General features: G+C 52.3%; 5 protein-coding genes across 5 annotated transcripts; 2 read left to right on the top strand and 3 right to left on the bottom strand.

Moving 5' to 3' along the window:
- Positions 1 to 10858: 10858 nt before the first annotated feature.
- Positions 10859 to 27959, bottom strand: LOC124233106 (snurportin-1). Its single transcript, XM_046650221.1, has 9 exons — positions 27889 to 27959; positions 25001 to 25163; positions 22341 to 22485; positions 18267 to 18371; positions 17944 to 18040; positions 16482 to 16579; positions 14552 to 14629; positions 12952 to 13032; positions 10859 to 11447 (listed from the first exon to the last, which is right to left on the bottom strand). Exons 2-9 carry the CDS (start codon positions 25156 to 25158, stop codon positions 11124 to 11126), a joined length of 1086 nt encoding a protein of 361 aa, XP_046506177.1. The 5' UTR covers positions 25159 to 25163; positions 27889 to 27959; the 3' UTR covers positions 10859 to 11123.
- An 11540-nt stretch (positions 27960 to 39499) lies between these two features.
- LOC124233129 (U3 small nucleolar ribonucleoprotein protein IMP3) lies at positions 39500 to 40660 on the bottom strand. Its single transcript, XM_046650260.1, has one exon. The coding sequence runs from the start codon at positions 40578 to 40580 to the stop codon at positions 40026 to 40028; it is 555 nt and encodes a 184-aa protein (XP_046506216.1). The 5' UTR covers positions 40581 to 40660; the 3' UTR covers positions 39500 to 40025.
- Positions 40661 to 47582: 6922 nt separating this feature from the next.
- Positions 47583 to 59354, top strand: LOC124233099 (sorting nexin-33). The gene is made up of 2 exons (XM_046650211.1): positions 47583 to 50240; positions 56553 to 59354. The coding sequence occupies exons 1-2, from the start codon at positions 48770 to 48772 to the stop codon at positions 56804 to 56806; spliced, it is 1725 nt and encodes a 574-aa protein (XP_046506167.1). The 5' UTR covers positions 47583 to 48769; the 3' UTR covers positions 56807 to 59354.
- An 11335-nt stretch (positions 59355 to 70689) lies between these two features.
- LOC124233095 (chondroitin sulfate proteoglycan 4) lies at positions 70690 to 105990 on the bottom strand. Its single transcript, XM_046650205.1, has 10 exons — positions 105789 to 105990; positions 87025 to 87188; positions 81953 to 85489; positions 80294 to 80776; positions 79773 to 79949; positions 77858 to 78056; positions 77642 to 77776; positions 77363 to 77529; positions 73762 to 73945; positions 70690 to 73452 (listed from the first exon to the last, which is right to left on the bottom strand). The coding sequence occupies exons 1-10, from the start codon at positions 105874 to 105876 to the stop codon at positions 71621 to 71623; spliced, it is 6966 nt and encodes a 2321-aa protein (XP_046506161.1). The 5' UTR covers positions 105877 to 105990; the 3' UTR covers positions 70690 to 71620.
- A 9951-nt stretch (positions 105991 to 115941) lies between these two features.
- LOC124233063 (outer dense fiber protein 3-like protein 1) lies at positions 115942 to 119044 on the top strand. The gene is made up of 4 exons (XM_046650123.1): positions 115942 to 116062; positions 116871 to 116981; positions 117859 to 117972; positions 118563 to 119044. Exons 1-4 carry the CDS (start codon positions 115942 to 115944, stop codon positions 119042 to 119044), a joined length of 828 nt encoding a protein of 275 aa, XP_046506079.1.
- Positions 119045 to 121588: the final 2544 nt, after the last annotated feature.

The raw sequence follows: 121588 nt of genomic DNA, 5'->3' as shown, positions 1-121588 counted from the left end.
TGTCACAAATGGTAAGATTTCATTCTCTTTCATGGCTGAGTAGTATTTATACACACAGACACACCCCATCTTCTTTATCCATTTATCCATTGATGGACACTTAGGTTGTTTGTGTCTTGGCTATTGTAAATAATGCTGCAATGAACATAAGGGTATGTATATCTTTCCGAATTAGCATTTTCATATTCTTCTTCTAAGTACCCAGTAGTGGAATAGCTGGATCATGTGGTAGTGCTATTCTTAATTTCTTGAGGAATCTCCATATTGTTTCCCATAGTGGCTGCACCAATTTACAATCCCACCAACAGTGTACAAGGATTCCATTTTCTTCACGTCTTATCCAATGCTTGTTATTTCTTATCTTTTTTTAAAAAAAAGATTTTATTTTTCCTTTTTCTCCCAAAGCTCCCCAGTACACAGTTGTGTATTTTTGGTTGTGGGTACTTCTAGTTGTGGGATGTGGGACGCCGCCTCAGTGTGGCCTGATGAGTGGTGCAATGTCCACACCCAGGATTCGAACTGGGAAACCCTGGGCTGCCAAAGTGGAGCTCAAGAACTTAACCACTTGGCCACAGGGCCAGCCCCTTGTCTTTTCAATAATAGCAATTCTAACAGGTGTGAGGTGATATCTCATAGTGGTTTTGATTTACATTTCCCTAATAATTAGTGATGTTGAACATCTTTTCATATGCTTGTTGGCCATCTGTATATCTTCTTTGGAAAAATGTCTATTCAGATCCTCTGCCCATTTTTTAATCGAGTTGTTTGTTTCTTTGTTGTTCAGTTGTATGAGTTCTTTATATATTTTGGATATTAACCCCTTATTGGATGTATATTTTGCAAATATCTTTTCCTGTTCAGTAAGTTGCCTTTCCATTTTGATGATGGTTTCCCTTGCTGTGCAGAAGTTTTTAGGTTGATGTAGTCTCATTTGTTTATTTTTGCTGTTGTTTCTCTTGCCTTTGGAGTCAGATCCATGAAAACATTGCTAAGACTGACGTCAAGGAGGTTACCACTCATGTTTTCTTCTAGAAATTTTATGGTTTCAGGTTTTACATTCAAGTCTTTAATCCATTTTGAGTTAATTTTTATGTATAGTGTAAGATGATGGTCTACTTTCATTCTTTTGCATGTGGCTGTCCAGTTTTCCCAACACCATTTATTGAAGAGACATGTCCTTTCTCCGTTGTATGTTCTTGGCTTCTTTGGCATAAATTAATTGTCCATTTATGTGTAGGTTTATTTCTGGGTTCTCTGTTCTGTTCCGTTGATCTGTGTGTCTGTTTCTGTGCCAGTACCGTGCTGTTTTGATTACTACAGGTTTGCAGTATAGTTTGAAATCAGGGAGCGTGATGCCTCCAGCTTGTGGTTCTTCTTTCTCAAGATGGCTCTGGCTATTCCAAATCTTTTGTGGTTCCATACAAATTTTTAAATTATTTGCTCTAGTTCTTCAAAAAACGCTATTTGAATTTTTTTTTAAAGCACTTTTTTTTTTTTAAGATTTTATTTTTCCTTTTTCTCCCCAAAGTCCCCTGGTACATAGTTGTGTATTTTTAGTTGTGAGCCCCTCTAGTTGTGGCATATGGGATGCCGCCTTAGCATGGCTTGATGAGCAGTGACATGTCTGTGCCCAGGATCCAAACCAGTGAAACCCTGGGCCACCAAAGCAGAGCACACGAACCCAACCACTCGGCCACGGGGCCAGCCCCTGCTATTGGAATTTTGATAGGGATTGCATTGAATCTGTAGATTGTTTTGGGTAGTATGGACATTTTAACAGTATTAATTCTTCCAATCCATGAGCACAGAATATCTTTCAATTTATTTGTGTCTTCTTTAATTTCTTTCAGCAGTGTCTTATGGTTTTCAGTATACAGGTCTTTCACCTCCTTGGTTAAATTTATTTCTAGGTATTTTATTCTTTTTGATGCAATTGGAAACGGGATGGTTTTCCTAATTTCTGATAGTTCATTATTGGTGTATAGAAATGCCACAGATTTCTGTATATTGGTTTTTTTGCTAAGGAAGATTTGCCCTGAGCTAACATCTGTCCCAGTCTTCCTCTATTTTGTATGTGAGTCACCACCACAGCATGGCTAACGAGTGGTGTAGATCTGTGCCCAGGATCTGAACCCAGAAACCCGGGCCACCAAAGTAGAGAGCACCAAACTTAACCTCTACACCCTGTGGCCAGCCCCCATATATTGATTTTGTATCCTGCAACTTTACTGAATTCATTTATTAGTTCTGTTACCACACAAAATTGGAGTTCTCTTGCCTGATGCCCATAAAAAGCCAACTAATTACAGCATCAGCCTTTGGGAAAAGAGATCAGCTTTATTTTGTGAGATCAATCTGCAGGGAGACAGGGGGCATGTGCCCTCAGATCTGTCTCCTCGATTCAGGATTTGGGGTTAAATTTAAGAGGGAAGGGAAGGGCAGGCTGGCACACAGAAATGCTGATGTGACAGGTTTTGATTGGTGAGCTTCTAAACATTTACGATGAGGTTCTAAACTTTTATGATCAGGTGGGGAAAGAATTTCAACACCGGATCTTACTGAATGAGGGACCCTTGCTTCTGATAAGAGCCCAACTGTCAAGTTCCGGTCATGTCTCAGTCCTTTGGTTCTGTAGGAAGGAAGATCTTTGGTTTTGCAGTCATTTCAGGTCAAGATTTCTTCTGTGCATGCTCTGGCTATATGACTTTGCATGTTTTCTGAAAGGCAATTCTTAGTCACTCTGTTGATAAGAGATGGAGTCAGTTGGACTGGTCCTGGAGGGCTTGTGGTTACAGTTCTAACAGTTTTTTGGTGGAGTCTTTAGGGGTTTTCTATGTATAGTATGTCATCTGCAATTAATGACAGTTTTACTTCTTCTTTTTTGATTTGGATACCTTTTATTTCTTTATCTAGCCTAATTGTCGTAGCTAGGACTTCCAATATTATGTTGAATAAGAGTGGACATCCTACTCTTGTTCCTGATCTTGGAGGAAAAGCTTTCAGCTTTTCACCATTGAGTATGATGTTAGCTCTGCGTTTGTCATATATGGCCTTTATTATGTTGTTATTATGTTTATTATGTTATCACAGAGCTGATCACAGTTTATAAGTGTGCACTTGTTTCTATGTTCATCAGCCTAGTGTCTGACTGCCCTCCTAGACTGTAAGCTCCAGGAAGGCAGGAACCACATCTGTCTTTTTGGCCCCTGGACCTTCAGGGACTAGAGCCTAGTACCTAGTAGGCAGGTCCTTAATAAATGGGTGTTGAATGACTGAATCAGTGAAGACTGTCACCTTAACTCTGAGACCTCTATCTTAGCATTTTCTGCTACCTTAATTTTTGTTCAGGTCTAAGTATAGAGATACTTCCAAAGCTGTGATTGGAATTTTATAACTTCTCCCCCAAAACACCTTTACTTCTAAAATCCAAAGTTCCTCTTAAACATTGCTCCAAAGTATCTACTGCGTATGAATGAGATGTGTAGTGCTAAAGACATGCTTTGGCTATAAAAGATCCAAAAACATTCTTATTGCCATTTTTCTAAAAGACAAACAGATACAGAATAAATAAGGTCATACTTCTAACCAAAGTCTAGGGTGAAAATTTTTTGCTTATTTACTCATGAGCCAAATCTATAAACACCAGGATGGCTAGAGGTGAGCTGGTAAGGAAGGTGAAAAATCTTATCCCACATAGATTACATTTCCCCCATTATTCAATACTCTAGGGACCAGTGCATACCCATTGCTATTTTCTGCCTTTTTTTTTTTTTTTTTAAAGTAAAATGATCTGGCTCTTGTCTCACACAATTTTCTTGTCTGGTACGCCTACTCACCACTCCCAAATCACAGGTTAATCAGTCACTATTCTGTGTTACTATTATATCCGATACCTTTGTCTAGAGTTTACCTAACCCTCTGAATTATAATTATTTGCTTCCTTGTCGGTCTCTCCCACTAAACCATGAGCTCCTTGAGAGCAGGGACCATGTCTTAATCATTGCTCTCTTCAGAACCTAGCACAATATCCAGTACACAGTAGGTGGTGCTCCATCAATGTTTGCTGAAAGAATGGATCTGTCCTTTTCTGGCTAACAAGGTCTAATTCTTGCCAAAGAATGTCAAACAGGTTTGGTTACCTTGGATATTTAGTTGCTTGTGAGAAAACATTCAATATAAGAATGAATTACATCTGAGTTACATTGCTCTCACTCACTTTGACTTATCTGTGTTAATGGGAAGGCCAGAGCAGAATGGATAAATTAAGTCCACAGATAGAACCTTGTTTGAGCCAGTTTTAACTTCCTCCTTTATAAAAGCTTTTGTTAAAGTTGCCAATGAGAAGCAGAACTGACAGATTTGAGTTCCATCTTTTATTTCCTCTATGTGCTGCAGAGAAAACCTAAAGGGCAAAAGCAGAGGGAGATACAGAAGTCATGAAGGACGCAACCCACTGGGAGAGAGGAAGGGAGGAAGTTTGCTACAAATGCTGATAGTCTGTGTGAAGCCCTAGCCAGAAGATCTCTCTAGGTTTCAAAATTTGCCTCTTCAGCTCCACACTGTCCCTCAAGATGGTGAGAAGGCCTTTGGGCTGGGCCCAATAGTGAAGCATACCTCCCAGTTCCCTAGGCTGTCTCTGGCCACTTTTTAGCCTCCTCAAAACAATCACCATCACTTGGAATGGATGTGAGAAACAAATGCATATATCCCACATTAGGGGACTCTGTCCCTTCCCTCAGATACTTGCTACCTTCTTTTTTTTTTGAGGCCATTCTTTTTTTTTTCCTTCCTCAAAACCCCAGTACACAGTTGTATATCCTAGTTGTAAGCTGTTCTAGTTCTTCTATGTGAGCCACCACCACAGCATGACAACTGACAGACAGGTGGTTCCATGACTGGGAAGTGAACCTGAGCCACTGAAGTGCTAAACTTTAACCACTAGGCCATCAGGGCTAGCTCCTGAGCCCTTTTTTTTTTTTTTTTTTTTTTTTTACTTTTTATTAAGATTATGATAGTTCACTTAACATAATACCCTCAAGGTCCAACCCTGTTGTCGTGAATGGGACGATTTTATCCTTTTTTATGGCTGAGTAGTATTCCATTGTATACATACCACATCTTCTTTATCCAATCATCAGTTGATGGGCACTTAGGTTGCTTCCACATCTTGGCTATTGTAAATAATGCTGCAATGAACATAGGGGTGCATGGGACTTTTGGAATTGCTGATTTCAAGTCCTTTGGGTAGATACCCAGTAGTGGGATGGCTGGGTCATATGCTATTTCTATTTTTAATTTTTTGAGAAATCTCCATATTGTTTTCCATAGTGGCTGCACCAGTTTGCATTCCCACCAACAATGTATGAGAGTTCCTTTTTCTCCACAACCCCTCCAACATTTGTCACTTTTTGTTTTGGTTATTTTTGCCATTCTAACAGGTGTAAGGTGATAGTGTAGTTTGATTTGCATCTCCCTGATGCACAGCGATGATGAGCATCTTTTCATGTGTCTATTGGCCATCCATATATCTTCTTTGGAGAAATGTCTGTTCATGTCCCCTGCCCAATTTTTGATCGGGTTGTTTGATTTTTTCTTGTTGAGCTGTGTGAGTTCTTTATATATTATGGAGATTAACCCTTTGTCGGATATATAACTTGTAAATATTTTTTCCCAATTAGTGGGTTTTTTGTTTCAATCCTGTTTTCCCTTGCCTTGAAGAATCCTGAGCCCATTCTTAATTCACCTTCACTACTGCCAGCCTCCCAACTCGCCCAGGCCCTTTCTTCTTCACCTCTGCCTTGTCATTGGATGCTGGACCCTCTGCTGGGGTGGGGATGGGGGATACAGGTGGTGGGGGTGAGTCACAATTAAATCAAGGCCCAAAATCAAACCTCTCAGTTGGACATGATGGGGAAACAAAATTTTAAAATTAATCTGTTTCTTCTTTGATCTAAAGATTGAGTATAATCACAGAATCCCAAGACAGGGTGGGACTCAAAAATCAGCTCATCTTACCAAAACAAGCAGTCATACTCTGGCTAACATCTCAAAGCTTTTATCTACTTTTCCTGCCCTGTACATCAGAAGGCATAAAACAGAAGACCATATTTACTTAAAAAAAAATATGGTGGGGGCCAGCCCTGTGGCCTAATGGTTAATTTCAGCACACTCCACTTTGGCGGCCTGGGTTTGGTTCCCTGGCGTGGACATAGACCACTTGTTGGTGGCCATGCTGGGGCGGCAACCCACATAGAAAACAGAGGAAGACTGGCACAGATGTTAGCTTAGGGTGAATCTTCCTCAGAAAATCATAAAACAAAAATAATTCAGGGGCCGGCCCCGTGGCTGAGTGGTTAAGTTCCTGCGCTCCGCTGCGGCGGCCTGGGGTTTCACCGGTTTGAATCCTGGGCGCGGACATGGCACTGCTCATCAGGCCATGCTGAGGCAGCATCCCACATGCCACAACTAGAAGGACCCACAACTAAAAAAATACACAACAATGTACCGGGGGGCTTTGGGGAGAAAAAGGAAAACTAAAATCTTTTTTTAAAAAAAGAAAGAATTTTAAAAAAATAATTCCAAATATAAACCCTTCATTTAAAAAAAAAATATATATATATATAGTGAGGTTTTTACTCATTTACTTTTTAGAAAGGAATTCTATAGCTAGGAAGATTGTTTCTTTCCCTCCTCCAATGTAGTGAGAAGTTTTTAGGCTTTCCTAATTGCATTCACAGAACTAAATATAGTTCTTGTTCTTAGAAGTCTGCAGTATATCCAGCCACCTGTTAGCAACCCACCACACCTCCATTCAGCCTTCTCTCCAGGGTTACTCCTCTGTGCAGTGGAGAGGAGAGGGGCTCTCCTCTAGACAGCTCATCATTTCATTCACTCAACCAACATTTATTGATACAACAAATGCCAGGCATAATGCTAGGCACCAGGGATCCAAAGCTGAATAAGACCAGGTCCCTGACCTCAAAGAGTTTGCAATCTAATAGAGGGAGTATGTGGTATAAAGAATTCAACCTTGCGCACAGAAAGGTTGGCCTTTTGCCCCTGGCTCCTGGGAAGTAACCTCTAAGGCCTTGGAATGTCCTGCCTAATAAATGTCTTTGTTACTTGGGGGTCTTTGGCCACACCAGATAGTCCAGCAATGTGACTGGGGGAGAAGGAGAGGATCATCTGTTATCAGCTAGAACTCTGGAGGGGCTGGAGACTGAGGTCAACCAACCAGGTTTAGGTGACAAAGCCCCAATAAAAACTTTGACACCAAGGCTCAGGTGAGAGTCTCTGGTTGGCACTACACCATGAGTATTGTCATACACAGTTACCAGGAAAGTTAATGCTGTCCACAACTGGGAGAGGACAACTGGAAGATCCATGTTTGGAAATTTCCTGGACTCTGGCCCATGCATTTCTTCCCTTGGTCAGCTTTAATCTGTTTCCTTTCACTGTGTTAAACTGTAATCGTGAGTATAACAGCCTTCAGTGAGTTGAGTGCTTCTGGTGAATTATCAAACCAAAGGGTGATTTTGTGGACTATTGATAACTTTGGGAAATAGATATGAATGGGATGAGGAGGGCACAAAGACAAGAATGGCTAACTCTACATGGAGAGGTCAAGGTTCAAATAGGTATCTGTTGAATGAAGTTTTCCAAAGATGAGTAGATATATTCAGCAGGTGAATGAAATCAGAGTGTGGAGGATGGTGTAGGGGGAAAAAAAGAGTATGAAACACAGGTGTTTGTACAGACAACTGTAAACCAGCATGGCTGGAGAGGAGGCAGCACAGGAAGCAAAGTAATTTATGAGGCTGGACAGATACACTAAGGCCAGGTCATGAAGAAACTCGCATGGCAAGCTGAGAAACTTCACATTACCTTGTAAGCAATGGGAAGTCTCTGAAGTAACATGATCAGATTTGCCTTTATGGAAAGGATCATTCTGCTAGTTGTTGTTGCAGAGAAGAATGATGAAGGCCTGAATTAAGGCCTTAGGTCATAGAGGAAATGGAGAAGAGAGAGGTGGGATTTAAAGGACATGGTGACTCACTAGCCATGAAAGCTAAGAAATGGGACAGGAATCATCAGAATGACTCCTTGGTTCCTAGCTTGGGTGACTATATGCAATTAACAAGGACAAGAATCTCAGGAAGAGCATGATTGAGGGGGACTGAGGAGGAAAGATAATGAGTTCAGTTTGGGATATGCTGAGTTTGAGGTGACTGGGAGTTTGACTGGTATGTAGTTATATATATATATACAGGGCTGGAGCTCAGGGAAGGCGTCTGCACATACACGGCAGCTGAAGTCAGGTAATAGAAAGCCTGGGAAATGTCCCTTAGATTTGGAAAACAGGAGACCACCAGTCCCTCGATGAGAGCACTTGAAGTGATAGGAACAAAAGTCAGATTTCAGTGGGTTGAGACATGAGCGAAAAGTGAGCTAGTGGACAAACAGTGAATGTAGAGAAACCACTGCCAAACACAAGTGGATCAAGTGGACACCCAACTCTTCCATGCAGGTGAACCCAGCATGGCTTTTCAGAGTTAGCATTGAAATAACCAAGATTACTTATTTTGCACTGACTGGTTGAAAAGTCCTGGTTTGCTCTAGGTACATGGGTTCCAGTGGCACTTGAGATGAAACAGGTGATCTCAACTAATAGTCCCTTACTAACTCATGACGAGCTGGCCCTCCAGCCAAGGCAAGGAGTGTAGATACACTGGGCAATAGTATTGGTTAGGATGTTTTGGTTGCCAGCCCAGAAATCAGCTCTGGCTAATTTAAGCAACATAGAATTTACTGGATGCTCACAGGTTTCATAGCAAGAACAACACCTCCTGCCTTTCCATGGGCAAAATAATTGAATTCCAACTGATTCACCTCTTTGTTCCTCTGCTCAAGACACAGATTCTTGGTGAGGAGCATGTGATTGGCCCATCTTGAGTCATGAGCCTGACACTTGACTAAAGGAGGCAGTTCCCCCAGGTTACAGTCCCACCAGACTATATTGCATGGGGAAGAGTTAATTCCACAAAAAAGAAACTGGGAGCTGTTCAAAAGGGTGGCCAGAAAACTAATATCCAATTACAGCAACTTTAAAACAACCATCTTTGAAACAGGTGGCAGGAGGTGGTTTTATAATTCACAAAGAAATATGACCAGGAGCTTATTCAGATCTTTTCAGTGGTCTGTAATACTGGCTCCTGAGTTCAAAATATAAGGGGCACTCCTCTGAGATACATCCTTCAAGCTACCATTTAACACTATCAAGTTGTGCATGGTGATAAATTTGGCTATGTTCTTTGACTCATGCATCTGTCCCCAGAGAGTGTCGTTGGGGAAGTAGTCCTTTCAGACTGATTATTTCTGGGCAGAGACAAGCTGAGTCTCTACTGATAAGTATGCACAGCTCCTGAAATGACACACTTGGCTGCTGAGAGCACAGACTAGAGCATTCAGAAGATCATCAAACAGAGACTAAATGTCTAGGCAGCCTACAACATGCTTCTTGGCAAGAGGAACATCATGTTCCTATTACAGAATTGACCTAAATTCAGGAAAGAGCTTATAGATGTAGGCATGCTTAAATCTGCAGCCAGCAGGATCGTAATTGGGTGGGGGCAATGGGAGTTTCTTCCTTCTTCCATTTTACAGAGTCAGCTTGAGCAGCTCTCTAAGAGCCCGGCCCTAAGGCTAGTTCCATCCGTAGGCTGAATTTGTGTAATTAAGCACTGCTTAACCACAACTTCTGCCCAGATTTGTTCCCAGAATTAATCAACATAAAGGAAGAACCACATGTCAGACAAGATCTGACCTGGATCCCTCTGAAATTTTGTCCTCAGGACACTAGTACCACTGGAGTGGAATAGTGAAGTCCTTTTGTCCAATAAGAGAAGTCATAGAAAGGTGGGAAGCAGTGTAGGCAGCACACTGAGGCCACAGGAAATGGGGTACATTTCCTGAACACAGAACAGAAACTAATTGGTTAGTTTTAGACACCATGTTCCACTCCTGCCAAAGAGCTCTGTTCACAAATCTGAATGGATCTTGCCTGCTCAAAGCTCTTCATTGGCTCCCTTTCACCCATGACATAAAATCTAAAACCTCTGCATAACACACAGGCCCTTCATGATCAGGCCCATCTCTCTCTCCAGCCACCTCTCCCATTGCTCTCTAATCCTACTTTATACTTGAGCCATGCTGAAGCTACCTCAGGTCCCAAAGCAAGTTCTGCCCTGCTCTGGAGGGGTGCAACTACATACCCTCCTGCCTCTATGAGAAACTCCTCCACTCCTCAACTGCAGAGCACCTTTCTGTCCCTCCTCTGTGAAACCTTCCTCTGCTCTTCTCCGGCCCCAGTGCTCTAGGCATCTTTCTGCACTAAAGCAATCATCTCACCATCTTGACACACTCTATAGGCTGGTGGGTTTATTTTCTGACTGGATCGTGAGCTCCTGAAGGGCAAGGACCAAGTCCTGTCCATCTCCATAAACCAATCTACATGACAGGGGCCTAGGACAAGGCTTATCTTCTGGAAGGTGCTCAAAAATTTGTTGAAGCAGTGAATGAACTCCATTTGTATTTTATCTCTGGCAGTGTCTAAACCAAAGAAAATCACACTTGTCTTTCAGAGGAGGGAATATATTTAAATACCAAGAACTGCAGTTCCTGGTAAGACCTTTTAGAAAATGACGTTACCAACAGCAGCAACTGGAAACTCAGCAGAATGCTTAAGTGCTAAAAACAGAGTGAAATGAGCCAAGACTTGAACAGTCATGGTTAGGTAGTCTGGGGGGAAGGCGGGGGAGATTCATGACTGCCTAAAGTTTAAGGACCACAAACAACTTTCTATCTTAAGAATTACATATATTTACATTGTGGATCTGGGATACACTTTTCATAGAAGCTGCTGCTCAAATCCAAAGACCACCCAACCTGGGAATCTCCCCCAACTGTTTGAGCCAGCATTTCAGGTAGGAGACAAGTTGTTTCCAGCTGGAGTGGCTCTGGAAAGTCCACTCTAAAATGAAGTCCCCTCTTGTCACTGTCCTCCTCCCCAACCTTCCTTCTGGGACCAAGCGCCATCCCATGACTCCCAAAGGAGGCTGCCTTCTTTAGTTCTCCATGAGGCTACTAGGGTGGTCTGGGGTATGGTGAGGGCTCTTCAGCTTGGGGGTAGACAGGTGCTCCAATTCATAGTGTCCATTCTCAGAGACCTTGTGTGTGAGTTTCTCCTTCACGCCCTCCTTCTGGCTCCTCTTGTGCTCAATAATCTGCTGGAGCTGGTGTCCAGCATATTCTGGCTTGGTGGTCAGTGGGCCAGATGGCACAGCTACTCCAAGAACATCTGACACCATGTAGGGGCGCAGCCAGCCCACCAGAGGAGTGCTTCCAGGGCTATAGTGGGTCTGCTTGTGGTAGAACAGAAGTCCATCTACCTACAAGAGGGGAAACGAGGGATCAAAATGACTTCTGGGGCTACATGTTACCAGGAGACCCTATACACACAGGGGCACTCTTTCTTGTGGTCCAACTCCTTTTTTCTGGGTCACTGCCAGAGGAAAAAGAGTCCTCATTTCTCATGCATGCAATATGTCTAAATGAAGAAATGGCCTAGAAAAACTAAATTTTAGAAAATAAAAACATAAATAGTGCTTTTCCTGTTTATAGGGTGCTTTCCTACCTACTATTTCACCCTCTTACCCACCATAAGGATGTTTGAGAGATAGGGCTGCTCAGGCTCATGGAGTTCTGGGGGCCTCCCTAAAAACATACAGTGAGCATAAAGCAGAAATTCAACTTGAACCCAGATCTTCTGTCCCCAAATCCCATGCATTTTCCACCACCCAGAGGTCTCTGTAGTGGGGCACATGCTCCACACAGGGAACAAAGCAGGGGAACTGGATGGGCTCCTTTGAGATGCTCGACTGCTGAGCACAGGAGAAACAGGCTGTCAAGAAGCTCTGCTCCCCATGCCACTGTTGGCTGCCTAAATCTTCCCCCAAATTGTTTGTGAGCTATATTCTGGGAAGCTCAGTTTTTCTCAACAGGAAGATCTCCTACAAGTCCCATATTTTCTTTTCCGTGATTCAGTGACTCATCTCTAAAAAGCATTTATTGTCACTGGGCCTAAGGGTTATAAATAAAGATGGTGTTCTTACCACTTTCTTAATTGACTCCCAGAAATGAAGGCAACTCAGCCTTTGCTATTTTCTCATTTGGGAAGCTGTGATCCTTTTAGCAAAATTATATTCAGTTCAAGCAAATACTTGCAGGTGACTAGGCAGAATTTTAAAGGGTATGATGGGCAAGGGAAAGTTTGCTTGTTGAGCCTAGAGAGGGTAACTGCAGGTTTGAGGATCACAAAAGACTGCCCAGGACTGAGGAGCTTCTGGGAACATGAAACTTTCAGCGTTAAGACTGGAAAAGTCCAGGACAAACCAGGACGAGTTGGTCATCCTATTCCCATGCCACTGCTTAACAAGCACTGCCATCCCCAGGGACTATTTCCTCTTTGGAGCAAGTATTAGGAGTTCACACCACTGCGATCTGTCAGTCATAGAAGCCCCTTTACTTTACAACCAGCCATGGCAGTCAAACAAGGGGCCTGGTTCTCTGGTTTGTAGCAAAAAGAAGCACACAAGAAGGAGCTAGGAATGGAACCTCGCCCTGCCCCACAGGCCTCAGTTTCTCCATCTGTAAAATGAGAGTTAGATGAGCTGTCCTTTCAAGGCCCTTCCAGCTCTGGCATTCTGACTTATCCATCAGGGTGGAGCTGAGGCTCTGAAAGGCAGCAAGCATGTCCTTTCCCAGGAATCAGCTTTCAGCCCTTTTCTGATGCTTTGATGTGGCAAAGACAGAGGATCTCTTAGGACTCCATGTGGCCAAGTTTCCCTGTGTCCTACAATCACATCACAGCAATAAAGACAATGATTTTGTTACCTCAAAAGGGAAATCCATAGACAGCACCTTACACAGGCTCTCAGGGGTACAAGGGAAATTCTTTAGCCCCACAAATTTAAACTAAAATATAAATTAGAACAAAGAATTAGTATGTTTCAAATAATATTGGTTCCAGCAATTAAAAAGCTATATCAAAGAAGAAAAGTTTTCAGTTTCATTCTTCCATACCTTCTCCCCTCCACCTACCCTCTGAATTACAGGTCAGTGGTTCTCAGCCTTGCTTTATACAAAAGAATCATCTGGGGGACTCTTAAAAATTACTGATGTCCAGGCCACACCCTGAGATTCTGACTGAACTGGTCTGAGGTGGGGCCCAGGCATTTTTTTAAGCTCTCCAGTTGATTTTAACATGCAGTCAGGACTGAGAACCACTGTCCTGTGCTAGGTTTAAGGACTATATGTGATTCTCCGAGCCCTGTGACAGTTGCCCCTTAATGAAGGGTTAGGGAAGCCCCTTTCATACCAGCAAGGATTTTTAGTCTGAAGTAGTATAACAAAGTGATTAGGACTACAAACTCTGAAGTGAGATTGCCTGGGTTTGAATCTCAGCTTTGCCAATCATTTAATCTCCATATGCCTGTTTTCCCATCTGTAAAATGGGATAATAAAAGTATCGACTTCATAGGCTTGTTGTGCAGATTCAATAAGATAATACACGTAGAGTACCTACAATAGCATCTCAGAGAGCAGCCCCATGCTCCCCTTCTTCAGTGATGTTCTTCCAGGACTCTATCATCACGGGAAGTACTGACCCCAATTACTGTCCTGTAACTGGTTATCCAATTGCCTTTAAAAAATTTGTAAGCAATCCACGTAAGTGCCAATCTGCAGAGTTTAACTAATAAAATGCCCAGAAAATAGCTGTCACATATTTAAATCATTGAGGGGATAGCCAAAACACTTGGGCTATCATCCTGGACTGTGAGAGCTGGGGAAGGCCTTCCCATCTCTCAGCCTATAAAAGAGAGGACTGAATAGATGAGGACACACTTAGTTCAGATACAAGAGCAGAGGTTCTCAAAGTGTGGTCCACAGACAAGCAGTATCAGCATTACTGGGGAACTTGTTAGAAATGCAAACTCTCAGACCTCACCCTAGACCTACTGAATCAGAAACTCTAGGGATGAGACCCAGGAGTCTGTTTTACCAAGCTTCTAGGTGCTGCTGATGCATGCTACAGTTTGAGAACCACTGTATTAGAATTCTAAATAACATTATTAATAAATGCAGTTATTAGCATTTTATATCTAACACTATTTACTGAGCACCTACCATAAGTATTATGCTAGGAGGACTTGCATATTTATATCATTTGGTTCTTAGAACAATCCTGTAAAGTAGCTGTTATTAACCCTACTATACAGATGAAGAAACTAAAGCCAAGTGAAGTTATTAACTTAGTAATTGTTAAAGCCAAAACTGGAATTCAGATCTGGATGACTGTTAAGCCCATACTCTTCCCATTATGCCATGCTGCCTCAAAAAAAGAGAATTTCATTCATAATGATTATATTTAGATAACAGATCAATCCAAACCAATCCCCACAAAGAACTCTCTAATCCTAATACCAGATCTTACGGGGTTGAGCTTGGTCTTCTCTCCCAGTCCTTCTTCTTCTGGTAACTTTGAATGCATCCAGTAGAATCGGAAATCGGTCTGCCACAGAGAAGGAAAAAAAAAGATGAAATATTGCTCATCTCAAACTACAATATGAACAAAAACACCCCATTCTAAGTAGCCACCTGATTTATGAAGACATAAGCCCTCCTATCATTACCCTCTTTTCCCTTAAAACACTACCATAAGGTCAAGAAAGTGTTTATAAAATCTTTGAAGATTTTTTCATAAAATCCAATAGGATTATTAATAGCAGTAGAGCCAATATTTATCACTGAAGGCCTACTATGTGTCAGGCTCCATGCTAAGGACTTTACACACATAATCTTATTAATCCTCAACCACCCTCTGAAAGTTATGGTTGTCTCCATTTTACAGGTGAAGACTCTGAGCCTCAGAGAAATTATGTCATTTGCTCAGGTGCACAAGGAAGATGCTGTGGGACCCAGGAATCTCCAACTCCAAAGCATGTTATGTTAACCTTTGTTTTACTTTAATCCCAAGGATTAGAAACTACTATACAATTGTGACTTCTCATAAACTACTTTATTCTCTGAATTACTGATATGTACCCTTCTATAGTTATTTAGGGCCTTTTCTTTGTTTTAAATTATTTTACCTTCAGAAATTTAAAAAAACAGTTTTTATTTATACTATAAAAATATAGGTTGTTTTAGTTACCAAATTTATAGGTTTGTGAATCCATTTTATAAAACACCCTTGAACAGAATTAAAGGAAAATATGTTCTGAATTGAATTTACAAGTTCTGAGTTTTCGGCTCGACTCTGCACTTGAGCAAGGTAGTGAACATCTGTGGCTCTCGGTTTCCACATCTATATGATGAGGAATAATAATAGTACTTACATTATAGAGTTGTTATAAGGGAATCAATGAGGTAATGCTCATAAAGTGTTTAGCAATGCAAATCTTGGCTGTTATTGTTTGAATGAGGTGCACGTGAGAATTCTGAAGTCCCGCATGATTTGGAAACCTAGCTTGGGGAAATGGCTTTGGAAAGCAGCAGCCTGTGGTGATAACCTATGATTCTCACACTTGGGCCAGCATGAGGAGGTCCTGGAGGCTTGTAAAACATAAGCCTCACCTCCATAGTTTCTAATTTAGCAGATCTGAGAATTTGCACTTCTAACAACTTTCTGAGGCCACACATAGAGAACCATTATGATAAAATAATGGAAAGGAAACATAAAAAAACTACCACTATAAAACTGGGACAATTGGGAACAGAGAAGGAACCTGTGGGGCTGACCTAGCCTCTCTCTGATGACTGCTACTGTCATTCTTGTAAGAACTGCCAATCCGAGAAAAATGTTGAGGGAAGGGGAAAATTGAGCAGAGAATATTTGGGCCTCCCCTCACTTGGAAAAATCTCCTTCCAGAGCTAGCCTCTCAGAGATTTGAGGCTTTAGTGTTACACGAAGGAGGCCCTGCCATTTTCAGGGTCAGGATGTGGCTGGTGAAGAAGTGAAGGTGGCAGGAGTCTATTTGATAGTGCCTTACATCCACCTTCTCTCCCTTGTGCTGCCTGCACAAGGTGGCCTCCCTTCACCCACAATCTTCCCTGCCAGCAATCCTCGCACACTCTGGAGAGGGGAGGAGACAGTTACAGCTCCTACAGAGTCTCAGCCTACCCCTCTGCTCTGTTTCTCTTTCCTCCCCACAAGAACTGCTATACTTCCCGTAGTTCCTCCTTTTTTAAAACAAAGCTAATCTAAACACTCAAAGATGCAAGGAACATTAGATAATGTTCTTGATACACCACATCCTGTACACATCAAGAAGCTGGTCACGTACCAAACCCACATGCTGAGCCACTTTCCCGGGAGGAGAGGAAAAAACAGGAGAAGACATGAGGGAAGTATCAGTCCTTACCTGGCAGTCATAAAAAGGGTGTCCCCGCCAGCACATCACATCTAGAACATAGTATGTCTGATTCACCTCACTGTAAATGCAATCCAGAATGGTGTAGTCTGGGACAAAAGCAGAAAGTCAGTAGAAGGTTCCCCCTCCAATCAGGGCTCCCTCCACCACAATCTCCTGAGCCCCATCTTGGGGGCTTGGAAACCGAGTCCAATAATCCTCAGTGTTTGCAGTGAGCACCAGAACTAAGGACTAAGGATTCATCAGGAAGAAAGTTCTTCACGGCCCTTTCTGGCTACCTGGTGCAGCTTAATGCTGACCTGAGATAGGACAGCACAAGAGGGATCAAGACATCCTTGGCTAAGTGGAAATTCTGAACTTTCAGATAAATTGGGACATTTACTCACCTTAGAGAAGCTCAACTGTGAAAACAAGTAATCTTCCATTTTAGTTTACAACTACTTTTTGAGTTCCTATCATAGGTACTATGTTCTGTGGGGAATACTGACTATTAAGTAGTCTCTGCCTTTAAGGATGTTACAATCCAGTTAAGGAGATAAGATGATACCGAGGAAAGAACCAAGAGCTGAACTGTACAGCACAAACTAAGAGAAACAGGAGTTCCAGAAAAAGGAGACTGGAGCAGCAGGTAATGCTTCATGGAAGAAATGGGATATAAACAGAGTCTTCTGGGATCAGAGGACTAAAATAACAGGGCAGAGGGGAGGTGGGAGGGCATTTTGGGCTGGAGTACTGAAGTGGCATGAGCAAACGCCCAGAGGTAGAATGAACTGGGCACCTGTGGGGAGCAAGGAGGCAAGCCAGCTGGACAGAGATAGGGTGTGTATGGAGAGTAGGGGAAAGAATGAGGATGGATGGGCCAGAGCCCACATGTGAAGGCCTCTAAAAGCCAAAGAGGAGTCTCGGCTCAGTACCGAGGACATAAGGAACCACCAAGGGAGCATGAACAGGCAGGGAAGACAGCAGGGTTCAGGCCTAGCTCTGCCACTTCCTCACTGACTGACCATGGGCAAGGCATTTAACCTGCATAATCTTAGTCTCCTCAGCTGGGTCCAGGTAGGAGGGAGAAGCTAAGGTTAGGACAATGATAAAGCAGAAAAGGGAATTTAGAAGGGGAGCCCCTGCAACAGCTTACTGTATGTTACACTTGGTATTCTTAGGGAACTTTCCTCAAAAAACTGCACCTGTCACTTTGTAATGGAAGTCCATGGGAAAGGTGTATTGACCTTAATTCAGGGATTTACTGCCCAGCAGGCCTCACAGGGCTGCATCTATTCTGCAATTGAGGAGGCCTGACATTGAAGGAGAGGGCCTGAGTCCTGTGGGCAGGACAATGTCTACGTGCAGTTTCAAAGGTATGCTTTCAAAATGGGTTTTTAAAAGAACTAACCAAGCAACTTACATTGTCTTTGACTGATTATAAACTTAACAAATGGACAATGTTTGTAGATACCTTTTGCTGTTGTTGAGTTTCGCCTGTTGCCTCCTGGCAGAAGGGAAGAAAACCTGTTGACACAGTAACCACTCTTGGTGTAGGCGCTGGTAGAACCCTGTGTGGAAAGAAAATTACCATTTTCATAGGCATCAAAGTCTCCTCAACTTCTGCTTCTACATTCTGCAGAGGTGTCATCAGCCCAAAGATGGCTCTCAACAAATCCCTCCTGCAGGAAAGTGTTTCAATCCCCATGCCAGGCACAGCAGCTGTGGCAGATAAGGAATAGAGAACGCAAAGAATTCCTCCTGCTACAGACCAGGCAGCAGGAGGGAGCTACTCACCCTGGAGGCCACGATAAGGGCTCTTTTTCCAACGGGGCACACGACCACAATCCATTCCTGCCCCAAATCTGAAGGGACATCAATTAACCACTCAGAGAGCATTAACTGGGAACACAAAACATGGTGTTAAAAATCAACAGCAATGTGCTGCTCCAGTGTTTACAGTGACGAAGAATTCATGTCCTATGTATATCATGAAAATACATCTAAACGATTGAGGGTAGAAAAGGCTGACAGTGGGACCTCCACCCCACTTGCTCTTAGCAGTCAACTCATCTCCCGCTCAACTGATGGGATGGAGGCCACTTACTGTGAACTTCAGCTTCTCTCTTCACTTTCACTACCTGCATCCATTCTCACTACTTCACCTCCTGTATGTGGGTGATAGGACCCCTTTCCTTTTGTTACTTTGTCCACCCACCTACCATGATCATAACGATTATGTTCCAGGGTTATACCTCAGAGATGAATAAGGTCCCTGACCTTGAGATGCTCTGAGACTAGATCATCATTTCCCAAACTGGTGACCTGTATTGTACTAAAGGATGTTAGGAAATCTGCCTCAAAAAAAAAAAAAAGCTGAGGTGAAAAGAATTAGAAAAGATTAACTCTTCCACTCATCACTCATAGTCCCTCCCATCTAAAGTAACACTTTGGCCCATCAATTAATTCCTCCCACTGAATCTTTCATCATTCCTTCCTCTTAGTCCACAAAACACTCAACCCCTAATCTTCAAAAACAAAACAAAAATAAAACCTTTTCATCACTCTGCGCTTCTCTTAAGATATTCCATTTTCCTCTTTTTTTAAAACTACTTCATATTTCCTGATGCTGCCTTCCCGCCCACTCTGACACCCTCAGTCCAGATTTGCTACCCCATAGCCCTGCAAAATCAGTGACCTCCTCGCTGCCAAGTCTCTCTCTTCCCTCACCTCCCCCTTGTTCTCCCCGCTCCACTCCTTGTATGATGCTGCCAGTCACATCCGCCTCCTCCTTGACATATGTTCCCCTGGACCCAAGACACAGTGCTATTCCGTTTTTTCCTCCAAACCTTCCTCCCCACACTCCCCCAAATCATGTCAATAATATTCAGGGGGCTATTTTAGGTTCGCCTTTTCTGTTCCCTTAGATGCTGTCCCCTTGGGGGTGGATTTCATCTACTTCTGTACCTTCACTCATTGCTCCTAAGACGATGTCTCCCAATTCTACTTTTACATCTCCAGAGCTCTTTCCTTTCCTCCAGGCCTATATTTCTGGCTGTCCACTCAGTGTCTCTTTCTGTTTGTCCCCTCTTTACTTTAAACTCAGCATCTCCAAAAGGGAATTCATTGCCTTCTGTTGCTCAAGCACTTCTCATCTCTGCAACACCCACCCTTCCCTTCTGCATTCTGCAGCTCTGTTAATGGCACCACCATTCTCTCTTACTGAATCTTAATCCCAAGGCATAATCAACCCTCCCTTAAAGAATAATAGTAATACAACACCAAAAGCACAAGTGACAAAACAAAAAAAACAAATTAGACTACATCAAAATTTAAAACTTTTGTGCTGCCAATGATACCATAAACAAAGTCAAGAGACAACTCACAGAATAGAAGAAAATATTTGCAAATCATGTATCTGATAAGGGACTTATATCTAGAATATATATATATATATAAAGAACTCTTACCACTCAAAAATAAAAGACAACCCAATTAAAAAATAGGCAAAGGATTTGAATAGACATTTCTCTAAAGAAGACATACAAATAGCTAATAAGTACATGAAAAGATGCTCAAAAGCATTAATCAGTAGGGAAATGCAAATCAAAACCATGAGACACCGCTTCATACCCACCAGGATGGCTATACCCAAAAGTACGGACAATAACAAGTATTGGCAAATATGTGGAAAAACTGGAACTCTCATACACTGCTGGTGGGAACATAAAAAGGCATAGTCACTTTGGAAATCCATCTGGCCTCAAAAGATTAAACATAGAGTTACCATATGACCCAATAATTCCACTCCCAGGTATATACCCAAGAGAAATGGAAACATATGTCCACAAAAAAACTTGTAAATGAGGGGCCAGCCCAGTGGTGCAGCGGTTAAGTGCGCATGTTCCGCTTCTCAGCAGTCCAGGGTTTGCCAGTTTGGATCCTGGGTGCGGACATGGCACCGCTTGGCAAAAGCCATGCTGTGGTAGGCGTCCCACATAGAAAGTAGAGGAAGATGGGCACGGATGTGAGCTCAGGGCCAGCCTTCCTCAGCAAAAAGAGGAGGATTGGCAGCAGTTATTAGTTCAGGGCTAATCTTCCTCCAAAAAAAAAAGCAGCTAATATTTGTGAGGCATTTATAATGGGCTCTGAGCTAGGTATTTAAGGTACACTATCTAATTTAATCCTTCTAACAATCCTATGAGATAGGTACTATTACTATCTCCCATTTTACAGATATGAAACCAGAGACTTAGAGTAGTTAAGTAACTTGCTCGATGTCAACAGAGTCTGGCTTTGAGGTCAGGTCTATGTGACCTCAGAGCTTAAACCCTTAACCATTTCTCATACTGCCTCTCCTATCCAATCCACTGCTAAATTCTGTCCAATCTACCTGGCAACATTTCTCACATTCATGACCTCTTTTTCCTCCCACATTCACTGTCCTTGGCTCCCATCACTAGATGATTTTAGCAAACTAAAGAGCTTACTACAGTCTCTCCCTTCCAGGCCCTTCTACACACTGATGTGGGTGTCATCATATGAAGTCCCAACTCTGGCCCTGGCTCAAAAATTCTCAGGGGTTCCCCAGAATCTAAATCTCAATCTAAACTTCTACACATATTTCTGCTGTACTCCATCCCCCAACCTTATGCTGCTCCATCCTCATGGCCTGCACACTGCTCCTGAACACATCATATACTCCTCTCCCACCTCTGCACTCTTGCTTAGCCTGTTCCTGCTGCCTGGAATGCCCTGGAATGCTCTGCACCTCTGCAAGTCAATGTCCTACCCATGCTTTAAAGCTGCCTCCTCTTTCATTAACTTTTTCCTGATTTCAAACCCTGCTTCCTTCCCTGTTTGAAGTTAATCTCACTTTCTTATAGCAAAAGCAATAATCTACACTTATTCCAGGAGTGCAGGGGCTATTTATGGCCTATGACTATCTTCCCCACAGCACAGCCTAGCTTAACACAGAGCAGAGCCTTCAGTAATACTTGCTGAACAGAACTGAACTGAACTTTGTCATAGAGGATGTTATCTGTGCTGTATTTGGGGCAGAGAAAGAGGATGGGAGTGTGTGCACCCAGGAACCATATTCTAAAGGTGGGAGAGGATTCTGAGGTGACAAAAACTTGGGTTATACAGAGAGCTATACATTAGGAGGGTAGACCCCTGCCCCCATTTGGACCCATACCCTGTCTTCTGGAATACCTGGACTGCCTAGAGCACTGGACAGTCTCCAGGCCTGCTTCCCTTATGACACCATAGGCCACAGGGGTTTCCTCTCTGGAAGAACAGGGAATTTAGTCAAGTTTGTTATAGTGATCTTTTGTTTCATGGCCTCACCCTTATACAGGCCAACTTGCTGGCCTGGGGTGGCTGGGCAGGCTCCTCGTATTCAAGGGCAACTGTACTTCCCACCTTCTACCATTCGAATGTGAAGATCCAAGACTGACATCTTAGTCCACCACTTAGGGAAGACCACCAACCTAGAATGTGGGGTGGGGGTAGTGCTGGGCTGGGAAGGCCCAATCCAGAACAGCTGTGCAATGACTAAGAAATGATAAGCACATGGAATCTGTTAGTATATCGATAGCTCAGGGGCCTTCTGCAGCAGGCTGGCAGCCTCTGGTTCCCAAATCCACTACCCACAGACTCCATCAGTGATCTCCAGTCAGCACACGACACTGTAAGCCATCTCTTCTTTTCACCTCATAAACTTTATGCACATCAGCATTTTTTTTGCAGTTCCCATTCCTTTTCCTCCCTCATCCTCCTCTCTGTATGGCAACATTTATTTCAGTGAACTCTCACTACACAGCAAAGAGAGTGGGACTAGCCAGGCCTAATCGTCTCTGGACTACTCACTTGATTAGCATAGCGTTTTGGTAACTTCTTGCCAGTGTCAATGTCCATTTCTTCGTCATCTTTCTTATCTTCTTCCTCACTCTCCACCCCTGTCCAGTCATCTTCAGCCAGTCTTCTGGCATGATTCACATAATCCAGCCGCTTGCTGGAGAAAAAAATGGCATAAGGACAGATCTTTATGTCTTATAGGAAGATGCCCTACAATGTGACAGATTTAATTCAAAGGCTCCAAATTCTGGAGCAACTTGGGAATTCTCCAATCCCCAAGGAGTAAAAGACAATAGAATTTCCTTTGTAAGGCTCAACTAGTTGACCACCTGATCACAGAACCTAAATAGGAAACCCCCTCTGAACACACTCAGCCTTCCTCAGAGTTTCCTAAGAATGGGCAAAGTAAAATATTCAAAGAATTTTCAAGGTTCAGTAGTGGCTGACCACACTCCCACCTGCCCCCTCCCCACCAAGTCTCCCACCTTCACCCCAGGTGAAAGCTGACACTTCCCTGCAAGGCAGATAGCTAGTCCAAAGGCCCCCTGGGACTGAAGAGAGCAAACACTGAAATGCAGTGAGAAGTTTAAAACAAAGACAGCTTCTAGGCTTTCCACTTTATACAGCTTTCTGAGGAGCAGCCAGGCCTTTCTCCAGTTCTTATCCAACTTTCAAAAAAGGTCACTTAGAAAAAACTAAGGGGGCCGGCCCCGTGGCATAGTCGTTAAGTTCAGTGTGCTCCACTTTGGCAGCCTGGGTTCACGGGTTTGGATCCCAGGCACAGACCTGTACCACTCCTCAGCCATAATGTGGCAGCAACCTACATATAAAAAAGTGGAGGAAGATTGGCACAGATGTTAGCTCAGGGCTAATCTTCCTCAGCAAAAAAAATAAAAGAAAAAACTAAGGAAAAGAGTAGACTTTAGTTACTAATAAGGTATCAATATTGGTTCATTAGTTGTGACAAGTGTAGCATAATGTAAGATGTTAGCAATATAGGAAACAGGGTGCAGAGTATGTGGGAACTCTTTGTACTACACAACTTTTCTGTAAACTAAAATTTTTCAAAAATAGAATGTTTACTGAAGGAAAAAAATGCCACTTAGTTTATGATTTAATACCTTTTACTTGTTTCTCTTTATTGTTATCTTGCTCTTTTTAAAAAACTGCATATTCTAGAAAGTTTGTGAAATTGAGAAGAAAAAGAATCTTTTGAAACCTGATTGTTCCAAAGTGCTTTGTAGATATCACGTAACCTCCTACACTTGGTTTCCTCAACACTAAGGCGAGAGATCAACCACTGAGGCAATGAGACCAACTCAGCTGGTTTCTTCTCACACACACACATGTTCATGTACATTCACACAAAGGTACACACCAGAGAGAGCATACGAAGCACAGTGTTCTTTTATTTCAAGAATAAAGGAGAGCTGGTGTACTTGTACATGTGGGAAAGGATGTGTGTCTGTGGTTACTTCCCAGGCACTATCTAATCACAAGACAAGGAAACTATCCAGATGCTCATCAGTAGAGGATTGGTTAGATTACATTATGAACTATTCAGTTAATGGAATATCTGGCACCACAAAAAAGGAATGAGGAGGCACTTAATGAACTGATACAGCATCTCTTCAAAAAACACTATTAAATAAATGTACAGAATAGTGTTTTGTACGCTGCTACTTCTGTTAAAGAAAAAAAGGTTATGTACATATACAACGACATATCTCATATGTGGTTGCTCATATCTGTGTAGACTATCTTTGGAAGGATACACAAGAAACTAATAATACGGGAGAGAAACTAGATGATTAGGGGACAAAACTGGGAGGGAGACTTTTCACCATGTACCTTTATATATTTTGAATTTTGAACCATATGAATGTATTACCTATTCCAAATTAATTAATTACAATTTTTAAAAACCAGTGGGTGGGTGGGGGGAGTGATCTGAGCAACCCAGAGGCCACAGGGAGCCATCTCTGCTAAACACATCCAGTGATGCAGCACTGGGAAGAATGCAGACAGGATGGAGACTGCAGCTGTTAACAGTTCCTCCTAATCCTGAATTCCATAATTTATTACCCAGAAGAGGCCTGAGTAGCACTGAGAATAAAAGGAGAGGCCCTGCCTTCAGAACAGCCCCACCTCAAACACTCCTATCCTGCTTGCTCATCTTGGCATAGAGAATGAAGTGTATGGAAGACATTTCCTCAGATTCCCTGTGGAATTATTTGTCTTGAACTCCCAATGGCTCCACAGGAACATTTGGGTTGAAGGCAGACAGGAAGACCACATCACTGCAACGATTCAGAGTGCAGGAGAAGCCACACAGGGAATGTGGGGAGTGGAAGTCTGGGCGTGGCTTTCACAAGTCCCTAAACTGCCAAAGCTCAGTACTGCTGCCAGGAAAAAAAGAAAAAATTAACCAAATAATTGAGCTTTTGCTTTCCAACTTCAGTCTCTCCCTACTTCCTCATCTTTTCCTAAACTCTGGGTGTAAAGGATGTCTACCTCTGCTAGGATTTACCCCTCCCAACCTCGAGGGCAAGATGATCAACCTACAAAGGGTCTACTTTGAAGAGGGTTCTGTAGACACAAGCCCAGAGCCTCCTGAATGGTTCACAGCTCTCGCCTAGAGAAAGAGGCCAAGGCATTAAAATATCCCTTACGATTTCTGCAGTTCCAGCAATCGGCGGCGGCGCTCGCTCTGCTCCAAGGAACTGTACTTGGACTTGTACTGGGACAGACGGGGGTGTGGGGCAGCTGTGCTGTTCAGATCTTGAGACACAGAAAAGCTACTAGCCAGGGCTTGACTCAGCTCTTCCATCTTCCCTACAAACGAAAACATCAGAAAATGGTTTGTTCACTTCATATCACCTCCTGTGTACAGGCAGTTTATGATGTAACGTGATGGCTACAGTCCTAAAAAACCTCACTTAATCCAAAATCACAACTGTTTCCATGGGAAAAAAAGAAGTTAAAGGGTAAATGAGTTACATATGAGTAATGAAGTTATTTGCTACAGATATTTAATGATCATTCTGATAGCTCTGAGTGTATAAACTTAAACATTAACCACTAAGTAAACTCATCTCATGATTGAATCTAACTTTTACTCTTTGTCATCCATCACCAGGGCCATGTCATTAATTCCTTCTTACCACTATTGACATCCAGTGATGTGATCAACTATCTAACTTTTCCCTGAATAGTTCTAAATAGCCATTACTCAATAATTAATATAACTTTCTGATGCAAGTTTTATCCAGTTGGTTGTTTAATTTTCTAATAAACACCAACTCACATTAAGAAAATTTAGCTTCAGGAGAAATACTGGTTCTGGGGCCCCTGGTGGAAAACAAGAGGAGCCAAAAACCAAATCTGGCAGTTACCTTCTCATTTTATACTTTGTTTTGTTTCTTTGTTTGTTTGTTTTGGATGGGCAGAAGGAAGGCTTCAGGGCTATCTATGTCAGGCTCACTTGGAAAAGAGCTAGAATGTCGAAGGTTGCCTCCCAGTTAACACCAGCTGCTCCAGGAGTGTGGACTGACATGTGGTACATTTGGGAGACAGGGAGTAGACATCATGTTAGAGACGGACTACCCAGGTGGACCCTAAAGAACAGGAGTGGAGATGGGGCTGGCCCGGTGGCGCAGTGATTAAGTGCTCACATTCCACTTCGGGGGCCTGAGGTTCGCTGGTTCGGATCCCAGGTGTGGACATGGCACTGCTTGGCAAAAGCCATGCTGTGGTACCACATATAAAGTAGAGGAAGATGGGCATGGATGTGAGCTCAGGGCCAGTTTTCCTCAGCAAAAAGAGGAGGATTGGCAGCAGAAGTTAGCTCAGGGCTAATCTTTCTCAAAAAAGAAAAAAAAAAAAGAATAGGAGTGGAGAGAAAGAGGTGAACTCACACTTCACTCACTCTCCTGTGAATGAAGGTATAAGGTGGCACAGGAGCTTACCCAAGGGTTAAAGGTATGTCTCAGACTGTAAGAAAACAGGAACATTTGGAGAAATCTGACTCACACAGCTGGGCTGGCTCAACCCTTCGGTTCTAGTGCAAACCAGAGGTTCGCCACCAGTGCTTAAACTCCACCCTAGGCCAGGTCCCAGTGCTCTGAGCACCACACCCAACAGGTTCATTTCAGAGCCTCCAGTTAAAAATACAACTCTGCGGGGGCCAGCCAGTGGCATGGCGGTTTGGTTTGTGCACTCTGCTTCAGTGGCCCAGGGTTCACCAGTTCGGATGCCGGGTGCGAACCTATGCACTCCTTATCAAGCCATGCTGCAGCAGGCATCCCATATATATAATAGAGGAGGATGGTCAAGGATGTTAGCTCAGGGCCAGTCTTCCTCAAAAAAAACAACTCATGACACATAGCACAACCAGAGGCACTCACAGCTAGAATACACAACTATGTACTGGGGGGCTTTGGGGAGAAAAAGAAGAAGAAAAAAATGAAGAAGACTGGCAACAGTTGTTAGCTCAGGTGCCAATCTTTAAAAAAAAACAAAAAACTCATGACATAAATTTACCACCTCAACCATTTTTAAGTGTACAGTTCAGTAGCGTTAAGTACTTCACATTGTTGTGCAAGCAAGCTCCATTGAACTCTTTTCATCTTGCAAAACTGAACCTCTATACCCATTAAACATGAAAGTAACTTTTTTCTTACTTAAGATTAACATATTATCAGTGTGGATTTGAGGCGTGTCTTAACATATTTGTAAAGCAAGCAGGGTGGCCATTCCTGGTTGCGGCTGGGTGATGGGTACTTAGAATCCATAATGGTATGATATTTTCTGTATTTTTCTGTACTTTTGTGTAAGTTTGAACACTTCTATAATCAAAATTTTAAAAAGATTCCTTATGTCTTCGGCTTACCTAAGTAACCACCAAATCTAAAACACATTTATTAGGCCTTATCATGCTTTATCTCGGTGTGGGTTCCCGCTCTGCCAAGAATCACAACATTCTTACAACTGACGCCGTGGATACATGGGCGCTCCCTGTACGTTCCTTTAGGGCTGGCTCCTGCTCTTTCAACCCATTCCTTGTATGGTGCTGTCTCCAAGGGTTCTGACCTCATCTTGGGTCGTTTTATCCTCCACCTGTATCCACCACCCTACTAACTCCCAAATTTCCGATCCTCCCTGGTCCCTCCCCCGCGCTCCAGGTCGATGGGTGTCCCTTGCCTCCTCCCCTGGAGTCCCTGCCTCGCGTCCCCCAGCGGCTCCTCGGCGTCTCCCACGGGCTTCAGCCCCGGGGACTCTACCTGGTCCACTCGGCCGTCCTCCCCACCACAGTCCCGCCCTGCCTTTCTCTAGGGATGAGGTCATCTAGACTTTGCAGGATTCGCCCCTCCCCCACAGAAAGTCCCCCAGGGGTCGTGGCCAGACCGCCCGGAACAGAAGAGCCGAAGCGCGCCCCAAGCGGAGACCCCAGCCTGGCTCTGCCCGTCCAGGTGACACCTCCGGAGGCTGGGAACGCGAAGCCGGGAAGAGGGAGTCACAGCCCTGAGCCAGGGGGCTCAGGCTCGAACCCAGGACTCACCGGGCGGAGGTGACACTTCCGCGCGCGCCGCCGCCGCCACCGCCGCCGGGGACTGACCAATCAGCTGCCTGGAAGAGCTGGGCCCGCCCCCTGGGCCGCCGAGTTCCGGGTCCTCCCGCGGCTGCGAACGCCGCGAGTCCTTCCGCGGTCGGCCGCCGCTAGCCGTCACTTCCGCCTTCAATCGCCGGGGCTTTCCTGTCGGCCGGGGCGGGCCCCTAGCTGCTCCTGCGGGGTGCGGGGCAGGACCCCTGCTGCGAGGGCATGGGGCCGGGCCGAGGCCTCCCTCCCAGGCACAAGCTCCGCGGGGCTTCTTTCGCCAACTGGAGGAACCCCGATCTCGCGGGCGAGCATTCTAGGCCCTCCAGCCCCGGGCCCCGCTGCCCGCTTCCCCCGCCCGCCCAGCCTTCAGGGGTGCACCGAAAGTCTGCCCCTCCTGTGCCCGAGCTTTGCTGCCCGCTGTGTGAGGGACTCCGCCTACCCGCCCCTCACACCCCCGAGGCTCAGACGATTCGACGTTTCCTCCCTTTCGCCTTTACGACACCAGATACATACCTGGATTACAGCCCCTTTGCTCGGTTTAGGAGTTTTTCTCTTTCCCACTTGGCTATCGGCTTTGCAATGGCAGGCACCTGGCTTGCTTCCTGCTTAAGTAGTCAGCGTCCAGCACAAGGCACTCCGTACACTCTGGGTGAAGAGATGATTGAATTGGTGCAAGGGGTGAGGGGAAGCGGCCGAGATTTGGGAGATCTATCAAACTAGAGTGCAGCGTCTGCGGCGCAAAATAAAAATATGAATAGCCATACATTGAGCCAGACACTGTGTTTCACATGAATTATCTCATTTAATCTTCAAAGAACACAAGAAAGTAGAGACTGAAGCTCAGAGAGGTTGAGTGACTTGGCCAAAGTCACACAGCTTTTGAGCCAAATATTTAAATTTGCAGAATGTTTGACTTATGGAGAAGTAAGTTGGATACTGCTATACTACAGAAACACATTGGCACATTTTGAGTCTAAGGAATGCCAAGATGTGGGCTTGTTGCATATTTTATATACATGACACCATCCATTTGGACTAAAAAGAACAGAGGAGACTGACGTGGAGGGTAAAGGGTGCTTGGGGCCCTGGAAAACCAGATTTTTGGACCTCAGAATTTATGTAGGTCAGCTCTATCTTTCAATGGTCAGTCTGAGCAAATCTGTGCACTAGGTTATCTATTTGGTGAATCCATAAATAAAAGCTCGTGTTTGGCTGATTTATGAGACTGACAAAGAAAAGCCCACGGCTTGACTTCACTAGGGAACTTTGACACCAGGATGTTAAGTATTTTGTGTCCCAGAACCACTATTTTTTACCTACCACCATGGAGGTCACATCCAGTGGTCAGAACTGCACAGAAAAGAACAAAGCCCTGGCACACTGGAGGAATATAGACTGAGACTGACAAAGATGTCCCCAAATTCATGCACTGAGGTAACTTTTGGAAAGCCCCTAAGGACAGGGGCTGGTTGCCAGGGGAATCAACCAAGTGATTAAAGGAGTTGTTATTTTCAGTCCTGGTCCCCGACCCCCTGGGAGGGGAGAGGGGCAGGAAGTTGAGTTAAGCACCAAAGGCCAATGATTTGGTCAATCATGCCTACATAATGAAAATCCTAAATGACTGGGTTTGGAGAGCTTCTGGTTGCTGAAAACATGGAGGTGCTGGGAGGGTGGCACCCCTGGAGAGGAAATGGGAGCTCTGCACCCCTCCCCCCATACTTTGCCCTCTGCATCTCTTCTATCTGGCTGTTCCTGAGTTACATCCTTTTACAATAAACTGATTAATAAGTAAACTGTTTTCTGAGTAGTGTGAATGGCTCTAGCAAATCAATCGGGAGGGAATTGTGGGAACCTCTGATTGATAGCCAGTCCATCATAAGCACAGAGAACAACATGGACTTCAATTGACATCTGAAACCGGGGTTGGCAGAGACAGTCTTGTGGGAATGAGCTCTTAACCTGTGGGATCTGATACTATATCCGGGTAGATAATGTCAAAACTGAATTAAATTGTAGGATACCCAGCTTTGAATTGAGGGACATTCAGCTTTGTCACAGAATTGCTTGGTGTGTGAACCGCACCCACCCACCCCAGACACACACATTTGGTGACCAGAAGTGTCAGAAGTATTCTATGGGTAGTATTGTGGTAGATAGAGCAGAGAAGAAAAACAGAAAGGTTTTCCTTTACATCCGTAAAGTAGTGAAATTCACAGAGACAGAAAGTAGAAGGGTGGTTGCCAGGTGTTGGACGGAGGGGAAACAGTAGTTATTGTTAGATGGGCACGGAGTCTCAGTTGGGGATGATGAAAAAGTTCTGGAGATGAATGGTGGTGATGGCTGTACAACAATGTAAATGTACTTAATCCCGCTGAACTGTATACTTAAAACTGGTAAATTTTCTGTTACGTCTGTTTTACGTCAATAAGAACTGAGAAGTGCTTGAAGTATATTTTTCTTTGATTATAATAGAAATAATCAACACTAGGGGCCAGCCTCATGGCCTAGTGGTTAAGTTCGACGCTTAACTCTGCTTCAGCAGCCCAGGTTCAGTCCCTGGGCACGGACCTACACCACTCGTTGGCAACCCACATACAAAATAGAGGAAGAATGGCAGAGATATTAGCTCAGGGCCAGTCGTCCTCAAGTGAAAAAAAGAAGAAAGGAGGAAGATTGGCAACAGATGCTAGCTCAGGGCTAATCTTCCTCAGCCAAAGGAAAAAAAAAATGAAAAGAAAGAAAGAAAAAAATCAATACTACCTTGAAGGTCCCTTCCTGTTCAGTTTATGCTTATTCATTTTCCTATTTTCATGAAAGTAGCCTGGCTAATTGTCTTCAAGAAGTTTCTTAGAGGGGGGCCGGCCCTGTGGCTGAGTGATTAAGTTCACATGCTCCACTTTGGCAGCCCAGGGTTTCACCAGTTCGAATCCTGGGCGCCAACCTAGCACCGCTCATCAAGCCATGCTGAGGTGGCATCCCACATAACAGAGCCAGAAGGACCTACAACTAGAATATACTACTATGTCGGGGGCTTTGGGGAGAAGAAGAAAAAAAGAAGGAGAAGAAGAAGATCGGCAACAGATGTTAGCTCAGGTGCCAATCTTAAAAAAACAAAAAAAATTTTAAAAAGAAGTTCCTTGGAGATATCTTAACTTTAAGCTAACCTTTAAACTTATCTCCTATAGAAGGTCTCCTTCATCTTAAGCAGATAGTACTAGCTGTTTGTTATGGGGAAATGTGTTGACCTACCTGCTATGACTTCAGAGCCTTTCTTCTGTAAATTCTGTAATTTCACTGGTATAGAATATCTTCAACTCACTTTTCAGTTCAAAGGCATCAAGGGGATTTGCCTTGCTTTCTCTTTCAGACCTGACTATGTGACTCTGAAAGAATAAGATCCTCAAATCTTTTTTTTTTTCTTCCAGAGAAAGATTCACCCTGAGCTGTCATCTGTAGCCAATCTTTCTCTTTTTTTCCCCTCCCCAAAACCCCAGTGCACGGTTGTATATCCTAGTTGCAAGTCCTTCTAGTTCTTCTATGTGAGCCACCACCACAGCATGGCAACTGACAGACGGGTGGTGTGGTTCCGCGCTCAGGAAATGAACTCGGGCTGCTAAAGCGGTGAGAGTGCCAAACTTTAACCACTAAGCCATCAGGGCTGACTCCTTAAAGCTTTTCCTTGGGCAGTTTCCTTTTAAAATAAACTTAAGTAGAAAGAAAAGCAACATAATTTAAAGAAAATTATTAAGTTTTGACTTATTAGTTGTGAGAGTTTAGCTAACTGCAAAGTTAGGGGGTACAGTCCACACAAGACCGTCCTCATTTCTGCAACACTTGCAAGTACAGCGGGTTCCCCAAACTACCGTTGGGTTTGATAATTCACTAGAAAGACTCACAGAACTCACTGAAAGCTGCTATACTCACGGTTATGAAAAATGAAAAGATACAGATTCAGGTTGTCCAAGGGAAGAAGCACCAAGGACAGAGTTCAAGAAGGTGTGAAACAGAGCTTCCATTGTCCTCTCCCCATGGAGTCAGGACAGCTTTGCTCACCCAGCTTCGGCGTGTGACAATATGCATGGAGTACTAATACCCAGAGAAGAAGCCCATTGGGCCTTGGTGTCCAGAGTTTTCATTGGGGCTCCATCAGATAGAAACGGTTAACTGCCCACATGGCTGATTTCAGTTTCTAGCCCCTCCAGAAGTCCAGCTGCATGACCCAAAGCTCCCATCCTACATCACACTGTTGGTGTGGCTCAGAGCCTCCATTCTATGTCACATCTATGTCACATTGCTGCTATCTGACTGGTCCAAGGACCCCAGGCAAACAAAGACACTTCTATCAGACATTCCAAGGGCTTAGAGATTACTCCCAGAAGCAAGGGTAATGACGTCTTTTTGGGCAAAGTTAAATTCTTTAGTACACGACAATACAAGTGGGAAGTGGTTATAGTGAATATTGTGATAAAGGTTCAGAATGACTAGACCTTGGGAAAAACAGCGTGAGGGCTGGCTGGGCTGGCTGAGCTGAACCTTCTGGAAGTTGGGGATGTGAGAATGAGGGAAACCCAGAGATGATCCATCTGTAGACAGCCAGACACTGCAGTCTCTGTCCTCCCAGGACAGGGACTGTGCCTTCTCTGTACTCCAGCGCTGACAGCACTATGCCTAGCACCAGGGCTGAGACAAAGACGAGGCAAGTGATGGACCTAGCGTGCAAAATTTTAAAAAGGCACTCACTCTCAGAGTTGGCCAAGTGCCCTAGGTGCCTCCCTTGCCTTTCCCTGATCTCAGACCTGCTAGTCACCATCAAAGGAGGCAAAATTTGAAGCAGTTATTAAGCACCTACTGTATGCAAGGCCTTATCCTGGGGGCCATGGTGGGGACACATCTAGGTTCCCATCTTGCCTGAGCCACCCTCTTGGTCATACTCACCCCAGGCACCTTGAGAATAATATTAAAATGATGTGCAAATTAATTACTGCTGCTGGGAGATGAGACAAATGTATTCCAGCCAAGTTGCCATAGTCATCCCAGCCAAGGCAGCCTAGACCAGAGGACAGCCAGCCAGCATTCTCCCCGGGCTTAAGACAGAGCTGAGTTAAGGTGAGCAAACCCGTTAATCCAACAGACATTTGATCCCAGAATCATCAGTAAGCCCAGCAAAGACTGGAAGTGCCCAGCTGACCTGCAGACTTGTGAGCTAAATAAATGCTGATTGTTTTACCCCTGAGTTTTGGGTTTGGTTTGCTACACACCATTATTGAAGCAATAGATAACTTATACAGAAATTGGCAAGACCAGAGGTGCACATGACTGAGGAGGCATGGAGCTGGGCATTGACAAAGTTCTTACCTAATGCCTACAGACTGAGGCCTGAGCTCTTCTCCTCCTTTCTGCTGGCTATTCTTCTGGCTTGCTCAGCTCCAGCCCTCCTCAGTCCCAAACCCTCAGTTGCTAGCGACCCCTGTGGTCAGAGAGATTTTTACCTTAATACAGCTCACATGCCAAATCGGGTGGAGGCTCGGGAGGGAGGCAGCAGGCCCCAGGCAGGACGGCAGCCTGGGACCTGCTTTCATCCACAGTGCTCCCAGCTGTGTTTGGTCCTATAATTTTGATTCTCCAGACCCAGCAAAAGTCACTTGGACCTCGTTAGACATGAGGCTTGCCCAAGGGTCCCTTTGGCTGCAGAAGCTCTTTAGAGGGCTTTGTGATATTACTGTGGGCACCTTCACTTTTGTCAAGCAGGTGCTGTATCTTGATAACTGGACAGAGGGAGGATGCCATGCTTGTCCCCTGCCTCAGTCCTGACCTTCTCTTCTGGATTAGGTGTAGTTCCTAGACATAGAGCCTGAGGTAGGGATTGGAGTGTTGTGATTTATCAAGGAGGTACCCTTCAGGAAAAATCTTCAAAGGGGCGAGGGAAGAGGATAGAGAAGAGGAAAGAATAGAGCTAGGAGGTGGTCTCAGGTAAAAGCAAGGATCCGCTTGACCCACCAAGGCTCTGTGCCACAGGGTTGCCCTGCCTTGAGGCCAAGGGCTTGCCCTTTTGTTCCTCACATCAGTCAGTCACTGGCTGCCTGAGTGGTGGCAGTGATGATGGGTATAACCTCTCAAGTGAGGAGGCTCAGATCAGCAGAGACAATTCTCCAGAGAAGGGAGGCAGCCTGAGGGTGGGCACCCTGGCCAGGTAAAGAGCATCTGGGCGGCGTACCAACAGTATCCAAAACAGATTGCAGATCCAATTCTCTCCAGCCCCAAGGCCACTACCCTGATCTAAGCCATCGTCTCTCACCTGGAATACGCAAAAGCCTTCTCACGGCCCCCACATATCCATGCAGGCAGGTCCACATCCAATTTGTTCTCTACACTATAGCCAAAGTGGTCCTCAAAACATACTAGTCTTACTGAGTCACTCCCATGCTTAAAACCTTACAACCTTATGATGAGAACAAAATTCGAAGTCCTTGCCAAACCTACAGGATTTGGCTGTTACTTACCACTGGCCATCTGTCCCCTTCCTCACTGTGCACTAGCCACACTGCTTTCCCTCAGTTTGTAGATTGCTCACATCTTTCCTAACTCAGGGCTCTTACACATTGTTTTTTCTGCCTGGTGTGTTCTGTCCCTACTTTCTACTTGATTCATGTTCATTCTCAGGTCTTAAATCTCACTTTCTCCAGGTTTGCCCTGACGTCTGAATCTACTTTGCCTAGTTAATCTCTCAGATACCATTTCAAACGTCACTTTCTCAGCTACAGTAGATCCCCCTGTGCTTATACCACTCTGCATTTCACTTCCAAGTATTTACTATAACTTATATCTCATTTATGTGACTCTCTTAAAGTTTCTCACTTCTTTGACAGAAAGTTACAAGAAGTCCAGAACCATGTCTATTGTGTTCACTGCTGTGTGTCAAGCACCAGGCACATAGTGAGCACTCAATAAACATTAGGTGACTGACTGAAAAAATGAACCAGACACCCTGCAAGTCACAAGATAAGTCAGCCATGGTCTCTAGGCCCCGGTGCTGGGGGAGCTCACAGCTTCGGGAGTGAGGCAAATAGTCACAGACTCACAAGACATGTTTTATAAGGTGGCAGGTATAGAATGCCATGTCACAGAGAGCAAGAAAGATTTCACAGAAGGGGGAGACAAGGCCAGGGCTGAAGTTTGCCAAAGCACGGGCAGACGGTCCAGGCTGGGAGATGAAGGGATGTGAGGATGAAGAGCGAAGGTAGCTAGAGATGAGGTACGGAGTTAGGCAGGATCCTGGAGGCCCTGGAATGCCATGCTGAGGAGTCAGGGCTCCATCAGCTGATCTCTACTTTCCAAGCATGCCCACACAGAAGCACTGGTCTCACAAAGCTCGGTTTGGTTTTGTTTTCGATAAACACTTATTGAGTGCTTTCTGAGTTAAAACATGCTGCCAAGTTTGTGTGGGTGCCTGGTCTCATTTAATTTTCACACTATTATCCCTATTTCACAGATGACAAACAGGCTCTGAGGTGGAAGGTAGCTCATTTGAGGTCAAATAGTTAATAAAAGATGGAGCCAATGTTCTGACTCAACAGCTGGGAACAGCAATTTCTTTAATATTCCAAGTTAAAATGCTAATTTAATTCGGAAAAGGCTGAAGTGCCATCAAGGGCACTTTTTCAAACTTCAACTTTGAAACTTCAGCAAAAGATTTCAACCCATTAGTGGACTGAAAATTTATTTAGTGGGTTGGGACCAGCATAAAAAATAGTAATAAAAGGAATATAAATTATTAGAAGGCATCAGTTTCATAAAATTTTTATTTTGCTTATCTATACACTTAACCCTTCTAGGAAGCTGGCCTAATTGTGAAGGTACACCAGGCTTCCAGAGGCTGAGGAAAGCTGACCTTTCTTTGACTTACTGAATTTGGGGAAGAAATGATTCTCAGTTCACTGGACTATTTGTCCAGGCCTCTTTCTGAGGGCAGGCAATTTAGTCTCAATCTTTGGGTATTTTTTTTGGCTGAGGAAGATTGGCCCTGAGCTAACATCTGTGTCCATCTTTGTCTATTTTGTATGGGGGCTATTTTGTACGTGGGGAGCTGCCACAGCATGGCTTGACAAGTAGTGCGTAGGTCCATGCCCAGGATCAGAACCCCCGAACCCTGGGCCACCGAAGTGGAGCACACGAACTTAACCATTATACCACTGGGCCGGCCCCTCCTTTTCTCTTTTAATGAGAGCATTTCAATTGCTCTTTGATTAAGGACACCGCTTTTTAAAACTAAATATTTCTTTTCCCAAAACTTGCCATGTGTATAAGCTTCAGATTGAGATCACACAAAATTATAATATTTATCTTATTGCAATACATGGTCTTCATAGAAAAGTTGGAAAATACTGAAAAGCACAAAGAGAAAGAATACTACTGCACAGAGACAATATTATACCCATTATTTTTTCTATGCCTACAGTTTTCTTCAGAAAAATGGGATACTATTGGTGCCATTTTATGTTCGATTTAAGTGTTAACTCTTTTTAGTCTTTAAATATCTTGCTGCAATAATTTTTAGTGGTTGTGTTTCATCATAAGGATATCCAATAATTTAACCAGTCCCCTTGGGACACAATTTCAACTTTTTCCTATTATTCTCCATTATAAACACTGTGATGAAGATTCCTATAATTATTTTTTGCAAATATCTATAATTTACTTATGCTAAATTCTTGAAAGTGACATTTCTACATCAGAGAGTATATAACATACATTTTTTTTTCTTTAAAGATTTTATTTTTTTCCTTTTTCTCCCCAAAGCCCCCCGCCGTTACATAGTTGTATATTCTTCGTTGTGGGTCCACCTAGTTGTGGCATGTGGGATGCTGCCTCAGCGTGGATTGATGAGCAGTGCCATGTCCGCGCCCAGGATTCGAACCAATGAAACACTGGGCTGCCTGCAGCGGAGCGCGGGAACTTAACCACTCAGCCACGGGGCCAGCCCCTATAACGTACATTTTTAAAGTTCTTGATACATATGATAAAACTGCTCTCCTGAGAGGTTGTACCAACTTGCTGTCCTGCCAACTGTGTACACCTTTTTCTTTTTTTTTTGAGGAAGATTAGCCCTGAGCTAACTACTGCAAATCCTCCTCTTTTTGCTGAGGAAGACTGGCCCTAAGCTAACATCCATGCCCATCTTCCTCTACTTTATATGTGGGACACCTACCACAGCATGGCTTTTGCCAGGTGGTGCCATGTCTGCACCCAGGATCCGAACCAGCAAACCCCGGGCCACCGAGAAGTGCAATGTACGAACTTAACTGCTGCGCCACCGGGCCAGCCCCATACACCTATCTTTTAATCCACTAGGCTTTTTTGGTATAATAGCCTGGGGAGGGAAAGGAGAGAGGGGTTAAGCTTTAAATTCTTAACCACATGCCAAGAGCTCCTCTAAGCACTTTGTAGGAATTAAAACATTTAATTCTCTCTGAAATATTTAATGTCAGGACTATTATTGCCCACTGCTTTTTTTATTTTTTAAAAATTGTGGTAGAATCAGAAAATTTTCCATTTTAGTCACATTCACAATATTGTACAACCATCACCATTACCTATTTCCAAAATTTTTCATTGCCCCAAGCAGAAACTCTGCACTCCTTAATAAATAATTCCCCATTCTTTCCCCCTACTCCATATTACCACATATTTGTGATCAGGAAAATGGAAGCACAGAGAGGCTAAGTAAATACTCAATATTACACAGCTAATTTACCATGGAAGCCTGGATTCAGACCAGGCAGTCTGGCACCCGAGTCCACCCTCTGAATCACTTGTCTTGTATATATATATATTTTTTAAACCCAAAGTTTCTGGTTATAGGAAGCAGAAAGTCATTTCTTTCACATCTTCCCCAAAAGGGGAGAAATAAGAAAGACTTTTCTAAAGAATCTTGTATTTTATTCCTAAGTTTTTATTTTTATTTTATTTATTTTTTATGTTTTTAAAGGTGCTCTTTCTTTCTTTCTTTTTTTTCTCCTGCTTTATCTTCCCCAAACCCCCGTACATAGTTGTATATCTTAGTTGCAGGTCCTTCTGGTTGTGGGATGTGGGACGTCGCCTCAACGTGGCCTGACGAGCGGTGCCATGTCTGCGCCCAGGATCCAAAACCTGGGCCACCGCAGCGGAGAGCGCGAACTTAACCACTCGGCCACGGAGCCAGGCCCTATTCCTAAGTTTTTAAACCCCACTTCCTTCAAGAGAATTTTGAGGTTGTATCTGCTTAGGTCATAGGTGCAGATTCCAACTACTCCACAGGGGCCAATCTACCTGCCTTGCCCTGTGGGGTATGGTGGGAGCAAGAGGGCTGCGGAGGGGTTCTGCCTTTTAGAGCCACTAAATTCTCTCTCCATGAGATCCCCAATCCAAGGAGCCCTGAGAACACTCCTCAAAGGGCAGAGGTTGCTGTACACGGCCACCAGAGCTGAGAAGTAGGGTTCTCTCTCCTTCTGGTTTAAAGGTGTGGCACTGAAAGGAACATGGCCTCTGGGGCCTGGACTTGAACTCCAGCCTTGGACAAATTCTCCCAATTCTGTTTCCCAAACTGAAAAGGTGTGGATACCACCACCTACCTTGCAGGGTTTTGGGGAAGGGTAAATGGCAGCCTAACACAGGCAGGGCCTCACATTTTCAGTCAAGCCTTGGCAGCTCAATGCCTGCTCCTTGCTCAAACCTTTATACAGCATCCTGTTGGGGGCCAATCACATTGCCTAGTGCTGCTGCTTCTCTGCTAGTTTGGAAACTCAAATTTAAGGACTTTCTCTAAACCCTGACACAGCCCAAGTGCTGGGTGTGTCAAAGTTAAGAAAGTCTCTTAAAGGGAGCATAATTCCAGCTCCACCACTTATTGGCTATGCAGTCTTGGGTAGTTTGACTCATCTCTGCCTCAGTTCCTTCATCTAAAAAGCAGAGAATAATTGGATTCTCTACTTCATAGGATTGTTGAATTAAATGGCTTAAGATATGCAACGCACTTACAACTATGCCTGACATACAGTAGAAGCACTTGCTATTATCATCAGCCGTGTCACCTTTCCTTCCTTTGCTGCTTCTTCACCAAATGCTACCTTACACCTGGGGAAATGGAGAAGATACAGGTAAAAGTCAATCCAGTGGTCCTGGCATTCTATTTATTCTCCTTGTAGACATCTTGGGTAAAACCAGGTAGCCACCCTACTCTCCCTCCCAATTCTCTACCAGTCCTAAAAACATCTAACCGCTAGATGGCCAAGCTACAGGGTGATTATTTCCTTAGGCAAGCAAACACTTCAGCCCTCTAACGTTGTATTCCTGGGTCTGGAATATCAACAGGAAGTCCTGTGGGGAAGAGCTCTGCCAAAACACTCATTCCAAGGAAGGGACTGGTAAACTGACAAATCTGCCCAGCTCTGTACAACATCCTGTAACCTCCACATGCGGCCCCTGTGGCAGCCCTCATCCACAGGCAGGTGGCTGCTGATCCTATTTCTCTTCTCTGGATTTCTGAACCAAGGAGACTTATAGATGTGACTCTGAGAAAACCAGACAGACAAAAATCTACACTTACAAAGCAGTTGGCCCATTTATTGGCATTAGGAAAGCATTCCTTTAAACGAAGGGGACCCTGAACACTAAAATCTCACCCATTTTATGAAAACTTGAAACCAAATTCTCCCCATCTGTACACAGCTTAATCATGATCAGGAGCAAGAACTCGAATTAAACACATTGAACCAAACTGTTCTGCTACAAAATAAAGGAATAGCTGGGGGTGGGGGGAACAAAGTTCTTGCTTTTACACTACAATGTTTCAGGCACAAGACCCTAACAATTCCCCAGTGCAGCACAAAACCGCCTCCCATCATCTTTTAAGGCAGTCATTCAATTATCAACAGTCCAAGGCCTAAGAAAATTTCGTGGAATACAGGGGCGTACCCTCTGTGCGTAGCCTGTAGCTGAGGAGCCAAGTTCTTAAGAACTGACGACTGGCTTACACAATCCTAAGGAGAGCGCCACCAGAAAATCTCAAGCTTCAGATCTCAACTTCTTCATGCATAAAATCCAGCCGTGGCGGGGGAAGACCGCTAGGCCTCCAGATCGAAGTCATCGCGCTCCTCATTGTACTCCAGCACGTGCCGCTTGATCTTGGACGAGTCGACCCAGGTGACAAAGTCCTCCATGCTGCGCGTGACAAGGAAGGCGGGGTCGGTGACCACGTCGGGGCCCACGCGCACGTGGCCCTGCTCTACGAAGGCCACGGCGGCCTGGAGATGCTGCGCCATGCGCAGCTTAAGGAGAACGGTAGGCAGGCGGCGGCGGCAGAAGGACGAAGCTGTGACGAAATCGCAGAGCTCGAGCGAGCCGCGCGTGGGCACCAGGCCGAGAGCATACAGTTTATCCAGCAGCGCGGCCGAGGCGCGCACGCGAAACGGATCGCGCTCGGGCAGGTCGCGCAGGCGCCGCGCCAGCTCGCGCACAGCGCGGCTCAGTTGGTTGTAGCGCGTGTAGTCCTCGCGCCGCTGCAGCCGGTAACGCCGCAATACGCGCAGCTCGTGCAGGTTGTGGTCGGTGACCTCCCAGTTCAGGAAGTCCACCTGCTTCAGCAGCTTCTGCTCGTGGAACTTAAGCTTCCGCACCATGATGGCGGCCGCCGAAACGGCAGAACTCAAGGCTGAACGCGCGTACCCGCGCCGGCGCGACTTCCGCCTCGGCGCGCGAAGACCGGGCCGCCCTCGGGCTCCTGGCCAATGACGGAAAGACTCAAGACCCTGCCGTCGACTTCCATTGGTCAGGGTAGGGCACGCCTCCGTATCTGCGTCTAGCGTTTCTCCTCTGCTTCCTGTTCGCGGAGGGAGGGAGGAAAAAGCACCCGAGAGAGGCGAGGCTAGGGGCGGGGCGGGTGCCGGGTCCCGGGTCTGGAGGTGAGTCTGCGCGGGTTTAAGTTGCCAAGAACGCGTCCCCGAGTGCGGTAATCATTTCCTCTCATTCAGACTTCCCCCTTTTAGGGACTCTCAGGAGAGCCTCCCCTAAAAGCTAAAGAGGCCACTTGCTGGGGAGAGGGGTGACCGCCGTGCTTGTTTGATTGGGTTTACTGTGCTAACTCACCGTTGGGTTCCTCCCACCTCGTGGGGAGCTTTCCATAGCCGGCCGCCCCGGGGGCTGACTAGGGTAGCCCCGCCTTTCTCCAGCGCCAGGTCCTTCACCCGGCTGGCGGGCGCAGCGGTTTTTCCCTGCCTAGCGGAGCTGGGCGTCCCCGGACATATGAAATACTGATTCTCGGGCCGCTTCCCACACGCACAGAATCGAGATCTCCACGGGAACCACCTGGGAATCTGTATTGTTGACGAGAATGCCCCGTGATTCATAAAACCCAGCAAGTTTAAGAAACTTGGATAGTAAGTACAAGTCCTGACCCTTTAGTCTGGGCTCAGACGAATTAGCCTGACAGAGTGGATTTCTGGTTTGAGTACTGAATTAAATTTAACGCTGTTTCAGCTAGTTATATCCCTAAATTATACCTGAGTGTAACGCTGTAGGACTAACCTCTTTATTTGTCCAAGCCTTTGACGCCACCTAGCTTCTTTGCTGATCATCTTATTTTTGTGTGCTTTTCATTTTTTTAAATATACTTGATATATGGAAAATAATATATGTAAGATACCTAATTTATAAAGTATAATGAATGCTTATGAACCCAACAGCCAGTTTAAGAAAATATAACCAGAACCAATTCATCTACCTATTCCAGCCACTCACCTAGCCAGAGGTAAAGTGTTTATCCTCCTGAATTTTGTGTCTATTTTTACCTTTTATTTAAAGAGAAAAATAATTTTATCACTATACATACGTCCCTAAATATATAGAGAACCTTCTTACTCAAAGTGTAGCCCGTGGATCAGAGAACATGTTGGAAATGCAGAATTTCAATTGCCGTTCCTGGCCTACAGAATCAGAATCTGCATTTAACAAGATCCCCAGGTAAAGTGTATGCACACTGACATTTGAGAAGTGTTGCTTAGAAGACATCGCACCATATGGAGTTAACTGTATGTAGCTGTAGTTGCCTTTTTTTTTTTTCACTGCTGCATAACATTCCATTGTTTAGCTCTATACAATTTATTAATCTATTTTCCTATTGGAATTTTTTGAAGGGACTGTTTTTAGCAGTGCTTCTGTTAACATTATTGTAGGTCTCCTGTTGCACATATGCAGTAGTTTCAAGTATATATCTTGGGGTAGAATTGCTGAGTTTTAAAGTATGTGCATGTTCTACCTTACTAGATCTTGCCAAATTGTCTCCCAAAGGGCTCATACCAATTTATACCCCTTTGGCAGCACATGAGTGTTCCCTTTGCTTCTTATTCTCACTAACACTTGGTTGTTAGTTTTTTGAAATGTTTGCCAATCTGGTGAATGTGTGATGGTATTTCATTGTGATTTTAATTTGCATTTCCCTGATGAATAAAAATTTTGCATGTGTTTCCTCCTCTATGAAATGCCTCATGTCTTTTGTCTATTTTTCTATTGGATTGTGTGGTAAGTAGAATAATGGTTCCCCAAAGATGTCCACCCAGAGCTTGTGAATATATTACCTCAGATGACAAAAGGGATTTTGCAGATAAGACTAAATTAAGGATTTTGAGATGGTAAGATTATCCTGGATTATCTGGGTGGATCCCATATAATCACAAGAGTCCTTTTTGTGTGTATGAGGAAGATTTGCCCTGAGCTAACATCTGTGCCTACTTTTTTATATGTGGGATGCGTCCTGATGAGTGGAGTGGGTCCACACCTGGGATCCGAACCTGCAAACCTGGGTGCCAGAGTGGAGTTTGTGGAACTTTAACCATTCAGCCACAGGGCCCACCACCACGAGAGTCCTTGTAAGTGAAAGAGGTGGGTGGAAGAGTCAGAGGAGAGGTGATGATTCAAGCAGAAGTCCCAGTGATGTGATTGCTGGCTTTCAGGATGAAAGGTGGCCAAGAGCAGAGGAACGTGGGCAGCCTCTTGAAGCTGGAAAAGGCAAAGAAATGGATTTTTACCTAGAGCCTCCAGAAGGAGCACAGCCCCAGCTGACAACTTGATTTTCGCCCAGTGAAATCCAGTTTGGATTTCTGGTCTCCAGTAGTGTAATATAATGAATTTGTGTTATTTTAAGCCACTAAGTTTGTGGTAAGTTATTACAGCTGCAATAGGAAACTAACACAGATTCTTTTCTTTTCTTTTCTTTTTTTTGAGGAAGATTAGCCCTCAGCTAACTGCTGCCAATCCTCCTCTTTTTGCTGAGGAATACTGGCCCTGAGCTAACATCTGTGCCCATCTTCCTCCACTTTATATGTGGGATGCCTGCCACAGCATGGCTTGCCAAGTGGTGCCATGTCTGCACCCGGGATCCAAACCAGCGAACCCCGGGCCACCAAAGTGGAACGTGCACACTTAACTGCTGTGCCACCAGGCCGGCCCCCAACAGATTATTTTCTTTTGTTTCGAATGGATTTGAAGATGTTCTTTATATATTCTGGATCTTAATCCTTAACGAGTTATCTATGGTGCAAATATCATCTCCCAGTTGTACTTCATCCCCACCCTTCATATTCTGCCAGCCTCGCTCCCTTCCATCCTCAGCCTTTGCTCAATATGTCTGCAGCAGGACTCTTGGTTAACTTCCTTCTCCCTGGACCATAAACATAATAAGTAAATTATACGTGTTAGCAGGTGATAAGTTATGAAACAAAACTGAGCAGGATATAGGAGAGCTTGGGGCGAGGATGGGCTGTAATTTTAAGTAGGGCATCTCAGGATAGGTCTTATTGAGAAGGTGATATTTTATAGGGGTTTAGCAATGTAGGGGAAGAGCATTTCAGGAAGAGGAAACAATGCAAATGCCTTAAGACAGGAATGTGGCATGTCAGAAGAGGAGTAATAAAACCATCTTGGCTGGAGCAGAGTGGGCTAGGAGGGGAGGAAAGGCTGCTCAGATAACAGAGGTTCATAGGCCCTTGTAAGGACTTTGGGTTTTTTTTTTTGTTGTTGAATGATATGAGGACATTGAAGCATTTTGAGCAAAGGACTGCCATCTAACTTATGTTTTAAGAGGATCACTCTGACTACTGTGTTGAAAATAGACTGTCAGGAGGCAGGGGTGGAAACACAGAGATCATTAGGAAGCTGGTGCAGTGATCAGGCGAGTAAGATGGTGGCTGGGACCAGAAGAGCAGTAGTGAGGTGCCAACGAGAGAGGAGTCCCAGGATGATGATAAGAGTCAGGGATGGCTCCAATTTTTGGCCCAAGCAAGTGGAAGAAAGTACTCATCACCTGAGATGGGGAAGGCTGCCAAGTTTGGGGGGCAAAATCAGAAATTCAGTTTTGGACATGTTGGGCTGGAGATGTGTATTAGACATCCGAGGGGAGAGGTCAAGGAGAAAGATATGTGAGTCTGGAATTTTAGAGAAAGATTTGGGCTAGAGATTAAAAAAAAAAAGTGGCGGGGGGGGGACTTATTGGCAGATAGATGGTACCTGTGTGAGATCATCAAAGGAGTGAATATGGATGGAGAAGACAAGAAGACCACTCTTCTGTAGTCACTCTACTGTTAAGAATTATTGGAGAGAAGAGGATGAGCAAGGTAGAGGGAGACCAGGAGATTATGGTCTCCCCAGTGCAAGTGAAGAAAGTGTATCCAGGAAGAAAGAGCAATCAACCTGGTCAAATGCTACTGAGGTTGAGTAAGAGGAGGACTGAGAATAACAGGTTACTGATGATCTTGACAAGAATAGTTTCAGTGGAATGTGAGGGTGGAAGACTGGCTGGAGGGGTTTAAGAAGAGAAAGAGAGGAAAGAAATTGCAGCCAGCTAGTATAGATGACTATTTTGAGGAATTTTGCTGCAAAGGCAAGCAGAGAAATGAGGCAGTAGCTGGTAGGGGGAGTAGAGTTGAGAATCTATTTTTTAAAGATGTGAATTCACTCTTTCCTCAATACCCACCTCTTGTTGGTTGCCATTTCTGTCAATTCTACCTTCATAAACTCCCAGATTTACCTCTCTCTAGCCCATTAACCCTGCCCTACCTCTCATCATCTCTTGTCTGCATTACTACAGTAATAGTCCACTGTCCTCCCTGCTGCCACCAGCGGGGTCAGTCTGGAAGCCACTGGCCACAGATCTCCCTTGCTGACTTCTTTCCTAAAGGAGGAAAGGTAGATGCCTGGATAGGGGGTGGATGCTGTTTTCTGTGCACAAATCAGGGTCAAGCAGGAAAGAGAACACACTCCAATTAAAATAATGTGAGGAGAATTTAATAAAGGGACTTTTTCCAAAGAAATGGGCAGGGTGTAGGGAAACCACAAAGATTAGTGCAATTTCCTGAGACTAGTGACCAGGGGTTCCATTACCCCTAGGCTTGAGGGTCCCTGGAAGGGAGGGAATGGAAGATACAGGTTCTGGAAATCTCTGTCAGGCTGGAGAGTGAGTTTCCCCCAAGAACCTGGAAATAAGGGTGGCCCCTGAGAGTTAGAAAAACCCACCCAGCACAGATGTGGAAGTAAATCCAGGATGGTTGATCTGTAAACGTGTGACCCAAGTGTTCGGGAAACAACTAAGGACCATCAGTGTGGTGGCTGTGGGCTCCTTAGGGGAGTAGGGCTAGACTAGGACCCCAGTTGGGTGAGCAGAAATCCCATCAACTGTATTGAGGTAGTGGAGGTAAAATGGTTACAACAGTGTCTAGCACTCAGCAAACACCAAAGAAGTAGTTGCTATTGCCAAACGCAGTCTGGAGAGAGGCTCTGTGAACAGAAAGAGATCACAGAAAAGGGGCATCCCAAAAGCAGCTGGGGGAAACATATTCAGACTCTGGTCACAGAGATACTAGGCTGAACTGAATCCTTAGAATCAAGGCTGCCCCATGGCAGAGGACGAGATCTCAAGGTTTCTTGACTGAGAGACTTGTCATACCGTCCCCTCTTCCCATCCTGGCAGTTCCAAGTTCACTGGGCTAACCTGGTAACTGGGCTTCCCAAGGAGCAGCCCAAACTGCCTTGACCTGTTGATGCAAAAATTCAGGTCTGCCTCACAGTTGTATTTCTCTGTGCAAATTAATACGTGGACTTCCGAGGTTTGGACTACATAAAAGCCTTTATTCTGTTCAAATGCCAGCCCTGCATAGGAAATAGAATCTACTCACTGCACTAATGAAGTTGGGTTTGGAGCCTGAGGCCTGCAGTTCACACCCCTCAGAATAGCCGAGGGTGCACACCTTTAGCAGCGCTACCTTGTGCCAGTTAATCTGCAACAAGTGGGAAGAGTGAGAATGAGAGGGAAGGAAGTTCTGGCTGGAGGGGGTAGGTAGGCAAGGCACCAGGGCACAGCCAGGAAGGAGAGTAGTGGCTGAAACCTTTGCCTCACCTTAGGCACCTTCTCCAGGAAGCCTTTCTTCATCCTTGCTCCACCCAGGCTGGGCTCAGTGCCCTCCCATTCACATTTCATGATACTGGTCACACAGAGCGGGAGCATCTGTTTACTTGTCACAATACATCTGAGCTGCTGGGAGGATACTTTCTTACTTATCTTTGTAGCCTAGGGGTCTGGTATGGAATAGTTACTCAGGTAATGTTTCCTTGAATGCATGATTGAATAAAGACAGAATGGATGAATCAAGGACACGAGGGTGGACTGTAAACCCTCCATGGCAGGAACCCTGACTGCCTTGTTGTGCTGTAAGCCCCAGTGCCCAGCATAGTGCCTGAGTTAGTGCCCAGTATTCTGAATGAGCTGACCAAGGGTCAAATCCCCTTGCCTCTTCCCAGAAGCCTACCCCCACCACCCCTCTCCCGCTGCTGCTGGCAAAGACAGAACATCCAGTGTCCCCGCGCCGCACACAGCAAGAGGGAACTGGATTGTGCCTGAGAGCTTGTTCCCTGCTGCTACAGATGTAGGGTCTTGTCCTTCCTCCTCTAGGAAGTCGCCCAGGGCAGGGGTGCTCCTGGCCCTCTCTGGCTAGGGTATTAGGACCTGCAGCGAAGAAGCCACTCAGGCTTCTTCGGTGAGGGTGCAGCTGGCTCTGGGGCCCCCTCCAGAGAACAATCCCCAGGCTGCACCACGCCGGGGCGGCGGTGGGGAGCAGGTGAGAGGTAAGGGGACGTCTGCGGCTCTCCACGCACCCTTCCTCAACCCCCTCTCCGGGGTCCCGGCTCTGGAGCCCTCCTGGTAGCCCCACGCTTCGCAAACTTTCGGAGTTTTCCTCCACTTGCGTCACGGAAAAGGCAGGAGGGTGACGGAGTCCAGGAGGCGAGGCGGCGGCAGCTGGCGAGCTCCCCCGCGCGGCGCTCAGGCCCCTCCGGGCGAGAGGTGTCTCCCCGCGAGGACAGACGGATTCGGGGGTGCGGCCGCCCTAGGAACTGATCCTGGAGGCCCGCAGCCCCCTAGTTCCAGGATCGTCTCCTCCCTCATGCATTCCAGTCTCAGCTCAAGCGAGTGACGGCGACGGCCAGAAGGAAAGAAACCAGGAATAGGCGGGAGGGCGGAGCCGGCCGTCCCTGCCCAGCCGGGATACACGGAAGTGCTGTGGAGTTTGCCCAATTCCCCAGCCTGATTCTCCTCCCTCCCTCCTTCTCCCCACCCCTCACCTCCCCCCTCGGCTATTCCCTCCTTCCTCGGGACGCCACCTCCCGGAATCGCCTTTTTTTGTTTTGGAGCTGGTTTCTCGCTGGCTGCGCAGAGGGGCTGCGAGTGCTGGAGGAGGAGGCGGGCTGGGGGCGCAGCCTGCCGCCCACCGGCCAGACCCCGCGGGGCCGAGAGGAGGACGGACGGACAGACGGCCGGGCGCACCATCTGCTCGCGGGAGCTCACTCTCCAAACTCCTGTTGACTGTGTGCGTGCACGCCAGGGGTGGGGTCCCGCGCACCGAGACTGGTTACCGCGGGGGTTACCTTGGAACGGGGGTCCTTGGACTCAGATCAGGGTCAGCTTCAGGCTTAGAAACTGCTGAGGAATTAGACAAACAAAAGAGGCCACTCAGCTAGTAGCCAAAAGTCGCCTGAGCGGCTCGTCGCGCCCTCTCCTTCACCAGGGTGGGGGTTGGCCACTTGGGAGGCGGGGAGAGGGCGCCCGAACCGGCCCAGGGCCGGGCTGGGCCGCTGGGGTTGAAGAATTGGCTGCTCGTTGTGTAAGCCTCAGTCCTTGTTTTCCTGGCCTGGCTTGTTGTGAAGCCGGACACATCCACTCTTGGACTGGATTCAGAAGGCTGCTGCTTTTCTCCTTGCCCCCCTTGGATTTTCTGGATTTTTGAAAACCCAGTGGCCCAGGAGGAGGAGGAGGAAGGAGGAAAGAGCAGATTTGCAGAGGAATGTGAGAGCCTCCCAAGGCCTGAGGAGCCAGAAGGAGCTGGGAGCCAGAGCTGCTGGGGTTTCTGGAACGGTGGCTTCCGAGTGATTCTCTTCTATTTTAGAACATTATTCCAGTGGAAAGTGTCGAATTCTTGCCCTCTCAGAGCTGGTTTCTCCGAGTCACTTGACTTTTCTTCTGGGAGTAGGGGGAGAGAGAGACTCCCCCGTGAGGAACTGCCAAGGGAAGGGAGGAAGACTATGGACATGAGCCCTCCCTGCTCACATGTGTGTGCTAGGAGACCAGAAAGGGCAGTTTCTGGGCCATGGACATTGTTTTGAAGAGGAGGCTGGACAGCATCAGTGGGTGCTGAGACCCCGCCTTAGGGGCTGAGACTGAGTTGCTGTAGCAGGCCTTGAGTTGTTAGTGCATTCTTGGACACCCTAGTGAGTGTCCCCAGTTCTGGGCAGGACCCTCTCCTCATCTTTCTCTACCACTGGCCCAGCCATGGCACTGAAAGGCCGAGCTCTCTATGACTTCCGCAGCGAGAACAAGGAGGAAATCAGCATCCAGCAGGATGAGGACCTGGTCATCTTCAGTGAGACCTCGCTGGATGGCTGGCTGCAGGGCCAGAACAGCCGTGGTGAAACAGGGCTCTTCCCCGCGTCTTATGTGGAGATCATCCGTTCTGGCACCAGCTCCAACCATGCCAACTACTCCAGCAGCCTTGCAGGTTCTCTGGGCACCCAGGCAAGCTTGTATGACAGCTCCAGTGTGGCCAACACTTCCAGGAGTGGTGGGGGCAGTGGCTTCCTCTCAAACCAGGGCAGCTTTGAGGAAGATGATGATGATGACTGGGATGACTGGGATGATGGATGCACAGTGGTGGAGGAGCCACGGGCTGGTGGGCTGGGCACCAACGGGCACCCTCCACTCAACCTCTCCTACCCTGGTGCCTACCCCAGCCAGCACATGGCCTTCCGGCCGAAGCCACCCCTGGAGCGGCAGGACAGCCTGGCGTCTGCCAAGCGAGGCAGTGTGGTGGGGCGCAATCTCAACCGTTTCTCATGCTTTGTGCGCTCTGGAGTGGAGGCCTTCATCCTGGGTGATGTGCCCATGATGGCCAAGATTGCCGAGACATACTCCATTGAAATGGGCCCTCGTGGGCCCCAGTGGAAGGCCAACCCCCACCCATTCGCCTGCTCAGTGGAAGACCCCACCAAACAGACCAAATTCAAGGGCATCAAAAGCTACATCTCCTATAAGCTCACACCCACCCATGCTGGCTCACCTGTCTACCGGCGCTACAAACACTTTGACTGGCTCTACAACCGCCTTCTGCACAAGTTCACTGTCATCTCAGTGCCCCACCTGCCAGAGAAACAGGCCACAGGCCGCTTCGAGGAGGACTTCATTGAGAAGCGGAAGCGGCGGCTCATCCTCTGGATGGACCACATGACCAGCCACCCTGTGCTGTCCCAGTATGAGGGCTTCCAGCATTTCCTCAGCTGCCTGGATGACAAGCAGTGGAAGATGGGAAAACGCCGGGCAGAGAAGGATGAGATGGTGGGTGCCAGCTTCCTGCTCACCTTCCAGATCCCCACAGAGCACCAGGACCTGCAGGATGTGGAGGACCGTGTGGACACCTTCAAGGCCTTCAGCAAGAAGATGGATGACAGCGTCCTGCAACTCAGCACTGTAGCATCGGAGCTGGTGCGCAAGCATGTGGGGGGCTTCCGCAAGGAATTCCAGAAGCTTGGCAGTGCCTTCCAGGCCATCAGTCATGCCTTCCAGATGGACCCCCCCTTTAGCTCTGAAGCCCTCAACAGTGCCATTTCTCACACGGGCCGTACCTATGAAGCCGTTGGTGAGATGTTCGCTGAGCAGCCCAAGAACGACCTCTTCCAGATGCTTGACACACTGTCTCTCTACCAGGGCCTGCTCTCCAACTTCCCTGACATCATCCACCTGCAGAAAGGTAAGACCCAGTGCAGGCAGGAGACCCTTACTGAGTCTGCACTCTGCTGGGCACTGGGGATATGAGGATGGCCTAGACAGAAGAGAGCAGCTCATCTAGTCTTTCTGTCTCTGTCTCATTCATTCAGTCCACAAGTGTGTTGAGCACCTCCTATGTGGCAGGTGCAGGGATATTATTGTGGAGGGTCTGGTCCCTGTCCTCTTGGAGCTTGCTGTTTACCTTCTTGTCTGTTTGTTCATTCATTCGTTAATGTTCTCTGTTTCTGTCTCATTTACTCATTTACCCATCATGCACTGAGCTCTTTAAGGTATCAGATTGGGTCTGGGAATACGGAGATGACCAGGGCCCAGGCCTTGCCCTTGAGGAGCCCACAGGCTCATGAGGGAGACGGCCACAGACCCAGATAACAAAGAGCACAGAGAGTGGCCTGTCTTCCCACTCCTCACAAGCTCCCCTCCCTGCCTTTGCAGCTTCGGAGCCTGGTCTCACCGCTGCATATCCTATCTGTGAGCTCCCTATCTGTGTGCAGGAGGGTCCCTGTCCCCATTTTGCAGATGAAGAAGCTGGTGTTCACAGAAGGGTGGTTGCACAGGGAGTCCATGGCCCAGCTGGGAATGTCCGTTCCTCCTGCACCTCCCTAAGGACACATCCCTGTTGGCTGCCTCCCAAGGCCAGCCATGTTTTCAGTTCTCACGGCCCCCTCCATGGGAGAGGAACAGGATGGGCCCCTGTCTGTTACTGTGGGGCTGTCAAGGAACTGCCAGGGAAGTGACTCATCCCGGGTCACCTAGGGGCACCCGGGCTGGGCTGGGGGAGGAACCAGGGGTCCAGGGCACTATCCACATGACCCATCCAACTCCCCCTTCCCGAGCCTGACTTGTCGTCTTGCCTCAGCAGTGAGTCAGGGGCTGACCCGGCAGGTGGCTCAGTCCTGGGACAACAGACAGGGCAGATGTCAGGAGAGAGGTGTGGTCCTCCCTGGGGCTGCTTGGTAACTCAGGAAGAACGTCTGCAGGGCGTGGGGCTAGCTCCCTGGCCTCTAGGCCCTGAGGTCACGCCTGGCTTGGTGGGGAGTTTTCCTCTGGGTGGGGCCTGGAGGCAGGCCTCTGGACTGAGTCTGGGGGACAGCAAATCCCACCCCTTACCTCGGTACCCAGGAGAGTCTGGAGTAAACCAGCCCTGCTCTCCTTCAGCAGGAGGTTGACTTCTAGACCTTCTCCAGCTCCCAGCCTCCTTTCTCCCCTCACTTTCTCTTCCTCCTTCTCTTCTCTGCCCTTTTTTCTCATCTCCACATACCCCTTCTTCTTGCCTCTTCTTTCAGCTTCAGGAGACCAGAGGCCTGAGTTCTAGTCTTGGCTCTGCCCCTAATTTACTGTGTGTCTCTGGGAAGTGCTTTTCCCTCTCTGGACCTTAATTTTATGATCAATAAAACAAGGGAGGGTTGGGGCTGGCCCCGTGACCGAATGGTTAAGTTCACACATTCTGCTTTGGCAGCCTGGGGTTCGCCAATTCAGATCCTTGGCATGGACCTACACACTGCTCATGAAGCCGTTCTGTGGCGGCGTCCCACATAGAAGAACTAGAATGACTTACAGCTAGGATATACAACTATACACTGGGGCTTTGCCAGGGGTGGAAAAAGGGAGGGTGGAACCATGAGCTCTTAGCCCTTCAAGAGGGTGGGGGAAGGGACTCCTGGGGAGGGTCTTTTCGAGGATAGAGTGATACCTTAGTGCTGACTGAGCTCTGGGGCAGGGATAGGGTAGGGGAGGTGGCCCGGGGCTGGCTCCGGCCCACTGGGGCAAGTGTCTCCTTGTGCGGAAGTAGAGCCACGTGCGCTGCTGCCAGCGCTAGGGCCTGGGAAAGCTGGTTCGACCAGCTCCTTTGATGGCGTGTTCCTGTGGGGGCAGCTGTGAGGGCAGCAGGAGGAGGGAAGCAGGGCCAGAGGATTAAACAGCTGCCCCCGTGCAGTGCCTGGGGACCCTCACCCAGGGCAGAGCTGGGGCGAGAAGGCAGCGCCATGCCCAGGGCTCCCAGGCTCACATTGAAGCAGGAGGGAGTGAAGCCGGACTGGCCTTTCTGACCCTGGGGTGGGGAGACAGAGCTGAGAGAGGCCGTTTCTGAGTCTCCACTGGAGGTGTTTCTAAGAGTGAGGGGCCAACAGTCCTCTGGGGTGACACATTCAACCTCAGACAGAGGCCAACCCACCTTTCCTCCCGTGGAGGACCCCTCTCCAATGGGCCAAGCCCTTCTAGGCTTACTCCTTGTTCTGGGCTCTGCATTGCCACTTCCAAGCCTGTGGTTGGGCAAGTTAGGGAGAGGGGCTTGGAATCTGGCTGGCAGAACTGGGCATGGGGCAAGGGGAAGGTCCCATGGTGGCCCTGTGAGTGGATCCTTTTCTCAGAGGAAAGAGCAGGAAGGTTGGGTCCTGGGTCCCTGGATTCTGTCCAGCCTGTCCCAGCATTTAAATGGATGGCCAGTGTGTGGGAGAGGCCATAGATGGAAGGAGATGGAAGGCCTAGGTGGGATCAGGAAACGAGGATTTGGACAAACATTGCCTCTGAGGTGACCTTGAAAGAGTTTTCTCCCCTCGGTGTCCACGTTAGTAAAATGGGACTTTGAGCCCAGTTGGCGCTGACATGAGGCCCACCAACCCATCTGCCTGCTGGCCCAGTCCCTGGAGCTCAGTCCAGGGGTCTCCTAAGAGAAGGCAACCCTATAATTAACTGTCCATGCTAGGGCAGTTTGGAGGTGACAAGGAGCCCTAGGACAGTTACCCTGGGACAACAGGGGAAACAGTGACTGTCTAGGGCAAGCTGGGTCCTGTGGTCCCTACCTGAGAGCCAGCCAGGGCAAGGCTGTGTCCTAAGGCTCATCATAAGCCAGGGAGGTCAGTACGGTCCCCTCCATTCTACAGATGAGGCCCAGTGGGTGGGATGACATGCAGAGCAGGAACTGGAGCCACATGTGTCTGACCCCACAGCCCAGGCTGTTTCTACTGTGCCAGACGGATGGGGAAAGGAGTGCCCCAAGGGTGCCTGGGGTAGATGAGCCAGAAGGGGAAGGATGAGGGAGGGAGGCTTGGGTCCTCTAGCACTCACTCAGCTGCCATCCCTGGTGGGCTGGAGGCAGGCCCAGGACCACAGAGCGTGCACGGAAGGGCCGTGGAACTCACAGGTTGGCCAAGGCAAAGTGGCTCTTGCAGGACCAAGCTCTTACCTGAGGGACAAGTGGTCCAGCCTCTGTATTCTGGGCCATCATCTAACCCCTCCTTGATCTCCCCTTCCCAGCTTCCGTAAACAAAGAGAATCCTATTGCCACAAGCCACCCACAGCTGGTTTTTGCTGTGACAGAAAAGCATTTTCACTCAGTTGCACGTAGTATCTTGAGCTCTTATTCTCTATCAGCCCTAAATACTTTATACATATTAGTTCATTTAAACCTCAACTATACTCTAAGGCGAGTGCTCTTATTATCCCATTTTACGGATGTGAAAACTCTGAAGCATTGTACCAATGTGAGCAGTATCACATCTAGTCCCACCTGTCCCATTTGACAGTGGGGAAACCTGCAGCCCAGGCAAGAGCAGTGGCTTGCTGGAGGTGACACAGCTGGGACTAGGACTCAGACCTCCTGTCTCCAACCTGGGGTGGTGGTAACGCCCTCCAAGAGATGGGGATAAGATGGATTAGGTGGGAGCTTAGGGAACATGCCTGGGACCCTGGATCTCTGAGGCTTCAACCCTCCTTTCTCCGTTCCTGGGCTCCAGCCCACAGGACAATTGTCAGGGCAGGAGGCTCCCCTGGGTCCTCAGTGCTCAGGTTGAGTCCTAAGAGGAAGACTGGGGGGATGCTGGACAGGCTTGAGCCCTGAGCCCTGACTTCCAGCAGATCTCTGGGGCATGTTAGTGTTAGCTGGTCCTGGACCCAAATCTGAGTCACAGGGTCGAGAGGTGACAGAGAGCAGGGTGGGGCCTCTGCCTCCCCCCGACCCTTGTGGCCTTTGCCCCCCATCCCTGACTTCCTGTCTGTCTCTGGATACCTAGCAGTTGCAATAGATTCCTTCCTATTATTTGGGCCTCAATCTCCTCATCGACAAAAGGGGCCTTTCCTTTCTCCAAGACCATGGGCAAGAAAAGCCCTCTTGAATGCAGGTCCACCCCCACTGCACCCAGACTTTTTCAGGCAGGTGGGATCCAGGCTATTTCAGTGTATTCTCTTCTAGTAGGTTCCTTTTGCTGAAGCTTAACTCCAGTTTCTTTGTCCTGCTGTTTTCTACCTTCCTTCTTATGGTCCTTTGTACCCCTTGGAACCTTCTCAGATACCCGAGTCCATTGTTTGGGGGCCCCACACAAATGCTTGGAGGACCCAGCCTGGGCTCCTTGCAGTAGAAGTGGTGTCTACTCTCCAACTGTGGAGGGATACCTCTGGACCAGGCATCCCCACTTATGGGGCAGGAAGGAAGCTGGGAACCCCTAGACAAGTCTCTCTCCTTTGGGGCCTCAGTTTCCCCTGTACAGTAGTGGGATGGAAGTGGCATAGGGGTTGGACAGCTGGCCTGTAGGGCCTCTCCAGCTCTGAAGGCTCTTATTCAGGCCTCACCCTGGGTCATGGGGTGATCTGTCTTCTGCTGCCCAGGCCTGGGCAATCAGAATGGAGCAGGAGGTAAGAGGTGATTCAGGGAAGGTGGAGGAAGGACTGAATAGGCTGGGAGCTGGGGACTGTAGAGTTCTTTGGGGTCCTGTGTGTAAGCAGCCGTAGAGATTCTCCAAACTTGAGTCGGTCTGCCTGAAGTGCCACTTTTAGCCAGTTAGCCACACACCTGCCAGCTAATATGGATACTGCCTCTTCTGAAGGCATCCAGAGTTATTCCAGCATATAGAGCCTTGGCCTGGAAGATAGTAAATGCTCAATAAATGCACCAGACAACTTGAGTGAGAGTAAAAAGAATACATCTCGAAGGCCCTCAGAGACCTCCTTAAAGGAGAAGTGGGAGCGTGGATAATGAATGTGCTGTTCGTGTGCAGGAGATGCTTTGAAGTGCTCGAGTGTGTTGTCCTTCATGCCAACCCTTCCCACCTCCTGACTCTTCTCTGTACCGTAGATTCCTACAGCCCTGGGAGGAGCGAGTGCCAGGCACAGGCCAACTGCCTCCTGCCAGCAGCAGCCCTACTGCCTTCAGTGTGGCTTAGTCAAGTTCCTGTTAATTCAGAACTGAGATTCACTCACCAACTGCTTGTTGATTCATCCAGATTCTTCCAAATTGGGTCCCCTGCCCAGGTTCATCCCCCACCCCCATCTGTCAGCTGGTTATTACAATGGCCTCCTCTAGTCCACTGGAGTCTGGAGTGAGGAGGGGCCAGGTCCTGTCTGTGGGGGAGACACATACAAAGGAGAACTCCAGGTGGCCTTTGAGGTGCTATTTTAGAATCAGCAGTGTGATGGGGTTGGGGAGAGCTCAGGAGAGGAGAGATAGGAGAGGCATTCTGCCGGGGGGTGCTGGGGGAGTCTCTAGTGTAGAAGTGGCACCTGATCAGGGCCTTGAATTATGCATTGGGATCCAGCAGGCAGAGATATGAAGGTAGGAAAGAGCCTGGGGTCAGTGTGGAATGGGTGCAGGGCCAACTTCCAGAGGGCCTCACGGGTCAGGCACATGGGTGGAAACCTTGATCTGTAGGCAATAGGGAGCTAGGGAAGGCTTGGAGCCATGGGTGCCCAGCTTTGCTGCTCTTCAGGTGCTGTGGAGAGCCTCTCAGGGGCTGGAACTGAGGTGGGAGACCCTTGGGGGACTGTTGCAGCAGTCCATTGGGGAACAGTTTGAATCAGTTCAGCAGAGATGTATCAGGGTCTGCTGTGGGCAGGCCTTCTTCTGGGTGCTAGAGACATTGAGCTCAAAGGCCCAAGGGAGGCAGTCAGAGAAACCACAGGGTGGTAAGAGCTGTGGTAGAGGGAAGTCCAAGGCACCTCGGAGCATTGGGAGGCACCTAATGCAGTGGGGGCTCAGGGAGGGTTCCTGGAGGAGGTAATGTCTCAGCTGAATTAGGAGCCAGTATCAGAGATGCTGAGGCCTGTGGTGGGTAGGGACAGGCTGGTCCTGGAAATAAATACAGCTAGCAGGGCTGTGACTGGTGGGGTGTGGGCTGCTGGCAGTGCCATAGGTGGCTGGACTGTGGGTCTGGAGTCCAGGAACGAGGTCTGAGTTGAGCTTGATGAGGGTGTTGGCTGCCCTTGAGGGGGCTTGTGGAGGGTTTAGAGAGCAAATTGGGGAGACTAGAGCCCTAACCTCCCTTGTCCTCCACTCTACCTGTGCCAGGTGCCTTCGCCAAGGTGAAAGAGAGCCAACGCATGAGTGACGAGGGCCGCATGGCTCAGGACGAGGCAGATGGCATTCGCAGGCGCTGCCGCGTGGTGGGCTTTGCCCTGCAGGCCGAGATGAACCACTTCCACCAGCGCCGCGAGCTCGACTTCAAGCACATGATGCAGAACTACCTGCGCCAGCAGATCCTTTTCTACCAGCGGGTAGCGCAGCAGCTGGAGAAGACGCTGCGCATGTATGACAACCTCTGACTGCGTGTACCTGGCCCCTCCCCACCCCAGGCCTGGTTGCTGCAGTACACTTTGCTCTCCAGACCTCCTGTACCAGTAGTGGCTAGGGGAGTTGGAGGTGGGTTTTAGAGGAGTCATGGGTACCCCTGGGGAAGTCCCCACCCCTTAGAGATGGGGGCACAGCAGGGGTGAGAATGGGGCCAGGAACCCTCCAGGCTGAGGCCTGGGCTGCTGGTCAGTCACTTGAGGCTAGGCCAGGGTCTTAGCCTCCCCTAGAGCCTATAGCACTCACTCACCTGGCCACCCACCCTCATTCATTCAGCAGACACCAGGGCCTGCTGTGACCCCAGCTCAGATGCCGAGCACCAGAGCTGCAGCACGCCTGCCCTCAGGGAGTCCCCAGTCAAGGTGAAGGTCAGACATCAAAGAGCCAGGAGTTCCTGGAAGCTCACAGAAGGGACCACTCATTCTGCCAGTCAGGGAAGACTCCATGGACTAGGTGACATTTGAGCAGTGTCTTGAAGAATGACAAAGACTTGCCAGACAATAATGGGGACAATAGAGGAGAGGACATTTGAGAGAGACGAAGAGTGTAGCAAAGGTGGAGGCATGAAAATACCCCTCTTCTCTCCCTTACCTTTCCCAAGCAAGTTTGGCCCCCCTCAGTGGGGATTCTGGCCTGTGTGACAGAGGGGAGGGATCTTCCTTGCTACCATGTCCCTCTCCCTGCCCCACCTCCACCCCATGCAGGAGAGGCTGCAGGCCAACTCCCTCCTGACTCCTCTCCACCTGTTGAGTCCCATTGCCCCTTGGTTAGGGCACCATGCAGCATCTTTTCCCTGGGCTCAAGGTGCTGAGACAAGCTATGGACCCCAGGACCCTGGTGGCACCTTCCTGGAGGGGACCCCAAAAAGTTACCAGATATTTGAGTTCACCAGCAATAACTTCCCACATTCTGAGCAGGCTTGGACCTCAGGCTCCCAGGATCTCTGCCCCTGTGAACCCCAGCATCCTTCCTTTTGCACAGTGGGAAACCCAGGGGAAAAACACAGGGCCGGCCCGCCCACTGCCCCAGGGATCCTGGGCCACCTGCCCACAGCCAGCCGCACTGTGATGCCAGCCAGGTCCTGGTTGGGTTGTGCTGTCTCTCACCCACCCGTGTTTACATCTTTGAGGGGGCCACTCCCTCCTCCCCTGCCAGGGCATGATCCAGCAGCGGGTTGGGGGAACTGACAGGTGCCACCACTGGCCCCCCCAGGAGGTCATGGCTGCACCCACTACTGCTGCTTGAATCTTTTTTCTTTCTTTCTTGTTTTCTTGATAAATCTTTTACAATTAAGATAACAAAAGCATGACTTTTTTTCTTTTGGTCTGGAGGAGATGAGGGGTGGGGGAAGAATAGAACCCTAATTGTCCCTGGGAGTTATTGGCCCAGATTCTGAGGTCATGGTGGGCCTAGAATTTACCCCAGAACCTCAAAAGTTGGGGTGAGGGCTGTGCTGATGGGAGGTGCTAGCTGGGGAGCTAGAGGTGGCCATGGGCCCTAGCTGGATGCACACCCTTCCCAGACCTCACAGCCTCATCTCTCTAATGGGTGGAGTCCTGCCAGGGGGTTGGCTGTGCTGCTCTGTGATCTAGTGATCTAGGCCTGAGAGTCGCATGAGGAAGGGATAGGAAGCTGTGCCCAGGACAGTCTAATCCACAGGGGATTGCTCTCCCCACAGAGGTGTGTCCCTGTCTTGCCCCCAGGAAAGCCCTGTCCAGGGGAGGGGGTGGGGCTCAGAAACTGTCCTTTCCAAGCAGTCTTCCAAGTGGCTTCCAAGTGGGAAATGGAGGAGGACCCTCAGCCATGCCCTTGGGGGTGCCCCAGGCAGGATGAACAGGAGCATGTTCATACACAGGACAGAAGTGCACTGGTGAAGCCACAGTTCTCTTTCAGGGCAATAGGGACTCGGAGGAGGGAAGGCTGCTGGGGTCCAGGCATCAGGGGAGGCTCTGACCAGGCCAGGGGCCCCGGGAGCTCGTGGGCAGTGAGATGGGGTCAGGGGCAGCAAAGGCTCCCCGTTCAGTACAGGGCGTCCTCAGAGGAACTTCTGGAATGGGCCTCTGGCCTTGGGTCAAAATTAGGTCAGATTTGGGACTTTCTGTGGAATTTTCCCCTCCCTCCTCCCTGCCCTCCATCCTTCATTTTCCAACCCACCCAGGGACCTTCCTGCCCTTCACTTCTTCTCAGCTTTGACCTCCAGGTGGCCTTCTACAGAGGGCACTCTGACCACAGGAGGAGGTCTCCTTCCTGAGGCCAGTCTGCACAGAGGTGATGGGAATGCTCTTCTTAACCCAGAGTGCCTGGACCGTCCCCGTTCATGCTTCCTGCCCTGGGAATAGTATTACCCTCTTGTACTCCTTCCTCCCACTCCTCCCATCCTCAGAGTGAGGAAGTTGGTCCGACAGTTTTCTCAGGGGGGCTTGGACCCAGGAGAAGAATCAGAATGTGATGTCTTGGGATGGGTCAGGCCTACTCCAGTCATCCTGAGGTCTCTAGGCTGGGAGAGGCGTATGTGTGGTTGGGGAGTGAGGATGTCACAGTCCCCCCCGCCCCCCCGCCCCCGGTTTCTTTCTATCTCTGTGGGTTGGGGTGTTGGGAGAATTTAAGATCCGTCTGGGCTAGCCAGAAACCCTTTCAGCAGGGGACTGGGGGACCAGTTGGGGTGGGTGTCCTGGTGGTGGCAGGGCCTTCTAGCTGGCCTCAGTCACATGCCAGGCAGATGTTCCAGGCTGAGCTGGGCCCAGCTGCCTCCAGTTCCCTCCCTCACTTTTCTGTGAGGTGTTGGAAAACAAGGCGTCTCTTTCTGCCCTGGTCAGCTACCAGGACCTGGGGGTGGGTGTCGGGGGACCCCGATCCCCAGTCTTGGCCCAGCCCAGGAAAGAAGTCTGCTTTGTGGTCACATGGTAGGGTTGGGGATGGAGGAAGCCCTCAGGTCCTGCATCCTGTCACCTTCTGGACACAAGAGGGCCGTGAACCACTATGCCATAGCTGTACCACAGCTGTGCCACACCTGGAGCAGAGCCAGGCCTGGGGGAGGCAGGTGGCTCTAGGCTCAGCTTAGCCCCGCCCCTCTATCGAATGGCAAGTGCCATACAGTCATCCACATGTCCACAGTCACAGAGACAATTGCCCAACACAAAGCAGACACAGCCACACAGCCACACAATCTGCCCTCAGGCACATAAGCCACACCTGGCCACACACACATAGGCATGGTCATATACTCAGCCATGTCCACAAACGTGTTGTCATCCATTCACAGCATCAGCCTCAGCCACATCGTCACAGCCATACCAGCGACACACACACATTTAAACACACACGGCCACAATATCATACATGCTTATAGCAAAGGTGTCACACATATGTAGCTGCACTTGGACTGCAGCTGCACCACCTTCTGAGGGAGCCAGCTGGGCTCATCTGTCATCTGACACCACCAAGTTCCATTCCTCATTGCACAGATGGGGAACTTGAGGTCTAGTGAGGGGTGGCAGCTAGTAGCATCACCCAGTGGGGAAGGGGGTTGCTCCAGGGCCAGCACCCAGCTCTCGGCTGGCTCTGTGGTCTGGCCTTGCCCACCCCTGGGCCAGGCTGCCTCTGAAGGCCCCTGGCTGAACCCAGGCAACAAAGCTCCAGGCATCTCCCATCTCTTGAGCCAGAGCTGAGGCTGCGGCATCTACGCGAGCAGGAGCCAGGAGGTGGTGGGCAGGGCCCAGGCCTGGGCGGGAGGAACATTCCTGCACCATCTCCTCCCCAAGCATGTGAGGACTGGGCCCGCCCTGCCTGCCTGCCTGCCCGCTGACTCAGGCCTCCGGGAGCCAAGCCTGCTCAGCTCACCACCTACCCCAACTTGCTTCCGCACCAGTTCAGCTCCAGTACCTCTCTCCACTGGCTGGGGCAGAAGGAGACGGTGAGCTGTAGCAAAAAGACCACGGGGAAAAAGAAAAATTCACCTCCCCCAGACATAGCTCAAAAGGGCTGATTGTGAAACCCTGCTCCAGGGTTCAACATAGTTTAACACAAACCTTTTTTCCTTTGGTTTTGTTTTGTTAGTCAAACCCCAAATGCAGTCTGGTCTGTTTAAAAAGCAGTGTTTCATACAGTGGTGGCCTCCTTGGTCTGCACAGCAGCCCTGGTAGGCATCATTATTCCATTTCACAGATGAAGAGACCTGCCTAGGATCATACAGTGAGGCCGAGGTGGGGCTGGACTTGAACACAGCTCTCTGGCTTCATTCCTTAAAGTCACATGATTAACACATGTAGGTCCGAAGGAAGAGGGGGTGGCAGATGTCCACTCCAGAGGTGTGTAAGAATGGGAGGCCGGCAAACCAACTGCTGAAATGCGACGGGACTTTGAGGGTAGGATGAGTCCCACCAGCCCCCAAGGGATGAAGAGGCTGACGACAGCATTGCATGGTGGCATCTACAGTGACTCAGGATCTCCATTTACAAATAACCATGTGTGAGGAACATCCCTTCATTTCTCTGTCACTGACCTGAATTTCTCTTTTGCTTTCTCATTCTCCCACATACTAAAAAAGGTAATCTGAAACCAACGTAGGGATCCCTCCTTTCCCCAGGGATGCACATAAATTTTGGAGATGGCACATTTGAAGACCATAGACAGGCCCCTGGCACTTTGAATTTTAGGGGCTGAATCACACACATGAAATGTGCCTAATTCCACATTAAGGGTAAATCATATATACGGATTTGAGTTGGGTTCAGTTTATTACTTGACAATGTCTTGTCTTGTAGGTATTTAATTAAACTTTATTAATTTTGATTTCGTCTTTTCCCTTTCTTTTGCTTCTTCTTTTAGTGTTCTGCTACTTTTTTTTTTTCCTGGCTGCCAACGTTGTCGTGGGTTCTTGCAGAGCTCCTGGACCCCGGCTCAGGGCCTGTGGTGCCCACCATGGTCCTAGGTTAGCATGGGGCCTTTTGGTCATCTTCCCCCACGTCCTCCCTTCCCACCATCTGCTCCTTTGATCTTCATCCTGAGGCATCTGTGGGTCTGGCCCTTTCTCTGTTTTGGGCACTCAGGGCTCCCTCAATTGCCCCTTTATCTTGTGGGCCTCAAGGAACCTCAAGGGGCTAGCAAAAGTCCCTGCTGTGGCCTGTGGCCTCCTCTGGGGCTTAGGGTCATCACTCCACAGCTCCCACCACATGCTCAAGCACAAGGAGCTTTGCGGGCTGCTTAGAGACCCTGTGCAACCCCCTGTCACCTGAGGTCTGGCTGCCTACATGCAGCTCTGCCTGGGAAGGGGTCCAAGTCCCCACTGCTCCTAGCTCTCCCAACCTCTGGGGCTTCCACCCTCCCCTAGTGTAGGCAGCACCGTGGTGGACACTAGATGGCCAGAATTTCACAACCACCTTGTATGCAAGAGATTCTCAACATCATTGTACAGACCAGGAAATGGGGCCCATCAAGGGAAGTGCTAGAGTAGCCGAGCTGGTGCGAGACGGGACCCAGGCCTGGGCCACCCATCCTGGGAGGCAAATGGCTGATGCCCAAGGTACAAGTGGAGGCTGGCTGGAGCCGGAAGGCCCCTGGAACATCTTCTGGGCTGACCTGATCTGCCTTGCTGCCATTTTGGCAGGACTGCTTTGGGCAGGGTGAGTATGAGGGTCCACTAGATAGCCCTGCTACCCCCCAGATAGTAAGAGGCCCCCTGGTTCCTTTCCCTCCACCACCTGAGGCAGGCCCCCAGTGGCTGAGCTGGAGCACAAATCCTACTCTTCACACACTTGTTTCTTAAATGCTCCATGCTTCCATTTCTCCATTTATCACAGGAGTTCCAGATGGCTGTTGGGAGGGTTCTGTGAGCAGCACATCAGCTGGACAGTGCCTGCACACAGCCAGTGCTCAGGTAGGAGCAGCCTGGATTCCCAGCCTCTGAGTGGAGCCTCAGAGCAGCCCTGGATAGAGGCAGGCCCACTTCATAAGTGAAAAAACTGATGCGGTGAGCCCCTTAAGGCCTGTGGCAGGGCTGGGCCTGCGACTAGGCCCCTGACCTCCCCTTGACCTTGATCTTTGTCCCCTGTTGTCACCCTGTCTTCACAGGAATCAGACTCCTTGCTGGCTGTCATGGTTATTTGTCAGTCCAGGGCAGGATACTGTCACACACACCATCACACACAGGATGGCATGGCCCAAGAGTGAAGAGATGCAGGCTCACACCTCAGGCCTTCCTCGGGTGGATTCCTTGGGGGGACCTCAGGCAAGGTCACCACTCAGTCTCAGTTTCCCCCAGTATCACTCAAATGATGGTTATCATGATTACACAGGGGCACAAGTTCATGAGTATGGGCATTGTCACTGCTCCAGGTGTGCTGCATCCTCAAAACCAGAGAGGGGCCTTGTGGACTGTGTTAAGAGTTTAGAATCTGGGCTGGCCCCATGGCCAAGTGGTTAAGTTCACGCCTCCGCTTCAGCAGCCCAGGGTTTGGCGGGTTTGGATCCTGGGCGCGGACGTGGCACCTCCTTGGAGAAGCCTTCCCTGACCATCCAATCTGAAGAGCCTTCCTCGTCCTAGTCCTCTGACCCCTTACCCTGCCTTGTTTTTCTTCATTTTACTTATTATCAACTGCCAATTACTATGTGAATGTATTTAACTTTTTATTATGAAAAGTTTCAAAAATATACAAAAACAGAGAAACTAGTATAATGAAGTGCCCACACTTCAGCTTCAATAATTATCAAGGCTGGACCAATATTTTATTCTCCCACATCCCTTGCTTCCAGCAAACTCCAGACATCACACAATCTGATCTGCAAATACTTCAGTGCAAAAGCTAGATTTTAGATGTATCTGTCAGAAGGCAGCCTTCAGGGGAGCTGGGGTTTGTCTGGCTCATGGCTGCATCCCCGGTGCCTAGCACAGTGCCTGGCTTGCAGCAGGTGACCCAGGACATCTGCACGGCCGTGTCTCAGGTCTCCAGGGAGGGTATGTGTGCAGGCTCTGGTTTGCACAGATCTGCCGCCATCATTGAGTGCGTTTGCATGTGCCTGTGTGCATGGTTGCGTGTGGCAGTCCCATGAATGTGTGTGTGCACATGTATGTTGCTGCAGGAGTTGGTGGCTGAATGCATGCTTCCTCCCTGACATCATGTCCCACACCTCCCAGGACCCAGTGACTTGCTCCTGGGAGTATTTCCCTCTTTCTCAGAAAGGCTTGGAGTGTGAAAGGGTGGGAGAAGGGTACGCACCAGTCCTTGCCCCATCCTCTAGAGGGCTGGGTTCAGGCCAGGGTGGCCCCGAGAGCCCCTCCCTGTCCTTCTCGGGCCAGCAGGCCAGCAGGAGGCTGAGGCTGTTCTGTCCCGGCTGGCAGAGTGGACAGCCTCCTCCCTCCCTGGCACTGAAGCCCTGCCCAGTTGGGCTGGTGTCAGCTTGGTGGGGCGTGGGGTATGTACGTATGAGGGGTGGTGGTATCCCATCCTGGCTCATTCCTAAGGTTCCTAGGGTAACCCCTGGGTAGTTGGGCAACTGAGGCTACTCAAACTGGGGGCGACTGGCTGCAGAGCTCTGGCTCAGGGGCTCAGCTGCACCGGACTTCCCACTCCCATTCTGCATCTTAAGGGGTTGGCCCTGGAAGGTGGGCAGTGTGGAAGAACATGCTTCCAGCCCAGCACAGGTTTACTCCCAGGGGCTACTTCCTGTCAGACCAGGGCTTTCACGGTTGCTTCTCTCAGCTTGACCCAGACTCCCTGTCTGCTCCAGGGCCCAGTCTCCTCATCTCTCAGGCTCCACATCATCTGCCCCAACTCGCATGCTCTGCCTTCACTTCAGTACTCCCTGTTCTTCAGGGCACAGCCCAGGCTTCCTTCTCCAGGAAGGACCTCCTTCAGGTCTTCCCCGAGTCCACCCCTCCCACCCTGCCCACCTCCACCTAGGCAGGCAGGTTCCAGCAGGGCTCCTCCTTCTTGGGTCCCCGGGTCCAAGCCTCCTCCAAGGAAGGCCAGATGGTCTCTGCCCACCCCACCCCAACCTCAGGGAGAGTCCTCTGAATCAATGGGGTGGGAGTGCAGAAGGGGAGGTCAGAGCAGTGCTGCCAGCCTCTCCCACCTAGAACTTGACCCTTGCTGCACACCTCCCTCTCCCTGCCAAAGCCCAGCAAGGGAGAGTGCCTCGATGTCCCTCTTTTCCAGATGGGAAATGTATGCATTTGGCCTTCCAGGAGGACTAAGCATTCATTTAGCACCTGCTATGCACCAGACACTGTGATGTCTGTAACAAATTACAACAATAACAGTAACATCAGCTTTGAACATTCGTTAGGCACCTTCAGTATGCCAGCCTCACATGCTAGGCAATTCAGTCACAACCACTGTTATTACAGCACTAATACTAATGGTCAACATTTACTGAGCATTCACTATGTGCCTAGTGCTGTTCTAAGAGCTCTGCTACAATGATGACCCTTTGAAAAGAAGCCTTGGTCAGCTGCACTGTTTTAATAGCTCCTAACTGAGGCAGAGGAGTGGGAACTGCGCTGGGGCCTCTGTCTGGCCACATCCCATGGATGCAGGTAAGGATGGGAAATGGGGCAAAAAGGAAGACAGGAGGTGGGGCTCCAGGCAGAAAGCAGACTGCGAGCTCCCCCAGGCCTGGCTCCATACTCTCTGGGGTCCATGATCCTATCCTGAGTTAGAACAGGTGGGTGGACTTGTATAAGTTCATTGGGGGCAGACAGTCACCACCTCTGCCCTCCCTCCTTCAGTTCATGGGTTCTGTCCCCAGACTCTGAGGTTCTCAGGGAAGATCATAGGGCTGAGGTGCTGAGGCCTGGAACGTTCTTGGGGTCCTCAGGCCCTGCCCCAGCCACCTGTCCAGGTGCCATACCCCTAAGGCAACCTTTCAGCAGGACCGACTCAGAAGGGGCCCTTCACCCTGAGTTGCTGCCTTCCAGGAGTGCCCAGGCTTTGCCAGCCTCACCCACCTGTCTGCTCGCTCAACAGCTCTTTACAACAGGCTCCACCTTCTCCAACAAGACCTGACAGGGCCACCCTGCTGCTCTCTGGGTCTTGGAGGTCTCTATCCTGGCCAGCACGTCTGACAGCCCTGGCCCCCCACACTTGCCCTGATGTCTCTCTAGGTGCCAGGAACCCCATTGCTGAGAGGTGTATCCTTGGCATCTGGAGGGGTTCTGAGCCTCCAGGAGGCCCAGCTCTGCCAGTGAATTGCTGTGTGATTGTGGCAAGTCACTCCTCTAAGGTTGGGATTCAGCCCCCCGTTGAATGCAGGGTCCTATGGGTTGGGTAGAGGGGGCTCACCCCTAGCCCTGCTTGACCCCTTGCCCCTGAAGATTGCGATCTGGTGAGCCCTGCAGTAGTTAGACCAGCTGGCACGGGAGGTTCTGAGAAGGGGCTGTAGTGGAAGGGGGAGGCTGAGCATGGGAGGTTCTGGGTTGGCTCCCCCTCCTGTCTATTTAATCAACTGTGACTCTACCTGTGGTGTGCCTCCACATATGATTTGGTAAAATTGTCCTGCCCATGGGGTCCTGAGCAGACAGACCCCAGGTGTTGGGGTGGAAGGGAGCCATGAGTGAGTATGGAGGGAGAGAGGTGAGCTCTGAAGAGTCTGGGAGGCACAGATTAAAACCTGCTCCTTAGAAACTTAGGGCCTGGGCCCAGGTCACCTGGGCCCTGGAGGGGATCTGGGCGCCAGAGCAGTGGTTGGGAGCCCAGCCAGCACCCCTGGGGGATGAAGGAAGCAGGGAACCAGAGGGAGAACTCAGGAAGGGAGGTCTGGGCAGGATTGGCAGTTGGAGACCTCCTGGCCAGTGGGAAGGGAGGGGCTGGCTCTATTCTGGCAGTAGAGGTTTACCAGATATCTACTACGTACCCAGCCCTGGGCCAAGCTGGACCCTGCCCGAATGGAACACACAGCATTGAATTGTGTTTATTACAAGGTACAGAGGACTGGGGACTTTGCCAAGTCTGGGGACCTCAGCCACCTGGGAGGGAGGGGAGCTGGGCACCCCAAAGGTACTCCCAGCACACATGCTGGGGCCACAGCCGGCATTTGTTCTGGGGGTAGAAGGGACAGACAGTGTGGCAGCCTCGGTCCAGCCTCTCTTGCTCCCCACCCTCTGCAGGATGGAGAGCTCTGGGGCCCATCGCCTCCTCCTGACCAGGTCTGGGTGGTAGCCTGGTGGACAGCTGCTTCCTCCTCCTTTGCCAGCTGCTGCTGCTCCACCATGGGGCAGACCTGATGCACTGACTGGTGACCTTGGCCAGACACCTCCTTTTGTTCCTCCCTTTGCAGAGGAGATCCAGACAAGTGGGGAGGGAAGGACCAGCTGCACTGCAGAAGGCAGGGTGTAGGGGGTGCTACACTTTCCAGGGACCTGTCTTTGGGAGGTAAGTGGGGGGAGTAGGCTACTTCCTGCAGACCCTCTCCACTGGATTAGACCTAGCTGCCGGCTTCACCCTCGTCGGCTTCAAAGTCTTAGATAATCCATCTAACCTGGGCCTTCAGGACCCCAAGACTGGGTCACTTGAGTCCTTTGAGACCTCACAAGGCAACAGAAAAAAGCCTTGGATTTAGCTCCAGGCTCTGGGCTAACAGAGCTGGTAGTTCCCAGGTTGGGAGGCAGGGGAGCTCCTCCAGCCCCCAGCTGAGGCTGTTTGGGTAGAAAATTCCATTCTTGGTCACTGATTGATTTAACCAAGGCTACTTCTGTCTTTAGGGGCTTCTAGAACATCTGAAATGTGAAGGAACTCAGCACAACCCACCAGTTATCCTGGTGGCCACAGGGGGCCCTCTTAGGAGCTGGCACCTTTTATGAGGACAGCAGCTGTCAGTTAAATACTGTACCTCATTGAGATGAGGATGGAAATGTGACCAGGAAGTAAGCTGGGCATTAGCTGCATCAGCGTTAGCTGCTGCGTGGCCGCCCCTTCCATGGAAAGACCCAACATTCTCTAAGGAGAGAAGGAAGCAGCCAGAGCCAGCCATCCTCCTATTCTGGGCTCGCCCTCACCAGCCAGCTCACACTGCCTGGTTAGGGCACACATCATGGTGTGGTAGCTACTCCCTGGCATGTCTGGGGCTCTTCAGGAAGGGCTAGGTGGATTCCTATCTGCATCTCCCACAGCATTTCTGGCACAAAATGCCCTTGCCAATGCCTGACTAATCCTAGCGGTAACTACACAGGGATGGTGTTAACCAGGAGAGCACCTCAGTGAGGACGGGAGCTGTGGAGAGAGGGATCCAGCAGGTCTGGTTCCCAGCCCAGTCCATCCACTTGCCAGTGCTCCCTCACATGTTAGGACCAGGAACAGGAGACCCAACCAGAGAACTCTAGGGGGGCTGTCAAGGTACCTCTATCCCTTTAAGATCTGGAATCTTCAGGGCCCAGAGGAAGATGCCAGCACCCCTGGCAATTCCCACTGGTCAGGAGAAGTGTGTGTGGGGGGGAGGGGGAGGACTCTTTCTCTTGCTTCCTATTGGAGGAGGATGGCTCCAGCTCTGTGGGTTCCATGGCTGTCACAGCAGCTCCACTTAAAGGGCCAGCTCCTAGAATGAGGAGAGGGGCACAAAGGGAGCCCCTTCTTTAGCACCTAAGAGGCTAAATCATTTAGGGTGGTGGGCAGGGCTTCCAACCTGGGGACCCGGGGATCTGAGCCCCTCTGGCAACTCCTACCCTGCTCCCAACACTCCCTCCACCACCCCTCCCACTGTGGGGTCACTTCCCAGTTCTGCTGCTGTCAGCTTTGGTCCCTGGAGGAGCAGGGCATCCTGGCCCTCGGCTCAACATGGCCAGCTCCTGGGACTGTGGGAGGGCCACAAGCGAGGGGCATTTATCACAGAAGTTTGTGAGTGCACCTGTTTATGTGTGTGTGTGCATGTGTGTGTCATGTAGGCAAGTATTTATCTCTGTGTTGTGCGCCTGAAGGTCTGAAGGTGCACAGCTGTGTGCACAAGTGCACATTATGTGTGTGTGTGTGTGTGTAAGAGGGTCAGAGGCTCTGAGACATTCCCGAACACTTGTACACAGGTTGGCTCTCATCCTCAGCGCCTGGGAGGAGCTAGTTCCTTAAAGGAAGGGGATGGTGAGTTATTTCACAAAGTGGTTGGAATCCCCTTAAACCTGGGTTGGATATCAGAAATCTGCAAGCGATTTACATAAATTGAGGCCCCACATTTAGAATGGGTTCTGAGTTTGGTGTGCCAATGAAAGACCCTCTCCCAGGTCCTGGCAGAGCTGCTAGCCCAATACCTAGGTGTCAGCCCACTGTCCAGCACAGGCTTAGAGGAGCTGGAGCAGTGTCAGCCTGTGCCAGCTCACTAGGGGCAGGGCAGGCCAAGCTGCATTGAACAGAGGGTGTCGTCAGTCCTCTGGGGAGGACTGGGGGAAATTGGAGACGAGGCCAGATCCTGCCTGGCGGGTCTGTCACCTTTGTCTCAGCTTACACTCCCAGGGAAACTGGTCGGCCTGGGTGGAGATTGGCCCCAGATATCAGAGCCCTGAGGATCCAGCCCTGAGCTCGAGAGAGACAGGGCAGAGTGTAAGGTGTGGCCTGGAGACACTTTGGCAGGGCCCCTGTATGAGGCTGGTCAGGGGGTGCTGGAGAGACCAGGCTCATGAAGGGAGTCGAGGCCGGGACTGTTCCCACCTCCGGCCCCGGCCTCCCACCTTGTGAGGCGGCTTTTCACTGTGGCAACAAGAGCAGGCTGGGCCTCAGCGGTCTGGTCCGCTAGACTGCTGCTTTGCTATGTGACTCTGGGCAAGCCTCTTCCCCTCTCTGGTTCTCAGTCCCCTCTTGGTCCTCTGGGGGCCCTTTCAGCGGGATTCTGGGTTTCCTGCCGGGAGCTTGTGAGAGAGTGAAGGAGGATGTAGGAGTCTGGATGCTGAGACGTAGAGGGCATCGGGGAGGGGTGGGCCAGGGGAAGCATGGTGGGGAGGAGGGAATCTTCTCTCTTGCCCTAGTTCCTGGCTTAGATGTGACAGATGTTGAGGCACAGGGAAGAGGCGACTCTGGTCCCTAGGCCCAGGTCAGCTGCCAAAGGCTAGCTGGGGCTCTCCACCCCCAATGTGGCTGTGCTCAGGATCCTGTCCACTCCCCCTCCCTCCAAAGCTCAGACACCTCTCATGCTGCTTTCTTCTGAGGATGTCAACCTATTCCCAGGGCCCAAGGTATCCCCTGGGACCCAGAATCTGTCTCCACCGCCCCCGACCCTGGGAGACCCTCAAAAGGGGAGGGGCTAGAGTATGGCAGCTCCTCAATAACTCATAGAGGGCCTTCTGGAGATGCTCTGTCTCAAACCCATCTCTATCCAAATGATGGACTCTGGGCCATGTGCAGGGATAGCGGGCTTTTCAGAATTCTTGCTGCTCACTCTGCCTTTGAACAGGAGCACCCTGGGTCCTCTTGTTGGAAGGGTGGAGACCAGCAGAAATCTTCCTTGTGACAATCCCCAGGGAGCTGAGGGGAGGCATCTGTGGCAATCCCCTTCAGCCTCCCTGTCAACACCAAGTCCCAGCCTTGGGATCCCCAAGTCGCCCTCAGCCTCCTCACCTTTGCTGCTCCAACCTTTTGAGAGGTAGATGGCAAGGGACAGGGCTGTGGAAGCCAAAACTCAGGCTAAGAAATCTTGACCCGGGACACCAAATATCTCTTGGTTTCATTTTTTCCTTTAAGCTCCTTGGAGAGGGCCTAGCCTATGTTCCACAGCCTGGCCAACCTGCCCACACAGGTGTGGGTAGAGGAGATTTGGAAGGCCCCAGGAGATGGAAATTCATGGCTTGCATGGCCCCGTCTACCCTGTTGGCTGAGGCCCGGCGGGATGGCCTGCCCCAGGGGAGTTCAGCCCGATGTGGAGAAGGGCCCAGTACATGGTCAGACAAACAACACACAGCTGTCCAGAACCTCTGAAGCACCGTTTATCCAGGCCCCATGGAGCCGAGTCCCCCAGATGCCCACCCCCCAGTCCTTTGGGAGCACAGGCCCTGCAGTGGCCCTTGGCCCGAGACCCTGCATGTTGCCCAGCCCTGTCGGCTCCTGGGCCACAGACCCATGCTTGCCTACCTTCAGCCCATCAAAATGGGGCCTGGGAATGAACTGGCCTCAGACCCTCCTCTATCCCATGCCCGCACGGGCTCCATTAGTTGGGGCTAGCTCAGCACCATGTTAAACAGCTTCCTTACAATTCCCCTTAAATAAGCCCATCTCCAGAGCAACCCCCCACCTTGTACCCTGAATATATTATTATACTGGCTTGTGCCTTCTAGAGAGTGGAGGGGCTCTCTCCTCCTGCCCTCTGCTCCAGGGAATACCATCTTCCTAAAGGACCAGGGGAAAAAGTTTTCCTCTCAGCCCTGGGGCAGAGATGAGGGGAGGCCTGGCTTGGAGTGGAAAAGCCAGGAATCCCCATGTGCCCCTCCCTGCCCTCACTTCTCCTTGCCTTCTCAGCAGGCTGGGTCAGGTGTGACTTACCCAAGGTCAGAGACCCAGGACCCAGAGTCCTGACCCATCTAGGAGGCTGCTCTGGTATTCACAGCCCAAGCTAGCTCCAGGGCAGGGCCCCAACTCTGAGCTTGCCTCTGGCCTTGGGCGCCTTGCAGTTCTCTAGGCATGGAGGGAGCTGGCGAGATTCCAGCTCTTCACTCCGCTCTGTCCTGGACCCCTGGACTTCCTCCCAGCACCTTCCGTCCCTAGTGTCCCCAGGTCTCCCTGGCTCTGGGGACACTCAGACAGCACCAGGGCATGGGAGCAATGGGGCTGGGGCCTGAGCAAGCCTGTCCCTGGCCTGAGCAGCATCTGGGCCCAGACCAGGCCTCACACCCAGTACTGGCCGTTCTTAAGGGCAGGGTTTTGTGTCCGGCAGAACTGAAGCAGCTCTGGGTCAGGCTGGCCCCCTGGTGGGGGCCCCTGGCCAGACACGGCTGTGAGTGGGATGGCCTGGCCTGGCTCTACCTTGCGGAAGGTCTCAGTGTCGCCAGCCAGGCCATTGCGGGGCTTAGCAGTCAGCACCTGGACGTTGTGTTTGCCTGTCTTGTTGCGTTTGCGGAGGTAGAAGAGCAGGGGCAAGATGAGCGCCAGGAGCAGGAGGACCAGGCACACGGGGATGATGATGCTGAACATGTTGGCTTCAAGAAAGCCCAGGAACCCCCCACTAGCCACGGTGGGCATGGGGCTGGAGGCTGCTGGAGGCTCGCCCGTGGGGGTGACACTCTCTGGCTCCCCTGCTTCTGTCCGAACAGCCTCAGGGAGACTGAGCAGGGCCACACTGTAGGGCCGGGCTGCATTGTAAGGCTCAGTGGCAAAGTCCAGTGAGGCCACAGCAGGCGGGACACCCTGGGCCCACAGTTCCAGAGTGAGACTATCCCCTGTGGGGGTGGGGGACATACCCTCTGGCCTGCCCACCTCCAGCCCCAGCCTTCCATCCTCAAGGTCCTGCTGAGTGAACTGCTCCACAAGCTGGCTGCCCCTGGGCTCCGTCCTGGCCCGGGGCATGCGGACCACACGGCCGTGCTGGGGTCCCGCCAGGAGCCGGAAACGGGGCATACTGCCTGTGCGGTTGGCCAGCTCGGCTGCATCTAGGACAGTGGAGTCCAGGCGCAAGGTGGCACCCTGGGGCCATGGCCCTCCTGCCCACACATGCAGCAGAGCCCTCACGGTGACGTTTACTGTGGCTGACGCGTTGGCACCCCTGGCAAGTGCCAGGATGCTGAAGTGGTCACGAGAGGAGGAGAAGTTGGTGAAAGCAAAGACCACCTCTCCCTGGTCTACCTGGAGCTGGCTGAAGGCTGTGGCAGGCCGCCCACCCACCAGGAGATGCCCGTACTGGGGCCCCTGAGTGAGGCGGTATGCTGCGTCAGGCTCCTCCCGATCTGAAACTACCTGGAGTTGCTGCCGGCTCAGTGAGGAGCGCCCTAAAGCTTGGGGCACCTCTAGGGGTGCCTGCAGTTGCACCTCAATGGCAGATGGCAAGACATCCACAGCCAGGGACATGGGCAGGGGTGGGCTGGCCCCATCAGACACGCTCAGCTGGAAGATGCCTGCCACACTGCTCCCATTGGCCACGAAGGCCAGCCGCCCGGCGTCCACATCAGCCTGCGTGAAGTGGGTCACAGGCCCTGGGCTGGCCCCTGCCAGGCTCAGGAAGCCGTTGTGGGGTGCCCGCTGTACCTCGTACTCAATTTCCCCGGGAGCCGAGTCTGGGTCCACCACATTCAGCTGGGCCCGGGAGATGGGGATGCGGGAGCCACGGGTGAGCCGGAGCGGGACGGAGGCCTGCAGCTGAGGTGGCCGCTCATTCACATCCCGTACTGTGATGGCAAAGGCCTCTGAAGTTTGGGGTCCCGCCACTGAGGCCCCTGCTGGCCCTTGGAGGTGGGCACGGAAGCGGAAGCCATCCTGCTGGGTGCCCCCACCTCCATGGGCGTACACCAGCTGCCCTGCAGCCAGCTCGGACTGCAGGAAGTGGGGCCGCCCGGCATGGAGGGGCTCCTCGGACACCAACAGCTGGCCCCGGGTGGGGAACTGTGTGATCTGGAAAAGCACGTCGTGTTCTGGGCGCTGCGGTGAGAGAACGCTGGCCAGGAGGTTGGAGGCGTCGAGGGCAGCTGTGGTGATCTCAGCCCGCTGGCCTTCGGGGACCCAGAGACCTAGGGGTGGGACATAGACTATGAAGGTCCAGTCCACTGAGGGAAGAGCCATGGACCCCAAGACCAGGCCCTTGGGGCAAGGTTGTGCCTCCTCCCTCAGACCAAGTACCCCAGAATGAGGGTCAGAGTCCCCAGGAGGACAAGGACCATGTCTGCCTTCTGATCTCAAGGGATCCCCACCTGCCCATCCTTCCTATAACTTCCCAGGTCCTGGGAGCTGGCACGAGCTGCTGACCCTGGCCTTGTGTCCCCTCCTCTGTGGGCCTCTCCCAGTGTCCCCTCAACTTTGCCAGCCATGATGTTGTTCACCTTTGTTCCTCCAGAGGCGGCTGGGGTGCTGAGGACAGGCAGCCTCGAAAGATACAGCTACAGCAAGAGTGGCGGCCACATCGGGGGCAGGAGGCGAGGACAGCAGGAGCTCCAGGGCATCATGGGCCTCCCAGAAGGGCTCAGGGGGCATCTCGTGCTCATACAGAACATTCCCAGCGTATACCTGTGGGGACACCCCATGGTTGGATGAGAAGAAGGTCCAGCCTATGGTGCCCAGGAGCTCCCTCCCAGGCTGGCACCAGCACTGGGCGTTGCGGTCTCCCTGCCAGCCCCTCAGTGCCCAGCCTCACTTTCGGCTTCCCCGGCTAGACCTATCACTGTGTCTGTGACGGCGCTCTCCCTCACTAGCTCAGTGGGTCGCCATTAGGCAATCGTGAGCAGTGAAGCGCTGAGTCCTGGAGCCAGATGACATGTCAAATCCCAGCTCTCCCGCTTTGAACAAATCACCTCATTTCTCTGAACCTCTGGAGAGAGTAATACTCCACCTTCTCTCAACCACTTCCACCACCTCCCTTCTTTCTCCTATGGTGTCAATTTCCCCCGAAATGGATCATTCCCATTGTCACAAAACTATGCTATTCTGCCATCTTAAAAAACTTCTAACTTCACTTTTTCTACCATTTGCCCCCCAGTTCTCTTGCTCTTCTTTGCAGCAAAACTCCAAAAAGAATAGGCTATACTCTTCCCCCCAAGCTGTCCTGAGCACACTCCACCCAGGCTTTTGTTCCTGTGATGCCATCAAAACTGCTGTTGCCAAGGGCACCAATGGCCTACGTGGTCAGTTCTTGAACCTCATACTGCTTGCCTGCTCAGCAGCATTTGACACAATTGAACACTCCTTCCTCAACACACCAGCCGGCTTCCAGGACGTTCTGCTCTCTTGGTTTTTCTCCTACCTTTCTAGTTTCTCCTTTACAGACTCTCTTGTTGGTCCCCCTGTTCTCCCCAAAGTCCACGCTTGGCCTCGAGACTCTTCTCTATCTACAGGTGCTCCCCTTGTGCCCTGGATCACTCTCACATCTTCAAATGCTAGCTATATTGGTGACGCCCCTATTTGTATCTCCAGCCCGGACTGCTCTTGCCTGAACTCTGCACTCATATATCCACCTGCTTCCTTAGCAGCTCCTTGTGGATGTCCAAGGGCCACGTCAGACTCAGCCTGCCCCAGACAGACTCCTGACCTGCTCTGCCTCCCAGTCTTCCCACGGCACAGGATGGCAGCTGTGTTCTTCCAGGCTCAGGCCAAAGACTCTGGAGTCATCGCTGACTCCTCTCCTTATCTCACATACCATCATTTCTGGCCTGGATTATTGCCAATAGCCTCCTAACTGTGTCCCAGCCTCAGCCCCGCCCCTTGCCCCCCGGCAGTTTGTTAACACAGAAGCCAGAATGAGCCTTTCAAAATGTAAGTAAGTTTATGTCACCCTTGCTCAGATAGTGCAATGGCTTACTGTTTGACCACGAAGACCTCGTTGTGACCGGTTACCCCTGCGACCTCATCTCCTACCACTCCCTCTACAGCAACTCCACTCCAGTCACCTGCTCTTCTCTAGGGCTGTCTGCATGTTAAACACTAAGGAACATTCTTCACTTCCATAAAGAAATAAGTTCCCTCCCCCTTCTAACTCCAATGTGTCCTCTTGGCTTATCTTTTGTTTTCCCCTTTTAGGAGACACGGGGAACTATGTTCCTTCTCTCAGAAAAACAAGACTTGTGCAATAGAAAGATGGACACTGAGCGTGGTCTGAGTGTGCGGAGGCCCTCAGGGCAATGGGCTGTGGTGAACCCGGGGGCACTGCCCATTCTAAAGGGGGAGCCAGACCTGGTGTAAAGGAGGAGCAGAGCCCTGTGGAGACTGGTGGCTGCTCCTCAGCTGATTGTTGTAAGAGGGAACACAGGCCTTTCAAGAAACTGGAAATCAGGTTTTTTGGTGACATCTCCCCAAGGTTATAGGTTGACCATTAATTAAAAAATGTTAAATGCACTGTGCAGGCCAAATAAAACACATCTGTGGGCCAGATGTGGCCCACAAGGACTACCAGCTGTAACCTCTGGCGCAGGCTGAGGGGTGGGCAGGAAGGAAATGGAGACCCCTGGGAGTGGGAGTGGGAGGCTGGATGCCTAGGCACAGGAGTGTCTGTGGGTGGGAGGTGTCCAGTAGGGAGTGAGGCAATCCCGACAAGGTGGGGAGGAGTCCCTGAGCTCTGGGAGCAAGCAGTGTCCTCTGGTGAGAGGACTCTTGCACTAGCAGTCAGAACGCAGAGTCCTGGTTTTGCCTCTTACTAGCCATGTGCTCTGAATAAAGTCACCTGACCTCTGTGAGCCTCATTTTCTTCATCTGCAAAATGGGGACACCTGATCCCTGCCCCACCCAGCTCAGAGTATTGTGGGACAGTGGTGCTGTCAGACACTCCCCAGTCCTGCCCTGCCCCCTTCTCCAAGGTGGGGAAGGTATCTCTGCCACACAGCCCCTCCCAGCTTCCCTGGGTGGCACTGCCAGCCTGGCCCCCTGGTGGCCACTCAATCTCGTCCTTCAGATTGCTGGGGTGTGGGACAGTGTAGCACTGTCAGGTGCGGGTGGGGCCCTGAGGCCTGGTCCTGTTCCCTCTCTCTTCCTGCGCATCTGATGACAAAGGCTCCTAGGGACTCAGGGTGCAGTTGCTGCAGCCACAGCCTGCTGAATATTTCATTGTAGGAAGAGGGCAGGAATGGCCACAGCAGAAGCCAGGGCTCCTGGAGAATGGAGAACCCAGGCCTGCGGGAGGTTGATGTGAGAGACCCGAGCAACCTTTTCCCACCTCGTTAAAGCCACCTCCTTCCCTGATGCCTGAGAGTTCCCCACCTGCTCTGCCTCTGGGGAGAACCAAGGCTACCCTGGCCCCTCCTGAACTTAGAAGGGGCATTAATGTAAGTCATGGCTGCCGGCCCCACTGGCACAGTTAGCACAGAGAGCTCTGTGATCCCAGCAGGCTAGCAGTCTGCCTCTTCCCAGGGCTGAGTTCTAGCTTTTGCTGGTGGCCTCTGGTATGCTCTGGGACAGCTATGCCCTAAAGATGCCATGATGGACAGACGGCAACTTCACTCTCAGCTCTACCTCCTCAGCTGCCTTCTGTCCACTCATCTGCTGCCAGGACCCCCTCTGCTTCTTGCTGGCCCCTGAGCTGAGCCCCAGGCTCACACCTCTGCCTGTAGGCCCAACAGCTGCCTTCATCTAACTCTATGCCCCTGAACCAAGCAGTGCCCCTCACCAGCCACTCGGGTGTACTAGTGTCCCCTACACAGTGCACCCTTTCCAGCCCCTAGGGTCCTGTTGCAGCTTCCTTCTAGAAGCCAAGCCCCAGGACCCAATCCCTGCTCTGGGCTCCTGCATTCTCCTCCCTCCCCTTGTAACACTAAGCCCCTTTTGCCCTACCAGCCTGGTGGCTCCTGGAAGGCAAGGCATGCAGGGTCTGGAACATGGCAGGCCCAGGGAGTGCCTGCTGCCAACGATGCTGCAGCTGGTACTCGTGTCCATAGGCAGAGTGTGCCACCTGAGGCTGGAGGGAGTCCGAGCGGGGGCTGTAGAGAGTTGGGCCCTTACCTCGGCCTGAGTGAAGTTCACCAGGGCCTCCCCAGTGCTGCCTTGCTGGGCACGGAACAGCCGGCCAAGCCGGGGGCCCTGTACCACGCGGTAGAGAAGGTGGTGGGGGTCGGTGCCTGCGCTGGAGCTGGCTCTCAGGCTCTGGCTGCTGAGCGGCTGGATGGACCCTGCGAGAGGCAAAAGGGGCCTGTCAGCCTTTGGCCAGGAGCCAGGGCAAAGCCTGCCACTGCTAGAGGGGTGGCATGACCCTGGCATGCCACCCACATTTGGCAGACCCACCTGGGCAGATGGTCAGGGTCCGGCTGCCCTCCAGTGAGAGGAGCAGTTGCTTCTGGGCCACCACGTGGAAGAAGTGTCCATGGGAAGTGTGCTCGCCATCGGAGAGGCTGAAGTGGAAACCTCCGTCCAGGGCTCCTGAGGACAGGAGTGGAGTTGGGTCTCGCAGGCCCATGCTGGCGCCCCATCCTCAGAGCATCCCCACCTCTCAGCACCCACCTCTGTGTGAGAACAGCACGAGCCTGCCATCCAGCTGGGCCTGTGTGAAGCTGTGGATCTCAGTGCCCGGCGCCGCCTGCAGCACTACCCGTCCATTGCTGGGCCGCTCGATGGTGTAGACCAGGTCCTCAGGCCCTGAGTCGTTGTCTGTGCCCCTAAGGGCCTCCGTAGGGATGGGCACAGTGGCCCCCTCCCACATCTGGGGACACAGGACTGTGAAGGTTCTGCCCCTACCAAGCTTACCTTCCTTATTCCTCCCCGGCCATGGGGCCACCATCGGGGCTCTGAGCGCACTGTAGCTCAGGCCCTCAGCTGGCATTGAGGCCTATGCCTTTCTGGGCCCCCTGCACAAAGGGCCCTCCACCCCATTCACCTTCCCCTGTTACCCCAGGGCCCCCACGCCCAGGCTCCCTGCTCTCCATCTGCCCTAATCCTGCTGTCCCTCAAGGCCAACTCATGTCCCCCTACCTCAGGAAGCCCCCAGCTCTCAGCCTCACCAGGTTCTCACCCCTCAGAGACCCTACCTACCCTGACAGACAGTGCTGCTTAATCCAGCCCTGTCCCACTGGCAGGGCAGGGGTCTCCCTTCAGACCCTCCACAGCAAGTTTGGGCAGGGGCTGGGCACACTGGGGAACGTGAGTTTTGCCTGCCCAGGATACTTAGAAATGGTCTCCCCTTCCAGGTGAGAAAGAGGGCATGAAGCATGGAGAGCTGGAGGCTGATGGCTGGCTGTCATCCCGCAGCATGGAAGCAGCACTGGGATGAAGGCCCAGGTGTTTCCAGTGCAGGCCTGAGCCCCAAGCAGATGGGTGAGGGATGCCTGGGTGTGAGCAGCCCCTCCCCATGCTCAGAGTGAAGGGGAGATCCCCTCAGGCCTGTCACCTGCCAGCATGGCAGGATCCTGTTCCCAGGGTCCTATTATACATCCTGCTGGGTCAGCAACTTGTGGGCAGTATTGGGGAGGGGATTCTATATCTGGAAAACAGCCCTCTTGGATTCCTGTGCTCCCTCCCAGAGCCCCAGGAGGACCCCAGCCGCAGGTCTGGAAGGAGGGCTGCAAATTACGAGGGCAGGGCTTTAGCGAGGCTTCTGGCACAAACACGGTGGATAGCACCCCCTGGTGGCCAAGCTGCCACACAGCACCACCCGCTTGTGGTCTCAGGGCAGCCCTTAGCCTGTACCCTCCATAGGCCTCTCCACCACTGGGCTGCTTCCCACAGGCACATCCTATACCACCAAAGATGCCTAGTGCCCCATGTCACAGACAGCCCAAATCAGCCCCCTTGTGAAGCCTTCCACGGCTCCTGCTGACCTAGAGTGCACACCCTAGAAGTCAGCGTTCAAGGTCCTGCCCATCTGCTATCTTGCTGTGTGGCCTCGGTCAAGCCACGCCCTTACTGTTATACCAGTAACTACTTTTGTGACTGTGAAGAAGTTCTGTCACCTCTATCTGGGTCGCAACCTCCACCTCTGCTGAATGGGGGCACTGCTGCTCCGCAGTGGTATAAGGGGCAGGGGCTTGGGGATCCAGTCTGTGGCCTTCACTTTCTGGGGGAGGAAGTGGGGAGCTTAACTGTTCCCCACCTGGAGTCCATCCTTAAAGGCTTGAAAACTTTCTTCATGAGTTCTGGTCCTGAGCTATAGAAAAAGCCTCCTGCTGAGGGTGAGTCAGGGAAGAGCAGGGCCAAGTGTGGCCATTCACAAGGCTGCCTACTGCACTTATAAGTGTCCAATAACAAAGCCTCACACCTGTGTTCTATTTTCAGTATAATAGCTCTTCTCTCTTCCCAAAAACCTAGTGAGGCACATGGCAGAGCCCCCATGTTACAGAGGAGGAAACTGAGGCTCGGGGGAGCTATGTGCTGGGCCTCTCTCTGGGAGAAGAGGTGGGAGGTGGTCCTAGAATGCGCTTACCTGCAGGCCTGTGTTTGTGGTGAGGATGGGGGGTTGGTCGTTGACAGGCAGGATGGTGATGGTGAAGCCCACAGGATGGCTCTGGCGGCCTATTTCCGAGGCATTAGCTACCAGGACAAAGCTGTCTGTCAGTGTCTCGCTCCCATCATGCACATAGCGGATCAGCTGCTGTTCCACCTGTGGGCAGGCCCAGGGCTGCAGGTCAGGCCTCAGCAGGCCTGAGACTCACCGTGGGTCTTCATGACCTGCCTTTGGGTGCGGGAGGAAACTGACTCCTCTGGAAATGAGGGCAATCATTTCTCCCCGAGTGAAGGAAGGAAGGGGTGAAGGAGATAGGGACAATCATTTCTGTCTGCCCAGTGAAGAAGGAATGAGATGAGGTATCTAAAGCAGAGGTGCTCCATAAATGTGGGCTCCATGCCTCCTCTAAGTACATACCCCCAGACTGGGAGGCCCTGGGGCTCCCCCTACTCTGCCCCCAGAGCTGGGCTGAAACCCCAGGGCCTCCCTGACAGTCATACCTCTCTCCAGGAGAAGGTGCCGAGGGTCCTGTCTTGAGGTCCTTCCTCTCTCTGCAGGACCCCATGCTGGGGTGGCTCAAGCACTTGCAGGTTGAGGCCTGGCAGTGTGGGGAAGTAGGGCCCAATGATGCGGAGCAGCGGGGGGGCCAGGGTGCGGGTGCCGCCCTCGGGGACGCTGAAGTTCTGTGCCTCCAGTGGGATGGCAGCAGGCAGCACCTCCAGCTCCATGAGGACTCCTTCGAGGGGGGTACCTAGGCCTGAGGCCACATCCAGGGAGAAGGTATCACTCCAGGCCTCTGGGCGGGAGTGCAGGTACAGGACTCTGCCCTCATCCACCGCCTCCTGAGAGAAGCTCTGCACGGGGTCCAGGCTGGGTGCCTCGGCTGCCGTGGTGCCGTGAGACAATGTCACCAGATAGCCAGCACTTGGTGGGGTCTTCACCGAGAACACAATGTCTGCCGGCAGCACTGCCTCCTGGGCTGCCTGGTTAACAGAGGGTCACAGGTACTCACGGGGGTCACAGAGGAAGGCTGTCCTGGCCTCTGAGACACACATTCCCTCAGAACACATAATCACAAATCCTCAGAGTCAGTGACACAGACATACAATCTCACCACACACTGATGTGTGGACAGAGACACACATGTACGTCCTACACCTAGACACGCATGCGCACATACACACAGAGAATGCCCCCGCAATTGCCATCCTTCACCACCAGAGGGTGCCCTATCCCTCTTAGAGGCACAGACTCCTAGACTCTAGGCTCTATGGAGCTGGCAGACCCAGGTCCAGTCCAAGGGCCACTGGGTGCCCCCTCACCTGATGGTCCAGCCACAAAGGGCTACACACTGCCCCCAAACTCACATTCCTGATTCTGTGCCTTTGCCTGAACTGCTCCCTCTGTCTGGAATACTGTCCCCACTTCTCTGCTATTGAAACCCCAGACTCTTCTAAGCCTAACTCAAATGCTGCCTCCTGCAGGGCGAAGCCTTCCTGATGCGAGACATGTTTAGTCACAATCTGCCCAAAAGTCCACAGCCAGAACCACAAGAGGCTCAGAAATCGGCAGTGAGGAGAATAAGGCCCAGAGAGGGCAAGGGACTTGTTGAGGTCACACAGCAAGTCAGTAGGCCTGCTGGACAGCCTGTAGTTGCTCTGTGAGGTTCCTGGGGGGTCAGTAGCCCTCTCCAGACCCTGAGTCCTGGTCTAAAGTCTGGAAAAAGAGCTGAACGCATGGGAACCTGCAGGGGCAGCCAAGCCTGCCTCCAAGGCCTATAGTCCTCAAAGTCTGTACCCATGAAAACCCTCCAGAGAACTTATCGTTATTAAAATACAGATTCTCAGGCTCCACTTCAGATATTCTGTTGTCTGGGTGGGGCCTAGGAATCTGCACGGTTAGTCACAGCATGTACACACAGGCACAAGACATGTGGAGGCACACACCACTCACAGGCAGTTATATGTACAAGACTCCCCAGAAACCCTCAGGCACACAACACACACATGTACAGGTGCACGCCTAAGGCACGTGCTCACACCTGACCCAGGAGTCACCACAGGCACAGCCCAAAATGTCCAAGCACGCACAGCATGAAGGCTGGAGGGAAAGGCCCCCTTCATCTGGCCCGTGACCCTGCTCACACCCCAGCCCTTTACCTCCAGCTGGTCCCTTCTGATCTCAGCTGCCTCCCCCTGGAAAACATAGATCTTTTTGTGCTGGACCAGGTGCAGGGGGGCCAGTGGTCCTTCCAGGGCAATGGTCACTTGTAGGGTGGCATCTGTGTGCACAGGCCCTGCCTCCACGGAGAAGGCGAGGGTATCACGGGGGCTGAGGCTGCCATTGTGGCTGTAGAGAATGGCCCCATCCACTAGGTCCTGCTGGGAGAAGGCTGTGGCAGGCTGGCCGGCCCGGAGCAGCTGTCCCCAGCGTGGGCCGGCCGTGACATGGTAGTGGACCTCATCCCCATTGCGAATGTCTAGGTTGGTGTCCAGGTGGAGCACAGCTGTGTCGATGGTGCTCTGGCCTCCCTGAGGGACCACTAGGTTGGAGCCATTGGCCACACGGAGGTAGGGCTCTGAGGCCTGCACTTCGAGCAGTGCGGTGGCCTGGTGCTGCCCGTCGGACACCTGTAGCTGGATCCAGCCACGGTCAGCCCCTGAGTGCACGAAGAGGACTCGCCTCTTCCTGAGGTCCTCCTGGGTGAAGCGGTAGATGGGCCGCGTGGGCTCATCCACAGCCACAATGCTGCCGAAGAGGAGGTCCTTGCGGGTCAGCACCAGCTGAGCATCAGCAAAGCCTGAGTCGGCATCGCTGAAGGCCACGTCGTCTGTAGTCAGCAGCCGCGACCCACCCCGGGCTACGTGGAAGACACGGTTAATAGTCTGCACGGGGGCGTGGTCATTCACGGGCTGGATGGCCACACGGAAGACGCCTCGTACCTCCTCCCAGGCCATGCCACCACTGCCTTCGCCCTGGCGGGTAGCCACAAATGGGATGTCATCTTCTGTGGTCTCCGAGTCGTCATGCTGGTAGACCAGCTGGCCATGCAGCAGGTCTTCATTGGTGAAGGATGTCACCATGATGGCCTTGTCCTGTGACCCCCGCCATGCCAGCCTCCCATGGCGGGGCCGCTCCATGACCTCATAGAGGTAGCTGGCACTGTTGAGACTTTTGACAAAGAGGTGGTCAGCAGAGAGGATGCCCTCGCCACCCTCAGGCACCGAGAGGAGGACGTTGGTGAGGACAGGAGCATCTGGGTCACCCCTGATGTGGATGGGGAAGGTGTAGAGTGGGGAGAAATGTGGTGGAGCTGTGACACGGAAACGGAAGACGTCCTCGACTGTCTCTGAGGCACGTGCTGTGGCCCCATAGGTTACCCGACCAGCCTGCAGGTCATCCTGGGTGAAGCCCTGACCGTCTGACAGCCGCGTGCCCTGTAGCCGAAGATTACCCTTCTTGGGGGCCTGAACCACCTCATAGTGGAAGAGGGTGGGGCTCGGGCCCACCTCCTCCAGGGTGGCCTCCAGGTGGGCTGTGGTGAGGGCCTCCTGCCGGGTGTTCTGAGTGTGTAGCGGTTCTAGCCGCAGCAGCCACACTGTGGCTCTCTGGACCGTCACGGGGAAGGACAGATTGCTCAGGGTTTCCTGGCCCACCTGCACCTCCAAGGCCAGGTTCTCCACAGTGTCCTCGGTGTGGTGCTCCGGGTCGGTGCTCAGGTACCTCACGCGGCCCTGCTCCACATCCCGCTGGTGGAACGCCTGTGTGGCCCGCCACTCGGCACCCTCTGCCCCGCCGGCCCCCTGCTTCTGCAGCTCCCCAAACTGCAGGGCCCCGGTGACTCGGAACAGCACGCTCACATCCTGCCCCACAGCATTTGTCTCCACCGACAGGTTGGCGGGCAAGACAGGTGCAGCGGAGCCCTGGGCCAGGTGCAGCCCTGTGTTGTGGCGGACCTGAATGGCTGGCCGGACAGCCACCACCTTCAGCGTGGCTGGAGGGCTGGCCTGCAGCCCGTCGCTAACCCGGAACGTTAGGTCCCGCGTGGGGCCCCCACGGTGGATGTAGACGAGGCTGCCCGCCTCCAGCTCCCGGCAGGAGAACTCGGTCGCTGGCTCCCCGGGCTGGTCTCGGCGCTCCACTGGGAGGCCGCCGGCGGCGCCGAGCAGCTGGAAGGTGAGGCCCTCGCAGGCCGAGTCTGGGTCGTAGGCCTGGAACACCTCAGGCCCCAGTGGCTTCTGAGTGTGTTCCAGGATCACCATGACGCTGCCGTGCGGGAAGATGACACGGGGCGGGTCATTGACAGGGTTGACCTGGACAGGCAGAAGGTAAGTCTGGCCCCTCCGAAGGCAGGAGGGCACAGGCCCCCGAGCGGTCACCGACACCTCCAGCACCAGCTGGTCGGAGGTGTCCTCAGAGCCATCGTGGACAAAGCGGGCCTTGCGGTTCACCACATCCAGGAGGGTAAACATCTTCCGCGCCTGGGCGCCCGGGATGTCCAGCTCTAGCTCACCATGCCGTGCCCCGTGGCTCACACTGAACAGCACCTGGGATTTGCGCAGCTCTGCCTCGCTCAGGTCCAGCGTGGGCTGCACGTGCCGCCACTCGAGCCAGGCTGCGCCACCTTCGGCCACCACCAGCGGGCTGATGGTCAGCAGTTGGGTGAAGTTGGCGAAGACAGGAGGCAGTCCTGGTTCTGGCATGCAGGGCTCAGGCAGCTCCATGGCCGGCCAAGCCTCAGGCGCCAGGGTGGAGAAAGCTTCATATGGCCCGTAGGCATCCTCCTCGTACTCGTCCTCCTCAAGCCTGCAGCCAGCTGCCATGTTGCGAGTCAGCAAGGCTTCCCGGAGCCCCTGCCTCTGGCCATTGACGCTGAGGTCCTCCATGCAGCCCAGTAGGGAGATGTTGGCAGCTCCTGGTGCCAGGCCCAGGCGGTGTTCCTGGAGGTGGCGAGAGGCCTCTGCGTCCAGCCCCCCGAGGAGGAGACTGCCGCGTGGTTCCAGGTAGCTGAGGACCCCACGGTTGGAAGTACGTGTCGGGTACTGGTCCACAGATATTTCCAGCCGGTTGGCATCCACGTGGACACTGACCTCATGGGGCTGCCCATCGGCTACATGCATACTGTTGTGGAGTAACACGGTACCCTGGCCCTTCTCAATCACAGCCCGCAGGTGGCCCTCAAATATGTCCACATAGATGAAGTCCCCACGCCGGCCCCCTGCCTGGAAAGCCAGGGGTGCTTGCCGGCTCCGTGTGGTGAGTGTAAACTCCAGGGTGCCTTCATCCTGGGTGCCCCAGGCAGGGAAGGCAGCCAGCGAGTGGGGCCCAGAGAAGCCCAGGGCCACGTCATCACTGGCAGAAAACTCTTCAGCACAGCCTTCATGCACGTCTGCGGTTAGTGGCCGGAGGAGGCTGCGGCCGTTGAGGGTGGCTGCATGGAGGCAACCCCTCAGGGGTCGGCTGGCTCCCCTTAGGTAGGGCAGGCCAAGGCTCCCAGTGCCCCCTATGAAGAGCCCATAGGGGACCTCCAGGGGGCCTCCTGCGACTGGGGCTGAGGCGTTCAGGAGCCCATCAACTGACAACGAGGCCCAGTTGTCTGACACAGTCAGCCCCACGGTGTGGAGGACGGAGTCGCTCAGCAGCGTCCCTGCCAGGGTCTGCAGCCTCAGCTCCTCCTGGCCTAGGACAAGTCTGACCTGTGGAGAGATGGGTACATGGGGGAAGGGGGCAGCAATTTGAATCCATCATTCTGCTGTAAGAGCATAGTTGGTCCCCTACACTTGGGGTCCCCAGAGCAGAGGGCCTAGGACAAGGGCTTCTCATGCCACCCCTCTCTCTTTCTTGCCACCTCTTTATCATCCCCCAAACACTCACCAGTGATCTCTGCACCAGGCCTGGATGGGCTCTGGGGACCCTGATGTGAATCACACGTGGTCCCTGCCCACAAAGAACTGACATAAAGTAAGATGCTTTCCTAGAGATTCAGCCTGTATTTTCTTATTCTTCCTCTCCTTCCATGGGTGAGATGTGCCAGAGAAACCACCTTGGAACTCAGAATATTCCACCCCTGAATTGATGGGCACCTGGGACTCCTCTGATGGGTCCCACTAAGTGGGGCAAAACACCTTGGGGTCTCTGAGGCAGCCAGGATCACTGTTCAGGGACAGGGAGTCCAACCTGGTGCTCTGTGTTTTGGAGGTTTAGCAAAGAAAAGCTCCCTGGCCTGGGGTGAGGGGAGATCCTTGGGGAGAGAAGAGGGACATGGTTCTGTCTCACTGACACAGACACTGGAACTAGCTCTGGTGTGGTGCTTCCACAACCAGATGGTAGAATGGCAGAGTATGGGAACTGAAAGAGCAGAGCACTAAGAACAGTGAGCTTGGGAGTCCAAGTACAGAGCACCTTTCTAGGGGTGTGACATCACTGTACCTGGAAGAGAGGAAAAGCAGCAGTGCCAGGCTGTACCAGGCCGTGTTCAACAGTGACACCTTGTGGCAGTGAGAAGCAATGGCAGCAGCAGATGGACTGATGGTAACGAGGCCATACAGTCCTCTCCCCACTGGGCTGTAGAAGCAGATGTCTCCCCAATGTTTGGACTAAGACCAAACTTGGGTTCTCAGACTCTTCATGGTTAGGAGAAATCGTCAAGAGAGAGCCAGAAGACTCTTTGCCAAAAAGCCTCTAGTGACTTGAAGGATGAAATGGAAAAATGAGGAAGCTACAGCCGTACTGGTTGTTACCATTATGGACAGACAATGGAGATACAGGGGGATTGATGCCATGCAGAGGGATGCAGAGGCAGAGCTGGAGCACAGGAGAGGGCAGCCAGCCCAGGTGAGTGTCAGGGGGATGTTTTCTGGAGGAAGGGATGTCCACGCTGAGACTTGAAGGAGAGGCTGGAAGTAGGCAGGTGCAGGAAGTGGATGAAGCAAGCACCAGGCAGAGGGAGTGCAGGGAGCAGAGGCCTGACAGCAAGAGGCCACAAGGAACTGAAAGCAGTCTGTGCGGCTAGAGGACAAAAGGGCCAGCTAGGGGTTGTGGTGAGAAGTGAGGCTGGAGAGTAGGAGAACAGAGCCAGTTCATGAGGGAGTCACACCCTCTGGGATGCTACTGTCCATCTCACAGTGGAGGACCTGAGACCCCAGGGTGAAAGCAACTTGCACAAGGTCACACAGCCGGTTGGGGGCCATTAAAAGCTAGAGAAGGAGTTCAACAGGGAGCTGTCACTGACCTGCAGGCGGCCAGAGTGGAGTTGCAGGAGGAGGTGGTCAGCCGGGCCTGCCGCCAGGAGAAGGAGGGCTTCGGGCTGGGACGTGGAGAACTGCAGCTGTAGGTCTATGCTGGTCAGGGCCGTGGCCATAGGCACCTCCAGGTGGTTTTCACCGAAGAAGGAGGCTGTGAGAGAGGAGGCTGGGGTGAAGGCTCAGACTCTTGCCTGGAGGAGGAAAGGTACTGCAGAGTGGACGGGTGGGCTGCAGGGATGGGGTCTCATGCTGGTGTGCCCTCACAGTTGTTTTACATGGCGCTGCCCTGTGGGCCTCCGCCAGATGCCAGCACCTGCTTGGTCCTGGCACCAGAAGGCACAGCCTCACTTTGTGTCCACCCTAGACCTTGGCTCTGAAGGAGACTAGATCCAGCAATTCGAAGCAACTCAGATCTTCCCCTCACAGGTTCCTGGGGCCAGGTGCCTCTGCAGCTCTGGCTCTCCTCCCCTAGGCCCTGGAGAAATCCCCATCCTGGGTCTGGGCCTGGGCTTGGCCCCTCCCTGGCCAAAGGGGAAACCATCACTGGCCTGACCACCTGGCCTGGTGGTCAGAGACCCCAGGAATGGAATTTCAGAAGAACCAGCCCTACCCCAAACTGATCCCCGCTAGAATTCCTTCTCCTAAGTGCCCCTACGGTTTGGTTCCTGGCCATGCTTTCCATGCCGTGTGCCACCCCCATGGTTGGCTGGCGCCACGGCTGGCGCCTCCTAGTGGTCCTAAGACAGGCAGCCCACCCATCCCCACTTCTCTCTTGGGCCATGCTCCCAGCTATCTTTGGGGGTGGGAGTGGCGGCTTGTTGGCCTGAGTCCACTGAGGAGCAAAGTCTCTGAGGCCAGATGGAGACCACGTGCAGTGCCAGACCCAAAATGGGCCAAAACTTCTTCTATCACCCGGTATTGCTTCCTGTTGTAGAAATACTAATGGTCCCCAGTGAGTGGTCAGATCCAGCCCCCATTGTTTCTACCATGGCCAGGGAGCCAGGGATGACAACAGCTGAGTTCTCCAAGCCTGGGTCTGAGGCTGAAGACAGGGCTGGGAGAGGCTGAGGGGCTGCTGGTCAGGCCAAAGAGGGCCTCCCAAGGCAGCAGGCCGGGTCTGGGGCTTCTCAGGGTTAGCGGTCACTGTGCAGGCCCCTTTTGTCCCACATTGGGACACCTCTTCTTTTTAAGTTGCCACCTCCTCCAGGCAGTTTCCCCAAATTAGCTTCCCTTGACCTCCAACCTGCTGCCACAATTTCTGGTCCATTCCTTTTTTGGAGATTAGGGCCAAATATAACTTTGACTCTGCCTCCCAGAGGTCCAGGGCTGGAGCGGGGTGGACAGGAATGGTTATAAAAGTGATTCATCCCTGTTGGGCTTCCCTTAAAGCCTGTGTGGGCGAGTAAAGGCTGTTGGCCTTGGTAGGGATGATCTGGCACCAGCCACATACGTGCTGGTCCTCGGCCAGCCTGAGTCAGCTGACATGCGCCTAGGGAAGTAGCATTAGCCACTGGAGGAGCCTGAGACTTGAATGCCCCAAGGGCAGCCAACACTATGTGGAGCGATGGCCAAGCAAGACGATGCTCTTCCCCTTGGACTGAGCTGGAATCCCCTCTAATTATCTCCTGTTGTTACAACACCAGAACTTTGTCTGGGAAGCTAAAAGAATCAAACAAGAATTGCAAAACCATCTGGGTGGGCATGGCTGAGCCAGTCCAGCACACCACAGTGCCAGGGAGGGGCAGACCAGGGGACTGGCAGGTGGTGGGCACCCACGGGGGTAGCTTATCTGCAAGGACTGATTCTTAAGAACAAAATGCAGCACACTGAACTGAGGGCAGCCACAGCGCAGAGGGTAGGGGCACGTGGCCCCACAGGAGGGAGCCACTGCCGTGGCAGGCCAGAGCTCAGAGCAGCTGGCAAGAACTGACTATTAAATGTGCAGGAATTTTGCGAGCCAGGTGATGTTGCCCAGTGAGAATATTTATACCATGAAAAGAGGCAAACACTACAGATCAGGACTCCCTCTCTGCCAGAGAGCCTGTTGCTAGACATTTACCTGCATGCCACCCCTGGGGAGAGGGCCCATTGCCCTGCCCTGTGCGGGAGTGAGCCCACGCACCCATCCACATTCCCTTTTGCTAAAGGTGTGTGTAAACCTGCTGGGACATGGACATGGTCAGGGCTGGACCAGGCAGGAGCCGAAGTAGATGGCTGGCTCTAACCACTGAACCACCTGCCTCCAGCCCCCTCCCAGCAGGGGAGGGGAGCAGCGTGTTTGGCCTGATTCTCCAGGCCAGAGTGGGAGGGTGGCAGGAAGCGGAGGTACTTTCCAGAGAGCTGGGGTCTGAATGGGCCCATTGAGGGGCTGGGCCCTGCTACTTCCTGTGGGGCTAGGCAGGAAAGGGCTCACATAAGCTGCCTTGTGTGAGCACTGAGAGCGCACAGGCCAGGCAGCCCCCTTGCCCCAACAGAGCAACAGAGGCCTCTGAGGCCTTGTTGGCCAGGGATTTGGAAACTCTGACAGCACCACTCCCCCTACCTCCTGATCTTCTTCTGCCCCTTCTTACCATCTCTGATGGGCTGCAGTTGCAAGAACCCAGAATCCCTGTCCTGGGGTAGGGGGGTGCAGCTGGAGAGGGGATGCAGGATAAAGAAGTAATGGGCTAGGAGCCAATCCCAGAGGGTTTCCTGCGGGAGGTGAGGCTGGTATAGAGGAGCAGAGAAGGAAGTGAATGGGGCAGTCCCAGAGGATAGCGAGGCCAAGCGAGACAGGCATGGATATGCAGGCTCTGGAAAAGTTGAAGACAGAGGGGTAGAGGGAAAAGTAGCATGCGCCAAGCCAGGCTCAGCACCCTGATCGGGGTGCAGAGGGAGTGGGAGGAGAGGAGGCATCAGCATGCTTGGAGACCTGCCCTTGCCTCTCCTGGGCCAAAAAGACCCATGATTCATCAAACACTCGTTCAGGCCTGCAGCAGCTGTGTGTGCTGCCCTCTGGGCCAGGAGAAGGGGCCCAGGTTAGGCTTCAGTGTCACCATTCTGTAAAATGGGCACTTCTTCCTACTCCCGTCTGTGGAGATTAGTCCTGGAGGTCCCTTACCCGTCTGCTCTCAAGTATGAGTGTGCAGAGGGTCACTGGTTGGGCCGCCTGGGTAGTTGGGTGGCATGGGGGGGGGGGGCAGGATGCCCCAAGGGGTCTGTAGGACAAGTGGAGGGGCAGGAAGAGTGACACACGTATGGGTTTCTCTGTCGGGAATAAGGTACGCAGGTGAGTCTCCAAGGCTATGGAGACGTGTATTTGCACGTGTGCAAGTGTGTGGGTGGCTGCTGGGGTGTATTTTGGGTTTGTGTAAGGCTGTGTGTTTGTGTATGTGCGCGTGTGTGGGCTGGGAGCTGCCAGGACAGAGCAACGATTGTGCCCAGGCCTGTCCTGCCCCTTGGTGTCCGCCCGCCGTGACTCGGCTGTGCCTGGCTCCATGAAAGGGGCCGTGTGTTCCTGGAGATTCTCGCCCCTCCTGCCCGGCACCTATCCTTCTAGAGGTTTGCTGAAGGTGGAGAAGTCCCACAGCTTCCCACCCTTCCTGCCACAAACAGGGCGCTGCTGTCTGGGCCCAGGGCGGGGCCACTCCATCCCTTTTCCTGAGAGGAGGGCTGGGGGCACAGAAAGAGTCTGTCCTTCCCCATCAAGCCCTGTCACACATGGGGATGAAGCCCAGGCCAAGGTCCCCCAGCAAGCCACCCTCTGGCAGGGTACAGGTTGTGCGGACATCTCATAGCTCCCTGGGGACACTCTTAGGACGTGTATGAATGGGGACCTGGGGGACCCCAAACCTGAGGCTTACTTCCATTGTGACACCCAACCCTCACCTATCAGCAGGGTCTTAGGACAAGGGGTCACTGGGTGGGGAGTGTCTCTGCCCATCACACTGCCCACCCCCTCCCAGGCTCACCAGGGCAGGGTCTTAAGCACCAGTGCCCTTTCCTGCCCGGGGGCTGTGGCAGACCCTGCTCCTTCTGAGTCCTCAGAACCCCCGGTCTAGCCAGACTGGCTTCCTCCCATCTCTCCCTCGGCTCTGTCTTGGCCACTCAGCCACTGTGCTGCCGGCCTCTGCCTCTGCGTTTCCTCCTTTCTCCCTGTCTTTGTCTTTGTCCCCCCTCTTGCCTCTGCCCCATCCTGGCTGTAACTGGGAGGATCACCCTGCACTAGGACAGTCCAGAGAGCCAGGCCTGGGGTCTCGTGCCTCCCCAGCCCTGTGCCCCGGCCCTTTGGTGATGGGTTCCATAATAGCAAAGCTCTCCACAGCCCTTGCCTGCAGTAGGGTGCTCTGCTTCCACTTACCAGACAGACAAACTGAGGCTCCAGAGGAGAAGCAACTTGACAGAGAGAAGGAGAAAGCTTGCAGTCCCCAGCCCTGCACCTGTCTGAGCCCCACCTGCCCAGGCACCCCAACCCTGCCCCACTCCCTGGCAATCAATGTCTGTGTGTCCCGCTCTCCTCTCACCACATTCCTGGTCGCCTGGGGCAGCCAAGCAGCTCCACAGACAGCAGGCGCCATGGGTAGCAGCAGCATTCCTGGGTGTCCGCTGCTGCCTGACTTTATAAGGGAGAAAGTTTGAGAGCCTAGAGCTGCTGGGCACAATGGCTGGGGCGGGGGGGGGGGGGGGGGGGGGGGGGGGAGGGCCTGCACCCACAATCAAGGGTGGGTGGTGGGAGACCTATGCATGAGACAGAGCAGGAGGTGAGAGATGGATGGGGAGAGAAGGGGGAACCCATATTCATTCATTCATTCATTCATAAATGCAATATGCAGTGACAGGGACGGAAAAGGAGAACCAACCTGGGAGGGACAGAAAGCCTGAGAAAGATATTAAAACTGAGAATGAGAAATAAAGATGACTCCTCCACAAAGACTTAACCCAGGATCCAGTCTGAGGCCTGAGGAAGGAATTGGAGGAGAAAAAACCAAGAGAGACAGAGAAGGCAGGATGCTGGCAGCAAGTGTGCCGCTGTGGACAGGAGCGAGGAGGGTGGGGGGGGGGGGGGTACTCTGCCAGCCAGCTGGAGAGGGGAGGGGAGAAGAGGGGGTCCTGCTCTGAGGAGAAGCTGAACTTTTCCACCATAGTTCCTTGGGGTTTGGCACCAGGGGAGGCAGATCCTGGTTCCAGATTCAGATCCTGGGTAGGTAGGGGTGAGGCTGGGAGAGTCCCCCTGAGGGAGTCCAAGGGGGGCTGTGGGGTGGGTGCTCTGGAAGGGCCAAGGCAGGGATGAAGGGCTCTCTGTCTCCTCTCATGAGTGTGTGTGTGGCCCACCTGGGGGCTGAATGCCCGCCCTGTGTGAGAGCAGGGGTGGGCCAGGTGCCTGTCTCAGCAGCTGAGTCCTCCTTGAGATCACCCAGGCCCTCCAGAACTCAGGCCAGATCTCCTCCCCTTGTGCCTCCAAGGGATTAGCTTTAACTTTACCAGCATTCTGCCCCCAAGCCAGGCAGCCTCTGAGGAGGCTGGGGTAGGGCAGAAAGTTCCCTGACTTAGAACCAGAGCTTAGAACCAGGGCTGGAGGAGTTGAGGCCTGGGGGCTGACGTTCCTGCACTGCCCTCTCCCACTTCAGAGCTGGGAAAGCAGTGCAGTGTGCTGGCATAAGGAATCAGCCCCACGGAGTGCCACAGACGCCTGCATGGCACAGTGGGCGGCACAGCTGTGAGTATGCAGGAGGGCTGGCCAGCGCATATGTCATAGCACGTGCCGTGAGCGTGGGGCAGGTGAGGATGCGGCGCCCGGTCTGGCTCTGGATACTGGACCGTGACTCTCTCCAGCCACGCCTGGCTCCCTGGGCTCCCAGGCAAGGGAGAAGCTGTCACTGTGTCTATTCAGGTGTCAGCCCTCCCTCAGCATGTCCCACAGTCCCCTCAAAGCTCAAACCAAGCTTTCACCTTCCCTCAAGCCTGTTATCTCTGAAGGTAACAATGGGGAAGGTCAGGGACAGGCTTCAGGTCAGACCAAAGGGAAACATAAGCCGCCCGCAGCAGCGACACTGGGGTCAAGACACTCACCCTCTGCAGGGCTTGCTGCCTGGGAGATGCTCACGCACCTGCAGACCCACAGTGCACTGCTCTGGCTCTCCCAGACTGGGAGTCCACAACGCAGGGCCATCCCAGAGGCCCGCTGACTACCTGCTCCTCTGCTGCCCGACAAGCGACAGCTGCAGGAACAATAGTAGGTTGGTTCAAAGTCACACAGAACTTTAAAAAGCAGCTGTCCCTCTCAGAGACAATAGCTTGTCCCAGTAGAGTGCAGGAATGTCAGATCTTGAGTGCTCATGGGCAGACTGCCTCCTGTCTCAAGATTGCAGAGATCTCGGCTGGGATCAAGGTGGCCCCGTCCCTCCTCAACTCCCTCCCTTGACTTTCTGTTTGGTTGCCTTTCCCGTCCCTTGTAAGGCCAAGGAGGCCAGGGTGGGACAGTGGTTTCTTCTGCTATTGGCTAAGCCCTGACCCTGGTCACTGGCCTCAGCTACTGGTCCTCTAACCAGGCACCTAGAGGCCACCTCTGCCGAGGGGCATATCTTGGGGAACATTTCCAATTTTAGGGACCCCCTCTGGAAGGAGAGTATCCCTGGGACCGGTGGGTGGGAGATGCTGAGCTTGGTCCACAGATGCTGACAGGGGCAGGGCTGGTGCTCTGGGCTCCCAGCCACGTATCCCAACCCTGGGGCCACGTGGGGCACAGAGGAAGTGGGAGGGAAAATGAAAAGTTTTGCTGGATGGAGCAGCCCAGAGTCCACCCAGGCTGGAGGGCTGGGGCAGGAGGAAAGCGGGCCTTCAATGGAGTCTTTGTGGAAGCCCTGCTGCTCCACTTGCTGGAGGCAAGGAGGGAGGAGGGGTGGGGCTGCTGCGGGTGGAACAATTCCCAGAGGCTTTTCCCTGCCTTATAATTTTCCTTCAGTACAGGGAGATGGGTGGGTTTCTGGGCCCCCTTCCACAGCCCCTTTCTGTCGGTTTCCTGGCCCTGGAGGGAAAGTGGGACCCTCATCTCAGTGGACCCAGGCTGAGGTAGGGGTTCTGGCAGGAAAGAAACAGAGTGAGGGACCCTCACCTGGCAAGGGGCCTGCCCAGCCCCCCCACCCCAGCAAGGTCCCTGTGAGTTAGCTCCTGTTTTACAGATGAGGAAACTGAGGCTCAAAGAGGGCTGTGTTAGAAACTCAGGAGGAGCAGGAGCTGAGCCGGATTCCAGCTCCTGTGGGTGCAGGTCCAGGACTGGGTGTTGTGGCGTCAAGGAGGGGCATGTGTGCATGTGTGTGTATGGGACGGCTGCTGTGTGGGAATCGGAAGTGGGGCATCTGTTGCCTGCTCCAGTGAGAGGAGGGTGTGAGAGCTGGCCCCCTGCCTAGGGAAGACACGCTTTTCCTTTCCTGTCCTCAGGGGCTCCCTGTGTCAGGGTTGGGGGTGGATGTGGAGGGAGGGGAGAGCATCTGCTTTCATGGGTGGTTTGGCAGCCGGCCTCTCCCAGCCTAGCTGGATGGGGCTGGGTTCTGGGTTGGTTGGATCAAGGGAGGGACCTTCCTCAGGGCTAGCTGAGGATGGCACGTTCCAAAAACCAGTGATAAGCGCCAGCCATGCCCACTGGGGTTTTGGAGGTCAGGGAAGAGGGTGAAGAGGCTGGGGTGTGGGCTCTGCCCAGGGTGAGAGGCCTGCCTCCAAGAGGCTGCCAGGCCAACTCCTCTCTTGGGCTGAATCCAGAGCTGGGGAGCATGTTGCTCATCTCTGAGTTTCCCCTCCACTCCAGGAGGAGAAACCGCTAAGAGCAGGGCTGTCAGGGAGGTGTCTTTGGGCTTCCCCGACTGGCAGACTGGGCTTGGAGACAGTGAGTACATGAGCTGGGATAGGGGACAGAGGAAGCAATGACTGTTGGTCTGGACAGAGGCCTGGACCGATTTGGCCCAGCTTGTGCTCAATAGGCTGTGTGTTTTGGAGAAGCCACCACTATCTTTGCCTCAGTTCCCCCATCTGAAATATAGGGAAAAGGGGTGGGATGACCCCACAGACAGAAGTCTCATGTCCAGGAGACTGGAGGGAGCAAAGGCTTGGGTGAGGGATCCCCCACCAACACACACACTCTCCAATCAGAGCCACGTGCTCTCTCTGGCTTCAGTTTTCCCCATCTGTAGAAAGGGGACCTGGATGGGGAGACTGACACAAACCTAGTTCCTGGCGAACCCAGCCCAGCTCAGCAGAAAGTGACGGTAGAGAGGTGTGGCCATTACAGCGGGTACAGCGGAGCCACCTCTGGCCTAAGGGCCATAGGCCTGGCCAGACTGGAAGCTCTCGAGGTCAGGATCCATGGCCCGTATTCTCTGCCCAGGGCATCCAGGAGGCCCACACACATGTGCTGACAGAGGAAACAGCAGCACTGAGGGATGCTGATGGAGGGTCAAATGGAGGTGGCATTTGGCCCACATGAGGGATTTTTCTATCAGGCAGAGCTGACAACAGACGGGCAGAGTAGCAAGCTCCTGGCACTGGTGGTACACTGGCAGGAAGGTGTGGCCTGGGAGGGTGGACCAGGAAACCTCAGTGTCCTTGCTAGTGGCTTCTGTGCTAACCAGATTTCCCAGAGACCCCCAGACTGAGACCTCCCCACTGGGCAGGCCCAATTCCTCTTGGAATAGGTTCCTGCCTAGCACCCTCCACCTGCCAACTGCGTGGACCTCTCCAGACTGTCAGCACTGTCCGAGCTGTGCCCACCCCTGCCCTCCTATCTCTAGCCTATGTCTTCCCCCGGGTCTCATGCACTGCCTCTTTGCTAGGAACTCACACCTCTGTCTCCAGCACCAACACTCCAGGGCTCTGGGCCCACCTGCCAATGCTCCCTAGACATCAACAGCAGGAACACCCATAGGAACCCCCAAACCCAAGCCTACGCATCTCAAGCCAGACTCAGTGTCATCTCTTCCCCAAGCTGCTCACTATCCAGTGAAGGCTGCACCAGCCACCCATTGCTGGGCAGAAATCTTAAAGTCGTTTTGGACATTCTCCCTCCTCCTTCCCATCCTGCCCCTAAATTCTCTTTCAAATTTGTCTCCCCTTCTTGCTCCTCTGTGCCATCCCACAAGGCAGATGGCCACCATCCCTTGCCTAGCTTAATGAATTTCCTGTCTCGTTTTGTTAATAGCAGCCAAACTTAACCTACACTGAAAGTCGCTCTGACATCCTCCCTTGCCTGGAAGCCTTCGATAACTCCCCATTGCCCTACAATCAACTCCCAGCCCTAGTGCGGCACCGAAGCTGTGGGTGACCCTGCCCCTGCCCTGCCAGGCTTTCCTGTTCACCTCTCTTGAACACTCCACATGCCAGGCTCATCGGGCCTTGCGCTGTTTTCCATCCACACCTGACAGGTCTCCACTCCAGGCCTTTGCTCAGGCTGGGCCTTCTGCCTGGCAAGCTCTCCTTTCCTTTCTGCCTGTGAAATGCCCTCACGCTCCTTCAGGGAAGAAGTCCTCCCCGACCCTTCCCCGCGGCCCAAAGCTCCTTCTCTGCATTTGGGGTGCAAAGACATGCAACTGTGGCTTCACTGTGGAGTTGCGTTACTGTCACCTCTCTCTGTTAACACTGAGTCTCTGGGACAAGACTGATGCGCTTGGAGAGTGGAGATGGAGAGAGGGGGTGGGGCCCGGCAAGGCAGGGGACAGCCGCATTCCCTGGGTGATCCTCTGGGGGCTTGCCCCAGTTCCCCCACCTTGTCTTACCTCCAGACTTCTTCCCAGTCCTCCTCTGTCCTCCAGGACCCCAGTGCCTGGAGGCAGGAGGCTGGACACAACAGCTGGGGTCGGGTGGGGAACTGCCCCAGCCAGGGAATGCTTTTCTGGGCCTGTGGTGACAGTCTGGTGCTTGTTTTTAAAGAAAATAGAATCAGAGCCCCTATTTATAGCTGGAGGCCATAGCCACAGGCAGGAGATGGATGGGGTTGAGGCTGTGCAGGCTCCTGCTCAGACAGGGCTGGGGGTGGGGCCATTCCCAGGCCCCCTGTCCCCCTTTCTCAGCCCCCAAGGAAGTGCCTGTGGGATCCTGACATTCCCTGGGACAGGATGTAGCCTGTGCTTTGGGGCAGGGGAAAGAGGGACTTGGTGATGGGGATGGAAAATTTCTCTCGGGATTGGTCCCTGGGGCCCGGAGTCCCTTGTGGGATGGGTGGTGAGGGTGTGTTATGTCTACTGGGAAGACAGAGAAGGAGCTGTGGCAGGGGGGTGCCAGCTGCAGAGGGAGCACCTAGGACTGCCACTGGGACTGGGGAGAGGAAAGAGCACAGAGCAGGGCCAGAGAGAGGGAGCAGGCAAAGACAGAGAGACAGCTGTGGGGAAGAGACAGAGACAGGGTTGGGGGAAGAGGGATCTGCAGCCCAGCTGACACTGTGGGTAGAAGGGGAGAGAGAAGCCAGGGCAGATCGGAAGTGGGGGCTTCTGTTCCATAGAAAGTCTTCACCGTGCGCTGGGCAGAGTGGTCAGCGTCGGAGTTGGACCCAGTGAGGAAGGGCAGGAATTAGGCATCTCCATGGCCTTCACCCCAGGCCAGGCCTTGCCCTTGCCCACTCCCACCCCTCCAGGGCTAGGGCCCAGAGGCCCTCTGTTCCTGGTAATCTCAGGGTGGAAGGCCCAGACCTGTTTTAAGGCAAAGAAATGCTATAGGGGCTGAGCTGACACAGATGGGCTTTGTCACCAAGATCCCTGAAGGACTGTCCTGGGCAGGTGGGGCGGGGTAGTACCAGGACCCGTGGGGAAAGGTCTGGGCTCAGACTTGCTAGGGAGTGAGTTCCCCAGTCCTGGATGTATCACAAGCTGAGGCTATGGCCTGGGTTCACACCTGCTGCCAGCCTCTATTCATACCCCTCCCTTGGTTGTGCTGTTGGGGGCTGCAGGGTAGCTGCAGCCTGGGGCATTTGTCATGGAGCCATAGCCACAACCGGTGACTCAGACAGTTAAAAAAAGGAGCAGCTTCCAGTGGTGACTCAACTGGCTCTGGAGGGGCTGGGTGGGTCTGGCTGGTACAAGACGGGGTGGTCTGGGTTTATTTTAGGTTGGGCGGGGCAGGGGCCAGCGGGTAGAAAATGGGAACCAGGGGTGGAGAGGAACCGCTACTCTCATCCTGGGAGAGCCCGAGGACTCTGCGCCAATGTAGGAAAGTGGTTTCTCAATGCCAGGGACCTCTGGCAGACTGGGCTGCCTCTCAGCCCCATTCTAGGCCCAGCCCGCCTTGCTGTGTAGCCCCAAAGCAGCAGCTTGCTCTCTCTGGACAGAAGCAGAGTCCCCTGTCCTGAGGAATTTAGAGCTGATCTTGGAGACTGAAGATTCTACCCAGAAGCCCAAAAAGGGACAGTGGTCTACCTAAGGCTACACAGCAGGGCCAGGTGTCCCAAGGGCTGCCGTTACACAGCTGGCTCAGGTGCCTAAAACATCTCTCCTACCCCAGGGCTGTCAATAGTTGGAGGGACAGGCCCCCATCTGAGTACCTGCCCCTGGAGGGGCTCAGCTATGCTCCAGATGGGTGGCTAGAAGCACATGGGCACCAGCTGCCCAGAGAGAGCCCCAGGCGGGGGCAGGTGCTTGGATTCTATTAGCACACATACGGGGGGCTGGTGGGGCTGCCCAGTGTCTGCTGAGAAGAGTTTCCTCTATGGGGGTGAAGGTAGAGGAGGCCCACACACTGGGATCTTGACCTGGGGGCCCAGGTTCTGGCCAGGCTCTTATCCAGCGTCCCTCCAGGTGGCACTCCCCCAGGCTGCTAGCCTCGCTCTGTAGCCATTCCCTGAGACTCACTTCCCCCGGCCTCCACCAACCTTGATCTCACACATACTTGGACCCAGGTATCACCAACACTCCTGCTGGGTCCAAGTGGCCCAGGGCAGAGAGCACCCCACACCCTCTCGGTCTGGGTTCTGCTCCTCATAATGCAGCCACTACTGCTCATTGAGTGGTGGCAACAGCCCCGAGGGAGCTCTGGCAGTTGAGCCATCTCACATCCCGGGCCCTGGCCTTCTGCTCCTCCCTCCGCAGGGGCCCTCCGAGGGGTAAGCAGACAGCAAGAAAAGATAGGCTCCTAGGCTTGCTGTCTTATAAAAGGTCCTGGCACCTGCTCATTCTCTTTGACCCCATCCTCTGTTCTCCAGGCAGGGTTTGAGTTTCCTTTGGTCATTTGTTCAACACATACTGATTGTACTGTACTCCAGCTCAATGATTGCCATCTGAGGGGCTACTGGGTTTCGTGGGGCTGGGAGGGGCTGTGCTCCTCTCCTCGTGGTAGGAGAGGTATGTGGGCCTCAGGTGAGTCAGTCAGGTGTAGAACCCCCCACCCCCACCCCTTTCTGAAGGGTCCAAGGCTAGTAGGCAGCGGCTGGCTGATAGCTCCCTTGGGAGCCCACCTCCCCTTTTCCAGGTCATTTTGTCTCACACAGACCCTCTCACAGGGCCACCTCATCCAGTCTCCCACCTTAGAACTTTTCTCAACCATTCCTAAGCAGGAGCCCCTATATTTCTGGGCTTGCCCCCTCTCCAGAAGAAGATGGTACTAACAGTAACAGCAACCTCAGGAGCATGGACTCCAGGCAAGGGCTTTAATCCTCAACACACGTAGGAGGTAGGAATTATTTGTCCCCATTTTAGAGAGGGGAAAAACTGAGGCTCAGAAAGGCCGCATCACTTGCCGAAGGTCATACATCAAGTGGTGGGACTAGAATTCAACCCTAAGTTCTCTAGCACCATGTTTTTCCCACCGTGTGCCTGGCCTCCTGCCTCCCCCGGCCCTGCAGAGGTTTCTAGAGTTGAGGACTCAGAGGAGGGAGAGGTGGGGCCTGAGTCAGGACAGGGGTGGAAGGGGAGCTCACTCTGAGCTGCTCTAAGACGCCCAAAAAGGGTGATTTGTTCCTTCCCTGACCACGGTGGGAAGTGTGTGTGTGTGTGTGTGTGTCTGGGACTGAGGCCTGCCTGGCCAGCTTCCAGCTGTAGGAGAGCTGGGCTGGCCCCAGCCGCTGTGCACAGGGAAGGGGGCAGGGAGGGGCCTTGTCATGGGAATCAGCATCCCCAGCCCACTGATATTTATAGCTGCCCCCTCCTGAAATGTGGGGGGAGGAGTTGCTCTTAGGTGGGAACGGAAGTTGGTCTCCTCTTCCCAGCCCCCTCTATCTCCCCAGGGAGCAGGCTGGCCCAGGCCAGAGGCCCTGCCCTGGCGGTAGAGCCAGGGGCTGTGTGTCCTGAGTCGGGGGTTCCCCCCTTACTTCTGGCTCAGGGGCTAGTCACTCTCCCTTCGAGGCCCTGAGCCAGGATGCTGAGCAACAGTGTGTGTGTGTGTGCACGCACGTATGTGTACATGCACATCTACTAGGCATCACACTGATGGAGGTCACGGACCAGGGGGCAGACGCCAAGTGAGGGGAGAGGAGGAAAGCCCTGTAACCCCGCAGAGATGGAGGGCAGGGCCCCAGGATGAGGACAGACCAGGCTGTGGGCCTCAGCAATCAGTGGTTGGAAAAGGCTCCCAAGGGAGGTGGTGCTGGAGCTGTACCTTGAAGGATGGCGAGAAAAAGGGAAGACCAGTTGCAAGGAACCGCTTAAGCAAAGGTGGAAGGGCGCCAAGGATTATGGACTGTTATCCGATGGCCTAGTTTATCAGCAGCCTGTGGACACAGGATCACCCTGAATGTGGAGGCTGATACACTGTGAGGAGAGAGGGCCCAGCACAGCCATGGCGGCTTTGGGCTGCAGGCAGGTGGCACCACGAGGCTCTTCCCTACCTGGATGCTCAGGAATGCCCCTTTTGGTTCCAGGAGGGGCAGGAGTGGAATGCTGGGGCAGGTCCCTGGGTCTGGCTGGGAGGAAGCTGGGATTGCGTGCGAGGAGGCTCCCCTCCTTCAGGCCCCCAGACCTTGCTCCACCTGGGGCAGGATATCTTCTAGGGGCCGTTGGTATCAATCTTGATCTGGATTCTTTGAAAGCCAGGAAGTCCTCCTTGTATCTGACTTGAGTCTCCTCTGCTCTCAGTATGTTTCAACTCAAAGCAATTCATTGGTTTTCAAGTCATTTTTTTCTTTTTTAAAGTCATAGAATGTGGTATCAAAACCCCATGTTACACAAAACCCCAATCTCTAAACACATGTTTGTGGAGCTGCTCTGCACGAACTGGGAGGGGACAGGAATCACATATTCCCAGGCTCCGCCACCTGTGGATGCAAAGCCCTGGAGTACCCTGGGCACAGTCTGAAAACCCCTGGTTGGCTCTATGTGAGCTCTGCGCCCCTCTGTGGGCTCAGTCCTGTGTGCAGCAAGATTGTGGAGATCCTCGAGAGAGGCAGATAGGAAATCTGCCTTTTGAGAATGGCTGGCCCGTGGGCAACGCCACCACCTAAACCAGTGCACAAGGACAAAGAGCTGGGAGTCCTAGCCCCTACCCTGCTAAGGACTTGCTGTGTGATTCTGAGAAAGTAGCTGCCTCTCTCTGGGCCCTAGTTTCCCTATGAACCATGGGGGGCGCTGGTCTGGGGTGGGGAATCTCTGCAGTAAGATCTGAGAAGGGAGGCGGCCTCACTGACCCACCACGACAGTTAAACCAGAAGAGAGACACATGGAAACGGTTTAGCATGAGCAGTGGCAGGAGGCCTGGCTGATGCACATTAGAGCTGGCAGAGCTGGCTCCTCTGTAGGCTGGGAGCGGCCTGGGCGTGGGCAGGAGCTGAGCGGGAGAAAGGAACGGTCAACAGGACAGGCACTGTCCAGAACATAAGCGAGCCATGCCACTTTGACGGCAGCCCCCAGAGGAACTACCCTACTTTTGAGACAAACGGGGTTTCATCCGCCACCCCAGCTGTCAGAGGAGGGGCAGAGGGCTTATGCTGTGAGAAAGTGGGGAGGGTTTGGACAGGTGAGGGGGCACCTGCTGGAGTGGTATGGGGAGAGAGGAGAGAGATCTGGGGTCCTCAGGGAACTGTCTCTCCCCTGAATACCTGTCTGTCTCTCCTGCTGGGTGGCCTGAGCCCCCTGGTGGGTGGCTGCCCAGCTGGCTTAATCCAGGAAAGCCAGCTGTTGGGGTGAGTGAGAACACCATGGCCTGTGTGCCCAGAGTGCCCAGAGGTCAGTCCCTGCTCTTCTCTGAGTTTCCTCAGCTGTAAAATGGGAATGTTTCTTGACTTGCAGGGCTGCTGCTGCAGGACAACATGGTTAGTGCCCCCCACTGGGTGTTTCTGGAGGTGGGAACTCAGTTGTAAGACAGCTCCATCCTCCCCACTGTTTGGGAGTTATGAACCCTCCTGAGAAGCAGAGAGAACGAGGAGTGCCTACCCCAGAGAGAATCCAAGTACAAAATTGTTCATCAAATTCACTTCATTCAAAAATTACTCATACACATTCAGTAATAATGGGAATCTAGTACTTTTGAAGGGAGAGATGGTGAAGGAGCAGAGGGACCAGAGAGGGAGCAGGTTCAAGTCCCAGACCAAAGGCCCCCTGGTTCATTTGCTCCTGGCACCGAGGAGAGGAGCCACAGGGTGGCATAGCTCCCCCTGCCCCATGCCATCCTTGTCTCCTTCTCCCCAAGTGCCACCCTGGGCTCCTGGCCCAGGCTTCAAGCCCAGGTCTGTAAGCCTGGCTGGCTGTGTGCATGGTTGTGTGTACTCGTGTGCGCACCGACATCTGTGAGTGTGTACTCAGGGCTATTTCCAACTCCCCTCCCCAGCCCCCTCCTGGGCAGCACGCCCAGTTCCCAGATGCAGCCTATACACTTCCTCTGGAAGCTCCACACACGCCCCACTCCCCTCCCGCCTGGCCTGTCGACATTGCCAGCGGCTGGCCCACCTGGTGGGGTCCCCTCCCCAGGCCCCCGGGCAGGCAGCACTGAAAGGCCCTTCTTGTCCTGCCTGGGAGGGTGGGCCAACATCGGGAGGGGTCTCAGTTATACTTGGTTCTGGAACAGCTTTTCCAGAGTCCGGGTGGGCTGGGCCAAGAACCTTAGCCCCCCCCCCTGAAGTCTGGGGCAGTGCATGCGTGCACACAGGGCTCAGAGGCTAACTCTGGCACCACTGGTCCCCCAGACCATCCTTAGAGGCAGAAGACTGTACCCTGATTCAGTTCCTTGCACCTGATGCCCCCAGGGCCCTGCTCTCTGAGACACCCCCATCAGTCAGAACCACCCAGGTAACCCAGGAACCCTCCCTACCAAGTACTCCTGGCCAAGTCCCACTTCAACCCCTTACCTTCTGCCTTTCAGAGGCAGCTGTGCCAGGCCAGGGAAGAGGTACACAGAGCCACTGGGCCTGCATGCTCTGTGCTCACCCTGACCTCCCGGTTTTGCTCACGTTGTTTCTCCTGAGTGGAATGCCATCTCTGCATCAGCTCAAACCCAATCTTCCCCATGCTTGTAGCTCTGCTGAGGGCCTCCACAGGGCTCAGAGGGAGCTGGACACCACACTTATCACCCACACTGCCACAGTGGTCCAAGCCTAGCTCCCATGTAAGAGGGAGCTCCCTCAAAACAGGACTGAGGGCTCCTCCTGGGCAGCTGGGCTTCTCTGTGTGACTTAGAGCACCTTGCTTCCTTCCTGGAGTCTCAATTTCCCTATCTGTACAATTGGAAGGTTGGCCCAGATGGTCTCCAGGAGTGCTCAACTCTCGGCCTCCATGACCTGGATGCTCCGGAATATTGATGAGTGCAGGGAAAGCATCCCAGCTTGTGCTACTCTGGTCCCTGAGGCCTCAAGGGCCGTTGGGGCTAGGGGTGTCCAGGAGGGGTGGGAGTGAGGCGTTCCTCAGGTAGGGGCTGCCCCTACTGCAGAGACCAGGAGGGGGAGCTAAGCCAGGTATGGTGACAGCAATGTGTTGTTGGAAGGGAGCCCTCCCTGGGAGGAGGAGAGGATACCAGCTCACCCTGCCTTCCCCCCTCCTCCATTTCCAAATCCTTCGGCTTAATGTTATAAAACCCCACTGATACCATGCCACTCTCCTCTCTGAAACCTTCATGGGCTCCCCAGTGCCGACAGGGCATAGGCTATGGGCTGCATTTTGCCATTTAAGGTTTCTGTGCTCCGGCCCTACGGCTCTTCCTGGCTTGTGCTTAAAGTATGCCTTCCAGCCAGGCTGCTGGCCTTCCTACCTCCACATCCTTCTGCTCATACCCACCTCAGTGCTTTTGTTCACTGAGCCCCTGCTGGAGTTCTGACCCCTTCCCCATCCTCCAAGGCTTGACTCAAGGATCACCCTCTGCCCCTTGCCTCTGAATTTCTCTTCTCTGTACTCTTCATCTGGATCTTTACAGACATGATAGGAATTGCTCTTTGAGTTTTAACTTGCTTTTCTGCCTCGTGAATGAGTCCAAGTTCAGGCTGTGTATTTTGGTGCACTCCCCATTGCCCAGCACAATGTCTGCACGTTGTCGAGGCTGAGAAGGTATTTGAGAATGGCTCAGCAGAAGCCCAAGAAGGTGGAGGTGCTGGACTCTCTTCCTTGGCTGGAGGCTAGGGGGCTAGACGAGCAGATGTCCAGTCACCTCAGATGTCCTCTTCCCACCTCTCTAGAGGCCCAGCCCATCACCCAGGCCCTGAGACCTTGGGGAATGGGGTCCCTGGGGATAGCAGCAGGGAGTGTGGGGATCCAGCTCTGACTCATCCCAGTGTGGGGGGGTCCACCCTGACTCATATCCCTTCTGGGTACTCATGATGCTGTCCATTAGAGCTGGCTTCCCCATCTGATGGGGAGAAGGGTGTGGCCCACCCCTGAAAGGGAGTCTCAGGCCCTTCCTCTGCTCAAAGTTGCTCTTGGGATTGGTCCCAAATGAGGTTGGCTGAAGCCCTGATTCCTACATGAGCAGTAATGACTGATGGGCCCTGAGGCCACAGTTCTTATGGCACAATTAGACCATGCCTTAACCAAAGGAAGAATGCTGTAAATGTGGGCTTTCTGGCATTGTAACAGAGAGGGGACACGACCCAGCACCTCTCAGAAGGCAAACTGTCATTCAGTCTCTGCTGGGGTCAAGCACCAATGCCTGGGACAGGGAGGCGTGGCAGGGGGTTGCTCAGGGCGGTCTGAGGGACAAGCCCCTCCTGGGGCACAGGATACCTGAAGGGCACCAGCACTGCCTCTAGGAGGCCGAAGGGTAGGTGGTCTGTCTGTTGTCAACCAGGCCCTCTCAGTGAGAAGAGAGGAGAGAAAAGACTGGAGGGGGAGAGGAGGGCAGGAGGAAGGCGGTGGTGAAGAGGCCAGACAGAAAATGCACCTGGGGACAAGGGGTTGGGAGCAGAAGCAGAGCTGGGGTGCAGCTGCGCGGCTGGAGGAGGCTGAAGGAGCTGGCAGCTGAGGTGCCGATGGCCCACAGGGTCCCCATTCCTGGCCTGGGCTTCTAAGTACTTGCTTCTTGCTGTCACTGGGCGTCCTTTGGGCACCAATGCAGTCACAGAAAGCCTACTGGGCACAGGGAGCACAGACAGCATTGGGGTGGCCCCACTGGGTATAGTGGACAATCCTGTGCAGAGCCATGCCCTAGGAAATCCGACCCTGGGGCCAACCTCAGGTAACCAGGGCCCCCAGAAGCCGGAGAGATATGGCTGGGGGTCCCACGTGCACCGTGGGGGTGGTCGAACTCCCAGGGATCCCAGCCTAGAATGTCAAAGCGCAGCCCCCTTTTTTCCTCGTCTAGGGGCCGCTTCTGGGCCCTCCTCTTCCTTGTCTCTTCCTAAGGAGCCCCTACAGCTCGTCTGGGGCCGGGTCTCAGGCCCCTCACTCACCTGCGGACGCTGGTCGGGCCAATACAGCCAAGGTCAAAGTTAGGGCCAGGGCGGGGGCTGGAGGCGGGGACCTCGGGCCGGAGCGCATCGCGGCGGGCTGGGTGGCAGAACTTGGCGAGCAGCGGAGCAGAGTCCAGAGTCTAGACGCCCGAAGTCGCGAGTCGAGAGAACTGGGCTTTTCTGGCGCGGGCTGGGCTCTGGGGCGGCCGCCGCCGTACTTAACTCCGGGCGGGGCAGGCGCCGACCCGCGCTCCGGTTTCAGGCGGGGGCTCCGCTGCTGTCTGCCCCCGCCCCCCACCTTCTTAAAGGGCCCGTGCTGGACTGTTCCTCTCCGTGCAGGGATGAGGGGATCCCTACAGCTCCGTCAGACCCAAGCCCCACCCTGGAGATTTGGGACAAAGTCCCAGGGAAGCCCAGGCTCCGTGAGCTCTGACTCAAGGACTCCCGGAGGAGACCAACTCTGCCAGGAGACCTGAACTGGACTAGCGCCTCACTTCTCTCCCTTCTGCCCTTGCAAGGGTCGAGGGAGGGTTCTGCACTCCAGGCCAGGCCCAGGAGGAAGGGCAGAAGCCTGCCACCCGACAGACTGCTTCTGGGCTGCTTTGCTGCTGAGGCCTCCTGAGGACTCCATTTGGACAGAGAGGCTCCAGCCTGAGGTTTTACAGGGCTCTGTGCCCACTGGCGTTGGGACCTTGACCTCTACCACCCCCCACCCCGCTTCAGTTTCCCAGTTTTTAAAGGAGATATGTTCTAGACTCTTCCACGAGACAGGAAGGATTCTCAACTCCATGGTATCATTTGCCTCAAAATAACCCTGCAAGGTGAATGAGAACCACCCCGTCCCCCCATCTTATGGAGGAGGTGACTGTGGCTCAGGGCTGGAAACGGTTCTTGCAAGGCCCCCGGGTGAAGAGCAGGTCCTTGGCCATTTGGGAGGGTGACGCCAGGCCTCCTGACTCTGGGTGTCTCAGCTTCCTGGGGATGCCTCCTGGAATCTGGCCCTGGATTTAGCTCCTACCTAACAGCTTCAGGCTGGGGCCCTGCTCTTCTTGGCTCCCTCCCAGGGAACAACATCAGCCTTGTCCCAAACAGGAGAAGAAAGGGCAATATTAATGCAGAGCTTCCAGCACCTAGAGGCTCTGCCTGCTCTCTGTCTAGCCCCAGTCTCAGCGTTGCCTGGCCTCGGTTTCTCTGTCCAGCAAATGGGTGGAAGAGCACCCCTGGGGTGCTTTCCCCTCCCTTCTTCCATCAGAATCCCTCTGTCACATCTGCCTGATTCAGCCCATCCCTAACCCCATCCCACCATGCGCTCTCTCCCCAGCCCCTCCCCTTGACCAGTGACAGTTCCACCATGTGTACAGCACTTCATAGTTTGCAACAAAATTGAGCTCCATTTTGCAGATGAAGAAAGTGAGGCCGAGAGAGATTAAGGGACTTGAGCAAGTCTACACAGCTGCTAAGAGGTGGAACCAGGTCTTGACCCCAAGACCAGCACTCTTACCACCACAACACAGTGTGATGGTGCTGGGTCCGTGTGGCAGTTGTGAACACTATCTTGAGCCCAGACAGACGTAGGGTCCAATTCCAGCTGTCCTACTTAGCTGTCCAACATTGAGCAAGTTGCTTTACCTCTCTGTGGCTCAGTTCCTTAATTTATTAAATTGGGTTTGTGAGGATTAAATGCTTTAATGTATCTCAGATGCCTAGCCCAGGACCTGGCATACAACTGGGTGCTCAACAAGCACTTGTCTTTTCTCCTGCTTCTCTGACTGTCATCCTGCACATCCTCCCCGTGTTTCATTGCATAAAGCTTCACACTCACCACCTCCTTTGATGGAAAGTCAGCCCTTTGAGGGCTGAACTTTTCCCTCCGGAGCCAGATGCATACAGTAAGTGCTCAATGAATGCATGCTGGGGTTGATTAAGAAGCTAGTTGCGGCTGTTCTGTGGAGATTTGGGCAAGCCTAAGAACTCCCATCCAGTTTACCCTAGGAGGCCTGGGCGGGACTGTGCTCGGCTGATCTCGGTGGCATAAAGCCATTGGTTCCACAACTTGTCCCTTATTTTTCCTTCTCCTCAAGTCAGCAAGTGACCTGGTCCTTGTTAGGGGCTAATTACTGGCCAAGTGTGGGCCCAGGGTCAGGGGGTGCTGCTGGGAAGACTGCGTTTGGAGGAAAAGTGTTTTCTTTTTAGGGATGAAGAAAGAAGAGAGGGGGAAGCTTTTGCTTCTTTATGATCAAACACTTGGGTAGAGACCCCCACCTGCCCGTCTCCCTGTCCTTCCCCTCCCTATCTTCTCCCATCTCTCCTGAACCCCACCCACACAGATTTACCCACCACTACCAGGAGTCCCAGTCTGTCTGTGTAGCCTGCAGCTGGAGTTCCCGCCCACAGCTGAGATTCAAGTCTGGATTAGCTCGCAGCCTCCCCCTGCCTTGTTGCTAGCTGGGGAGAGAAACACAGGCCCGGAAAAATAATGACAACCAGCACGCAGTAAAACCCGGCTCCCTTCTCTGCTGGAGCTTCCCGGTTTACAAAACATTCACCTGGTCTCCTGACAACCCTGCGAAGTGTATGCGTTGGGGGACAGCGGACAGTGTTCCCTTTTCACTGATGAGGAAACTGAGGCTTGAGTGGAAGAGGGATTCTGGGCTCCAGTGCCCACAGGCCTGACCTTTGCTCAGCCTGTACCCAGGACCCGAGCTTGGGACCCGTGCTGAGTGGCATCATGCCAGGTGGACTGGCAGAAAGTTGAGGGCCTGTATTGCTTTGAAACTGATCCCTGACTGCCCCCGACTGTCCCAGAGCGAAGGGTGGTGGGCAAGGCAGTGCCTACTTCTCAGTTGTCCCCTCCCCAGCCTCCTCAGCATGCCCCGCTGAGGCTCCAAAGGCCCGGTCCTGAGGAGAGCTGACCAGAGCCTCCTTGGCATCCTCAGGCCTTCTCTCTCTCCTTCCAACCTTTGCCACAACTTTCTCTAGCTTGGGTTGGCTAGGCATCCTCGGTGACCATCCCTGACTGTTCCTGCTTCCCTGGCCTCATCTCATCTTCCTCCAGGAAGCCTTCCCACCCTCCTTTCCACCACTGGCCTCCCTTTCCACAGACCCCCTGGAGTAGTGATCTCTGTCTTCCCCTCGCACCCCCCCAGGAGCCCTAGCTGGGTCAGGAGGTGTGAGTCAGGGCCTCTCCTGCCCCCTAGACTGATCCCTTCCCAGTAAAGCACAGGATGCGGCATGGGGAGGAGGGGAGGGAGACTCAGGACACACTTAAAGACTGAAGAAGGCTGCCAATACCCCAGGGGTGAAGGAGGATTCAGAATTTTATGAGGCTGCAATAACCTATGGAATGTGCTGCCTCAGTTTCTCCAAGTGATCTGCCTCTGGGAGAACAACAGAGAGCTCAGCATCACCCACTCTCTGCCAGCGGAGTTCTGCCAAGCGTGCTGGCCGGGCTCTCCTGGTCACACTTCCCCTCAGTGCTTCTTGGACTAAGAGTGCCCACTCTGGCAGCAGTCGTGGCTTGGTCCTGCTCTCGGTCAGGGCCTGGCACTCTCAATGCCTCTGTGTTTTGCACCCTGACTGCCTGGGCCCCACCCAAGGAGCCTGTGGCTAAAGCCAGCTTGCTCATAAATGGCGGGTGCTTGTGCCCTAGGTGGGGTGGTGCCTCAGCTGGGGCGTGCTCTAGTTGCCCAGGTCCTGACGTCAAGGGATTGGCCTTCCATCATGAAGGTCACAGAACCCAGGCCAGTACTGTGCACGGGAACCCGGGCTTTCGGCCCCAATTTCATGGCTCTGTAGTCTCGTGGCCAGGAGCTCTGCGGCAGCAGGTCCCAGGCCTGGGCCTCTGACCCAGGGGCCTCTGCGGGAGTGGTCTTGCTCCTTCTCTTGGCCGGAGGCATCAATGTGGCTTTTCCAAGTGCAGGCTGCCAGGCTGAGGAGGGGCAGGGGCAGCTATTCACAACAATTACACAATTCAGGAGCTGAAAAGTTTAGTTTGCTGCTCTCAGGAGCTGCCGGGTGTGGGTGTGAGGCCAGTGGCAGGGCTTTGCCCTGGCCAGGGGCAGGCTCTGAGCCACGCCCAAGTGGCACTGGGGAGGTGTGGGCTGGGGACAGCAGGAAACCCTCTCAGAGCCTCTGTTCCTGGGAGCAGGCACTTGTCTTCCACACCATGTCCACAAAGGCTTGTGGCTTCGGTGGATGTGACCAGCTGGTCACAGCTGACTCCCCCTGGGGTTGTGCTATTTCTAAATATTGGTTCATGCTGTTAACCCCTGCTGTGCTCTACCAGTGGACATCTGGCTGCCTGCAGAGAGAACCTGGGGTGGGGGATGAATGGTCCCTGTTTGGATGGAAAATTTGTAAACATACTTGCTCAGACTCTAGCATAGGGCAGGCATCTTTGGGGGGTGGGGCAGGGCTCCTAAAAGGATGAGAAATACCTGCTCAGGACTGGCAATGAGGTTTCATTGGGCGTTAGGAGACGTGGGTCTGAGCTGGCGACTGGGCAGGGCAGTGGAAAGAATGTAGGGTTAGGAGCCAGAAGCCTGGTTCTGCCAAGGCTTTTCTGTGTGGCCTCAGGCGAATTGCCTCACCTCTCTGCACCTTTTCCCTCATCTGCAAATTATAGCTCCGCCATGGTGCTTGGATGATTCCCTCCAACAGAGGTGCTGGGGCTTTATAAACCATGAGGGGCAGTGCCTGGTAGTTATGATGATGGCAATTGTTGATGCGAGGGTCCTACTCTCTGCACGACTCCCAGAAGTGCCTTGAAGGAGAGGCAAGACTGACAACTAAGAGGTGGTCTTGGTTGGAGCCAGCTGGCAGGGCTGTCTTCAGCCTGTGTGGGGCGTGGTGGGTATGTTTATTCTACATAAGAATGTATAGCTTGGATTTCAGCCCCGACTGGCCCCACTGGCTAGAAGTCCTTGTACAGTGAAACGTCTGTGGTAATCGGCCTCCAAGATGGCCCTCAATGATCCTCACCTTCTGGTATTCATGCCCTTGTGTAGTCACCTCCCATACTGGATGGGTCTGACCTGTATGGCTGACAGAGCACTGCAGAAATGATAGAGTATGACTTCCAAGTCAAGGTCATAAAAGACATGGCAGCTTCTGCCTTGCTGTCTTCTGATTGCTTGCTCTGAGGGAAGCCAGCGACCATGGCCTGAGGACAGCTGAGCAGCTTGTGGAGGCCCCTGTGGAGAGGAACTGCAGCCTCTTGCGCACAGCCAGCACTCACTCACCATTGATGTGTATGAGCTATCTTGGAAGTGGATCTGCCAGCCCCCATCAAACTTCCAGATGACTGCAGCCCCTACTGACATTTTGGCTGCCATTTCCTGGGAGAGCTGGAGCCAGAACCATCCAGCTAAGTCACTTTTAAACTCTGACCCACAGACACAGTGTGCAATAATAGCTGCTTATTGCTATTTTAAGCACTTAGGTGTTGAGGATAATTTGTTACACAGCATTAGAGAGCTGATGCAAACCTGCACAACTGTAAATGGCCGTCCAGTGAGCCAGACTGGATGTGTGTCTGGGACTCAGAAAATAGGACTCTGCCCTCATGAGGAGGAGTGATGTTTCCTTGATCAATCAATGGATCAACTCATTCATTCATTCAACAAATATTTCTTAAGCACTTACCAGATGTCAGGCAGTATGTTGGGGGCTGGGGACACAAGGGTAAATGACAGGAGCCCTGCCTTTGGGAGCTCACAGGCTCCAAAGTGACTTGCTGGTTGTTGGATAGGGGGAGTAAGGACAAGGAAGATGTCCAGGATAAGCCCAGATTTCCGGCTTGGGCACTTGGATGGGTGGTGGCATCATTTATTGAGATAAATGGGAGACAGAGGTTATGTCACGTGAAAAGCTTTGGGCATGTTGATTTTGAGGTGCTTGTGAGACACCCAGGTAACACTGCACAGGCTGCCAGATATGTGGGTCTAAAGCTCCTAAGAAGGTCTGAGCAGAGGCATGTATATTCAGGAATTGTTTGGGTACAGATAATGGGATTGAAGAAATGAGAGGAGATGAGACTGCCCAGGCCAGGGGAGAGCAGTGTAAAATGGAGGGAGGCCAGGGCTGAGCTCTGACACACCAACATTGTTTTCTTTTAACTTTTTTTTTTGACATAAGTTCAGACTTACAGAAAAGTAGCAAGACCGTTACAAGTATTTCCCACATACTCTTCACCTAGATTTCCCAAATGTTAATATTTTGTTGTATTTTTAATTCTTTTCTCTCTATGTATATATATATTTTTTCCCTGAACTATTTGAGAGCAAGTTGCAGAGAGAATGCTCCTTTATCCTTAAATCTTTCAGTGTGTATTTCCTAAGAATAAGGACCTTCTCTTTCATAACCAGAGTGCAATGATCAAAATCAGGACATTAACGTTGGTATAGTACCTTTAACCAGCCACAGACTTTTGTCTGGTTTTGAAAATTTCCCTGATAATTTCCTTGATAGCAAAAGAAAGTCCTGGCCCCTGTGCTGCATTGAGTTGTCCTGTCTCTTGAGTTTCTATTAATCTGGAAAAGTTCTTCAGTGTTTCTTCGTCTTTCATGATATTTTTGGCAAGTACAGACCAGTTATTTTGTAGAGTGACACTTGATTTGAGTTTGTTTGGTTTCCTCATAATTAGATTCAGTTGTGCATCTTTGATGGGAACACTCCAGAAGTGAGGCCGTGTCCCTCTCGGTGTCTCCTTGCAGAAAGTACACAACATCTATCTGCCCCATTGTCAGGGATGCTGACTTACATCACTTGGTTGAGGTGGTGCCTGCCAGCACTCTCCCTGTAAAGTTGCTGATTTCCCATTGCACTTAATAAGCTTATGCGAACATTGAAAGGCCAGGGTGAGGAAAAGGAGACAGGAAGAAAGCCTGTGAAGGGACGCGGGAGGAAGACCGGGAGAACATCTTGGAACCAGGAGGAGGTGCTGCAGGAAGGAGGGAGTGGTTGGTCATTTCGGTCTGGGGCTGCTGAGAGGCTGGTTGGGCGAGGGTGGAAAGTGCCCGTGAGCTGCCACTTCCACATGCAGGTCACGGTTTAGGTGGAGGGATGAGCCTGAAGCCAGCCTGAGGGAGTCAAAGTGTGAAAGGCAGGAGAGAATAGAGACAAGAGGGAAAACGTCTCTTTGGGGAACTTTATCTGTGAACTGGGGGAGGGGGATCTGGGCAGTGATGATGAGGATGATGAGGATGATGATGATGATGAGAGGTGTGCAGGGCCCGGGAGATGGCTTCTAATAGATGGAAGGGATGTGGGGTATATACAGTGTGATAGGAAGGGTCCAGATGAGGGTCAAAGAGAGGAGAGGGGGCAATGGAGAGCAAAGATTCTTGAGTGGGCAGAGGAGATGGGAAAAGGTCTTGTTGGGTCCTCCCAAGCCTGAGAAGGGAAGTGGGAGAAGGTGACACCAGAAGCCAGCGGTTCTGACGGTGTGGCGGGGAGGGTTTGAGGCAGAGTCCAGTCTGAAGGCCTCTGTTTTCTCCGCTGAGGAGGAGGCAGAGCAGGAGGCTGAAGGCAGGGCCAAGCCTGTGGAGGAGAGTGAGCTTGTTGGAAATGCTCTCTGGAGAGAGGGAGAGAGCAAGGTGACCGGAGTGGAGGTAGGCTGTGGGATGGCATGGAGGCAAGTCCAGGGCTCAGGGCTTGAGACTATTCCCAGCAGCTTTTAGCTGCCTGGGGCAGGTGGGCAAGGCAGACCTGGCGACGCAGGGCTGGGATTTGCCAGGAAAGAAGCTGGACGAGGAGGGCAGTGAAGGCAGGAGGGGACTGAGGGATGAGGAGAAAGTACAGGGTCAGTGATGAGGTCTCAGTGATGGCAGGCAATTTGTGCAGCGAGAGCACCGGAGCGAGAGAAGTGAAAGGACAGGGATGGTGTCCCAGAGCGAGGCGTGCGGTCAGTGCAGGGGGAGGGGGTGAGAAGTCCAGGATGTGCTGAGGGGAGGGTGGCTGAAAGAGTGGAGGGGAGGTGTTTGGAGATGAGGAGGTCTCAGAACTGGGAGGCCAGGGGATTGGTGGGTGGTCCCCAGGGAGGCCTAAGTCAGAGGCATAATCTCAGGAGTTGGGAGGTGGGGAAGAAGACCACAGGCCGGGGCTGCCAGGTTTACAAGTCAAGAGAGATGGCAGCCCTGAGGAGACGAGGAGGGGGACTGTGGATGCTGGGCCCCTCTAGGACCAGGGCTTTTGACAAGGAGGGGCACTGCCTGGGTACCGAGGAGGCCAGGGACGCACTCCACCTTGGGCTCTGAGGAACAGGGCTGTGAGAGACAGAACCGCTAGTGTTGGAGCTGGCTGAGGGTCTGTCAGCAGCGGTGAGCTAGGTCTCTGTTACAGTTGGAGGGAAGGGAGCATTTAGAGCAGAAGTGGGGTGGCTTGTGACCTGCTTGGGTGTAGAGTGGCTTTGCTTCCCTAAGCGAGTCATCCACAAGGACAAAAGGAGCAGTGTAGGGGGTGTCAGGAAGGCTCCCTGCGAGGGAAATACTTGGAGACCACCTCCCCCCAGACCAAGAAGGTGGAAGTCCCAGCTTCACATTTGGCCCCTGTCAGCATGAGGGGACCATCAAGGCTGGGGCCCAGCAGGCCCACATCTTCCTCAAGGAAAAACTGACGAGGATGGGGGTGAGGAGGCGGCACTGCCTGTGGCCCACAGCCAGCTGAGGCTGAGCCAATCCCAGCCTTGCCTGGTCTTCGCCTCTCCAGAAATCAGAGGCTGGGCTACCCCACGGGTGATGGGAGGGGCCTGGAGAGAAGGGTCTGCTGCTGGCAGAGGAGGGAACCCTGCCCTCTGTTCAGAGCGTTTCAGTCCCACAAGGATCTTTTGGAGTACCCAGCATGTCTGGCTAGTCTGCTCCAAGTCCTCATCACGCCTGCTGGTTGGAATGAGTCCAGAGCGTGGTTTGGTTTCCATTAGATCAGAGGCTATAATCCAAAGAGAACCCTGGGGTTTGTGTCCTGGTTCCATCTCTGCTACTATGGTAAGGGGAGACTTTGGGCAACTCTGTGCCCCTTTCTGGGCCTCAGGTTCGTTACCTGTGTACCGGGGCTGTGACGGACCCCCTCTCTAAAGCCAGTAGTCACTTTTTCCCAAGATGGAAACCCCTCTTAGCTGGTTCAGATCAAATCCCCAGTCTAAGCTATGAATCGGTGGGTGCAAGCAGGCCCTGGGGCCCCCAACCTCCTGGGTTTTTAGAGGTGAAGGGGTCCTCAGCATTTCCTCAGCCCTGGGGCTCCTCCATCCATCACAACTGCTGAGGATCTTCCCTGTCCCTCACTGTTTCCTCTCGCGCTCCCCCTAAGGGGCGCTCCTGACCACAGGAACAAGAAGTGGCCTCTTAAGGCCTCAGTGTCACCCCTCTGTCCTACTTTATTTGCTCCCCATTCCCTGCCTGAATGCCACCACCTGGCAAGTATTCCTTGAGCCAGACAGGGATGTCTGAGGATCCCGTGCCCTGGGCTAGGCATTGGGGAAGCTATCAGATGGTTGCACCTTAGTGTGGCATAATTGGCTTGATTCTTTTCCAAGGAAAACCAGACTTTGAAAACCAGACGTTCAGGGCATGTCCAGGACCTGGGGGGATAGGTGGGAGGGGTGGGGGTAGAGGGCCACCCCAGGGGCCTGTGCTGTTTGCAGGAACCCTTCACCCATGACCCACCTACTCTTTCCATTCCTTTCTCCAACCTCAGGGTGCCCACCACGAATGAAGAGCAGGCTCTGTCACCCCAACTCTCCCTTTCCCTTCCCTGACCTAGGGTCCTAGGGACCCTCAGGCTATTTAGGGGGCAGTAGGGCTGAGTTCTCAGGGTACCACAACTGAGCTGCCAGTGTAGAATTTCTTCGCCATAGTTCAGGCACCACGGCAACTGGGGGAAATAAACATTCTGTGTTTCACAGTCCAAGTTCTGAGGTGACATCATCCCCAGCTCCAGCCTGCTGAGCCCTGCAGCTGGCTGCACCCCAGACGGCCTCAGCTGCTTGAGCCTGAGGCCCATCCTCCCTCCCAGCCCCCACGCAGCCTCTGGAGTTGGGGAGAGATAGTGGACACAGGGGCTTGGGCAGGGTACCTGGAACAGCCCCACACAGGCCGAGCTCCTTGCCTGTCGCTTGGATCTCTGAGTAGCTGCTGTCGGCCCCTCCTTGGCCCCAGCCATGAAGCTGCCCAAGGGGGCCAGGAACTCTGTGTTCTATGGGCAGCACCCAGAGGAGAAGGTGCAGGTGCCCTCATGGCAGGAGGTAAAGCAGACCCCTGTGGTCATGGCAATGATCAAAGGTGAGAGCCCTGAGCTTGGCTTGTTCCTCTCCCTGCGGGGCTGCTGAAGGTGTCCCAGCCTTCCAGTCCTGCCTCCTGCAAAGCCCCTGCAGACTCTCCTCGAAGCCTACAGATGATCTGCACCTCCAAGCTGAACTTCATAGGCAGTATTAGCTGCTGGAACTTTTCAGGGCGGTAGGAGAAGGAGGGGCGTGAAGTGAGGCCAGTTTTGGGGAATAGGCCCAGGATTCAGTGGAGCCTTGAGTCCAGCTGTGGCTTTCCTCGCTTCCCTTAAATCTTACTCTCAACTGAAAGCAGACAAACTAATTCTTACTACATGTTTAATGACTGACCATTGCTCTCTGTGGGAGGTGGTTTAGTATGAGGTTAAACGTTTGGGCTCTGTTCGCTGATTGTCTCAGAATTGCCACATTACCAACTTGTGTGACTTTAGCCAGATTGATATTTCTAAGCCTCAGTTTTCTCATCTGTAAGATGGGAAAAACAATAGTATCTGTCTTACAGAGTTGTTGAAAGGCTTAACTGAACTCATCCACATAAAATACTTAGTATAGTACTTGGCAGAGAATAAGTTCTCAGTCATTATAACTACTACCTTTCCTGCTACGCATTGTCTGTCAGAGAGAAATTGCATTTTATCTGGGAACACTGCCTTTCCGCAAAGGAAGCAGCTTGATGGTGGGATCTGTAGCATTGCAACATCAGTGGGAGCAAAGACCCCGATGTTCTCATGGCGCACTGTTTTTGGGGCTTCCCTGACTCTGATCTGGTGGGTCCAGGCTGAGGGCTGCCCTGTCTGTCCTTACAGGTCCAGGCCCTGCCAAGTACCTCCGGCCATCCTGCACAGGCTACATAGACCATGACATCTCTATGTTTCAGGAGCCAGCCTACACTCTGCACACCCGGCACTCGGAGAAGCGTGGGTGCTCACATCACCCGTCATCCCCTTGGGCGTGGGGTTATCATTGTGGGAGGGTTGGGGTGGCAGTGAGAAACATGAGCCATTCTCTGTAGCAGCAGGTTCCCTGGGAACCCAGACCTGCCATGAGAGGTACACCCAGGTATCCTACTGGGTCCAGAAGGAAGGCAGCAGGGATGCCCAAGTGACCCACCCCCTCTAAAGGCAGCTCTGGGGAGATCTCCCAGCTGGACCCCCTGAGAGAGCTTCGAGGGTCACTGTGGCCATCTAGCTGGCCATGCAGGGGCTCCTTTCTGTCTGACCTTCAGCTCTTGATGCCATGGGTTCTCTTGCCACAGGGGCTGGGCAGGAATAGCTGGGGGGTGGGGGCCCCCAAAGCTTCCTGGGTGGCTTAGAACCCTGTGGAAGGGTGGGGTCAGAGGGCCGCAGGAGACCTGGGGCTGCTGGCCAGGACCAGTGAGAAGAGATGCTGGGCAAGGGTGTAGGTGTGTATCTGGGGGTCTGAGATCTAGGGTGTCTGCTAGGCCCCTCTCTGGGCGACACACCCTCCCCTGCCTGGCCTGGGCCCTTTCTCAACACTTTAACAGGAGCTACTGTGCCCATTATTACCCCTTGGCACCCATCCTGGTGGGTAGCACCGGCCAGGCTGCTGTTATTTTATCTGTTCCTTTGAGCAGGTTCTTGAGGATGTTAGGTAAGGAGTTAAAAGCCCCATTTCACAGATGAGGAGATCAGGGTCCTAAAGCACCCAAGAGCCCAAGGAATTGGAAGGGACCCTGTTCTTCTCTTGGGGGAGGGGATCTTGCCTAGAGCAAGCCAGGCTCACTCTGGGGGCAGCGTCTGGGGCTGATGGGGCCTCTTGCTGGCTGCCCTGCAGGTATTACGGACGTATGCAGTCCTGGGCCTTGCTACTTCTTGGATCCCAAAATAACTCGGTTTGGAATGTCCAGCTGCCCGCAGGTCCCCATGGAGGAGCGCATCTCCAACCTGCGTAAGATGGGATGGGAAGGCAGTTTGGGAGGTGGGAGGATGGGAGCCCTCCCTCAGGACCAGGTTTGTCTGTAGATGCTGGCATCTCCCTGCAATGTCACATCAAGACACCAATGTCACCCTGCTGACATCACCATGTCTCTGTCACAGTACTTATGTCTTGAAGTCAATGTTATGCATATATGTTATGGGGTGACATTATGATAGAAATGCCATGGGGCTCATATCTCAGTAGCGATATTGTCATGCTAAGGAACTCATGGGCTGTAGTGATTTCAGGATGTTTGCTTGGTGTTGTCACAGGGACAATGTCAGAAGGCTGACAGCCCAAGGATGATGTTCTGATGACACCTGTGGTTTTATATTATGACAAGTGTCACAATCCTGATGTCAGGATGGCCCAAGTGCCTTCCCCTGCCCATAGCCTCATACAGGAGTCATGATGTCCTTGCTTGATGCTGAGGTGTTTATAGTAAAGTCACATTAGGCTCATCAAGACCTCAGCTCCCTACCTGGACCCACCAGTTGGACACCAGGAGACGTGGCTGCCCCCCTACCCAAAGACCCCTCCCCTCATTTGCCCACTTTCAGGCCTGAACCCCACTCCAGCCTCCTGCCACTACTGCTTGGAGAAGACCCACCCACCTGGAGAACGCAGGGCACCCCAGCACACTTTTGGCTACCGGTGCCCATACAGAGTCACGGACCCCAATCCAGCCCCCAACCAGTACCAGCTGCCATGCTTGCTGGGACCCAACAACCCTGTCAACAGAGCCGCTCCTTGCTATAGTCTGGCCTCCGGAGATAAGAACTGGTTCTACAGGGAGAATGTAGCAGGAGGCCCTGGGCCGGCCACGCGCACCCGGCCTGAGCCGTCTGTCTACCAGAACCACAGCCCTGTCTACAGCATGGCCAAGCGCTTCGCCTACCCAGTGGACCACACGCCTCGGCCTGGCCCTGGCTCCCACAACGTCCAGCAGGTCACGGTGCACAAGCCCCGCACGCCAGCTTTCACCATGGGCATCAAGCACTCCCCCAACCTGTGCCCGCTGGTCATTGACATTCACGACTGAGGCCCCTCCTGGAGTGCTCGCCCACCCCTCCCCACAGAGGTTATTTTTCTATACCAAATTGAGCAACTTACTAAGGTTTCAAGTAGCAGAGCTGGTGCCTGCTGCGTCCAGCACACAGAAGGCATTAGATAAATATTTTCATTATTTATTCCTTCCTTTTGCAAACACTTGCAGGTACTTCCTCAAGTCTCTGCCCTGGGTGAGGGGATACTGGGGATACTGGGAGGCACTGTAGGTGTCCCTGCTGGGAGGAGTTCTGTTCCAGCTCACTGGGGAAGGCAGCCATGTGAACTCCAAAGAGGTTTGTCCCTGGACAAAGCTAATTCTGCCACTAATGTGCCATGTGGCCTCTGCAGCTCCTGCCCCTCTCTGGGCCTCAGAGTTGCCCTTTGGACAGCGAGGGTGGGGGGTAGGCCTGGAGGATGTCTAAGTTCCCTCCAGTTCCAGGACTGTGTGACTCTGATTCCTGACAATGGTCAGTACCCAAGTGGGTGCAGGCAGGGGAAGGAGGGGTCATTCTGGTTGAGGTGGGGGGAGAGGGGAGTTCTCTCGGGGGGAACCCAAGAGGCCAGGCAGAATCAGTGTGTAGAGGGAGGTATTCTTGGTGGAGGTAAAGATGAGGGCAAGATCATGCAAGTGGGACCAAAAAGTGCAGGGCAGGGAACTGGGGAGGCTCAGAGTGGCAAGAGCCTGTGCTGCAGGAGGCTGGCTGATTATAGGACGAGCTCATGGACAGCTTAGAGAGGACTCAGGCTTTGTCCTCAGTGTGATGGGGCTCCATCAGACGCAGTATTTTCAGAAGAGTCTTTGGGCAGTGAGAGAAGGTTGGACAGGATGGGCAGAACCTGGAGGCTGCAGTCTGCCTAGGGAGGAGGCAAAGGGGCTGACTGGGCTGCTGGGTGGAGGGTCTGCGTGTCACCTGCTGTCTTTGGAGAGCTGCTTGTGTGTCCCCAGCCTCAGCAGCTTAGCCTTGCAGTGCCCGTTAGAGGAGGAGCCACAAACTAGCCAGGAGGGGGCAGTGTTGCCTCGCTCGTGAGTCCAGGCCTATGCCCACCACCCCTACCCATTCCGGCTTCGCTGCTTTTGGGCAGACAAGTGCCAGTGCTCCTGTGGGTCTCTGGGGAGGCTGGGGTCTCTGGGACTGGTCTTTGTACTTCATTAATTCTTGGTATGCAGATCCCCCATTCTGACTTGCCCTCACCTTGGGACCAGCCCCTCTCCCAGCTCCCTGGGCCACAGGAGGCGTGAGGGACACTTCCACTCCTGCTCTGCAGCCTGGGGCCTGTGGCGGGACGGAGGGCAGGAAGGATGGAGGGGGAGGGGCTCAGGGAAGCAGGGGAGGAGGTGGAATATCCCCAGACCCTGTGGCTCAGGCAGAGGCACGTTCTTCTGCGCCCACTGCCCCAAGAGCAGAGGGAGGCAAGAAGAAAGGGCCACTCAAACCAGCGTCTGATGGCTCATCCTTGCAAATTTGAGCAATATTCAGGTTTTAATTAAAAAGAAAATTGAATTGAAGGACTAACTGTGGACAGAAAGGAGCAGAGAATATGTTTGGAATACTAAAAAAACACAACAACTAGAGGGCCGGCCCAGTGGTGCAGCGGTGAAGCACGCACATTCCGCTTCAGCAGCCCGGGGTTCGCCGGTTCAGATCCCATGGCACTGCTTGGCAAAAAGCCATGCTGTGGTAGGCATCCCACATATAAAGTAGAGGAAGTTGGGCACGGATGTTAGCTCAGGGCCAGCCTTCCTCAGCAAAAAGAGGAGGATTGGCAGCAGTTAGCTCAGGGCTAATCTTCCTCAAAAAAACCCACAAACCCCACAACAACTGAATACTTTAAATAGAGGGTTGTTGAAAACCCACCAGGGTTGTACCCCACCAGAACCAAGGTCTGAGACCGAAATTCCGTTCCCCATGCCATGCCACCCCCCAGGCCTGGGGTCCTGTGTCTGTCCTACTCTCCCACTCCTCAGTGAAGCTGGCCAGGGCAGGCTCTAGAGAGAGCTAGTGAGCCTGGGGATCCATCTGTCTTGCAGCAGATTAGAAAGATGTCATTTTGCCGACAATGCCATTTATCACTTCGGCTGCAAAAATCAGTGATGCTTGAGCTGAAAGTGGTGGGTGGGGGTGGGGGATGGCAGGTGGCAGCAGCTGATTCTCTCCTGTCACAGGCCAGGGGGGCTGCAGATCACCTTCTGCATAGCGGATTTTCTGATTTAGTGCCTAGCTCATCCTGAGGCCCTCCATTAGAAACATGAGAAAACTGAGGCATAGAGCCAGAGAAATAACTTTGGCCATATGACGAATTAATGGCGTGTCTCTAAATAAAGGTCCAGGCTCAGTCAGTGACCAAGGTCAGGGTTCAATGTGTGACCAGGCTCAGAGCAGGGTCAGGGCTCAGTGTGTGAGCAGGGTCGGGGCTCAGTGTGTGAGCAGGGTCAGGACTCAGTGTGTGAGCAGGGTCGGGGCTCAGTGTGTGAGCAGGGTCGGGGCTCAGTGTGTGAGCAGGCTCGGGACTCAGTGTGTGAGCAGGCTCGGGACTC

The sequence above is a fragment of the Equus quagga genome, unplaced genomic scaffold, assembly GCF_021613505.1.
Source record: "Equus quagga isolate Etosha38 unplaced genomic scaffold, UCLA_HA_Equagga_1.0 153_RagTag, whole genome shotgun sequence".
Taxonomy (NCBI): Eukaryota; Metazoa; Chordata; class Mammalia; order Perissodactyla; family Equidae; genus Equus; species Equus quagga.
The sequence above is the reverse complement of the archived record's forward strand: the minus strand, read 5'-3'. Positions and strand labels throughout refer to the sequence as shown.

Bases quoted from the DNA above. Each gene is read 5' to 3' on its own strand.
- LOC124233106 (XM_046650221.1), bottom strand. From the start codon at position 25,158: ATGGAAGAGCTGAGTCAAGCCCTGGCTAGTAGCTTTTCTGTGTCTCAA. The intron at 18,372-22,340 runs GTGAGTAGTCCA...TTGTGTTCCCAG, and splicing joins CAAAACGCTATGCTAATCAA to TTAATGCTCTCTGAGTGGTT. The intron at 18,041-18,266 runs GTGAGTAGCTCC...CTTTCCACACAG, and splicing joins CCCTTATCGTGGCCTCCAGG to GGTTCTACCAGCGCCTACAC.
- LOC124233129 (XM_046650260.1), bottom strand. From the start codon at position 40,580: ATGGTGCGGAAGCTTAAGTTCCACGAGCAGAAGCTGCTGAAGCAGGTG.
- LOC124233099 (XM_046650211.1), top strand. From the start codon at position 48,770: ATGGCACTGAAAGGCCGAGCTCTCTATGACTTCCGCAGCGAGAACAAG. The intron at 50,241-56,552 runs GTAAGACCCAGT...TACCTGTGCCAG, and splicing joins CATCATCCACCTGCAGAAAG to GTGCCTTCGCCAAGGTGAAA.
- LOC124233095 (XM_046650205.1), bottom strand. From the start codon at position 105,876: ATGCGCTCCGGCCCGAGGTCCCCGCCTCCAGCCCCCGCCCTGGCCCTA. The intron at 85,490-87,024 runs GTCAGTGACAGC...ATCTCTCCACAG, and splicing joins TCCACTCTGGCCGCCTGCAG to GTCAGACTTGTCCTAGGCCA. The intron at 78,057-79,772 runs GTAAGCGCATTC...CTGTGTCCCCAG, and splicing joins CCACAAACACAGGCCTGCAG to ATGTGGGAGGGGGCCACTGT.
- LOC124233063 (XM_046650123.1), top strand. From the start codon at position 115,942: ATGAAGCTGCCCAAGGGGGCCAGGAACTCTGTGTTCTATGGGCAGCAC. The intron at 116,063-116,870 runs GTGAGAGCCCTG...CTGTCCTTACAG, and splicing joins GGTCATGGCAATGATCAAAG to GTCCAGGCCCTGCCAAGTAC. The intron at 116,982-117,858 runs GTGGGTGCTCAC...GCTGCCCTGCAG, and splicing joins CACCCGGCACTCGGAGAAGC to GTATTACGGACGTATGCAGT.